Here is a 140142-nt window from a genome sequence, read left to right as displayed (position 1 = left end):
GCTGCTTGAAGGAGATGTTCTAAGAATCAAGGTCAAATGGATTCTTGTTTATGACACTCCCTCTATTTCTGAAAATGAGCTTGTTTCAGATCAGTGGTTGCTTTTGGTCAGAGAGGACTGACTGGGACATGAGGGAATTTTCTGGAGTGATAGAAATGTACTTTATCATGACAGTGGTGTAAATAAGTGATGTTAAATGAGATTACACATTTGTGGCAGCTGATTGAGTGGTACTGTTAAGATCTGAGTACTTTTCCAAATGTATATAATACCTCAATTTTAAATGAAACAAATAAATAGCTTCTGATGGGGTTCAGGGCAGGGTGCCCCAAAATATGCCACTGTGGCATGTTGACTGAGTTAAAGTTACTTGAGAAACAGCAGGTGCAAGGACACTCTGACCCTCCTCTCTGTGCCCCTGAAAGCAGGAAATAAATCTCCCACACAAAAGGTCCCTTCCCTGCACCGGGAGGTTAAGAGACACCCTCGTCGCCAGAGATAAGGAATTCAGCGCCCAGAAGGCTGTGTAAACAAACTCTACTTTGTTTCTTCACTAATTAGTACCCAAGCCTAAATTCCTTTGTCTTGTCAGTTCTTCACAAATTTATTGTCTCTTTGTCTAAAAGATATAAAAGCTGACCTGCTTTGGTCATTTCTTTGAGTCTTATATTTCTATGAACTCCCATACATACCAGATTAAAATTAGATTTTTTCCTGTTAATGTCACATGTTAATTTAATTATTAGACCAGCCAGAAGAACCTAGAAAGGCAGAGGGAAATTTTTTCCTCCCCAGCACTTTATATATAGATCACGACTGTCTTATACCACTTTTTGTTTTCCCTAGAGTTTTAAAAATTGCTTCCCCTTTTTTTTCATTGATGGGGAGCAAAGAGCATCTCTTTCATAAACATTATCTGTTGGTTGAAATCTGCTTTCTCCTTGAAAGCATTCTTCATGTAACTCCTGGACGTCTTGCTCTAACTGAGTCACTAATTTACAGGTCTGTGGACAACTGTCATTCTGGGATTTTTTTTCCCCCATTGTGCATTTCTTTTTCCTGAATTCCTTTTTCATTTTGCTAGAGTTTGTCTTTGAATTTTTTTTTTCTTTTTTCCAGAAAAGGTGCATGGGAAGTCAATAGTCTGAGTCCTTCCATATCTGAAAAAAAATTTTATTTGGGGCTTCCCTGGTGGCGCAGTGGTTGAGAGTCTGCCTGCTGATGCAGGGGACATGGGTTTGTGCCCCGGTCCGGGAGGATCCCAAATGCCGCGGAGCGGCTGGGCCTGTGAGCCATGGCCGCTGAGCCTGCGCGTCCGGAGCCTATGCTCCACAACGGGAGAGGCCACAACAGTGAGAGGCCCACGTACAGCAAAAAAAAAAAAAAAAATTATTTGATCTTTTGGCTGGGCATACAATTATAGAATCAAAACAACATTCCCTGAGGACTTGGAAGGCATTGTTTCAATCTTCTAGAATCCAATATTGCTGATGAGATGTTTGAGGCTAGTTGGATATTTATTCTTTTGCAGGTAACCTGTTTTTCCCTCTCCAGAAACTTAGGATTTCTTCCTTTTTTTTTTTTTTTCATTATCCTTAGAGTGCTGTAATATCATCAAGGCTGTGTCTAGGAGTTTTGTTGGGGTTTTGTTTTGTTCCTTTGTTTATCTTGCTTGACACATGAGTCTTTGCAAGCTGAAGATTCATGCCTTTCTTCAATTTATGGATATTTTCTTCTATTATTTCCATCCTCTCTGTCTCCTTCCTTCCTTTCTCCTTTTTCTCTGGAATTTTCATATGGACTACTCTCCTGTCCCTTACTTTTTTTTTTCCCTGTTTCGGAATTTCTTTATTGGCTAGCCCTTCAAGTGCTGGAGTTTCCCCAGCGACCAGCCAAAGGGTCTCTTGTCACTCACCACTTCCTCTCGGGATGATTACATCTACTCCCATAGCTTACCTCCCTCCTGTATTTTGAGGCCTGTCCAAACTATAGTGCCATAAGTCTCAGGAGTTCAGACACAAATTTCCTTCTACCTGCTCAGTCCACACGGTATTTCACAGGTAACTTAAAATCCTAACGAAAATCACTTCCTTCCCACTTGTAAAGAAAAACAACACACTCCTGTGTGTCTCCTTTACTCTCAGTTTGCTACTACAACACTTCTGACACTTCCGGTCACCATATGTGTGTTTGTGTTATTGGGGTGGGAGGTTCTCATATTAAACAATTCTGTGACACCAGCCAGATGTCCTACAATTAACTCAATTCTGACACTATCTACCTGGAGATAACATCACATCCACAGGTGAAGCACCGCCCCCCCCTTTAGACACCCATTGCCAGTCACATGTCCAGGTGGTCACCTGGGCTTCTGACCAACCAGCTATAAATTGGAGGTTCTCGCCACCCCTTCCTCGAGTTTGATTCATTCGTTAGAGCAGCTCATAGAACTCAGGAAAACAGTTTACCTACTAGTTATTTGTTTATTACAAAGGGTAAAGGAACAGCCAGATGAAGAGACTCATAGGGCGAGGTGCAGAAGCATCCTGAACGCGGGCGTCTCTGACCCCGTGGAGTTTGGAGTGTGCCACCATCCTGGCATGTAGATGCACTCCTGTTCATCAACCCATCCTTTTGGCTTTTTAATGGAGGTTTTATTACATAGACACAATTGATTAAATCACTGGCCATGGGCAATGGAACGCACTTTGCAACTCCTCTCCCCTCTGCAGAGGTTGGGGGTGGGGCTGAAAGCTCCAATCCTCTGATCACAGGGTTCGTTCCCCTGCCAACCAGCCCATCCTAGGGGCTTTCCAAAAGTCTCCTCATTAATATAAACTCTGGTGTGATTGAAAGGGGCTTGTTATGAATAACAAAAGGCATCTTGATTGGTCTTATCACTTAGGAAATTCCAGGAGTTTTAGGAACCCTGTGCCAGAAATGGGGGAAGACCAAATATATATTCTTACCATAAATCACAATATCACACTATCCTTTCGCCAACTCTCTCCACATCCTTTGTCCCCTGTGTCAGTTAATGGCTTCACCGCCCACCCAGCCTCTCAGACACTGGCAGACACCTGCTTCTGTCCCCTAGGCCTCGGGGGAGTCTCCTACACCCACAGCACCTGTCCCTCCCTTTCCGTGCCACGGAGTCTGGCTCTGTTCCTGCCCTGGTTCTTTACTATCACCTCCTCCAGGGCTCCCTTTCTCTGTCCCACTATTTCCATTGTCCGCACTTTTGTGGAAATGAGAGAAAAGATGGGGAGGGAGGAGCGAGGAGGAGAAGGAAGTAGGAAGGGAGGAAAGATTAGAGGCTGGAGGGGTGGGTCATTCCTGAAGGGGGAAGGCTGTCGATGGGACTTGGATCCATACACTTGTTTTTATACTGCTGGAATGAGGATAAAATCATTCTCACGGATAGCCTTAAAGGGGAAAAGAGGTCAGCAAAGGGCGACAGGCATGCTGAGGGGTGAATGTGGAAGGGGGACATAGAGAGGTCCGGGAGAGGAGGTTCTGGAAGAAGGGAAAGAGTTCTCCAGCTCATTCTGTGCAGGGCGTTTTAGAACAAGTTGGGGGGGGAGGGGAGCCCTTCCTTCTTCTCGAAACCCCCCTCCCATCCCTAATGTGAACCAGGGGCCTCAGTCCCAGCAGCCCCACAGATAGTGAGGATGGCTCAGATCTGGGAATCCAGGAAAACCTGGATTGGTTCTGGTTGGACAGGAACAGGGTGGCAGAGAGAGGGATTTCTTTTTTTTTTTGGGGGGGTACGCGGGCCTCTCACTGCTGTGGCCTTTCCCATTGCGGAGCACAGGCTCTGGACGCGCAGGCTCAGCGGCCATGGCTCACGGGCCCAGCCGCTCCGCGGCATTTGGGATCTTTCCGGACCGGGGCACAAACCCGTGTACCCTGCAACGGCAGGCAGACTCTCAACCACTGTGCCACCAGGGAAGCCCGGGATTTCTTTTAAGGAATGGGTTGATGGGTCTGAAATTTCTAGGACAGCTGGCAGGCTGGAAACTGGTGCCGCAGAAGTTTTTCTTACCCAGGAAACAGATTTTGCTCCTACGACATTCAACTGATTGACTGGAGCTGACTCACAGGATGGAGGATCATCTCCTTTACTAAAAGTCAACTGACTCTAGTTAATCATGTCTACAAAATATTGGGCTGGCCAAAAAGTTCGTTCGGGTTTGCCATACGTCGTTACGGAAACCCAAACGAACTTTTTGGCCAAGCCGATAGCTTCACAGCAACTCCTAGATTCATGTCTGATTAAATACTGGATACTCTACCCTAGCCAGGTAGACACATAAAATTAACCATCATTGTAGGTAAGGTGGGGAATAGAACAAGCAGATTTTGTGTTTCTATTTTAAGGCAGCAGAGAATCACGTGGAGTGGAAAACAGCAGTGTCTTCACATGACTCACCATTTTGAATGATAGTCAAGCAGTTTCCTGAGGTTTAGCTCCTGTTGATTTGAACGCCGGTTAGTTGGTTTCACAGAAGCCCTGATGCTTTTCCAGCATCAGTGCTTTCCAACTGGATGTTGGATAATGATGGAATGGAGACTCAGATTATTTCCGGTGTTTGAATTTTAATAGGAGTAGGAAGGATAGGCCAATAGGCAAGCCATAACACCACCTTGGGGGAACACTGCTGGGTTAGTCAGCTTCCACTGGGTTATGATGCAGTAACAAACCACACCCACATCTCAGTGGCTTGGAACAGCCATGGCTTGTTCCTCACTCACGTTACATGTCCGTGGCTACAGCTCTGTCCATGTGACTGCTCATTCCAGGACCCACGCTGAAGGAGGATCTCCTATCTGGAGCCTGGTATTCCCACGACAAAAAAAAAAGAGCAAGGTTGCTGCAAAAAACATGCAATGGCCCTTCAGGGCCCTGCTCGGAGGTGGCATCAGCCACTTGCACTCCCATCTCACGGGCGGTGCTAAGTCACAAGGCCGCGTCTGACACTGTGGTGGGGAAGGTATCCTCTTCCCTTCATGGTGGGGATAACAATCCTTTCACAGGAAGGGAGGGCAGTAGATAATGGGAACCACAGCACAGTATCCCAGGCCCAGTCCTCTTGCTTCTCAGAGTTACAACTGGCCTCTTTAACAGCATAATTTAACCAACACAGCTGACAGTGAAGAAAATCGTTTTACGCCAGGGAGTCCGTGGGAGGGAGCACATAATAAAACCAGGTGTTACTGACCCGGGTCCTTGGACTCTTTAACCAATAGAAATTGATAAGCCAGATGAGAAATTTAGGCAAGTCTTTACTGGGACTCTGGCTGCAGCACGAGGGAGAGAAAACAAGCAACAGGACCCTTGCTTGCTCCCTGGAGGGAGGGGGATTAGCTGGTCCCTTAAATGGGGTGACGGTAGAGGCGGATCAGTGGGTCTGGCTGGAGGGACAGCTTAGGGGGTCTGCCCACCCTCTTTGTGGTGCTGTGTGCAGGGATCACGCACAGGACCCAGCTTTTGCTCTCAGCACCTCACAAACGGCAGCTGGGTTTTGGCCTTTCTGTATCTCGTTCATAATTTGCCCTAACTGTGCATGTATACTGTGATTTTTAGCCCCTTATAGTTCTTTGTGTTTTGTTGCTCAAGGAGATGTTTGTCCAGGTGCAAGCACTGCAGCGAAGGGTCCCAGGTCCCAGGTCCCAGCCTAACTCACAGGCACTGGGTGAAAGGGTCAGAACTTGGGCAGAGGGCTCTCTTTCCAGTTCCTGATATTCTGGCCAGGGTGTCAGAAAGGAGGCCCAGCCCTCCTGGGTCTACTGGGATTTCCCTCTGGCCTGGGCTTAGGGCACTGCCCTCCCTGGGGTTATGGGTTCAGTCTGTCTGGGACCCTGGTGGTAGGATCCTTTTGGGTGTTTTTTTCCCTGATAAACAAAGTGAGGGGACAGAAAGGATGAGCTGGCCACACTGTCTGAAACCTCAGGAAGTGCTGTGGTTTGGACTGCTGTAAACATCTGGATGCAGTTGGTGCTATGGGCAGACGCAGATGGAGAGGAGAACCGCACTCTTTGGAAGCCACAGGCCCCGATTTCTCTATCGTTTCCCCCTCACCCCTGCCCCTTATTTTGGTAAAAGAATCAGATTGTTAGAATAGAATTTCAGATCAAAAGCAGAATTATATAATCATAAAAAGTAAGATTGGAAGGGACGCTGGGTATCATCTGGGTGCAGCCTATTGAAAAAAGAAAGCCCAGATATGGTACATGACCAGCCTGAGGTCTCCCAGGGAAAACTGAGCCTGCTGCATCCTGTCACCCTGGGGACCCAGCATCCAGTGGGTACTGGGTCTGTGTTTGCTCAATGAGAGAAGAATAACAAGGTGGACTCATCCACGGATCCCACTCCAGGACTTCCAGGCGACAGGGCTCCCAGTGAAGGACCAGGCAGCAGTGTAGAGGTCTTCAAGATCTGAGAGTCCTCCTTTTGTTTACCTAGTGGTGGGGAAGGGCACCGTGATGCCTCTCCTGATTGTGACTCCAGCTTTTCAAGATTGTGTCAACTCAATGGAAAAGCATTTTTGGATGTCCTGTGAATAATCTATGACCCACATACCCAACAAGCAAATCAGCACACTAACTCCTGGGCCTATGGGTCTGGCATTTCTGGTGGGGAAATGGCAGAAGTGTCAATGTTGTGGTCTGGGGGAAGTGAGACTCTGAGACTTTACTTCTATTTCCTTCATCCAGACTTTCCCAAAGCTGGTGCTCTGAGATTCCACTTCAGAAGGTGAATGCGTACAGGTGGGAATGGAATGTAGGAAATGCCAAATTAAATAAAATTCAACAGGTTGTGTTAACAGTAACAAAGCCTATCTTTATTGAGCCCTTACTACCTGCCAAGCACTATTCCCAATGCTCTAAATGTACTTACCTAACAAAACGCCCATAACGTAGATACTGCTATGAAAACACTGGGGCACAGAGAGGGTCAGGAACTTGTCTAAGGTCACACAGCTAGAAGGCAGTGAGAGTTGAGATTTGAACCCTGACAGTCAGGCTCCAGAACCCACACTCAGCCTATATCACATTACCTCTAGCAATGATTATCACTATTGATTGAGCGCTTACCTTGGGAGTAGGAGTGGGGGAGCATTCGGCTAGTGCCTTAGAGCTACCTTATTTCATTTACTCCGGAACAATCCCTTTAGGTGTGAGGTAATAGTTCCACTTAATGCATGAAGAAACAGGCTCAGAGAGATTGAACAACTCGCCCTGGGTCCCAGCATTAATTTGTGGTTAGACTGGGATTCCAACATCGACTTGATTCCCAGATCCCTGCTTTCCCAAGTTCTTAAATGTTGATAATTGTTGAAAGTGGATGATATATCCAAAGGGTTTAATTTTACTATTCACTTCACTGTGTGTGTATGAAAATTGCCTTAAAAAAACCCAACACCGGGCTTCCCTGGTGGCGCAGTGGTTCAGAGTCCGCCTGCCGATGCAGAGGACACGGGTTCGTGCCCCAGTCCGGGAAGATCCCAAATGCCGCGGAGCGGCTAGGCCCGTGAGCCATGGCCACTGAGCCTGCGCGTCCGGAGCCTGCGCTCTGCAACAGGAGAGGCCACAACAGTGAGAGGCCCGCGTACCGAAAAAAAGAAAAAAACACCACCAACTATGCCCTTAGCCACTGTGTTGTCCAAATTCCACAGGTTTTGGTGTGTTTCCTTGATGGGTCAGGAAGGGAAAGAGGGGAAGGTTAGACCTGGGTTGGCAGAATTTCTTTTCCAACCATAGAACCCCTTTTTTTATTCTTTGAAGCATTGTGTGAGACAGGGATTCTTTTTTTTTTTAAGAATTAAAAAATATTTTTTATTTATTTTTGGCTGCTTTGGATCTTCGTGGCTGTATGCAGGCTTTCTCTAGTTATGGCGAGCGGAGCTACTCTGCGTGCCGTGCGCAGGCTTCTCATTGCGGTGGCTTCTCTTGTTGCAGAGCACGGGCTCCAGTAGTTGCAGTACGTGGGCTCAGTAGTTGCAGCATGCGGGCCCTAGAGCAGGAGGGCTTCAGTAGTTGTGGCACACGGGCTCCGTAGTTGTGGTGCACAGGCTTAGTTACTTCGTGGCATGTGGGATCTTCCTGGACCAGGGCTTGAATTTGTGCCCCCTGCATTGGCAGGTGGACTCTTAACCACTGTGCCACCAGGGAAGTCCCAAGACAGCAATTCTGAGCCCTTTCTTTGGGAAGCGGCTCTCTCTCTCTGTGGGGACACTCAGCCCTGCCTGGGTCTGTGCCATCAGAGAGCTGCCTCTTGGGTGGCTCTGGTCCTGGGGCTGGGTATCAGCAGGAAGTCAGGAGGAGTTGGGGAGCTGGGTCCCATGGAGCTGGCTGTCAGAGGATGTGCTCCAGACACTGTCCAACCAGGCACTGAGGAAGCCTCGCTGAGCCGTGGCCTGGGAAGTACAGACACACCCGGGGTACAGGAGAGGGTCCCCGAGTATTTCCAGGTCACTGCGGGAGGTGGATGTGTCACGTCAGGCTGGGAATCTATTACCACAATGTGTCTTTGTCACACACCTTTTCATTTGCAAGACACTTTCCCACACAGCAACTCACTTCATCTTCATGGCACTCAGGTAAGGTGGGCCAGGTGGTGTCACTTCCTCCATTTTATGGCGCTGAGAGAGAAATGTATGTGACTCACCAAGGTCACACCATCAAGGTCACACAAGGGAGAGGGGGATGTGAGCCCAGGTGTCAGTGCCCAGTGTCTCACCCAGCATCGCTGGGTTGGAATCTTTACTTTTGGGGGATCTCTTTGGTCTAGAAAGTGTGGGTGCAGCTGGAGATCAGGTGGGCATGCTTGGAAGGGACCACACAAGCAGGAGGGGTGGACAGAGCTGGGTGTGAAATGCCTGACTTCGGGAGAGATGGGTTCTTCATGCAGGCTCTGGTTTAGGATGGCAAGAGGCTGGATTCTTGAGCAAGGGAGGCTGGAAGTGGAGGAGGAGCCATAGGGAGGGAGAGAACAGGTGCAGGAAGGGATTCCAGGGACCCTTGGATCCTGACCAGTTTACCAGGCGTGTCCCTCTTGTGAGCCCAGCCTCCACTAGGGGACGGCGGGTGGAGGGATGCTGAGCCTCCAGGCTGACTCGCTGTTGGGCCGCCCCTCTCCTGCGTCCTCCCCTCCCACATTCCATCAGCCATTGTTCCTTTTACTGTTGTTTACTTCTGCTCTCAAACCTCCTCATTATTGTCTTGTGTTATCACCAGGGGTTTTACTATGAGTGACGCTGACCTTCTTTGGTTCTTCATTCCATGACTTTCTTAAAAAAGAAAAGAAAGAAAAAGAAAAGAAAAATAAGTCATTTGGATGTTTACAAAAAAGAAAAGCAAGGTAGGGTCCTGTCATCTAGGCTTGGAAAGGCATAGCCACCAATTACACTTCTGAGTTGAAGGAGCAGAATTGTGATTCTGGTTTGATATTTTTTGTTTGTTTTGGTAAAATATGCATAACATAAGATTCACTATTTTAAGGTGTTCAGCTCGGTAGGAGTTAGTACATTCACAATGTTGTGCAACCATCACCACTGTCTAGTTCCAGAACATTTCTTCACTCCGAATGGAAACATTTTATCTCTTAAGGAGCCACTCCTCATTCCCCTGTCCCCTAGTCCCTGACAACCACTCATCTGCTCTTTTTCTCTGTGGATTTTCCTGTTCTGGATAGTTCATATAAACAGACTCATACAATACGTGGCTACTCGCGACTGGCTTCTTTCACTTAGCATAGTATTTCTAAGGGTCATCTATGTTTCAGCGTGTATCAGTACTACACTTCCTTTTATCGCTGAATAATATTCCATTGCGTGAATATACCACATTTTGTTTATCCATTTATCAGGTGATAAACATTTGGGCTGTATTCCACCTCTACGGTGAATAGTGCTGCTATGAACATCTGTGTACGTGTCTTTGTTTGAATCCCTGTTTTCCATTCTTTGGGGAATATATCTAGGAGTGGGATTGCTGGATTGTATGATATTTCTCGGCTTAACTTATTGAAGAATCCTGGTTTGATTTTTGATATGTAGTTCGAATCCTAATTTTAATGTCAGTTCCCCATAGAATACACGTAGAGTGATACCAAGCCACGTTTCAGGACAGGGGTGCCAGGTCATACTGCTAGCAGAGTATGCAGTATGCATAAATTTCTGTTGTTTTAAACCACCAAGTTTGTGGCTTGTTATTTTTATTTATTTATTTGTGCAGTCACAGGCCAGTAAGAGACTATCTCCCCCATGGGCCTGCCTCTGGCTCCTGGGAGTTTGGACAACAATAATGGTAACAGTTAGCATGCATTTAGTGCTTATTATATTCTAGGCACTGTTCTGGATAAAAAATGTGAATGAAAGGACACTTACCCTTTTATTTGAACCCCTGCCCATGGCTACCTACATTGTCCATTTTAATATGACTTCAGTTGTTCAATAAAAATGTCTAGGTGTGTATGGGGTTGCGAGGTTATTTCACAAGCTTTGGCTTATTATGTCCCTGCCCCTCAATCACTGTCAGAGGATCATGTGTCTGAGGTCCTGGGACCTACAGGAGAGGTAACATAGTATAGTGATTGCTAACATCTGGGTTCAAATGTGGTCTGCACCACCTCCTAGCTGTGTGATCTGGGTCAGCTTCCTTAAACTGTCTGTGCCTGCGTTCTCCATCTAGAAAAATAAGCACATCTTCACAGGGTTGTCGTGAGGTTGATAAGCCTTAATACATGTAATATACATGTGCACGTCCTAACCCCCAGAACCTGTGAATGTGACCTTATTTGGAAAAAGGGTCTTTGCAGATGTATTTAAGGTAAGGATCTTAAGATGAGATCATCCCTGATTATCCACAGGGGCCCTAAATCCAATAACAAGTGTCCTTATAAGAGACAGAAGAGGCAGCAACACACAGGGAAAAAGCCATGTGAACATGGAGGCAGAGCTTGCAGTGATGCAGCCACAACCCAAGGAATGCCTGGAGCCACCAGAAGCCGGGAGAGGCGAGGATGCACTCTCAACCTTGAGCCTTTGGAGGGAGCGTGGCCCAACCAACACCTTGATTTTGCATTCTGGCTTCCAGAACTGTGAGAGAATAAATTTCTGTTGTTTTAAACCACCAAGTTTGTGGCTTGTTATTTATATTTATTTATTTATTTATTTGTGCAGTCACAGGAAACTAATACCACACTTAAAAAACAGAACTCTTGCCAAGTGCTCGGTGAGTTAGCGACTATTATATAAGGGTTAGCTATGATCTTGTTTGCTAGGTGGTGTGAACTGCAGTCCAGGGTGTGCTGGGCCACAGACCCCTTCGGGCCTTACTTTGAGACTAGGGAGGGCTCTGCAGTTTTGGAAAGGATGTGGTGGCCCACGCTTCTATCCCCAGAGGACACCCCTTCCCAGGGAACCAGGGATTGACCCAGAATTTCAGTCGACCTCTGGACTCAGGTCAGGTCCCCCAGCATCATGGAACATCTGGTCACAGGGAGATGCTCCGAGGAGCTCTTCTATCAGGGCCCAGGTCTGGGGCTGCTGCTTTGAGGGCCTTTGGGACAGTGAGGACATTCAGCCCACACTGCCCAGGGACAGAGGGTGAGTTCTGACCTGGTACGCCCGAGGCCGGCTGATTCAGGAACCTCACTCTTGTCTGCTCATCTCCTTGGCAGGCCAGGCATGAGGCCCTGGCCGGAAATGCGGCCTCCAGCTGTGTTCAGTTGTGGTGGCTTTGTTCTTGGGGGAGGACGAGGCTGAAATTCAAGGAATTTCCAAATGGAAATTGGAAGCAGCTGCTACACACAGTCAGGGCTTTCTATTGTCAGACTTGATTTTAAGTCATTTAACACATTACCTTGTTAATCTTTACGACCACCCCATGCTGTGCGAGCTATTACTTTGTTGCTCTTCTTAGGCATGGATCCAGGTTTGTGAGGCTCTGAAGCTTATAAATTTGGGGGGCCCTCTTTAAAAAATTAAATTGCAATTATATAATAATAAATACAAAATTAGGTCCAGAACCTTGACAAATGAAGGGTCGCAAAGCTTTGTTAGCTTTGCAAATGCAGAAATTAAATCTACAAGAGGCTATTTGCCCAAGGTCACACAGCCTGTAATCAGCAAAGGGGGAATATAAAGCCAGCTCTGCCTGACTCTTCACCATCACACTGCGCTTCCCTGCAAATGAGAACACACACACGTAGCATCGAGTATGTGCATTGAGTATGTGCCAGTACTGTTCTAAGCACTTTACATATTTTAAATCATTTAATTCTCACAACAACCCTGTGATGTACAAGTTATTTTTACTCCCCACTTTTGTATCTGACATTGAGGCACAGAGAGGTTAAGTAATTTGCCCGAGGTCACACAGCAGTAGATGGGAACCCTAAGACACTGGTTTGCTGAGACATACAGCAGGAGTTTGTGGTAAACAGAACCTAGAAGGTGACCTTGGGTCATCTTCAGTACCAAGTGCTCTTGAAAAACAAAACAAAACAACAACTGAACCTGAACCTCTTGTTTTATGGCTTCTCTAAGACCTTAACTTGTAACCCCAACCAAAACCTTGGGTCTCAGTCTGAACTTACGGCAACTTTGTCAAGATCCAGGGTTTAAAAGAGAATAAACTGTACCTTAAAGAGATAGGGTGGTGAGTTTATCAGAACTCATCTTGTTAAACGATATGTATCATATTCTTTTTAGTTTTTAAGATTTTTTTTTGATGTGGACCATTTTTAAAGTCTTTATTGAATTTGTTACAATATTGCTTCTGTTTTATGTTTTATTTTTCTTTTTTGGGCATGAGGTATGTCGGATCTTAGCTCCCCAACCAGAGATCGAACCATCACCCACTGCACTGGAAGATGAAGTCTTAACCACTGGACCATCAGGGAAGTCCTTGTGTCATACTCTTTTTTTTTTTTTTTTTTTTTTTTTTTTTTGCGGTACGCGGGCCTCTCACTGTTGCGGCCTCTCCTGTTGCGGAGCACAGGCTCTGGATGCGTAGGCTCAGCGGCCATGGCTCACGGGCCCAGCCGTTCCGCGGCATGTGCGACCTTCCCGGACCGGGGCACGAACCCGTGTCCCCTGCATCGGCAGGCGGACTGTCAACCACTGCGCCACCAGGGAAGCCCCTGTGTCATACTCTTGGACCCAATCATTCTTACGGTAATCTGCTCTGAAGAAATCATCTTAAGGATGATGCTTTATGCATAAAAATGTCAACTACAGAGTAAAAACTGGAAAATAATTCAAATGTTCCACAATAGCAGAATGGCTAAACAAATCATGGATGAAGAATTGGACAACAAGCAGATGTGATGTTTACAGAGTTATGATAACATAGGAGAATACTTACATCATTAGTTTAGGCTTTAAAAATAGTTTATAAAATTATATATGTAGTTTATTAGTTATGTATCAAGGCATAACACATTATTATAAAACATTGTGGCTTAAAACAACACAAACATTTATTATCCCACAGTTTGTGTGGGTTGGGAATCTGAGCACAGCTTAGCTGTGTCCTCTGCTTCTGAGTTTCTTAAGAAGCTACAAAGTGTCAATCAGGGCTGTGGTTTCATCCAAAGACTCAACCGTGGCAGGATCTGCTTCCAAGCTCACTCACATGGCTGTCGGCAGGATTCAGGACCTCAAGGCTGTTGGGATGAGGCTGCCCTCAGTTCCTTGCTGGGTGGCCCTCTCTATCAGGGCAAGCATATGAGAAGAGCCAGAGAGAGAGAATGCCAGCAAGATGCAATTCAGTCCTTTATAACCTAATCTTGAAAATGACATTCTGGGAATTGCCTGGCGGTCCAGTGGTTAGGACTCCATGCTTTCACTGCTGAGGTGTGGGTTCAATCCCTGGTTGGGGAGCTGAGATCCCACAAGCCGAGTGGTGCGGCCAAAGTAAAATAAATAAATAAATAAAAAGAAAATGACATTCTATCACTTTTGTCATACTATATTCATTATAAGCAAGTCACCAGATCCAGTGCACACCCAAGCGGAGGAGATTACACAAGGGTGTGACCACCCAGAGGTGGGGGTCAATGAGGGCCATTTTAGAAGGCTGCCTATCACACAGGGCACAATTTTTAACTTTGTCAAAATTGCATCCATAGGACAAAGATGAAAAGAACACAGGCGGCCGAATGATGATGTGTTTCCTTCTTGGTTAGAGGATTAAGATATTGTTTCTTTCCTTCTTAAAATGCTTCCATATTTTCTAAAGTCCTGATAAGGAGCATGTAATTCTTGTGAAAAGATGTTGCTCAGTTTTATTGACTGCTCAACCAGGGAAGAGTCTGACCACTGTGAAGCCATGCTCCTGCGTGGGGTAAAGTCAATGCAAGGGCAGTGGGCACAGGATCAGGCCACCTGAACCCATTGCCTTGGTCTTGCCCAGGAGTGGGAATGGAATATCCTGACTCTGAATTTGAGCAGCTGGACCCAAAGGGAAGAGGTAAACTGACACCAATGAGTTGCGAGCAAGAATTCTGGGTGACCTCTGGCCCATCCTGGATGCTGCTAGGGGAGGACTGCAGAGGCTGGCTTTAGACCCCAGTACTCTCATCTGGAGGATGAGGGGCCAATTCCCCAAAGACAGAGCCTGCTGCCTTGGTCTCCCCAGCCGAATACACCAAACTCATTCTCAACTCATATCTTTGCTGTCACTGATCCTCCTTTGTGGAAGGCCCTCTCCTTTTTTTCTCTGCTTCAAGGCTCAATTTAAGATCTACTTCCTCATGGGGCTAGATCACCCCTGGGAATCCCAACTGTACAGTGTAGACTTACACCACTCATCCAACCTTTGGTCCTCTCTGTCTTGAAATGCCTCTTCTCCCCTTCTCTCTTGCAAAACAATAGTAGCTGATAGAGCTATGGGTCAGGTGCTTCCTCTGGACAGTTTACATGCCTTCTATGGATTATCTCATTTAATCCTCAAAACAAGCCAGGCAGCTGCTTTTATCAAATCCGTTTTCCAGACAAGGAAGTGGAAGCTGAATGCAGTGTAGTATCTGACTTGAGGCCACATAGCTGGGAAGCGGCAGGGCCAGGACTCCAAGAACATATACTAGTCTGCGTTTAACCTCTTTGTTCCTGACCTATCTTCAGATTAAGCTAGAAGCTCTAAGAGGTGCCTTAGACCTCTTGATGTCCCCAAGGCACAGCTGAATGGCTAGAACTAACTGGGCATGCAATGTCAGTGGAGAAGTGGGGAAGGGAGTGTGGGCATTTTGAAAAGGTTCATCTCCAGCTGATGCCGAGCTTGGAGTTGGGAGGAGAAACCACAGATAGAAATGTGTTCCCTCTGCAAATGGGCCTCTGGGGTGAACCTGGTCTGTCAGGAGGCTAGATTCTGGATCCAACCTCATTGCCATTAGGCCCCAGCCCAAAGTCCTGCCTTGTTCAGCCAGGGTCTGGGCCCCTTGCTCTTCTGAAGGCCGACCTTGAAAGCCAGGTCATCATGGAAGGGTCTGACTTTTACTTGGTGCCGGTGTCTCCAAAGATCTTAATAGTTTTTCTAGTTTCTACAAAGGTTCCCAAGGCCCCTGGGAACAGGATTCCAGTCCAAGAACTGCCATCCATCACTTTTAGCTGTGAGACCTTGGACAGGTCCCTTCTGGACCTCAGGGTCCCACCCGTGCCTGCTCTGCACCGTTCCTTGTTCAGCAGTGCGAGCCAGTGCACATGCGTGTGTGTGTGCGTGCGTGTGCTTTGTAAACCCCACACTCTTAACACCACTTCCTGTCACGCACTGGGCATCCTGCTGGCATTTTATTTATGTTAACTCACTTTATCCTCACAGCAATCCAGCGAGGTACTCACTGCTACCCTTGGGTGTTGTTTTCTAATTCAAATTCTATTTTTTAATATATAGTAATTGAAACAATTCAAAACTTTAAAGTTCCAAAAAGTACACTCTGAAAAGTCTCCCTCCCTCCCCTGATCCTCAGCCACCCAATTTCCTTTCCTGGCGGCAACTTTTTGTTTATCCTTCCAGAGTCGCTTCATGCACACACAAGCAAACGTGTGTAAATATCATGTCCCCTCCCCCGCCTTCTCCAGTGGTGTCACACTAGCCATGCAGTCTGCACCTCGCCTCCTTTACTTTGCAATATACCCTCCCCTCATTATTTTAAATGAGAGGACCCTGAGATTCCCGGGGTTACGGAGCCTGGATGGCTAATCAGGTCTCTTTGAATGCAAAGCCTGTGCTGATTCTGGGAGGGAGCATCCACTGGCCTGGGCCTCCTGGGTGTGCCTATTCAGGGCTTTTCCTCAATGGGCCTGGGCAGCTCTGATTGCCATACGTCCCGGTGCCAAGAGAGCTGGGAAAGAACCAACCAGTGGCCCAGCCTGGCAGAAGGTTCTAGGACCTGGAGATAAAAGGGTTTTGTTCTCCTCCCCCTGAAGACTGGCAGAAGTTGGCCTGTCCGGCCACGCTGCCTTTCTCTCTGCTCTCTATAAGAGCAAAAACGTTTTCTCTTCCTGCCAAGACCTGATGGCAGTTCGGCGGGTCCTGTGGTGGTCCCTCCAACGGCCCGGCTCCCACGCCTTACCTCCTTTTGATGGCCTTGCCGGCGATGGGCAGCCGCGGGGATCCCTGCCAAGGCCTGGGGACCTGGCCTCCCTGGGAATGTGCATCTGCTCCATGTCTGGATCTAATTGCTGTGCTGGGAAGGAACTCTCCGTGCCCATGGTCTGCGCCAAGCGGACTTCTGGGGTTGGCATGGGGGTAGGAGGCCAGAGAGAGCTGGCTAGCCTGGCTGATGAGGAAATGTCGTTGGTAGTTAAGTGTGTTTCTCTGCTTTTCCCTACAAAGAGCCCCATTGGTGGCCTCTCTGTCACCTGCTGTCCCCCAGGCTCTCTGCTCCTCAACAACACTCAGTCTGAAAGGTCCCCTGGGAGGCTGCAGGCGGCTTCCTTCCTGTGCACTTGCTTCCCAGGGAGCCTGCTCCCGTCCAAGCTCGCTGGCTGAGGGAGGGTGGCCGGGCTGGAGGCTGGGAGCTGCCCACCGCTGACGGTTCTGATGAGGTTTCTTCCCAGGAGAGCCAATGTCGCAAACCAGGATCTATTCGTTTTGCCCTCAGAGCCTGGGCTTCCAAGCAAAACACCCGCAGCTGTGTGCCCAAGCAAACAGCAGGTGGGAGGTCTGTCTGGGTTGTCCTCCCAACTGTGAAATGGGCACAATGAGGAGACCTGATGGCTGCGGGGGAGGCCAGATGAAGCGGGGACGGGGGCAGGCCACAGCCCGAGTCTCTGTGGGGGAAGTTTGGCTGGAAGAGCAGAAATAGGGGGCCTGCTGGAGGGTGGGGAGAGGAGAGGGCTTTGTGTTGCCTGGGGCCCACACTCGCCCCCGGGGGAAGCGAGTCCTTAAACTGGCATTAGGGAGACATACCCCTAGGCGTCTTCAGCAGTGAGTCTGTCCTTTGAGGGATGGCAAGGAGGGGCATCCAGTGTTTGGAGTATAGGGCCTGCCCCCTGACAACTGAGCAGCACGATGTGGTCCAAGCCCACTTCAAGGGGCTGCTGGTGGCAGCTTGAGGTCACGCAGGCAGGAGATTTCAGTAGCATCAGTGGGGAAAATGGTCAGGGTGATTGGTGTGGGCAAGAAAGAGCCTGTCGATTCTCTGGTGCGGGGAGGGGGGATGGCAGGACAGCAGGTTTGCAAGAATTCTCTCGGAAGTGCTGGGGAAGCCATCTGGGGACTGTCACTCTGAGGACACAGGAGCCAGGTGCCAGTGCTAAGGCTGAAGGGGGAGGGCTTTGAGACACTCCTCCCTCCACATTCATCAGGGAGGTCTGGCAACTAGTGGGCATCCACTTGCTACTTCAAAGAGGAAATGGGTTCTCAGAGTTCTGCTGAGATCCCTGGCGTTGAAAGGCTTTAGAGCTGCAGCCGGGAGGCCTTATGGAGACAGGCATGGAGTGTGCGGTGTGCGATTCCAGCTGTTTGTCCGGTCTCTGAGAGCCACCGTGGTCTTTGCTAGAGTGTGTCACGGGGTCCCTGTCTCCATCTGCCTTGTTAGCCTTGGATAAGCTTGCTTTCCCACTTGGCTTTGAGCCCCTTCTGGTCACCTTTATGTCCCTTTGGCACTCAGCACCAGCCTGGCAGTTACTAAATGCTCAGCGTGAGGATGGAGAATTCAGTGAATCATCTGTAACTTTCCAGGGTCACTTTGCAAGGGTGGATAAGTAATCTGGATCAACTGTGGCTAGTAATTTGAGGAGTCCCTCCCCTCCTAGTAGAAAAGAGTTCTTTTAGTAAATATAATAAGGCAGCAAAGTCAAGTTTAGAGGTGATGCGAAAGGTCTGCCTGAACAGCTGACTCTCACCTTGATGAATCTGACGGGGCCTCCTGCAGGCTACTAGACCCCGCGCATCATGTAGCTGGTCCTGGTTACCCCACCACAAAAATGGCAGAGCCACAGGTTCCATCTCACTTTGGAGGACTCAATTCCATGGACTTCTCGTGTGCTAATGTTGCCTTGAGGCCAGCAGGCACTCAAAACCTCTTAATTTCCTCCTGCCCCTTCTTCTCCAAGTATCTGGGGAAGCTGGGCTGAGGTGAGGGAGAGCATCTTTGCAGAGCTGGGCAGGTGAAAGCACGCAGGTTCTGCCTTCTTCCTGCATTTGCCCCCAAGTGAACGTCCACATTTTCACATCCTGGGTTGCCACCTTAGAGCTGATGATTTTCACATCTATCTGTATGGATCAAATGGCTCTCAGGAGCTTTATTGCCAACTTCCTGGATGCCTTAGGACATCTCAGCTTTACATTCCCAAACACAAAGATCACCGGAAGAACGATCTCCCCCCTACCCCCCCCCACCCCGCTCCACCCCCGAGATAGAGGAGCGAAGGAGGAGGAGGGCCACCCTCCGTTAAGGATGCAATTGCGCCTTTACAAGCGGTCACTTCAGAGCTCCAGCCGGCTCTTTGTGTGTGTAGCTGAGTGCAGCCTTTAAGGAGTCTGTTCTGGCTGGGACGCTTGCTTTCGCATCCTGGCAGCCCAAGGGGCTGGGGGCGGGGTGGTGTGAAGTTCTAACTCAGTATCTGAGGGTCCTCAGGGACATTGTTTTGTCCTCCTTAAGGGTTGGGTGGTGCTATTTCTGAGAACGAATGTTTGCCCTTTGGAAACCTGGGAGTATCTGATTCAGCAATGATGCACTGAATTAATGGGAAAATGAAGAGGCTTTTCTGCAAGTCGCCTTGCTCGTGAGACCTTGAAGGGGTCTGGGCTTGGTGGGCCAAATCTTCCCCAGCCAAAGGCCACCACACTGTCAGGAGTCCCCAGGGCATTAATCAGTATTCTAGATTCTAGAAAGACAAATAGACTCTAGAATCTTAATTCTAGAAAGACAAATAGCTTAGACCTGTGGAAATGCTGGGGAAGGAGTAGATTCCGGCTCCAGGCCTGTGTCTCAGGGAGTTCCTCAGCTGAGGTTAGCAAACACTTGGAGAGTGAGGGTGGGAGGGGTGCAAGGCTAGGAACTGGCACACACACACCCCCCCACAAGGGTCCCCTGAGAAGGATTTAATGTTTTAGGATCAAGAGATTGGCAGTGCTAGGTAAGGGCTTTAGGAGCTCTAGGTCTTGTTGAGAACTGGAGGGTAAAACAAGATTCATTACAAACCATTGATGACAAGGAAAAAAACTTTTCCTCTATCCTCTTATGATCTGTTTCTGAGAGCCTGTGAATTAAACTGACAAAAGACAGATTAACAAGAATTTATTTACACACAGGAGTGCTCAGTGGTGAGTAACTCAAAGGGGGGTTACAATTAGGGGTTGTGTATTAACTTAGCAAGGGAAAGGGTAGAGGGAGAAAAGGCTTCTATGGAAGGAATAGGTTTCTCTAGGAGAACTAAGGGGACATAAGAATGTTGGTGATAATATTGTCTGAAAAGGTGTGAGTGGTCTTTCTCTCTTCTTCAGAGCCCTAAAACTCCTCCAGAGAGGGGTTTATGGTAGGTTTACTCTTGGTCTCTTCCTGGGAGCAGACCCACCCCAAAGAGGGCATTTATGGCAATCCTCATTTCTCAAAATTTTCTGCTTTTAGTCATATCGGGAAGCTCCAAGAAGGCTTCTTTCTGCATCTACTGAGTTTCAGATGTCTTCAGCTTAAAATAATCTCTATACCAACTCTGAGGTTCTGAATGGGCCCTCACACCACCTGGCTTCGCAGTTGCTCAATAAATATTTTTGAATGACTGAATGAACACAGTAGGGATTAGGTAGGGAGGATGTTGATTGATGGCAAAGCACGTGTGACACCGGGGATTGGGGCAGGAGGTGTGGTCCAAATTCCCCTCTCTGGTGAGAAGGTTGCCCCATACAGCCAAGCTGGGGTCCCTCTGGGCTCAGCAGCATACTTAGAATCTGGCAAAGACTGGGTAGACCAACTTCTTCACTTGGCAACTTTACAAAAGTTCATCTGACATCTGCTAGGACTTGGGAGTTGAGTGCTAAGAGGTTTTGGGGCCAGAGCTACAGAGTAGTAGGTTTGGAGCAAGCAATCAGAAATTTTAAGTCTGCTACTCAGTTCATTGAGAGTTAAATAACAAAACTCAACCAAGTAAATTTTAAAGATCTAATTAGCTTTACTGAACGATTCATAAATTGGGCAGCATCCCAGGTAGCAAGTAGAAAGGAGCTCTGCTGAGCTGGAGAAAAGGAAAGATTTTTAAAGGCAGAGAGGGGGCAGAAAAAGGAAATTATTAGCAAAAAATGCATTGTTTCAGGCAAGGTTGCCCTCCTAAGGGGAACGGAATATCTCATTAGTGCTGACCAGGTAATTTCAGGTTGGTTAAAGATTACATTCCTGGGGGAGGTTGTAACTGCAATTGGGTTAGGTATTAAGTCTTGGTTTGCTAAAATGGGGCTTTAACACAAGTGATTCCATTTTGGACCTGTTGTCTCATTTTTTTTAACAAGAGGGTTGACTTTTTCTTGGAAGAAATGGCAAAATGAGTGTCTGACAAATTCTCCTGGGGCTGCTGACTTGAAAAGGGGGCAGCAGTAGGAGAAAGAAGACAGGTCAGAGACAAGGAACCCCTACCCTTAAAGGGAGGTCCTTTCAGCTGGAGGATGAGAGAGTGTTGCTTGGGGGTGGGGGGGTGAGGTTAGCCTGTGACAAACCCTCCTGGGCCTGTGCTTTACTAACCACCCCTTGACCCTGCCCAACCTGGGGCTCTGCCAACCATCTGCCCAACCATCCCTAGGTTGATTTCCAAGAAAGGACTTGATATTCTTCCGGAAATGGCCTTGCTCTGGACGCAGGCAAGAGATGGGTTGTCCAGATGTCCGGCTGGCTTTGAGCAAAGCCCTTTAAAAATAGATCTTTCCAAGGCATTTCTTCCACGTCCTTTCTGCTCTGCAGACCAAATCCCCAACCCCGGTGTGGGTGTATTTCTTTTCCACACAAGATGCTCACTCGTAGAACTGCTCTGGACCAGCAAGGCAACTTCCTTTCATGCCACTGACCTCCTGGGAAGGAGGAAAGGAAGCAAACTTTGAATGAAGAAAATAAATGTGCCTGATTAGCAGCTTGGTAGAGTTACCAGGCAGCTAAGATGCGAAGCTGGGGCTCAAATCCAGGTCCCAGGTCTAAATCTTCTGTAAAACACCCAACTGCCCGTCTCAGAGGAGCAGACAAACCAGGTGGGGAGGCATCACAGGGCGCCACTCAACTGTGCACAGGAGACCATTGGCTGCTCTGAGCGTCAGAGCTTCAGGAGTTCAGAGAAGGGGAAATTAGTTAGGGTGGAGGAAGTCACCAGGGAAATTAGTGAGCACAGTGGTCAACAGAAGTCCCAACAGAAGTGAGGAAAATCACATAAAGGAACCTCAGAATTTGGCCCACCCATTTGGTTTCAGAGAGAAAACACTTTTACATTTTTAAACTGAAAGCATATTTATTCTCCAGCGCTGGCCCCTGGCCCTTGGCCTTTGGCTTAAAGACAAAAGGAGGTTGTTCATTCCCTGGGCTGAGATATTTGCTCATAGATCATGATGTGTGCTTTGAGCATGTGGTCTTGGAAAGGGGGTGTGCATTTGGAGAGTGTGAGGAATGGACTGCTGTGCTATTCTGCTCCAGCCCATGTGATGCCTGCATTCACAGAAGCTGGAGAGCAGAAGAAGAGGGGCTGGACCAGGCAAACTCTTCCTTCCTCTCCACCTGGATGGAGTTGGGCAGTGTTGACAAATACGTAATTGTAAACCAGCATCTCTGAGAGAACGTAGACCTCAGAGATCACCTGTCCTCACTGTGCCTCTCAAACACTGTCCCCCTGACACATGCCCTTTGCTTAAATCTCTCCAGTCACAGGGAGCCCACTGCCTACAACACCAATCTGTCTCCCAATGCATACATAGCTGCTGTCATTGGAGAGCATTTGAGCACTTTCTGGATGCTCCAGGCTCATCTTACATTCTCCCTGTCCTAGAAACAGCCATTTCTCCAAGGAACTCTCATCCCTTTTATTGGCGAATGGTATTGGAGACCAAGGTCTGAACACTGAGGTGCTCATTGCTACTGGGGTGTCACTGTTTCTAGTCCCTCTCAGCAGACAGAGCTAGGAAATAAACATATGTATTATAACCCTTGTATACACACATATCTATAATAATTTCTGTACCTACCCGTCTGTATCTAGGTTAAGTTAAACACGAAGTCCTACTGGTATCTCTGATTACTGTAGTACCATGTGGATTATTCCAGCCTCCTCCCTTGCTTATCTATAACTTCCTTCTCCAACAGTGAGAAGTCTGACTCCTACCATCAACCATCCATTTACTTACTTGTTTAAGCCCCAGCATACATGCGCGTGTTAACCAGAATCCCCATGAAAAACAATTTTAGTGACTTTTATTGACTTTACTGACTAGGTTTCAGGGATTATGTACAGTTCCGTTTGTCTTTAGCCTTATAGTTTCCAGTCAAAACACTGTTTTCCAAAGTTACCTAGGTCAGTTCCTCTCCACTCCACTTCTCTCCTCATATAACAACAACTCGCACTGACGTTTTGTCATACATTTGCAATAAAGTTAGATTCTTTTGTCACAATCTGGTGCCCCCCAGCATCCCGGTTGATTTTTTAAAATTTGCATATGTTAAATTTCACTCTTTGTGCTATAGTGTCTATGGATTTGGCAGTTGGGTAGCATCATGTATCTACCATCCTAGTATTATACAGAATATTCCATCACCTAAAAACTCCCCCGTACTTCCCTTTTGCGGTTAACCACTCCTGCTTCCCCAAACCCCTGGCAACCACTCATCCATTTTTCATCCCTATAGTTTTACTTTTCCCAGAACGTTATGTGAATGAAATCATATAACATTTAGCTTTTTTGGTCTGTCTTCTCTATCTTAGCAAAATGCGTTTAAGATTCACCCGTGTTGTCGTGTGAATCAATATCTCAGTACTTTTTATCACAGATACTATTCCATCATATGGTTACACCACAGTTTGCCAATTCACCTATTGAAGGACATCTTGGTTGCTTCCAGTTTTTGATGACTATGAATGAAGCTGCTGTAAACATTTGTGTACAGGTTTTCATGTTGACATATGTTTTAATTCACTTGGGTAAGCATCTAGAGTGTAACTGCTCCTGGGTCATATGGTAAGTCTATATTAAACTTTATAAGAAACCACCAAACTGTCTTCCAAAATGGCTGTACTATCTTGCATCCTCATGGGCAGTGAATGAGAGTTCCTATTGCTCTGCATCATTGTCAGCATTTGGTATGATGAAGTTTTGTTGGATTTTAGCCATTCCAGTAGGTCTGCAGTGGTATTAAATGGTTGTTTGCATTTTTATTTTCTTAGTGAAAAATTACGTTGAGCATCTCTTCATATGCTTATTTACCATCCATTTACCTCCTTTGTCAGTTTAGATTTTTTGCCCATTTAAAAAGCTGGATTGTGCGTTTTCTTATTTTTGAGTTTTAACAGTTCTTTATTCCGGATACATGTTCTTTACAACATATGTGATTTGCAAATGTTTTCTTAGTGTGAGGCTTGTCTTTAATTCTCTTAACAGTGTTTTCACAGAGCAAACTGTTTACTTTTGATAAAGTCCAACTTATCAATTTTTCTTTCATGGATCCTGCTTTTAGTATTGCATTTCAAGCTCATCACCCAAACAGAAGTCATGCAGACTTTCTTCTAGAAGTTTTATAGTTTTCTGTCTTGGAGTTAGGTCTATGATCCATTTTGAGTTAAATTTTGTATAAGATGTGAAGTTTAACTTTGTTTTTATTATGTTTTTGGCATATAGACATCTGATTCTTCCAGTACCATTAATTGAAAGAACCATCCTTTTTCCATTGTATTGCCATGGCACCTTTGTCAAAATTCAGTTGACCATGTCGGTGTATATATTGTGGTCAATTTCTGAGCTCTCTGTTCTGTTCCTTTCTCAGAGCTTTTGCTTCCTCAGATCCTTCTAAGGCTGGCTTCTTATTCAGGGTCAGTGTGAAAATTACCTTTTTAAAGAGGCCTTTCTGGGCCACCCTGTTTAAACATGTCCCCCTTTCCTCCTCCTTATTCAAATCACATCATATTGTTGTGTTGTCTTTGCAGCACTAACTAAGACCTGAAATTATCTAGTACTGGGTAAGAAAGTATTCAGGCCAAGGAGATACCATCCCACTGAACTCTAATCACATTTTTGTATTGTTCATTTCCCGTGTAAAAACTACACAAGATTTTTGTACACTAACCTTGTATCCTGTGACCTCGCTCAACTCATTTATTGGTTTTAATAGACTTTTTTTTTTTTGGTGTGTGGATTCTTTAGATTTTTCTATATATGAGTGTGTCATCTGTGAATACAGACAGAGATAGTGTTACTTCTTCCTTTCCAACCTCGATGTCTTTTATTTCTACTTCTTGCCTAATTGTCCTGGCTAGAACGTTCATTGCAGTGTTGAATAGAAGGGGTGAGAGCAGATCTCTTTATCTTGTTGCTGATTGTAGGGGAAACATTCAGTCTTTCACCATTAAGCATGATATTAGTTGTGAGTTTTTCATAGATATTCTATATCAGGTGAGAAAGCTCCCTTTTACTCCTGGTTTGTTGATTGTTTTATCATGAAGGGGTTTTTTACCAAATGCGTTTTCTGTGGCTATTGAGTTGATCATAGGTAGTGATTTTCCTTCTGAATAGTTTTAAGAAGGGCCTCCTGCCAGTAGTTATGTCTGACTCTAGTCCCAACTTAGGTATCAACATACCTGGTAGGGGGGATATCTGGCTGCTCTTTTTTTTTTTTTTTCCTTTGTCTAGTCTGACTAGAACACTATTATTAAAATTATTATTTTTTGTAAATATGTAATACCTGCACACGATAAAAAAGAATCATTTAGGAAAGAGTCAACCATGACAAGCAAGTCTCTTCCCACCCTGACACCCTGCTTACCTTCCCCTTGAGCAACTGCTATGCTCATTTCCTGGAATATTGAGGTGCTTTCCTGCTACAAGGGCCGAGGTGAATAGTTGCCCCAGAGACTTTATGGCCTGAAAATCCTCAAGTATTTTCTATGTGGCCCTTTACAGAAAAAGTATGCTGATTCCTTTTTTTTTTTTAGTCTCTTACCATTTCAAAGGATGCCGCTATGATATACTATGATATCGTTGTGTATGTCATTTTATACGTGTCAGTTTTGGTAGAGTGAATTCCTGTAAGTGGAATTGCTAGGTCTTACTGTCTCAGCATTTGTCGTTTTCATAGATACTACCACACAGCTCTCTTGATAACTTGAACCAGTTTACATTTTCTCCCTTGAGCCTGTTCCCGTAGCCTCGCACTAACAGTGCGCTAATAATTTGATACTTGCCAATCTGATAACTGAAACATGGTACTCGTAATTTGCATTTTTCTTATTATGAATAAGGTTTAGCATATTTTCTGAAGCCAACAGTTAAAAAATCAAAAAGCAAAGAACAAACAATTCCTTCTGAGCCCTTTCTAGCCCAGTCGACTCAGGACTCAGGGCCTGGTCACCACCAACACCACGCGGGATGCCGGGCTTGGCCGGAGCTGGAGTGGGTGGCCGCGGAGCCCTCGGTTCCCCCCGCATCCCCTCCCAGCCGCGGAGCCCCGCCCCGAGTCCGCCTCTGGCGGGCCTGGGCGGAGCACGTGGCCCAGTGGGAGGTGCTGCGCTGCCTGATTTATTCCCGTCCAGGAGAAGGAGTGAGAACCGCCGGGTCTGAACAGCCCGAGCGCCGGGTCTCGGGCCCGCATCTCCACACCATGCCGTGCCCCCGTGTGCTGGCCGCGCTCTGCGGCGCGCTCCTCTGCGCCTCGGGACTCTTCGCCTTCTCCGGTGAGTCGATCGCGCCGCCCTCTCGCCCTCGCCCCTCCTCTCCGCGCCGCTCGGAAGTTCGCCGCCGCGCCCTCCCTCTACTTCCACTGTTTACAAACTTGGTCAAAGAGCCGGCGCCAAGCGGAGGGGCGACCTCTCCGGCTGCGCCCGGGAGGGAGGCGGGGATGCTCTCGGCCTCTCCTGCTGTCTCCGCGCCGGAGGGCTTTTGGCCGGTGATAGAGGCTTGAGCGCTGGGCGGGGACTCGGGACACTGGGTGACAGCCCAGCCTCCCCCAGGGATGTGGCTTACACAGAACAAAGGAATCCGCTGTGTCGGGCCTCTCTTTTCCCATCTGTAAAATGAGGCCATTGAACTGTGTCTGACTCGCGCGCTCCTTCCACCAGGAAGTTTCTAGGACTCTTGTATTGATAAGTCTTCTCCAGCCAACTTTCCCTGGTAACTCCCTTCCCAGCCCTGGCGGCTGGTCAGTTCACTGGAATTTTATCCTCTGCTTCAAAGTAGGTGTCTGGTCAGATAAGCGAAGGGCTGGGGAGTCGGTGGAATGGAAGGACCTCCAGCTGGGACCCAAGAGGGGGCAAGGAGCCTGGGGAGGGACTTGGAAAAGGGCTCTCTCCTGAGGTGGCGGCTCCTGACTACACCCCTCCCCCTGCGGCCTTGGGCTGCTGGTTTATCTTCCTTGGTCCTCCTCCCCCGCCTAGGATGCATCGTGCTGGCAGCTGGGCCTCCAGCAGGGTGGTCATGGGGATGCCCTATTCGCTTCACAGTGGGCTGAGGAAAGGGTGCCCACGGGGTGGGGGGAGATGGCAAAGACTCTTCAGGCACCCCCTCCATCATTTTCTCATAGAAATAAGATTGGCTGAAGCAAGTTGGGGGTGGGTGGGTGGGTCCCAGATGAGCCCTGGCTGTGCCATCCGGTGCCAGTCTGACCCCCAGGCTTGGAGTGGAAGCCTAAGGCCTCTCCAAGCTCCCCTGAGACATGGAGAGCTGGCTGGGTCTTAAAAGTCCCTTGCCACTCCTCTCTGGCCCCAGAGCCTGAGCCCTGGCAAAATGTCCCTGGGGAAATCTCCCAAAGAGGGTAGGACACTGAAATCCCAAAGGCGGTTTTGTGGAGGGTGACCTGGCTTTGTGGGAAGGGGGAAGTACCACAGCTGCAGTGCACAGGTGAGTCAGTCAAGGGCCTGCCAGATAGGGGAGACCTTTCCCTTTCCCTTTTGCCCACTCACCTGCTTTGCCCTGGAGCAGTACAGGGAGAGGGCACTTTGGGAGGGGGAGGGAGGGGAGTTGGACCTTGCCTGGTCGGGAGCCCAGGGCTCTGGCCATTCTCAAGCCTCTGCCGTGGCAGTGCCCACCAGCCTGTCAGGTCAGGGAGGGGATTAACCTGCTATTTAAAGCCAGTGACTAATAGCTCATTGGGAGCCTCCTTAAGCTCCTGAGGCCCACGCTGAGGTGGAGCTCTGAGGCCTCCATTGCTCACTAACAGTGTTCCCTTCCTTGGAGCCCCCGCCCTGGTCTCTGGAGCTTTGGGATCTCAGGAGGGCCTCCAGCCTGGGATGGCTTGACTCTGCAGTGAGGAAAAAAGATGTCTCATGTTTTACCCCAAATGACGGGTTTGGGTGTGGGGTCTGAGGCAGCCCTTCTGGGATGCTAAGGTCAGCTAGAAGGTGCTCTGCAGGCCTGGCTGACCTAGTGGGCTGAAGTTCACTCGAGTCAAGGGATTGGGGACAGGCTAACAGTGCACATCTGTCAGCCAGGGCCCCAGCCGGAAGCTGTGATGTCCTCTCTAGCCCTCTTCCCACCTCTACTCGTTGTCCAGTTTTTCTCAAATCTGTCCTTCTTCCTCACCCCTTCGCCTGACTTCCTGTCTTACCAGGAGGCCTGTGACAGCCTCCCTGATGCTCTCCTGGTTTCCTACCTCACCTGCTCCCGTCCTGTTTCCACACAGAGCCAGAGGGATCTTTGTGTAGCTACAGGATGCCTCCCCACCCTGGGCAGCGCATCCACATCTCTGCAGATGGCCTTTGCTTGACATTCTCCATCCCCAACTAAGAAATGGCTTCCCCACTCCCACCTCATGCTTGAGAATCTCTGACAGTTTTTTCCTGGTGGACAATGATGGGGAGACTAAAGGAAGGTTAAGAGCCCTTGTTCTGCAGGTTGAAAAGTCTAAACTTGTCATTCTTAAGAGTCCCTGCCAGTCTCCCTTTTCAGCGATGTCTTACTGTTCTCCAGCATACCATGTCCTCTGTGCTTCTGCTTTTCTGAAGAAAGTTCTTTCCTCATTCCCCAGCCTGACACCCTCCCACTCTGACTTTTTTTTTTTTTTTTTTGGCCATGCCACAGGGCATGTGGGATCTTAGTTCCCTGACCAGGGATCGAACCTGTGCCTCCTGCATTGGAAGCACAGAGTCTTAACCACTGGACTGCCAGGGAAGTCCCTCCCTCTCTGACTTTTAAACTAGCTCAAATGTCCCCACCTCTGAAACTTCCTGCTCCCTGGCAGAAACCATCCTCCGCTGGCCCCTCATGCAGGCTTCCGTCAGAGCTCATGGCCCCTCTTCATTATGTGGTGACTTGTCTGCCGCTTTCCTCTGGCTTCTTGAGGCCTAGACTGCATCTGATTTCTCTGTCTCAGGGGCCCAGGACGTACATGGTAGTTGGCCCCCCAGATATTTACTCAATGAACGACTTGTTCCTGACTCAGAACTGTTATTGCAGGTGACTTCTGTGACTCCAGCCAGTGCCTGCATGGTGGGACCTGCTTGTTGGACCAGGACAGAAAACCCCCCTTCCACTGCCTCTGCCCTGAAGGCTTCACGGGCCTCATATGCAATGAGACTGAGAGAGGTACCCGCCCTGGGACATACCTGCCACTTCCCACTGGCTCCCAGTTGCAGCCCAGGCTGCTGGGCTGAGCTCCTCCTGAAGTGGACACTGGTCCCCAGCACCCCTCCTGTTGCCCGCCAGCTTTTTCCTGGAAGCTCCCAGGCCACTTGGAAAGCTGGGTGCTTCCTTCACTTGGGCTGACTCACCTACCCGTGACCCTTCTTGGCTCCAGGCTGGCCCAGGCCCCATCGGGCAGATTGGGAGGGGGGAGGGACGAGATGGTTGGGGGAAGCGGGCAGTGGGCCAAGTTTGGGCGGAGGGTCCTTTTGGGCTTGGCGCTTCTGCCTGTCCCCAGCTCCTTCCTGATCACCTGCCCATCTCACTTGCCTCCCTCTCCCCAGGTCCCTGTTTCCCAAATCCCTGCCACAATGATGCCGAATGCCAGGTGATTGACGACTTCCACCGAGGGGATGTCTTCACCCAGTACATCTGCGAGTGCCCTCATGGCTACACAGGCATCCACTGTGAGATTGGTGAGTATCTGGGGGTGCCTGTTCCAGGGGGCAGACCCTGAGCCACAGTCCTGGCAGCCCAGGCAGTGTGCTGGCCTTATTCCTGGGTCAGGGTGCATTGAGGAAGTGGACAGAGCCTCAGTTAGGCCGGGGTGGTGTGTGGGGGAGGGGCGGGGGACCCTGTTGTCCCTCCCCAGGCTTCTTCCTGCCTGGCCCTCTCTCCTGGGACTACAGGCCAGGCCTAATGTCTCTGCAGGGGAGTGAGGGCTGGTGGTAACCCCAGAGGTCGTGGGAGTGTTATTTTATGTCACCATGAATCAGACACACAGCATTAGGGTAAAGTCTTGACATTTTTCTACCAAGAGGGGAAAACCAACAGATTCTTAATCTTTTGGGGCCCAGGAGGTTAGTTAAGGTTTGAGCCTCAGGGTCTGACAGTTCTGGCCCAGGTCTGATCTCTGGCTTCATCACAGAGCTCTGGGAAGAGGGAGAGGCCTGGGCAGGCTGGGTCATCCCCTCACGGTCAGGCGCTCAGAGGCCCTGCGTGTGCAGAGGGGCTGACCCGCCTGGCCTGGTTGGTCATCCACGTGGCCACAGACCGGTGCTGGGCGGGTACCCGGCAGACCTGGCCAGCATTGTCTGTGCACGCCGTCTCCCTCCTGGCCTGGCTGGGGTCCCTCCCACAACCCAGGACTCTTCCTCACTTGCTGTGGGGCGGCGAGGTCATGTCTAGGTGCAGGGGTAGCGGGAGTAGGGGTGGCGGTGCCAGATGTCTGCAGTCCGGTGGCTCTGTCACTGAGCCCTGTGGGCAGGGGGCAGGTGCTCCTGCTGTAGGCAGACGTGGGGCTGGGCTCTGGGAGGAGGAGGGAGGGCAGGGCCAGCCCGGTGGGAGCTGGCTCCTGGGGAGAGCAGATGAAGTGCCTGTGTCGCCCTTCATGTTAGAGGAGACAGCCCCGAGGGCCTGGGCCCTGGGCCCTGGGCTGAGGCCGATGTGTCTGAGATACTGGGTGGAGGAATGTGGGGGGGCGGGGTCGCCAAAGCTGACAGAGCCCTGGGTGGGGCCAGGTGGGCCCACTAATTACGCTGCTGGGTTAGCCCAGGTAACCCTGGGTGTGCCTGAGTGGGGATTACTCATCTAGCCTCCTTCTGCTTCTTGGCCTGGGGTCTGTCCAGCACCTGGGGCAGAAGGCAGGAGGCGACCACAAAGCTGGAGGAACACCCCCAGAGAGACCTTTGCAGCCCCTCCTTATCTGTTACATGGTGTGTTTCCTTGGAGCCCACCAGGACCCCACAGGCCCAAAGAATGCACGTTTGGGGCCCTCTGGGTGTGGGCATGGGGGCTGTGAGGACAGAGCAGAGCAGACCTGGCTTCAGGTCTCTGCTCAGCCAGTGGCTGGCTCTGATCTCGGGTGTATGGCCTCCCTCGTGCCTCACTCTCCCTGCGAGAATGTCAGACACCGAGCTTGGTGTGAGCCTGGGATTTTGGAATGAGAGTGGATCTGTCCCGGGTTCTCTGCTTGGGAGCTGAGCCCCAGGCACACAGGCTCGGCCCCCAAGGACCACATCGCTTGGCCAGGGGCAGCTTCCCAGATGGCTGGGTCAGGACCAGTAGCTAGAAGGGGCAAAGGGTATGAGGGAAAACAGAATGGCACTCACACCCCATCCAGAAAACTCCTGCCAGTGGGATTCTAGAAACCTCCAGGCAGATGTGCTTCTTGCTTTATGTGCAGTACGAGTAATGTTCACTGCTGTCTGAGGCGTCGCTTCTTCCGCAGCCATCCTCCTGGGGGAACCAGGGACCGGGCTGGGTGTGGCGGTCCTCCTGATGGGGCGGGGGCACGAAGGAAGAGGAGGCCACGCTGCTATTCACTCAGCAGCCCACCCCCCCCTCGAATAATTGCTGCTCCATATCCTGTAAGAACGAGACCACCTCCTGCAGCCTGGTGAGGGACACCAGCTGCCAGTCATGGCAGTACTATGAGTGCCGGCCTGCCCTAGAACCTTCTGGCAGCCCAGGGTCCCAACCCCCAGTGACTCTGCCCGGCCCCTCTCTTCCTCACTGTGCACCTTGTCTTGGTATCTCCTTGCCCTTCATTGTCCCTTCATGGTCTCTGCTCTGGGTCCCCGGCAGAGGCCACACTGTCTTGTTCTTGTGTCCTCTGGGCCCCGCATGCTCGGGTGGCCCTCTGACTGCCCCCTCCCCCCTCAGTCTGCATCTCGCCGCTGGGCATGGAGACGGGCGCTATCGCCGACTCCCAGATCTCTGCCTCGTCCATGCACTTGGGTTTCATGGGTTTGCAGCGCTGGGCCCCGTATCTGGCCCGCCTGCACCTCACGGGCATTGTCAACGCATGGACATCCAGCAACTACGACAGAAGCCCCTGGATCCAGGTATGGAAGGGACGGCTCAGGGGTGCGTAGCGTGATGGGAATGAAGAAGATGGGATGAGTGCACCTGCATTTGGGGGTCACCACGGGAGGATTCATAACCGGTATCCAGGTAGCGTGGTAGCAGGTTCCCACGGGTGAAGTAGCTTTAAGTAGAGGGCAGCTTTGGGGGACCTGGAGTGCGTGGGCAGGATGAGGGGGAGTGAACGCTAGGCTGTAGAGGGGCTCTTTGCACTGTACGAGGCCTCTGGAAGCTTGTCCTTGTGTGCTTCCCTGAGCACTGGGCCCAAAGCCTGGAGAGGGCCAGATGAGAAAGCCGCGCTTATTTGTCCTGCTTGGGTTGTTCTCCTTCTGGGCTGGGGGAGTGATGGCGGTGAAAAGAACCTGGGAGATAGGGATTCTGTCCTTCCTGTCCTGGTCCAGGTGAACCTGATGCGGAAGATGCGGGTGACGGGTGTGGTGACGCAGGGTGCTAGCCGTGCAGGCAGTGCCGAGTACCTGAAGACTTTCAAGGTGGCCTACAGCACCAATGGGCGCAAGTTCCAGTTCATCCAGGGCGCAGGGGAGTCAGGAGATAAGGTGAGGTTTGTCGTGAGCCCTAAAGAAGGGCTGTGGTCAGCAACCCCTGGGGCTCCAGCGCCGTTTGAGGGCCCCCAATGAGGTGAGAGTGCCCTGGGTGATTGGCCATGAGGTGTATCTTGGTTTGAAGAATTTGGGAAACCCAGATTGTGCCTGTGCTCTGTGGTTAAAAGTAATAGCCCCACTTTATAGATAAGAATAGTGAGACTCAGAAAGGTTCAGTGACTCGTTGAGGGTGGCGGTAGTGGTGGATATGGGATGCATTCAGAGCCGTCAGGGATACCATGTACAGTCATACAGGTTGTATACTGGTGTCATTACTAAGTCAGCACCATTCACGTCATGTTTGTGTGCTTCTATCTGTGGGAAAATTGTTATAAAAACGTCTTTTGAGAAAGGAGTACCTTTTCCTAATTTGCACAGAGGCACCCTATAGATCATAGGTGGCCCTGTGCGAAAGACGGGGCTTTATGCCCAGGCCCCATGGTGACCAAGGAAGATCTGAAAAAGGGAATCTGTGTTGAGGGCTGTGAGGTGGCCAGAGGAAGGGCTGAGCCCCTCCTGGCTCTGCTAAGCCCACCTCTGCCTCCGGGCCCAAAGAGGAGGGGGAGACCACCCCAGGAAGTGGGACTGCCCACACTGACCCACTCCTCCAGTCTGCCTCTTCTCTCCTAGATATTTATGGGTAATGTGGACAACAGCGGCCTGAAGGTCAACCTGTTTGAAACCCCTCTGGAGGTGCAGTATGTGAGACTGGTGCCCGTGATCTGCCACCGGGGCTGCACCCTTCGCTTTGAGCTCCTTGGCTGTGAGTTGAATGGTGAGTGCTGGAGGCTCTGTAATCCTCGGAGATGGCTTTCCCTGCCCCCTCTTTTCTCAGCCAAGCTGAGCTGAGTAGGGTGGCAGCAAGGCCCAGGAACTTGGGCTGTCACAGGAGATGGCCACAAGAGGGATCATCTGGCCATCAGCCGTCCTGCCCAGGTGTTTGCTCTTTGCTGGTTGGTAGAGGAAAAAAGACACCACTTCAATTTTCAAAATATTTTCACTTAACTCTGATTGGTTCCTTGAGCTTCTGGAACATGTAGCATTCGTTCTGTTTTGCAGATGTCAGTTCCACGAGGGCAAGGAGTTTGTTTTGTTCACTGCTGCATTCCCAGTGCCTAGAACAGAGCCTGGCTCATAGGCACTCAGTAAATATTGATGGATGAGTGAGTGAATGAATGAATGAGGAAAATGAGGCCCAGATAAATTGTTTATCAGGGGCACACAGCTGGTAGGTATTAAAAGTTGGTCTGAATTCCTGGGCTTCTGACACCTACCCATCCACTGTTTCTTCCCCCAAACCTGTAGCCTGCATTCAAGAGAAACATGGGGACTTCTAGGGTCATAGGGCTGGAGATGGTGCTTTTTTTTTGATGAGGACAATTTTTAAAGTCTTTATTGATTTTGTTACTATATTGCTTCTGTTTTATGTTTTGGTTTTTTGGCTGAGAGGCATATGGGATCTTAGCTCCCTGACCAGGGTTCGAACCTGCACCCCCTGCATTGGAAGGTGAAGTCTTAACCACTGGACCTCCAGGGAAGTCCCCTGGGGATGGTGATTCTTTTTTTTTTTTTTTTTTTGGGGTACGCGGGCCTCTCACTGTTGCGGCCTCTCTCGTTGCGGGGCATGGGTTCTGGACGTGCAGGCTCAGCGGCCATGGCTCACGGGCCCAGCCGCTCCGCGGCATGTGGGATCCTCCTGGACCGGGGCAGGAACCCATGTCCCCTGCATCGGCAGGCGGACTCTCAACCACTGCGCCACCAGGGAAGCCCGGGGATGGTGATTCTTGTTGCTCTTTCCGGAGAGATTCTCAGATGGAGGGATGGGGGGCCAGAAGGGGATAGGTTTCTGCTGAGTCATAAAAAATCTAACCACTGGAGAGGTCAGGGTGCAGAGGTTGGGCTGAGGGCCTTGTCTCTGCCCAGCTCAGCTCAGCCTTGCCTTCTCTGAGGCCTGGATATTTCCCTCTTTTTGCAGCCACAGTGCCACCTGCTGGCCACCGGCAGAACTGTAGGGCTCACTAGGCAGAGCTGCAGAGCAGAGGTGCTCTCTGTCTTTCTCATCTTAACCCAAGACCCACCCTCTGCTCCCCCTTCCACCCACTGTGGCACCTCTTTCTGTTATCCCGTTTTAGTTACTGCCCAATACCACTCAGAGCTCAGTTCAGTGACTGTCTGGGTTTAGTCTTTTTTTTTAAGTATGTACTTGAGCCAGCATATTCTTGCTCCCAGGGTCACTGCTTTTTGAGCCTAACTGTTCTTTTTTTTAAAAATATTTATTTATTTTGGCTGCACCAGGTCTTAGTTGCGGCATGCGGGATCCTTAGTTGCAGCATGCATGTGGTATCTAGTTCCCCGACCAGGGATCGAACTCAGGCCGCCTGCATGGGGAGCATGGAGTCTTAACTACTGGACCACCAGGGAAGTCCCCCAAGCCTAACTGTTTTAAGTGGGGAGTTAAAGACTGCCTTTTGCTAAAAGGAAATTCAGGCGATTGGTAAAGGACATAGACAGGTCTGGGGCCCCCCACCCTGGGATCCTCTCCCTGGAGTCCCTCACTACTCACTGTCATAGTCTGAATCCTTTGGCTAATTTCCAGCCTAGGCCTGTCACAGCCGGTTACCTCCAAGGCCAAGAGAGGGTGAGTCTGGCAAGCCGAGGAAGTGAAGTTTTTCTGTCTGCTTCCCTCAAGGACTGGACCATCTCCTTTCCCTTGTAGGCATTCTGGTCACCTGGAGAGAGTGTTGGTGTGTGCCTGTGTGCACATGCGTGGGGCTGAGGTCTGGGCATTTCTGGGCATGCCCTGCACCAGGATTCCTCTTCACCAGCGGGCAAGGTGTCCTTGGTGAATTGATTAGTTATTTAACTCAGTAGATAGACATTTATTAAGATATTTATTAAGCTCCTTCTGAGTGCCTGGCTCTAGGGAGCAATATTGGTGAGATCCCTGACCTCATGGAAATTGCATTCTAATGAGGGAGGCTGATGTGAAACCAGGATCAAATAAAAGAAAGGTCAGATAGCAGCAAGAACTATGAAGGAAACATTAGAGGGAGATGTGATGAGGGTGACTTGGGGTGAAGAGAGGGAACGGCATGGGGACTGCTGTGTTGGTTGGCGTTTGAGTAGAGGCTTGAATGATGGAGATCAAGCCGCGTGAAGAACTTGGAAAGGGCATCCCAGGCAAGGAACTGACACATGCGAAGGCCCTGGGGCATGTGAAGGATAGAAGGGAGGCCAATGGAGCTGGAGCCTAGAGAATGAGGGGTAGCTTGGTGGGTGATGAGGCTGGAGAGGTAGGCAGAGACGGACCAGGCAGGGGCCACGTAGACCATTTTAAGGATTCAGGTCTTTATCCTGAGAACAAGGGGCAGCCATTGTGGAGGGAGTGCTAATAGGACACGGTTAGAGTTGGGTCTAGAAAAGCTCCCTTAGGCTGTATAGGGAGAATGGGGGCAGAGGGCCACTGTGAGTGAGGGGAGAGACATGTGGGAAGATAAGGTGGCTTGGATCAGGGTGGTGGAGTCAATGGATTGGGCAGATTAGAGCCTTCTACTAAAGTGAGCTCCATGGACCAGGAGGATGAGCATCACCTGGGAGCTTGTAGAAATGCAAACTCCCAGCCCCACCCTTGACTTTCTGAGACAGAATCCTCATATTAACAAGGTCCCCAGGTGATCTGTGAGAAGCACTGCTCTGGTACCTCATTTTATGGATGGGGAGTCTGAGGACCAGAGAGGGGAGGGACTTCCCAGGGTTGCATAGCGAGTGGTGGAGCTGACAGTCCTGCTCTCGGCTTGGCACCCTGCCCAGGGCATTTTATGTGGAAGGCTGTCTGACATGCCATAAGTGATGGGGGCATGAACTGCTGGAAGCAGATGATCTGTAGAAGGGTCCACCGTGGGCAGATGATGCCTTGGTGTCCTCTGCAGAGTGTTCCAGCCTTGGGCCGGTCTCATGGCCCTCCAGGTCTGGAGCCGTGGGATGAGCCACCTCCCAGCCCAGCAGCCTCTCTTTGTGGGAGCAGGGTAGAGGTTACCTGGTGCACCACCGTCACGAGGAGATGGTACGATTGGTCGGCATCAGCACACTCTGGAGGCACATGTCTTTACTGGCAGGGGAGTGAGCGTGTGGGGAGACAGTGAGGTAAAGCACTGGGGTCTATAGTCAGCTCCCAGATGGAGCCATGACTTTCCAAGCCCACTCTCCCACTCCTGACTTTGCAAAGGGACAGGCAGTTGTACAGTGGTGATTCTGCCACGTGTGAGACACGCCCATCGTTCTTTTGGGAGTTTTATCTCCTGCCCGTTCCCAACTGTTCTGGCCACCTGCAGGTGCAGAACAGCCAGCACATTCCTGAGTGTTTGGAGCAGGCCTGAGTGAAACCAAGGCCAGCTTCTCAGGTAGCCCTCCCAGGCCTCTCTGACAGCATGCCAGGTAGTGAATGTGTGAAGGCCCTCTGGGAGGGGCTGTGGGGCAGGGATACAGGGTTGTTCCTGAGCTCCAGGAATTCTGACTTTTCTGCTTCCACCTGCTAGAGGGCAGGAATATTGTCCTGCTCATCGCCGGGTCACCACCAGGCAGGCCTTCACGGCTCTGGGTTGGTGCAGGAATGGTGGAGATAGTGTCACAGTGTGACATGGTGATTAGGAGTGTGTGTGTGTGTGTGTGAGACTTGGGCACAATGCTTAATGTCTCTCAGCCTCAGTTTTCTCATCTGTGGAATGGGGTTACTAATATCCTCTTCGTTCCGGTTTTTGTGTGGTAGATTAAATGACTGAAGTCAGCACTGAGTCAGTGAGATGATTGTTATTAGCACTCTTGACGGTTATCCCAGGACTCAGCGGTGTGAATAGCAGCTGTACTGTAGGAGTGACAGAGAAGAAGTGCTGTGAGTCCAGAGAAGGGAGAAGTCCCACCCAAGTGAGGTGGTCAGGGCAGGCTTCTTGGAGGAGGTGTCCCATGAGTCAGGCCTTGAAGGAGGGTGGAGGTGGTGGATCAGGGCCTGCCGTGGTGCAGAGGGAGGAGAGCGGTGGGTGATCTGTGCAGAGCAAGTGAGGGGCGCTGGGTGGGAGCTGAGCTGAGGAGTGGGTGGGGCTGTCAGTAAGCAAATAGAATGGTTGGCCCTAAAAGTGGAAGGATCTTCCGTCTGTTGTCTAAGAGGATGCCAGAGGTCGGTCAGGAGCCACAGAGTTCTTTCCCCTTCACCACCTCACGCTCACACCCCTGGGAGGCTGTGGACCCCAGATCTGGGTGACAGCTCACCCCTTGTTGGCAGGATGCGCCGAACCCCTAGGCCTGAAGAACAACACCATCCCCAGCAAGCAGATCACAGCCTCCAGCTTCTACAAAACCTGGGGCCTCAGTGCCTTTAGCTGGTATCCCTCCTATGCGCGGCTGGATAATCAGGGCAAGTTCAACGCCTGGACCGCCCAGACCAACAGTGCCTCTGAGTGGCTTCAGGTGGGTCAGGCTCCCCCTGGGGTGCAGGGCTGGGGTAGGCTGGCGTTGGGTGGGTTTGGGTGGGGCTGTTGGATCTATGACCCTGGCCCAACCCAGGCTTCTGCTCCCCAAGAGGGAGTTTCTGCACGGCCTTGTTTGTGTTCGGCTTTGCTCCTTCTTCCTCTCACATCCCCACCTTTCTCCTGATTCTGTAACTCCAGAGGGGGGGATGGTGGGGGAGCTCAGTGCTGCTTCCACCAAGGCCCCCAGCCCCAGGTGGTGAGTGTGTGTGTGTGTGTGTGTGTAGGGGTAGGGCCACCTCCATTGGCTGCCACAGAGTGATAAGGCTGAGCCCACGTACAGCAGGGCAGGATGGAGGAGGGACACCTCAGGATTTCTCTGCCTGCACTCAGAGGATGCTCTCTAACTCGCTGTCTGAGAACACACCATGTGACAGCCCTTGGATTTCACTGAAATTGGGAAGCACAGGAGAGTCATGGAAAACCAGAGCATCCACTCATTTTATAGATGAGGAAACTGGGTCCCAGCAGGGTGAGGATTTGCCTGGGGCTCACCCGCTTGTTGGCAGTGAGTTGGGTTTGCAGCCTGGGTCTTCGCACTGCCTGCCCAGGGGCAGCTGGCAGGCTCCCTGGGATGGGCAGGGAACTGGGGGGCAGGAGGGGCATCTCTAGGCCCCAACAAGCACATTAGCCTGTGGGGCTGGCTTCTGTGAGGAGCTGCCTGCCTTTGGAGTCCTCAGGACCAATGTCAGGCTGTGGACAGCCCTGCAGGGGCCTCAGGAGCAGTTCATGTCCCTGTAGGCTATGGCCTCCCCTGTCCCTGTTCCTATCCTATGAGGGGTTGGCAGTGAGTTGGCTGGAGCCCAGGCTCTGAAATCTGAGCTTCATTGCATCAAAGTGCTTAACAGTGTCTGACAAAGTAAGTGGAATTATTTATGCCCATTTTATAGATGGAAAACTGAGGCTCTGCCAAGTGAAGTAGTTTTTCCAAGACTAGATTGTATGCCCCAGTGTGTCTGCCTTTTCCCACCTTACTGGAGATGGTCCAAGCAAAGAAGATGGGGTGGATTTTTTTTTTTTTTCCTGTAGATTGACCTGGGCTCTCAGAAGCGAGTGACTGGCATCATCACCCAGGGGGCACGAGACTTTGGCCACATCCAATATGTGGCAGCCTACAAGGTGGCCTATGGTGACGATGGTGTGAACTGGACTGAGTACAGGGACCAGGGGGCCGTGGAAAGCAAGGTGAGTGTGTGTTCAGCTGTCCTTCCCTCCCCACTCCAGGGATGCCCTGCGAGTGGGATCCGGGGCCCTAAGGGGAGGAAGACTGGCTCTGGGGCCCTCCTGACCCCCTCTGTGTCTCTAGATCTTCCCTGGCAACATGGACAATAATTCCCACAAGAAGAACATGTTTGAGGCGCCTTTCCTGGCTCGCTTTGTGCGCATCCTGCCTGTGGCCTGGCACAACCGCATCACCCTTCGCGTGGAGCTGCTGGGCTGTTAGTGGTAGGCCCAGCTGCAGTGACCGCAAGGGCCGTGGGGGCACCTGCCCCTTTCCTGGTTCTCCTGGCCTTCTGGGGACCTGCTGCCTTTTCCACCCGTCCTCCTGATTGTAGCTGACCTGGGGGCGGGGGTTTCAGTCGTCTCTCCCTCCCTCCCTCCCTCCCCCTCCCACGTGCCCGTGGTGCCTACCCCTCACGCCATCCCATTTTCTTAGGCACGGTGGGAGTTGAGTAGGTCTGGGATGGACAGGGAAGGGCGAAGTAGGGCGCGTGGGTCCTCCGTAGTGCCTCTCCCACACTCCCCATTCCCAAGACCCTGGAGGAATAGGCCCTGAGGCCCCAAGCTGGAGAGTGCTGGTCTCCTGCCCCTCAGCCCTGGGGCATGATGCTGCCACTCTGCTGCTTCCACCTAGCCCCCCGACACTTCCCCCTCATCTCCCTGGACACCCCTCTTGACCCTCCTCCTAGCCTAGAGGGAGACAGAAGCGGGTGGGGTGGGTCTGTGGAGAAATGGGGGAGGAAGTGGCTGGGCCTGGGCGGCCCTCTGTGCTGGTTCTTCACCCCTGAGTACACAGGCAGCTTTCAAAATATATTTATATCACCCCCTGAACTCTCGCTGTGGTTCATCGTTGCTCCGTCAAAATGGGCTTTGACTTGGGCTGGTGTCCCCACCCTGAGTCCTCCCCGAGTCCCAGCATTCTTGTGTCACCTGCCCGACTATAGAGAGGGAGGAGACTACTGGGGGGGGGGTCCCACTGGAGGGGCCAGGACTCTTCCCCTCAATTCTCCTCCTCCAGACCCATGCAGCCCCAGGGCCATCGCTGCTGCCAGGTGAGTGCCTGGGGCGGGGCCTATGCAGAGGCTGTCTTCACAAATGCCTTTGCTCCCTTCCCACGCCAGGAAGACAGGCAGAGGCTGCTGGTTTTCCCCTGCGGCAATTGCCATTTTCTCTGCAACTGGAGCGGTGGGCTGGAGAAACTATTAGAAACTCAGTGAACCTGGGCTGCTTTCAGAGCTGCAGGAGCCCCAGGATGGGGTACAGCGTGGGATGGGAGGGGCCAGGGCTCTGCCAAGTGGGTGGGGCGTTCCTGGCCCAGCACACTGGTTCCTGAGAGGCCACTGGCAACTCCACTCCAGGGCTGGGAGGAGAGCTCCAGGGGCACCCCTCTCCCCCCACCTCCTCACACCATGCAGGGGCCATCAGGAGGTGGCCAGTGGGAGGCAGTGCAGGCCAGTGATCTGGAAGTGGGGCTTGCAGATAAAAGAGGGACTGACTAGCTGGGAAAGGGCATATGAAACCACCCTAGTATTCAGTGCCTTGGGACACAAGATGGATTTTCCAGAACAGACTTTGGGAGCCATGCCTTTGTACACATAGGCACCTCTAGGCAGCAGATCTGGCCATGTGGCTGCCAAAGGGAGGGTGTGGCTTTGTTGGAAGTTCATCAGAGATATTAGTCTGGAAGTGGCTCCACCCCCCCCCCCCCCCCCCCAAGAGCTCCTGTTGCCAGGGCTTCTTGGCTGGGCAGGGATGGAATAAAGGGCCCAGGCTGTGGTCTCTGAATGAACTGGGTTTGTGGGGCTCCCCACCCCTGGGGGTCTATTGGCTCACTCCTTCCTGTCTCAGAGCTCTCCTCTGTGGAGTTGCATGGGTTGGGTTTGAAGTCAGTCTTTCTGGGTGGTTGCTGGCTTTAGGACTCCCTCCTGGGAGCATTTCCTACCACCCAACCTGTTCAGGCCTCTCCTGGGAACTCTTGGATGCCTCCTCAATAAGTAACTGCAGTCGAGCCTTGTTAGAATGCAGGAGTCCCACTTGCAGAAGGGGAAACCAAGCATCACTCCCATCTGTCAATTTGTCCCTCTTTGTGGCGTTGAATATTTTCTGTGGGCCAGTCTCATTGGCTGGTTGGCTGGGTGGGCTGGTGTCACAAGCCCCCCACCTGGACCAGGAGATCCAAGGTGACTATGGAATTGCCTAAGCCACCTCTCAGTCCCTTCCTGCTCATCTTTGCAGCCTTGGATGTGTTGGCCACAGCCTTCTGAAAGTCCCCTTCCTGGGACCCTGGACCTGGGCCCCCTCCCTCCTGACCCCTTCTGTCTTTGGCTTCTCTCCCTGAGCAGCCCCCTCCACTTCCACAGTGTTCACTATCACCTCCACAAATTTACTTTTTTATTCCTGACTGCAGTCCCGAGAGCCAGCTCTGAGATTCCACCTGCTGGCCAGCCCTGCCACTGGCTGGGACATTAAACTTGCTTAGCTGTTACAAAACTGACCTCTGCTGTCCATCCCGCTCCCTACACGTGTGGCTGTCAGCACTGGCATCTGTTGACCCGCCTCTCCCAGGAGTCTAGATTGCTTTCCGTTCCTGGTTTAAATATAGTGGAGTGATTGGGAGTGCAAGGCCTCAAGTTGGAGAACCTGGGTTCAAATCTTGGCTCTGAGTGACCTTGGGCAATTTCCTTAAATCTCTCTGGGTCTCAGTTCCCTATCTGTAAGGTGGAAATAATAGAACTGACTCCATGGCCTTGAGACTGATGGAGAGAATGTACATAAGCACTGATGTAAAGCCTGGCCCATCAGAGGCCTCAAAAACTTTGGTCATTGTTGTTAGAAAAGCTTGCAACTTTCCTGATTGGAACTCGTGTCCTATTTATTTCCCCCTCCAATCCATCCTGCATCCAGTGCACAGACTGGTCTCTCTTCCTTATGGAGGAACTTTCATTGGCTCCCTTTTGCTCATCAAGCTGGCAGTCACTTTGTGCAATTTAGCCTTGTCCACCACAGCTCTTTGTGCTCTGATTTGCTCCTGGCTGTGGGTATGTAATGCATGCGTGTGTGTGTGTGCACGCGCGCGCGCACACACACACACACACACACGCTGTCAAGGTGTATTTAGGAAGAGGCTCTGGGTTCAGTGACCACTTGGCCAAGGCTGAAGGACCTCCTTAGGCTTTGCTGCTGAGGAAACGAAGGGGCTGTCCAGGCCAGGCCTCCTGTTTGTCTGGAGGGGAAAGAAAACACCCTGTCCAAACAGAGGCATCCTGGGAGGTGGCTGCTTGATGGCTGTGCTGACAGATGTCAGGATTCTAAGGTAGGGTCACCCCTGTTGGAGGACCAGTCAGAAAGGCTTCCGACCGCCCCTGTGGGCTGCTGGGATCACCATCCCCCATCCTGTGCTCCCCCCCCCCTCCCAGGGCTCATTCAAGCCCCACCTACTAGGGGCAGCATCCCCGTGCCTGACACTGAGTTAAGAGGCGGACTGGTGATTTCCTGACGGTCAAACTCAGAGGCAGGAGGGATGTCAGCGCCCCCTTGCCTTCTATAGGGGGAAAGGCGGGTATACAGAACGCTCAGCCCTCCCTCTCCTGAAGGTGGGGGGCAGCCATAGTCCACCTGCAGTGTGGAGAGGGGCTCCACCTGCTTAGTCCCAATGCTTTTGGTAAACCGGAGCGTGCTAATGAGACCCTCCCTCTACAAACGCTCCGCTTCCATCCTCCCCCACTTCCTTCCCCCAGATGTGACAGCCTCAACTCCTGGATACTCCCTTCACATCGCGGCCAGCAGCTCTGCGGGTTGGGTGGTTTCCAGCCGAGTCTGGAGACAGCCCAAGTCTGTAGCACCTCCTCCCTTTGGGCCCAGCCCGAGGGAGGGAAAGGGGCGTGTGTTCCTTTAAGGGGCTGGCCCGCCGGGAGCGCGGGGATTTGTCCGCTGCCGCTTCCTTTCTGGCCATTCAAGATCCCCAAATCCGCCTGCTTCCTCGGACCCTGTCAGCCCGCAGCCTGGAGCGCTCGAGCCGTCGAGGAGCCGCCTGGGGACGGTACGTGGCTCAGAGGTGGCCGGGCTCCTGGGGCCCCCTGTGGGCCGGTTCCTCTTTTCCCGCTTGGGGTCTCCTGCAGGCCCCACGCCTCCCGGGGCAGGGTTGGGGAACCGGCCGGAGGAGTGAGCTGGGCACCGTGGGGCCAGAGCGGAGCTGGGTTGTGATCGCCAGCGCCGGTGGGGGGGCTCCCCCGGCGCCAGTGGGTTGAGAGCAGCGCGGGGCGCGGGCTGACTTGCCTGGGACCCTTGTGCATAGACCCTTGTTCGCGAGGAGGCAAATGCCGAGGGAAACCAGTGGCCTCCGAGACCACTACCCGGGTCCCCTCTTTCCCACTGGGAGCCACCGGGTCCCTTCCCGTCTCGTCCTGTCGCGGTCCTGCAGCCTCCAGCACAGCGCAACGCCCGCCAGGCTCTGCCCCGGGGCATCTGTCCGATGCTTCCGGGGGCCGCGGGAAACCTGGCACGGGCTGGGGACAACTCGTGAGGCAGCGGGCAGGCGGACCTGCGCCTCTCGGCCTCTTACGGCCTGCTCTGGCCATCCCAGGGCAAACGCAATGGATGCCCGTAGGTTTCAGGCCTGGGTTCACTGGGGTTTCTGTCTTAGGGACAGCAGAGGGGCAGGGAGGGCTGAGGGTAGAGCCCTGGGTGGGAGATGGGATCGCTCAGGGAGGAATTTAGGGCTTTTGAGCAGACAGGAAAGAAACAGCTCCGGGCACTTGGACCCAGCTCTGTCACCAGCTCGCTGGGTGGCCTACAGCAGCCTGTGACCCGGTCTGGACCTTGGCGTCCAGCGCCGACCTGCGGAGTGCCTTTGCCCTCTGCAACAAGGGGAGGTGATTGAGAGGGGCCCTGACCCCTTTCCCGCGGCCTTGCATGGGCCAGTGGGCTGGGAATGCTGGTAGGAAACACCTCCAGCTTCCACTTTCCGGGAACCGCAGGTTTCAAAGGCCCTTGTAAGCCTTGCCCAAACAGGGGGCACCGAAGTCAAATTCCTCTCGGGGAGCCGGGGCTGCTGCAGACCTGGAGGGCAATGCTGCCCTCTGCTGGTGTCTGGGAGACCTGTACTCCACAGCTGTGTAGTCGGGGTGGTCTGCTGGAGCTCCATCTTCCTTCCAAGTCAGGGTTCAGCTTACTCGGGTGTGTGGAGGGGTCCCAAGGCAAGTGGTGCTAGGAAAAGCAAGGAGATGGGCCGTCAGGAGACCTGAATTTTCTCTAACCTGTTTTCCGAAGATAAAGCCTTGGGTCTTCACCTCCCTTGGCCTCAGTTTCCCAACAGTGGCTGCTTCTCTTCTAGACGACGAGAGAGAACAATCTACTGAAATCTTGTGAGACTCACTTTGTAAACTGTTAACAGTAGTAATCGTAGCTAATATTTTTTGAGTGCTTGCCCCCTCCAGGCAGTGTTCAAAGTACTCAGTAGCCATTCTCTTCCTTAATCTTCACAAAAAGGTTATTGTTGACTACCACTTTACAGATGAGGAAACTGAGGCTCCGTGACTTGCCCGGCGACAGACTGTTAGTAAGTGGGTGGAACCAGAACTGATTCCAGGTGGCCAATCTGATTCTAGAGCCTGAAGCCTGTCACTGTGTCTTCCGCCAATATGTATTAGCTACTATTTGTTGAGCGCCTGCTGTGTGTCAGGGGCTGAACAAAATTCATCTTTATAATTCTCACCACAGGCCCATAGGGAGGTGCTACTATTATTATTTTTTACAGGGGAGGAAGTGGAGGCCCAGAGAGGTTGAGTAACTTGCCCAAGGTCACACAGCAGGATGCAGGTGTGTCCAGCCCTAATGCTGGGCCCAGACCTGTGTGCCCAAGTCTGGGTGCCCCAAATCAGCTGGAGCCACTCACTGCCAAGGTGACTGGGCTGGACTTGAACATGGGCCTTCCAGCTGGTGACATCTCTGTGGTGGTCCTGAGGGCCTGATGGCGGGGTAGCCAGCCTCAGGGAGCAGAGGCCGTCCATCGCTCCCCTTGGTGGTTGTGGTTGGGGATTGGCCCGGGGCAGGGCAGCAACTAGGCAGCAGTTGCCACCCCTGATTCACACCCAGGACTCTGTTCTGTGTTTTAGCCTTGACATTCAGGGTGGTCCTTGTCCTCAGGCCCTGAGCCTGTTAGTATTCTGTTAGTATTCTCTGGAGACAAGGAAACTTCTGTGCAGATGAGTCAAATGACTTGCCCAGGGTCAGTACTCCTAAGGAGGGTCGTAGCTCCTGGACACAGGCTGATCTTTTCTTCAGACTCATTTTGTTTTTCCTGGCATCCCCACACCTATTCTAAGGTTGCTTGACTGCTGGGTTGACATCCCAGAGGGATGTTAACCAGATCACACCTCTTCATTTGCAGCTGTGTTAATAAGCCAGGGAGTGAACCAAGGCGGGTGCTCAGACCGGAGGAGTAATGGAGAGGACTAGGGCTGTTTGTAGCTGGAAAGAAAGAGCCAGGATGAGGACATGCACTTGACTGAGGTAGGAAGATAGCCAGAATCATCCTTTTAGAATGTAAATCAGATTCATGACACTCCTCTGTGGAAAACTCTTCCGTAACTTCCCTTCAGGGCTACAGCCCGGGCCCGTGACTGCTACTTGGACCTCACTTCCTGCCACCCTCCCTTTCTCTATCTCTGGGCTCCAACCTTACTGGCCTTCAAGCTGCTCCCGCCATAGGCTTTTGCCCTTGCTGTTCCCTCTTCCTGCAAAACTTTTCCCTGGGATTTTCAAAGCTCATGCCTTCACTGCCCATCCGCTTCTCAGGGAGGCCTTCCTGACCCATCCTGTTGACAGGACCCCCCCACCCCCTGCTTCATCCTCTTCTGTCACGAGCCACATGTTCATTCACATCACATTATCCCACATGGTGTTTATTGTCCGTCTCCCTGACTAGAGTGTAAACCCCACAAGGACCCCTGGTTTGTAATCCCAGTGCCTAGAACCATGCCTGGCACATGGTAAATGCATGATAAATATCTGTTGGGTGAATGCAGTCAAGTCCCAGCTCCTTCATCTATTACCTGAGTAACCTTAGCCAAGCAACCTAGCATTTCTGAACCTCAGTTTCCTGGTCTGTACAATGGGGATAATTCTGACATTGTGGAGCCTATAAGCAATGATGTTCATGAAAGTGTGTTGACAAGTAGAAGGCAGCCCTTCAGTATGACAGATTGTTATGGAGATTGGCTAAAAAGAGTTCAACAGAGTCCTGCCTCTACCACCTCCAGGCTGTGTCACCTTTAGACAGTTGCTTCATGCCTCGGTGTCTCTGTTCACTTAATTCACTTGTGGATTAATTGGGGAGAATGAAATTCTCCTTGCTGATCAGGGTGGGGGTGGGGAGCTCTTGGGAGGATCAAGGGAGCTGTTGGATGTGGAAGCCCTTTAAAAGCCAGGGAGAAAGTGTGGTGCCCAGGCTCAAGGTTGTGAGTGTGTGCCGGGGTCTCTGAGGCTGGGAAAGGGTGCCTCGGAGACTTATACTCTGCAGTTCTGGAGGGCAGAATTCTGGTTCTGGAGACACCAGAAGGTGCAACGGTCTGTTCTGCCTCAGCTCATGTTTCTGAACTGTGAATTACCTCATCCATGGTTGGTAAGAACCCTGGGGGAACAATGTCGGTAAAACATGGAATCGCATTGGTCTGGTGGTGATTTTTCTTCCAGCTCGCTAATGTATTGGAGTGACTGAAACAAGAGTTCTCACAATTAAAGAGAAAACCTTAGCAATGTATGAATTCCTTAAGATAAATGCTGCCAGTCCTGCAGAAAATGCTTTTCTTTAATACAGATGTCCCTCGCTATCCAAATGCTTGCTATTCACTGTCCAACACAGAAACCAAATATATTTGAATAACACAGCATCCCCCCCATCTGGATCCCCCAAATTCTCAATATCCAAACTCTTGCCATCCCAACTCAAGGATGCAATAGATTTGGTGAGGGAGGAATGCCTGTACAGCTGGTTTAGCTGCTTAACAGAACTTAGCGTAAAGTTTTCTGATAAAAGTTGGAACCAGCTGAAGAAGTTGCAAAGACATTTCCTCTGTGTTAAAACAAAACAGAACATTGAAGAAGGTGACTTCACCCTGTGGCAGATTTTTAATTTTGGTAAATCCATTGGAATTTACCAAAATTGGAATCCAGTGCCCCCAAGGACCTACATGTTGAAGAAAGAAGCACTTGCCCCAGTGGTGGGTGAAGTCTGCAAAGGACTGATTGATGGGACGTGGGTGCCAGTGTCAGTGGAGTGTTAACGATGCTGGTGTTTTTTTGTTTTTTTTTTTAGAATTGCTCTTGTTTTTGTTAGTGCTCTGGTTATAAAGTTGCATATGTTTCGAGTAGTTTGCCCCAAACTTATTTTTCCCCTAAACCTGTTACTTTTTAATACATGATTTTACAAAAATACACGTTTTTTTTCCAGGCAGACAAAGATCACTTTGTGGCAGAAATGCCTGCATTTGCTCATCGTGGGGAAGCCGTTTCTCACTGGGGAGCATCTGTACTAGATGAGGTGCTGGAAAGAGGCTGGAAACGTTGCAGGCGGAGGCTGCGGAGCCGCTCTGCTCCAGGAGGCTCTGGGTGCCCAGGGACAGGGCGGACCCTGGGACATCCAGCCTCTCCAACCTCATTCCACTTTTCTTTGCATTCTAAACATGGAAACCCAAGGAAGGGAAAGGAAACTAACTCCTACGAGGACCTGCTGTGTGCCAGGCAGTGGACTATGTGCTTTATACATGTCACTTTCCCTAGTTTGATATTGTGGTTCCAGGCTTTGGAGCTGGAGTGCGTTCAAATCCTGGCTTTGCTGCTTCCTAGCTGGATGACCTTGGGCAGATTATTTAATCTTTTTGTGCCTTGATTTTCCCACTGTAAAATGGGGATACCAATAGGTCCCTCTCTAGAGGTTGTGGTGAGAATTAAGTGAGATAGTAAGTGCTCATTAAAGTCAGCTGTTAATATTTTTATGCTGATCATAGCAACCCTGTGGAGTTATTTTTTAGGCCAAGTGTGGCTAAGCTACGTTCATGAAGAGACTCAAATGTGGTGGCTTAGATACAATAGGACTTTCTTTTTCTCTCATGACACAGTGTAGGTGGGGGAGATCCAGGGCTGGTGGGGTGGCTCTGTCATTAAGCCTGTGGTTTCCATCTCTGAGTCTAAGGTGGCTACTCTGGCTGCCAACAGATTGGGGGAAAGAATACCAAGGAAAGGCATCCCAGATCGTTTTCAGTGTAAGACCTGCATGTGGCATGTATTATTTTTGCTCACAAGCATATTAACTGTGAGCATATTAGCTGCACAGCATACATATAACAGAAAAGTGCATTATCAGGGGTCCAAACTTCTGTATTGGGTTGTTTGTGCTTAGGCTGCCCAGATCCAAGTCACCAAGAGGCTTTGTGGGTGTCACCTGGGGATTCCTCTTGGAAAAGAAGCAAGGCTCACGGTGTCCTCCTGTTGTGCAAGGCACAGAGGGCAAGTCTGGGCCTTGGGCTCTCTGCAAAGAGGCCTAAGGGAACAGTGGATTCTACCCCTCAACTTCCTTCACATCCATTCCTTCCTCTCCAGCAAGAGCTCCTAACTGTTCTGGAAACAAGAATGTTTCCCCCACAATCCCACCACCCTTACAGGCCAATGCATTTCTTTTCTTTTTCCTCCCTCCCTTCCTCTCCCTTTCTCTCCTTTTGCTGCTCCCTCCCCTTCTGGTTCCTGTTCACAGGCATTCTTAGGGCCACACACTTACAATCAGAGCAGAGTGGCAAGTCTATGTTCTGCCTTGTCTATTCTAAATGATACCCTAAGCACTTTCCACGTTGCTGCATGATAATCACAGTCATGCTTCCAAATGCCTGCTGTCAACTCTGGTCTTGCTGCCCTACTTTCCACTCAGCCCCCAGAGGGATGTTTCTAAGATGTAGGTCTGATCCTGTGGCTCCCCTGCTTAAAGCCATTACTGGCACCCTAGGGCTTTGGGGACAAAGGACAGGCTGCTGGGTCTGACACACAAGGGCATCTAGACTCTGGTCCTGCCGTGCCCTCTCCCCTCCTTTCCCCTATATCAGCCAGGGCCTTGGCAGGAAGCAGAATTCACCCTAGATGTTTCCAATAAGAGATTCTCATGATGCGATGACATTTAGAGAGGAGAGTAAAGGCAACAAGCTAGGGAGTTGGGGTGCAGAGACAAGCAATGGCAGTCGGTGCCCCCCTGGCCTCGAGGAGAAAGGGGAGGAAAGAGTGTTACAAAGCCATGAGAGTGGTATTGGGGAGAGGAGCCGCCCGGCGGAGTTGTGATCCTGACGGGACACGGGTACTGCAGAGACACAACCTCTCTCCCCTCCTGCCCATCTCCTGTGTGTGCCTCCTGTTGGCTGAATCTAGCTGGAAGCCAGAGGGCCTGGGGGCCTGGGAGGAGTGATCAGTGCAGGGCAGAAAAGAGCAGAGATGGACCAGGGCGGGGGGGGGGGGGGCACAAATGGACACCTGGCAGCACACCCCAGCCCTCCACGTGCTCTCTGGCCTCTGAAACTTTGCACTTGCTGCGCCCCCTCCTGGGCAAACCCTGCTGTCCTTTTCCACCTGGCTACCTCCTGTGTCTTCAAGTCTAGTTTTCTGTACCTTATCTTTGTACTCACCACACGATATCTTCTGCCTATGACTCTGCCCCTTCCCTGGACGGGGCTCCTCCAAGGTGTGACCCGGCCTTTTAATTGTTGAGAGTACTCAGTAAATGGCAATGAGCAGGGCAGGGATGGGGGGAGGTGAGTGAGGCACTAGCTTCATATGCAAATTTAAGGGAGGGGAGTGTGTGTGCAAAAAAACTCAATAATCAAGAAATAATATTTTGGGACTTCCCTGGTGGTGCAGTGGTTAAGAATCCGCCTGCCAATGCAGGGGACACGAGTTCGAGCCCTGGTCCGGGAAGATCCCACGTGCTGCGGAGCAACTCAGTCTGTGCACCACAACTACTGAGCCTGAGCTCTAGAGCCCACGAGTCACAACTACTGAAGCCCACACGCCTAGAGCCTGTGCTCCGCAACAAGAGAAGCCACTGCAATGAGAAACCTGCACATCGCAACGAAGAGTAGCCCCCGCTCGCCACAACTAGAGAAAGCCTGTGCGCAGCAACAAAGGCCCAACGCAGCCAAAAGTAAAATTTAAAAAGATATAATATTTTGATGCAATACAAAAAAATAGAATCAACAAACTACAGCCCATGGGCCAGCTGCCTATTTCATTTGCATGTCCACTGAACCTGGAATAGCCCCCCAGAAGTACTCTAGCATGGTACTAAATTTTTTTTTTTTTTACCTTGACCCAGGATAAGAAATAATTTCACACTGTGACCCCCCCGCCCCCGACCTCATCCCCACAGATATTTCTGGACTGAAACAAAAGCTCTGCAGTGCAGGACTCATCTTCACTAACCATGAATGCAACCTGATGTTTTCTAGTCTAATCTAGTCTCTTGGTTGTCATTAAAAAATGCTGCTCACAACTTTTCCAATTCAATCCCGGTGTTTGAAAAATGGTGATACTGTCATATCATCCTGCTTAATTTTCTCCATGGTCTTTTTGCTGCCTCCTAACTCCTGTTTAGGACTTGTTGGCTTGCTTGTTGCCCATCTTGCCTGCAGGGTGCAGTCCCCTGAGAGCAGGGACCTTGTCTAGCTCATCACCACTGTCTCCTTGGCCTCGAGAAGGGTGCCTGGCACACAGAAGATGCTCTACAATTTCCTGTCGATCGAGTGAATGAGTGGGTGCTGGAACCCAGGGGTCCCCGGCCCCCCGCCTCAGGGCTTCTCTCACTGGCTTGTTTTTCTCCTCTTCCCAGTTTGCCCCAGCCCCCAGCCTTCCCCGACGCCTGGGCGCTGCCACGTGCGGGACGCCATGGGCCTGCCGCCGCTGGGCCTGCTGCTCTCGCTGTGCTGTGTCTCGGGCCTGCCCTTCTACAACGGCTTCTACTACTCCAATAGTCCCCATGGCTGGAACCCGGGCAAGGGCCACGGCGAAGGTGGGTGGCCTCCTGGGTCGACTTCTGGCTTGGCCAGGTGACGAAGACCTGTCCTGGCCTCTGCTGTGTTGTGCAGGTTCCAGGCTGGGACAGGGGCGAGGGTATGAAGCCAGCAGCCCCTCTCCCAGCTGTGCAGTGGTCCAGCCTCGTTTCTAAGATGAGCAGAAGAGGTGTGGTTCTGTTACTCCGTGTTTGCTGGCCCCTCAGATGTGGAGCCAAGTGCACTGTAGGACAGTCATTTTTGCTTTTTATACTTTCCCCAAAATCCTGCCGAATTTTCCACGATTCTGCTTAAACATGACCTCCCCAGGTCTCCCCATTGGAAAGGGGGTTTGGGGTTAGGGAGATGTGAGTCTGAATCTCAATTTTGCCGCTTCCTGGCTACGTGGCTTTGGGCAGGTGACTCTTTATCAGTGGTTTTACACACCTACTATGTGTCAGGCATGCTTCTAGGTGCCTTACATATGTTACCTGGTATGATCCTCACAGAAACCCTGTCACAGGCGAGGCCTTGTTAGGTGTAGCTGTTTTTCCGCATGAGCTCCTTTGCAGGGAGCCTCCCTGTCTGTCTCCTGCTTACCCCCGAGGCTACCCCCTGCCCCCACCCTGTGTACCTCCAAGGTCTCAAGTCCAGACCCAAGGTCCTGAGACCATGAGGCCCCTATAGAGGGGCTCAAGTTAGAGATGGGCCAGCCTTAGCCCATAAACCTGGTTCTTGTGGTGCATAGGAGGCTCTGTGTTTGTTTGTCCCCCTGAGTCCTGACTATAATCTCTAGAAGTCCTGGCCTCATCTCACTTGTGTTTCCGGGTGTTTGGGAAGAGTCGTGGTGGACAGTGGACAGAGAGTGAAGGGCAGGCTGTGGTCTCCTGTGGCCAGTGTGTTCGGCAAGGAGACTCAGGGAGATTAGAGTCCCAGCCATCCACCCATCTGGGGGTGCTCTTGCTGCCTGCTACACCAGTTTGCTTCTTTTTTTAAAAAAAAATATTTTCTATTTTATCTTTTTTTATTTTTGGCTGCGTGGGGTCTTAGTTGTGGCACGTGGGATCTTCCTTGCAGTGCACGGGCTTCTCTCTAGTTGTGGTGTGCAGGTTTTTTCTCTCTAGTTGTGGCGCGCGGGCTCCAGAGCACGTGGGCTCTGTAGCTGTGGTGTGCGGGCTTAGTTGCCCCGCGGCATGTGGGATCTTAGTTGCTCGACCAGGGATCGAACCGGTGTCCCCAGCATTGGAAGGAGGATTCTTTACTGCTGGACCACCAGGGAAGTCCCCCAGTTTGCTTCTTTTTTTTTTTTTTACATCTTTATTGGAGTATAATTGCTTTACAATGGTGTGTTAGTTTCTGCTTTATAACCAGTTTGCTTCTTATACCTAACAAACCTAGTGGCTTAAGACAACAGCCATGTATTTTGCTCATGATTCCATTTTGGTCAGCATTTTGGGCTGGGCTCCATCTCTTCAGTCTTGGCTGTGCTCACTTAATTGATCGTGCCTGCGGTTGGCAGGCAGATCAGCCGGGGGCTGGTTGGTCCAGGATGGCCTCGGCTGGGATGGCTTGTCTCTGCTCTCTGCGTTTTCTCACCCAGCACCAGTCTTGTTCTGATGGTGGTTGGCAAGGTTCCGGGAGAAAGAGTAGCCTCAGCAGGGCCTCCTGGAGCCTTGGCTCAGAGCAAGCACCACAGAACCGTCACTTCCAACATATTCATTTGGTCAAAGCAAGTGGCAGGGCCAGCAAGGATTCAAGGTCGCAGGGGGGCGGGGCATAGAGTCACCTCCTGATGGAAGGAGATGTAAAGTTGCGTTGCAGAGCGTGTGGATGCAGGGAGGGGTGCAGCACTGCAGCCATTCTTGCAATCTAGAACTCCTGGGCCTAGCGGGAGCTGAGAGTGAGGGTGGGTTGGCCTTTGCAGGGGTACAGATGTGCTGCAGCAGGTCCCCATCTGCACCCGCCTTTCCCCCCAGGCATCTTCAATGGAGTGAAGCTGGTGGTAGAGACGCCTGAGGAGATCCTGTTCTCCTACCGTGGGGCCAACGTGACCCTGCCCTGCCGCTACCACTACGAGCCGGCCGTGGTCTCTCCTCGGCCCGTACGCATCAAATGGTGGAAACTGTCGGAGAATGGGGCCCCGGAGCAGGACGTGCTGGTGGCTATTGGGCTGAGGCACCGCGCCTTCGGAGACTACCGAGGCCGGGTGCATCTGTGGCAGGAGAGGGAGCGTGAAGTGTCACTGGAGATCCGGGACCTGAGGCTGGAGGACTATGGGCGCTACCGCTGCGAGGTCATTGATGGGCTGGAGGATGAAAGTGGCCTGGTGGAGCTGGAGCTGCGGGGTGAGACCCCAATGGGGGCTGGGTCCTGGGAACTACAGGGAGAGGGCTCTGAGAAAGCATCCAAACCTCTGTGCTTTCCGCAGATAAACATTTAATCCTCAGAACAACCTCAGGAGGAAGCTGCTCTTATTCTCACCCCCATTGTACAGCTGAAAAAACTGAGGCACAGAGAGGTCAAGTCACTTACCTAAGGTCACACAGCTCATAAATGGCCGAGTAGGGGTTTGACCTCAGGCAGTCAGGCTCCAGAATCCACTACTCTCTACTCCCTCTTGCTCACATCCTGTTCAGAGAGAGGGGGACAAGAGCGGGGCACACAGCTGATGGAGACAGAGCTGAGATTCAAGCAGGGTTGGCAGGCAACACAAGCAAATGAGTCAGCCCAGGGTGAGTGATAGGGAGTGGTGGGGACTGGGGCACACTCCTGAGCCCTCATCCATCCGAAAGGAGCTGCTCTATTCAAGCCCAGCCGATGATGCCACATCAGAAGCAGGCCTAGTGCAGCCAGATTTTCTGATTTGAAAAGAGAAGCTTATATTTTTATGTGAAATCTAACTAAAAAAAAAAATCAAACCAGTGCTGTGCAAGCCAGCCAAACTCTACACACTAGATCTTATGTGTGGGTCCCTGTTGTGATCTCTACATGACTCCTACCTTCTCTGTCCCTAGGATGCGGCTCTGTGTCCTCATGTATCTCCTACCTGTTAGGGAGGCAGCTGGGGGGTATGTAGAGAAGGGTGACCTGACTCCATGTCCATCCCATCCCAGCTGTGGTACCCTGGGTCAGTGCTTCACTCCCAGAGCTGCAGTCCCCTCACATGTAAAATGAAGAACAAGGGCAGTTCCTCCTTTACCTCCTTCGAGGAGATGAGGATAAATGTGAGTCAAGGGCCTATCAATCAGTGCAGCTCTTTGCCATCAGCAGCCGCATCCCCAGTCCCCGTGGCTTAGATGGTGGCCCAGAGGTGGCCTATGACGTTGGGGATGGGAGGGAGCCTGTGAGAGCCATTTGTCTGGGGACCACAGAAGCAGCCTAGAGAAACAGGGAGCCCTCACCGTGTTCCTGCTGCTGGAAGGGCTGGGAATTTGGGACGGAACCAGGCATGAAATAAGCCCCCTGCAAACACACATGGAGGTTGTGCGCTGATTGCCAAGGCCCTGAGGCCTCTCTGCCTCCTCAACCTGGCTCTGCCCAGGGGCCTGGCTTCCTGCCCCAGGTGATATTGGGGGTGTGGGGCCCAGATGTTCCCAGGCTCCTGGCCACAGGAAGGAGATTCTAAGGACTCCAGGCCCTGCTTCTAAACAACGTCAGTCCGAGGCACTAGGGACACCGCCTCTCCTTAAGGTTTCATCTGACTTGGTAGAGACTGGATCTAGGGTGTTTAATTTTTTTTTTATTATGGTAAAGTTTCAAACATGAATGGTGACTTTTGAGGGAGCCTATGGTACCTATAAGCCTCTGGCACCAGAAAGGGAAGCCCCCTGCCCAGGACCTCCCTGACCTTGAGCCTCCCCTTTATTAAGACCTTTTACCATCCCTCCTCTTCCCCTGAATTCCGTCTGTCCCACATGGAAACTTGTATTCTCCTAAGAAGCTTCCACATTAATGTTAGTGTTAATGTAGATGATGAGGTCTCAGCTACCGACAGGGAGAGCCAGAGCCCAACAGTGCACCCTCTCCTGTAGATGGCAGTACCTCCTCACTGGTGTCTTGGCTCAGGCTGCTGTAATAAAATACCGCAGTGTGGGCAACATAAACAACAGCAGCAATTCATTTCTCGCAGTTCTGGAGGCTGGAAGTCCCAGATCAGAGTGCCAGCATGGTCAAGTGAGGGCCCTCTGCTAGATTGCAGACTTCTCGCTGCGTCCTCACACGGTGGAAGGGGCTGGGGGTGGGGGGTGGTCTCTGGAGTCTCTTTTAAAAGGGCACTAACCCCATTCATGAGGACTCCACCCTCCAGACCTAATCACCTCCCAAAGACCCCACCTTCTAATACCATCACATTGGGCGTTAGGATTTAAACATCTGACTTTGGGGGAACACATTGAGACCATAGCACTGGGGTTCTTGCAACAGCCTGTGAATTAGGCCTTAGTCTTATTCTGTAGTTGGGGATATTAGTTAGCTGATTAATTCATTACCTTAACAAGCTAATAGTTTTCTGAGTACTGCTGTGTGCCAGTCTAGCTCTGGGAGGGAGGTGTAAAGCAGATATAGGCTCTGCCTCAGATTTGGATATTGGACAAGAGATGACAGGTTTACAGAGTTTTTCTGAGGGATTTTGTGTGTGTGTGTGTGTGTGTGTGTGTGTGTGTGTGTGTGTGTGTGTGTTGAGGGGAGCATCTGTCCCAGTAGATTTGGGTCTCCAATCAGCTGGGCCCGGCCCACCCATTCAAGCTGCTTTTTCCTCCCTCCCCAGGTGTGGTCTTCCCTTACCAGCACCCCCAAGGGCGCTACCAGTTCAACTTCCACGAGGCCCAGTGGGCCTGCGAGGAACAGGACGCGGTGGTGGCCTCCTTTGAGCAGCTGTTCCGGGCCTGGGAGGAAGGCCTGGACTGGTGCAACGCAGGCTGGCTGCAGGACGCCTCTGTGCAGTACCCCATCACGCAGGCCCGACACCCCTGCGGTGGCGTGGGCCTGGCACCTGGTGTGCGCAGCTACGGCCCACGCCACCGCCGCCTGCACCGCTATGATGTGTTCTGCTTTGCTGCTGCCCTCAGGGGTGAGTGGAATGGCTGAGCACAGGCCTGCGGGTGGAAGGGCAGTGTCTGGGGAGCTTTCAGACCTCTCTGCCCACCCTGCTGGCACCTTCACCTGGAGGTCTGGAGCACCCGCACATGTTGAAGCCATGTCCAGCTGAGTTTTTTTTGTTTGTTTTTTTTTTAAGTTTCCTGGTGTTCATTAGGGATGCTCTTTATTTTATTTATTTATTTTGGCCGCGCCTTGCAGCATGCAGGATCTTAGCTCCCCAACCAGGGATTGAACCCATGCCCCCTGCATTGCGAGTGTGGAGTCTTAACCACTGGACCACCAGGGAAGTCCCCCAGCTGAGTTTTGAGTGCTTTGCTGCTGTTGCTTCACACCAATCATTGGTTTAGTCATTCATCAAACATTTCCTGAGTGCCCACTATGTGCTGGGGCCAAGGCTAGGCACTGGTCATCATAGACAAATAAAACACAGTCTGTCCTCACAAAGGAGTTCATTTCATGGGAAGATAAGTGAATAAAAACAAATTGGTTCCGTGCCATATCCCAAGCACTTAGAAAATTGCCTGGCACATAGTAGGTGCTCAGTAAATGTCTGAGTGAATGAGAGACTCTGATTGGTCCAGCAGAGGTGGGGCACCAACCCAGGGTGCAATTAGGGAAGGCTGGGGTGGTGTACCGATATGACTGGAGGAACCCCAGCCCCATGGCAGGTAGGATGGCACTCTCAGAGAGGGAAGTTATCCCCCAACAGTATCCACTGCTGATGCCCATAGCCTGGCATCTCCCTAGGCTCAGAGAGCTGTCAGGTCTTTGGGGGCTGGTTGGTGGGGTCTGAATGGGCTGGCATTGCTCCAGGCCCTGTTGTCTTCTCTGGCTGCCCACTCCACTGTGCAGCTCTCACGCCCCACATCCCACAGGGCAGGTGTACTACCTGGAGCACCCTGAGAAGCTGACACTGGCAGAGGCAAAGGAGGCCTGCCAGGAAGACGGTGCCCAGATCGCCAAGGTGGGCCAGCTCTTTGCCGCCTGGAAGTTCCACGGTCTGGACCGTTGCGACGCTGGTTGGCTGGCAGATGGCAGTGCCCGCTACCCTGTGGCTCACCCACGTCGCAACTGTGGGTCCCTGGAGCCTGGGGTCCGAAGCTTCGGTTTCCCAGACCCACACAGCCGCAAGTATGGCGTCTATTGCTACCGGCCACGCTAGCGCCGGGCTCCAGCTCTGTACTCACACCTACCCCATCCCCTCACGGGCTGTATTTATTGAGTAGTTCATTTTCCCTTGCAGGTTGGGGCAATTTTCATTTTGTTTTTATACTTTTCAACTTAAAATTTTTTTAAATACTATTTTTTTTTGTAAATCCCACAGATCCTAGATCTTCCCTTTACTCAGGTAGACACTCCAAGGCTCTCCCCCTCCATGAATCCTCCTGCCCCTCTCCTCCAGGACACTTGAGGTTCATGGGCTCATGAGGGTGCTCTCTGCCATTGCTGAGTCCAGCCCCTTTTCCCTGCCCCTGGGAGGCTGGCTCCCAGAGCTGGCAGTGGCATGAGATGCCAGGGCGTGGTGGCTGCAATCCTCCCTCCGCCTCAGCCTGAGGGAGGAGAGGGCATCCAGGGCAGCTGTGGAGCTGGGCTTTGGGCCTTGCAGCCTCCTGCCCCCTCGTACTTCTTTGGCAAGCAGCTGGCCCACATCAGCATGGCGGAGGAGCTAGGGCTGGAAGTGGGTCCCTGGGCTTCTGTGTGACATCCCAGGGAAGAGAGAGACTTTCCTCCCCATTTTTTCCTTTTCTTAGTTCCAAATAGTCCATATTTTGTTCTCATTTTTCCCTATTTGGGGAGCAGCCCTCAGGTGTGTGTACTTTTTTTGGACAATAAATGGTGCTGTGACCCCTTCCTCCACCCTGAGTCCCTGCTCTGGGTCTCACTCTTTATCTCATTCAGTCTTAGGGCCCAGCTCCCTGCCCGGTGGGAATGGGGGACCATTCTGTCCCAGACTTCAAAGGTCGACTGGGTCTGTCCACTGGAGTGGGTGGGAAACACCATGGGCTGCACCTTTGGGCTGCCGTGGTCTGGCCTTGCCTGCCCTGGGGACACCCTGCCTTGGGGGCTGGCCTAGCAGCTGGAGGTGCTGGCTCGCTCTCCCCCCATCCCACTCCCGGCTGTGAGTCTGTGCGGACACAGCACAAGAGTGGGAGGTACCTCTCGGGGGACCAGAGGAAGCTGTGCCCTGCAGAGGATCTTGGAGACCAGCCCTCTCTGTGCCTCACCTTCTGTCCCCACCGCCCCCCATGTCAGCCTCAGGAAACCAGACCATTTGCCTCTGCACAGGCACACCTCTGTCACCCACAATCAGTAACTCTATCCTTCACGTAGCCCAGTGCTTCTCAAAGTGTGGCCAGCACCACCAGCTTCACCTGGGAACGTGTTCGAAATGCAAATTTCTGGACCCCACCCCTGACCTGCTGAGTCAGAAACTCTGGAGTGGGACCCAGCACAAGCCCTCTCGTTGCTGATGCAGGCTCAAGGTTGAAAACTACTGACACAGTCGTGTGCCCAATGAATCAGTTAATTAATCAATAAACTGCATGATTATTGCATTCCTCCTATGTGACCATTGCTGCATCCTCTGCTTTTGTCCACTGATCCTTTCCAGATCTGTAGGTAACCTGGGTACACAAAAATATTCACCAACAAATACTCAACCACACACGTACACACCCAAAGAGACACTAGCAGACTCACACTGGCACACACTAACCAACACCCAGACACCTTCATAAACACAGAATCAGTGCCCGCTGAGCAAGTGTGATGAGAGGGTGGCGCCGACCTGGCCTTCTAAGGAGGAGGCTGGCGGAGGGTCACTGCCTGGAGTGCACACTCCAGCTCGACTCAAGGTCTGTTGAGGGAAATCCATAAACAGTCGAAATCGTTTTCGTTGGTATCCTACAGCCTACTTAAGGGCAGGATGCCCGGACCTTTGTGCTAGCGGCTAGCTAACCATTTGACCTCAAAAATGTATAAGCAAGATTCACTGTTCCTAGGCTGTCTGCAATTTTTTTCTTCCCTCTTATAAATCCTGATTTTGCTTCTGTTCTTGGACTCTCTCTACCAATCGACTCTTCCTATGTGAGCAAACAGTGTAAATCAAAGGACCAAACTCCGGATAGTGGCCAGATGTCTCACTTGAGTTGTTCTTTGACAGCATGCCAACTGGCAAATCCATACACAGCACCTGTTGGCTGTCTCTCTCTCACATACACACCCACACACACCCACACACACCCACACACACACACACACAATCCATCATCCGCACAGGTACACTTGCGAAAATAAAGCACCACAAGTGTGATTGTCCCAGGCTTTCTGATCAGGCAGGATTTGCAAGAATTCGGGGTCATTTGATCAAAATGTGTCCCCACTGCCCCCATACCTAAGAGCCCCTTCAGTTGACCCTGGACCATGGTCGCCTTCTCTTTAAATTAAGAAAAGAAGGGAAAAGAAAAGAAATAGATCTCTTCCAATGTCTTTATTATCATTATAATTATCATAATCTTTAGTTTTCAAAAATATAAATAGGTGCACGGAACCCTGGTGCCTGCACGGTCCCGGGGGGTGGGGGAGGGAGGGGGGAGGGTTGGGCGGCACTCCCACTGGGAAGGAAATGCCCCCCGCCCAGCCCTGCCAGAGATCGAGATCGATACCTGCTGGGGTGGCAGACCTGGGTGAGACGACTCTGGAAAAGGGTCCCTCGGAAGGAACCCGACCCCCACGCCTCGGAAGATCCCTCGATTGCTCTCTCCTGCCCGCTCACCTGCGGCCGGAAGCCACCCCGTCTCCCCCAGGCTTCTCCCCCGCACAGATGGTGCAGCCCTCAGACTCCGTCTCATCCCATACATTCAGCTGCGGTTCCGCACTTTTCATGCCCTCAGGCCTCTGCCCCTTCCTCCCTCCTCCCTAGCTCTCCCTGGAGGTGAAAGAACCAACGATTGCACTGCTCTTGGATAAAGTCAGGAAACAAAAAATTACCTTCTTTATTTAACTTAACTCCTCCCCTTCTCCCCCTGTCCCTGCGCTGGTCCCTGGAAAGGCACAACGGGAGATTGAAGAAACGTCTCTAAACTCAGTCCACGGGTTACAATACGTTTGCTTTGCTTTGGCATTTGGGAGGAAAATTAGATGCAGTTTGGCGATTTGGGGGGGTCGGGGGGTGCATACACAATGTGGGATTTATTTTTTTTCCTTCTTTAATGGAATTCCTTATATGACAGAAAGCGACAAGGAGAGGACACCATCCCTGTGGGATGTCAGCCTGGCAAGGCTCCTGGGCTCAGCATCCTGGGCACATCCTGGAAGCTCCTCTCAGTGGGCCGTGCTGGGGCGGCTCCTCCGCAGGGGCCGTGAGCTCCGCTTCTGTAGTCTGCGCTTGTAGGTAGAGGCTGGGGTGAAACGGAGATGGAAACATCTGGGTGAACCCTGGGAAGAAAGTGGGCCAACCCAGCCTCTCCCCGTCCCGACCCTTCTCCGCTGGCTCCCCTCCCTGCAGAAACCATGGGCTCTGGAAGGCAGCCTGAGGCTTTACCCACTTCCTGGTTTTGACTTTTCTTGGAACCACCTTGGGCTTCGGGGCTTCGGGGCTGGTGTTGAAAAGGAAAGTGGGCCACCTGCTTTCATCTTCACCTTCTCAGTGCAAGTGAGCCCTCCCTGGGGGCAGCGGACATCTGTGATTGAGCCCATGGACGGTGCAGACAGCGGGGGGCAGGGAGGAGGACGTGTTGGCGGTATCTAACGCTGTGTGGGGTGATGCTCACGGTCTGTGCAGGTGATCCGAGGGTCCTCCCAGTGCCCGCTGGGCTGGCACCGGATGGTGGGCACATGGCGCTGGACAAAGCCCTCGGTGCACTGGTACCGCACCAGGGAATTGATCTCGTATCGGTCCTTCTTCTGCCCGAAGATCCTGGCGTGCTCCACCACGGGGGGCTCTCCGCAGGCCACTGAGGGGCAAACACCCTTCAGAAAGGGCTCTGAGAGGGTCTCCCGTGATGCCCCATGCTGGTCATGAGCCAGTATGGCCCCCTCTGGCTGTGAGAAGATGGGCTCAGAGCCCAAGGAAGGGGCACGGAGCCTGAACACCCAGCAGTGAGCCCTGATTGCTGGGGAAGGGGTGCTTTCATGCCGCACTAAGAATCTGGAAAACACTGGTTCTAACATTTGGGTTCCTCGATGATTTAGAGCAGCAGTAAGGGAATAAAAGGGAGAAAGGTGGGGAAAGAGGGTGAGAGCCGGGCAGACTGTCTGTGACTTCTCTATGAAAACAGTGATGCAGGGGAAAGTGGGAACTAAAGGAGGCCTCGGGGGCAAGGGAGGGGAACGCGGCCAGGAGTGGGAACAGCTGGGGAGTGTCCTACCCGCACCTAGGTGTCCACAGACTTAAAGCTGATGATCAAGGCTGACAACTCAGACTCTGCGACTGACGGGCTTGGGAACCCCAGAGAGGGAGGCTCCCAACCTATGTGTGATTGTGGGTGACTTTCTGTGCTGATATCCAAGGCACCGTATGTGTGGAGGGGGTCTGTCCTCCTGTGACCTTCACCCTCTTCCTGTCCCTAGTGGGCTGGCCCTTTCCATCAGCTCTGGGATGCTGGCATTGGGAGTGGCCCCCCCAGGTCAGCTCCAATCTGCTGGTGGGGCGGGTGAGGTGACCTCAACAGCCAGAAGTCCGAGTGACTCGCCCCAGGTCACACAGCAGGAGCCTGGAGTCTTGATTCTCTCCACGCTGCTTATCCCTCCCAGGCTGCTGCTTACCTGTGCCCTTTTTACACGTGAAGGGCAGCTGGTAATTGCAGGGAACGTCATTCCACTCGCCCTTCTCATGCCAGATCATCACCACGCAGTCCTCCCCAGTGGCAAAGAAGTTGTCCGGCTGGTTGGGGCGCCAGTTCTCAAATTGCTGTGGGTGGGAGTGGGGAAGGGGTGAGGAGGGGGCAGCCGCAGTACAGCTTGGCCGGACCCCTGCTCTCCCTCTGCATCAAGCCCCTTCCGGGCGGGGGCGCAAAGACTGCTGGGAGTCTGGTCAGGGCTGTCCCAGGTGCCACGGAACCCACGGGCCCTCCAAAGAACTGCTCACACCATCTGGCTGTGGTCCTTGCCAGGAACTCAGAGCCCCCAGGACTCACAGTCCCTGTTAATGAGCTGACAACACTCTCCTCTTCCATATGGGCCAACGGGGCTGGTCACCCAGGCTGCCTGCTTGGGCAGGACTGGGAGGTAGAGATATGGCTCGCAAGTCCAGACTCTGCCATACCAGGCTTCTCCCTCTAGCCTGACTCAGGGACAAACAAGTCCCCTTTCCTCTAATGTAACTGCTCCCCTCCCCCATGACCCTGTTCATCTTCGCCTCTTCCAGGGAGCCTTCCCTGGGGTCCTTTGCTGACCTCCATCATTTACTATGTGTACTGTTCAGCTGGCAACCATGTTGCTTTCTATCTGTCTGTCTGTCTCCTTGAGTGGACTCGAGTCCTCTGTGGGCAAGGAACCACTCTAAAGCTTCCACGTTCCCTCTCGGTGGTTTGCCTTCATTCATTCATTGCCCTCCTCATCCCTCACCCTTCCTTTCAGGCCATTATTCAGTTGTGCAGCCCTGGCCTGGTCTCTAAAGGGACAAGAACGAGACACAATCTCGGATCTCAGGGCTCCCAGTCCAGCAGCTGCTCAGTGAATGTCTGCATGTGATTTGAATGTGTCTCTCTCCGGGGGTCTTTATTCATTTCCTCTGGGCCGCCAACTATCCCGGGTGCCCCCAGCAGAACTCACCAAGGAGTGTCCATCTGACCAGCGGAAGTCTCCTTCGATGGTCTTGTCATTCAGGCCGATCCACTGATAGTCCTGAGCATTGTCTGGAGAGAGGACATGGGTATGGGGCGCCCTGAAGGTGTCTGAGAAACTTGAGCTCGTAGAGACAGAGGGGATGGAGGGGTGGCAGGAGCTGGGTGGGCTCCTAGGAGCGTGACACCTGCCTCCAGGGTCCTGACAAGGGTCTTAGCACCTGCATGTTTGGAGTGCATTTGGACCATCTCCCTGAGCTGACATGGACTGGTGACAGACTCGGGGTTAATCCAGGGCTGACTCTGACGGACAGTGGGCTGTCCTGGGTGCAGCCAGAGCCGTTGGCCCCTCAGGCGGCAGAAATGCCCTTCCCTCCCTCCCTGCCCCCGACCCCTGCTGCCTCACTGGGCTCAAGTCCGCTGACTGCTGTCAAGGGAGATCCTTCGCCCACGTGACCGTTATCCGTTTGGGCCCCTGAGGCCCGGCGCACTCACTGTTGACAAATTCCTGCTCCTCAGGGGTGACGATGCTGCTCAGGTGTGACTGCTGCTTCCGGCACTGGCCCTCGGCGTCCACCCAGGTCGCCCGGTCGGGGAAGTGGCGGTAACAGTGGCCCTGGAACTTGGTCCAGCCCTTCTCACACAGCTTCTGGTCTGCAACACAGGTCAGGGGCTTGAGGAGAGGGCCTGGAGGCCGACTGGGGATGGCGTCTGCTGCCAGTCTCAGGGCAGGGATTCCTGCGTTCACCCTGCCTTCCGTGTCACTCCCCAAAGGAAGGGAGAGGCCCGACTGGATCGGGGCTCAAGTTGGAAGCCAAGAGGCCTGGCCCTGCCCCCTCCTCCCCAGGAGCCTCTGGGAAATGCCAGGGACCCTTTCTTTTCCTGATATTGCCTCCCACCCACAAAGCTTTTCTCCTGTTGAAGTCTGCGCTGCAGGGCTGGCAGAGCTCAGCAGCCAGGTAAAAAGAGATGGGAAGGTAGGAGGTGTTGAGGCTTAGGGAAAAACATGGCTCAGAGGCTGTGAGGGGCTCCAGGGAGAGAGGGAGCTGTGGGGAAGTGTGTGAAGGGGGCAGCAGCAGGCGGTGCTGGGGGCATGAAATGGAAACTTGGGTGGGGACAGAGGAGCAGAAATGTCTGCTTTGGGTCCAAAGAAGACACAGAGCTCTAAGTCTATCCTATCAGAGCACACGATACTGCCTCAGGGTCCACGACCCAGGGACCCTGGCTTTTCATTCTATTTCTTGGTGGCAGATGGGAAGAGGGGAAGGGCTTCTCTCCTCCCAAGCCTACATTGGTAATGGATTCTGAGTCCAGCAGAAGGCACTGATGTGGAGCTCTTGGAGCAGAGCCTAGAGGGACAGACAGAGGCAGGTGGTGCTGGAACTGGCCCCTTCAGGCTTGGGGAAAGCCATTAGGAGTGTGTCTTCCCAACTCGGCCTTTATTTTTTAATTTTATTTTATTAATTTATTTATTTAACTATTTTTGGCCGCTCTGTGCGGCATGCGGGATCTTAGTTCCCTGACCAGGGACTGAACTCGTGCCCCCTGCAGTGGAAGCGTGGAGTCTTAACCACTGGACCATCAGGGAAGTCCCCAACTCGGCCTCTAGTGACATTACATTGGTAGCTTTAACTGGCCCTCGTGAGAGTGTTATACCCCAGAAATTGGCAGATGCTACAAATCAGGGATCCTCCTTCCTCTCTGAGAGTCAGTTGTTAAACACCTGCCAGCACAGTACAGGACAGAGGGAATTCCAAGACCCTCTTTTCTTTCTTCCCCTGGTGCCTCACAGGTGAAGGGCTGTCCCTAGGGCCCCAGAGCTGAGTGTAGGGCCATGAACCCCCCAGGCTGTATGGCAGCCTCCCTGGTCTGGCTGTTCCGGGAAGAAAGGACCAGTACCTGAAGGGAAGGATGCTTAAGCTGAAGGGGTGGATGCTTGGCAGGGTTGGAAGACGGACGCTTGGGAAGGGCAGAGAGAGAGAAGAGTTTGAGGCCAGCAGCCTTTGAAGAAAGAGGCAGAGCAGCAGGAAGGCTTAGGAGGATGCTGCCAATGCCTTCCCCAAGGGTTTGGAAAGAAAGGCAGAGAGAAAGAAAAGGCAGAGAGACTTCAGAGGTAGCTGAGCACCTGAGGAGGCCAGAGACATGTCATCCCAGGGCTGACTGTGGGGTCCATTTTTGGGCCACCTGAGTGCCTGAGGGCTGAGTTGGGTGGGCAAAGCTGGAGGCAGCAGCTGTGCTGGGAGGGGCCAGGGCCATGCAGGATGGAGGCTCTGGGGAAACAGCAACACAATTCCAGGAAGGCTGCAAGAAGGAGCAGGGCCAGAGCCAAGGCTTGAAGCACCCTTGGGGTGGTGAGCGCTCAGGATTGGAGTAGGAGAAGAGATGCAGCCCTGCTCGGTTGGGCGCCCAGGCCCAGGGACCGGTTCGGGGGCTCTGGCACCCTCTCTCTGCTCCATCAGAGTGCAGAGCCCTCTGCGGGCCTGGCCTCCACTCCAGCAGGGCACTTCCTCTCCCAGTCTGACACCCAAGAGCTGTTGTCTGCGTGGACATTCCGTGCCCTTCTCCCTGTGGCAAATATTCTGGCACCCTGGAATCCTTGTAACTCTCCACTCCCACCCCAGACAAGACCCCATGCACCAGTTTCTTGGAGTCTTGGGGTGAAGGTGGAGAATGGGAGGCTGCAGGGAAGGAGGGTCCAGGCCAAGTCTTTTCTTCCAGAAGTTCCTCCACCAGTCTGTAACCTTGGCAGTGCCTCCAAGGAACATGCAATCCAAAACTACCTTCCCACTCTGATTAGGAGTTTCAGTTGCTGTCTGGAAGTTTCTGGGATGTCTAAATTGAGAGTTCATTGAAAATGGTTTTGAGCCCCTAAATACTTCCAGTTCTGCACGGACCATTGCTACTAGCAACTGCAAGCTCCGCCTCCCCATTTCTGAGACGGGGTGGCCCTGAGATGGGGAGACTAGGAAACACTGAAGGTGAGAGGGCTGTGGGCTCAGTCTGGCCTCAGGAAGTTCCTGGCCCACAGCTCCCCTTGGCAGGGCCTGGCCCAGGTGCAGAAACTGAGGGGTTGGCAAGGCCCAAGAGAGGAAGCTCAGAGCCCTTGCAGCGAGGCTCTGTTCTCTCTGGCCAGCCTTTTGCCTTGCACAAGGGAGGGAGCAAGGAAGCGTGGACCGGAGTGGCACTGACGTGGCAGCTGTCACGGTGGTAATGAGGATAAGGTGACATGCAGCTGTCCTTGTGCATGCATGACTTGAGCATGCTGGTGACACGGGAGCTCTCAGACAGACAGACCATAGCTCTTGCCAGAGAAGAAGAGGAAGGCAGCTTGACCAGTGTGGCACGGTGGCTCCCAAGGCTATGGAGGGGCCACAGAGGTCCCGTGGGCAATACAGCAGGCAGACACATGCCCATGGCCATGCTGGGAAGATCCGGGGCTCTCATCCGGAGCAAGAACCAATGACTCCCACCCATAGTGTCCTTCAAGACAAATGCATGGAATTGGCCCTGTCTTCTTAGTCTGATGCATGCACCAACTTTGCTGGTGGCATCTGGAAGCCCTGGAGCAGGTTAGTGTTTGAAAGGTCCCCCAGAGCCCCACCTTCCAAAGTGCAGGCTGGCCCGGCCTGCATGTCTCTTCTGCAGTCAGATCAGCCAGTGCCCCAGAGGAGGGTTTCCGCAGGGAACAGCAAGAGAAGGAGTGAGAGTGAGTGGGGCCGACTTCTCACTTGTGGCCCCTGAAGTGGCTGTCTGGATGGATCTTGGGGGCCCCACAGGGCCTAGAACCTGTGGTTAGCAGGGAAGGATGAGGGAGGAAGAGGGGGTGCAGCAGTTAGTAACATTAGCTGAAGCCGAGACGGTCGTACCGATCTCACACAGGTCCCCTTGGTAGCTGGGAAGGCATAAGCATGTGAAAGAGTCGATGGCGTCCACGCAGGTGGCTCCATTCAGACAAGGGCTTGAGAGGCACTCGTCAATGTCTGCAAGAAACCAAGGGCCACCATTAGGACTCCTGCCGGCAACTCCAGCTTCACAATTGCATTGCAGCTTCTTTATGGGTGGCCAGCCCTGCTGCTCTCCAGAGCCCTGGATTTTCTAAGAACTGTTGCTGCTGCTGCTGCTGCTGCCATCTTGGAGTGCTGAGCCAAAGATCCAACAAGGGTTCTGTTGGATGTGTGTGGCTCTGGATGGGCAAGCTTGGAGCATTGGAGCCAGGTTTCCCAGTGGGTGAAGGGATCTGCTGCTTCTGAGCGCAAATGCCTACTGTGAGAGTGAGCTTGGAGTTCCTCCAGGACGTCTTCTCTTGTGAATATTTCAAGAGGCCTTGAGGTCTGAATTGGCTCTCAAACATGGCGCTGCGCAAGGACACTGGAATTCCAGTTCTTGAAGTTTGGTTAGAGCTCTTTCTTTTCCTAGCTTCTTCTGTAGTTATGAACCAAGGAAAGAGGACAAGGCCGTGCAGTACTAGAACAAACAAGCTAGAAGTGGTTCACGGAGTATAGGATCGTGAGAAAATGGCAGTGTGGGATATCCGCATGAAATTGTTAGATTTTTTTCTTTTTTTTTGGTTGCAGACACCTTCTTTGTCTTCAGTAAATTAGATTCTACAGTATCTTATAAAGATGAAGCCAACATTGTTATCTTGGGGAGAGGGACAGAGACCCAGCCTAATATTTCCCCATGTAATCTCCTTCCAGTTTAAGGCCTCAGAACATGGACATCTCCAATGAGTCATGATTTCTAGAAGGGCTGCATCCTGGCCAGTGGGAGACCAGTGTTTGAAGCCAGTGAGGCACTTAGTAAGTGGCCACCCACCAGCACCAGCCTGGGATACTGTCAGGTCCCCATCAGCCTCTGTTCCCCAGAAGACTCTTCTTTCCGTCTGTTCTTCTGGTCCAGGATGTTCTTTGTGATCCAACTTCTTTGTGGGACTTACATTGGTAAGTCATTGGCTTTGCCTCAAATTTTCATCCATTAGCCAAGGTGAGAACTGAAACTCCTAATCTGGTCTTTCTGCATTTTCAGAGAAGCCAGAGACCTAGAGGATCCTTCTACTCTCTTTGTATTCGTTCTCCAAAAACACCGGCTGGGTTACTTCCTCTGGGAACATTATAAAAGGTATTGTGAAGCTCCTCTTCCCAGGGGATTAATAAAATTCTGGAATGAAAGGGTTCCACTGGCTTATGGGGGCAGCATGATATGTACAGCTATGTTCATACAACCTTCAGGACCTGGCGTGTCTGTGGGTGGTCTCCATGTAGGCAGCTCCCTAAATATGTTCCAGGACTTAGTTCTTACCTCTCGTAAGAACTGACTAGATCTTAACGTCAATCCTCTGATAAGAAGATAAAAGCACTTTCTTCTGGATCCTTTTCACTAGTGCATAGCCGATGTTATCTAGACCACAGCTGGGTTTGTGCAATGGGAGGCCTGAAAATCTCAAGTCCTCAGGTATGTCTCTCTTCCCACGAAGTTCTTGACTTTATTTCACGGAGTGTACACCATGGGCTAGAAACCAACAGTTCCAAGTTTGAAACTGTTCCAAGCAAAACCAAAATGCATGGAGGAATGGACTGAAATCCCAGCATGCACTTGGATTCCCAGCATGCACCAGGATTCCCAGCAGCAGCAGTAGCAGCAATAGGTCAGGCCGGTGGGCGGAAGCTGGGGGAGGTTCTCCTGCTTCAGAAAAGCTACTGTTGTCTTTCATCCATTAGCGTCATTATGGAAGATGGGAAGCACTGGGCAAGGGGGTATTAAGCAAATGTAGGCGCTAAAGCAGTTGTACAGAGCAGGGGACAGGAGTGGCCCGTGGGGAGAAGAGCCAGACATCAACCCTGGGGCCTCTGGCCAACCCATGCGGGAGAGGGCGGGAGGGCGGAGGCCCCAAGGGAGGTCAGGCCAGGTAGCTTCCAGTGGTCCCAGAAGCTTATTTCACATCACTCGCCCCCACAAGGCGGCCTGGGGACTAGGACAGTTTTCCTTTGGTGTTTGGCCAGGGCACAGGATCTGAGAAGGCTGCAGGGACTGAAACACAAGGAACCAGGTTCCCAGGCTCAGAAGCTGTTTTATGCAGGGCCCTGGATTCGCAGATGAGGAGGAAAGGAAGGGCCATAATCCTGAAGACCAGAGAGCCTGTGAGTGGCTCTGGAGCAGCTTAGAGAGGCCTTCAACAGTAGGGAGAGGGCTGAGCATCCTGCGTGGGGCCTTCTCAGGCTTGTGGTGCATCCTCTCCCCTTCCATTGGCTGGAAGAGCCACTCTGGCCCTGATTTGCCCACCTCTTTCTGTGAAGGCAATTGGAACATTGCTTGTCTTCTGGAACCATGAGAAGAGTTGGGCTGGGCCCTGCTGTACTTTGGGTACCCCAGACAAGGTGACAGCAGATGGAGGACAGGAAGGGCTTTGGGCAATGGGCAGACTGTATGAAAGAAGAGAGGAAAGAGAAGGAGCCAATATCTCCCCCAAATCTTCTCTGAGCCAGACACTATGTCTCACACACACTTATCCTCCCAGCGGCCCTATGGCATGGACGTCGCTGGGCCATTTTAGAGATAAGAAAACAAATGAAGTGACCTGCCCATGCTGGTAAGTGAGGGAGACAGACTGGAGAAGATGGAGGAGAGAATTAGACCATGAGGATGAAAGCTGGGCCTCTGTTCCACATGGAGAGAGAGAGAGAGACACTGGACTCCTGGATCTCAGCATCTCATTACCATTTCTGCTGCGCCAGCCAAGGGCTCACCGGTCATCACTAAGCAGGGACTTTGAGTCCTCTTCTCTCTACTCTAACCAAACGGGATGGTTTGTTCCTGAACAAGGCCCTCTAGTGATATCTCTAACTTAAGGGAGAAAATAACTGAGAACCCTGGTAAAGGTGAGGGTTCTGAGTTGGAGACCACAGGTCTCCACCCTGAAGGGGTCTTGTCCAGCTGTTGCCTGGGTCAGAGCCCAGGATTTCCAAGTTAGAGTTTATTTTGTTCATAGAAAAGGTTGAATGAAGTGACAGCAGGCGCTTTTACTCAAGTGATACCCAACCAAAGGGGTTGCCACTCGTAAATAGCATGGTATGAATGGTACCCCTCAAGTTGTTCTGTGTACAACCTGTGCAGCTGTATGTACTGACCCTGGACATGACTTTCCTGGACAAGGATAGGGGGAAAATCTCCTCAAGAAGCACAGAGACAATTTCTTAGCTCAACAGATGCTCTGCACCCTGCAAAGACCTAGGATTAATCAGGATGAACAGAATTGAATACGTACACTCACTTTCTGGTGTATCACAATCGACAGAAGGATTACAAGAGCATATTTATCAGTTCCAATTTGCTTTAAAAACAAACATGATTAGATTAAAAGTATGTTATAGTTACTTATACTATCAAGTTGTTTATATTTTTAAAGTTTGATCTTGAATGTAACTTTAATATCCTGCTAAATTCAATTAGTTGCCTGCTAAAATCTGCCCATGGACTTCTTGGTTAAGTCAAGAAGGTGTAATTTGTATTTTCACTTGTAACCCTGTATTTTCACTTGCTTGGAAAGCACTTCCCCCCACCTCCCAGGGATAAGGTGTCACTGGAATTCAAACATCACCCCACTCAGGGGAGAGACAGGGTCAGGTCATAGATCAGAACCCCAAGTCCACAAAGTAAAAGATGTCAGTTAAACAGAAAAGAGGCTGATTAAATTTTAATTTCATGCCCTTCTAACCAAGGAGTTTAGAGAAATCCAGGCAATGCCAGTGATTCCTGGGAAATTGGATGTGAGATCTGATTTCTCAAATTTAGCTGCCCATTAGAATCACTGTGGTAGTTAATCTTTAGATTAGAAAGAATTACCACCAGCACCAGAGTCCCCGTCCCCGCCCCACCCCCCGCCCCCAACCAAGTGAATCAGAATAGCTCAGGGCGGGGCCCAGCTATTCTGATTCTAAGGAGTAGCCAGGATTGAAGCCTCAGAATCAGAAATCTAATCACCACAGGAAATACTGTATTAGCAATGGAGGTGGGGAGGATGCTTCTGCTTTTTAAGTGGATCCGAATAGGATAGTCCTGCTTTTCTTTTTTGGCCACGTTGCTAGACATGCAGAATCTTAGTTTCCTGACCAGAGACCAAACCCGCACCCCCTGCAGTGGGAAGCGCAGAGTCTTAACCACTGGACCGCCAGGGAAGTCCCCAGTCCTGCTTTTAATTGCTAAAGAATCTAAGTATTCATTAAACATATTTATTTTGATGTAAAGAGTAGAGATTAATAATTTATCAAGAACTTATTTGTGGAACGCTGACTAAACAAGATTACACTGATCTATACGCTTTTAACAACCTGTGGTTCTCAGTTCTAGAGCCAGATGACAGGTGGGTGATCTGTGGATACTGGACACTTTCTGCAGTCCTTTTGGAAGCACCAGATCTTGAGCCTGAATTGAACAGGAGCGACTTGGGATCCCACGGGTAGAGTCATGGACAATGAGACCCCAGATTTTGCATGTGGATGACTCTTACCACTTGCCCTTTAGAGATGACAAAGCTTTTTGTAATCAGTGGCTTGAGAGATGGGGAAGGGGAACTGGTCAGATGTACACAGATGGTCTTAATCCTCATAGCAGTGTTTCTCAGCTCTGACTGCACACTGGAGTCACTTGGGAGTTTAAAAAACCCCAGTGCTGGGCTTCCCTGGTGGCGCAGTGGTTGAGAGTCCGCCTACCGATGCAGGGGACGTGGGTTCGTGCCCCAGTCTGGGAAGATCCCACATGCCGCGGAGCGGCTGGGCCCGTGAGCCATGGCCGCTGAGCTTGCGCGTCCGGAGCCTGTGCTCCGCAACGGGAGAGGCAATAACAGTGAGAGGCCCGCATACCGCAAATAAAAACCCCAAAACAAAAAACAAAAAAAAAACCCCAGTGCCAAGGCCACAGGACCATTCCAATCAGAATCTGCGGCGATGAGACCCAGTGCCAAGGCCACAGAAACACTCCAATCAGAATCTGCAGGGGTGGGACCCAGGCATCAGAATTTTTTTGAAGCTGAGAACCGCTACCTTTGACCCTATTTACAAATGAGGTAGTGAGGGCTTGTCTGTGAGTGTCTAGTTGGACCAACTCCAATTCTACAGCTATTCTTCATTCTGGTTCCCCTGAAGTCTGGCTTCTAGCTCTTTAAGACCGACAACCGGTTGTTATGTTCAAGAGAAGGCTTCTTATTTAACCGAGTGTGTTAAACAGCGAACACCTCAATTCTTGATTGGACTTGCTCAGTGAAGTTAAGCAAATCACTTAACCTCTCTGTGCTGCAGTTTCAAATGGGGATGATTACCAAGCCCTCAGAGCTGCCTAGGAAGAAATTGTGGGAAAGAAAGCCCTTTGGAAATATACACCATTAGAGAAAAGCTGTCCTTATAGCAGATTAGTTAAGGGCCATTGTCACCTACTTCTAATTTCAGAGGTGCCAGGACATGAGTCTTGCTGTGTGACTTCTGATACCAGCGTCACATTTTTGCTTCAAGCATCAGATTGGGGAAGCAGTTGTTAAGAATGGAGAGAGGTGTCAAAAGATACCAAAAGAGGGCAAAGGGGTTCTGGTCTTGGCGGCTGTCCCCACCCCGGAAGTCCTGTCGGGCTCTGAGTCTGTTCCTCCCTGACCCAGGATGAGCTGGCTGACAGAGCTGAGCTCCACAGCACTTCACCCAAGATGGGCCCCCTGCTGCTCTCCATCTGCACACCCAGACCCAGGGGGGGACGTGTCTGCACACCTGGCACGATGCCCTCCAGGGGCACTGCTCACGGGACAGACAGAGCCACTCCCACTGCCGACTGAAGACTTTGTGTGCTGGAAAGCGCACAAGGTCTCCCCAAGTTTTCATCAGGGGCGGGCTCTCCCAGGACAGAGGCAGTGCTCTGCCTTCCCCTTGGGGGTGGATGACAGAGGGGTATGTCTATAGCCCCTGGGGTCAGTATGGCTCAGTGGAAACACTGTCCCCTCGGTAGAAAGGCCAGGACCTTCCTAGGAGAGCCTACCTTCTCTGGCCACGGAGGCCCATAGTGTTCTCAGTCACGGCCCCCCACACGTGGGCACAGGTTGACCCCAAATCAGGGAAGAGTGAATAGGTATTCACCTTAGTGCCTGTTTATATAAACATATATATTTCCTGTCTAAGTGCCAAGGATACAGCATCTTTATATTATGAGTATATAATGTATTATGAGGTGTTATTTTGCATATATATTAATGTCTATAAATACAGAATGCTTCTTTGTGTATGATGTAAAGGTATTTTGCATGTGTCCTAGGTATGAAGCCCTTTTAGGGAAGGCCTTGGGTCTCTGATGCCTGACTTCAGACAGGGCGGGGCTAAGGGCCTGGGAGCAGCGCAGAGAGCTAACCCAAGAATCTGAGCTTGGAGGGGACCGGGAGTTTCTTTTCTCAAGGGTGGTGATGTTCATGAGCTGAGATGTCCTCATGGCCACAGGCCTCAGGGTGCTCAGGGAGCGACAGGTAGATTCTAATCATCTTGTTTTCAGGGCCACCTTCAATCAGAGGATCCCCCAGACTCCTCACTCATTCCACAAGCTGCTTGGGCAAACAGGGGTCCCAGGGTGGTGGGTGCCCAGGGGTGGGGCACTGCTGGGTCACAGCTGACCTGCAGCCATGAACCCTGGAGCTGGGAGTGACAAGCTCTGTCTGTGTCATCTCCTTCAGGGCCAGAAGGGGACCCAAACCCCGCCCAGACGCAAGCATGGAGGGGACCATAGGGTCTTTCCCGGAGGGCTCCACTCTGCATGATGCAAGACAGCCTCCATGGAGATTCCCTCCCAGGAGCTGTGGGGCATGACGGGGTCTCCTCAACACACACCCTAGCTCAACATTTCTTTGAAGTCTCAAGATTTATCTTCAAAATTCCAGCACGTTTTGCATTCTACTCATAAAACAATTATTGGCTTGACAAAAAAACCCGAACTATTTCTCAGTTTAATTACTTGACTTTTTTCTCCTAAACCGCCATGTAGACCGGACACTCTAGAAAGACGTGCCGTGTTTACCCTGTGCCTGCTACCCAGCACATCACTGTGTACTCTCCTTCCCGGTGTGAGAAGCCTGAGCCCCAACTGACCTTGGTTGCCTCCTCCCAACCCCTCTGCCTGCACCCCCCATGGCCGATGAGGCTCTTACCTATGTCTCAGTGCTTGCCAGTGTGGCCAGGGGGACACAGGCATATGATGTGTCCCTCTGTCTCCTGGCAGGTCCCTGCACCGCAGGGCTCCTTGGCACAGGTGGTGGGGTCTGCAACCCCCGGGGAGAGGCTGAGCACCAAGAATGTAGATGCCTGGGGTACAGCACAGCCTCTACGACCTCGAGGGTGGGGCCTGAGGCCCCAGAAGCCCACAAGGCTGGTTCTGGGTCAACACGCTTCTGACGACCCTGTCCCTCCTGAGTCCCAGCATCTGGGAGTGGTTGGGGGGCTCTCTGACTGGGGAAGGTCTCTCAGCACAGGGGGAGGCAAGTGATCCCAACGCAAAAAGCAAAGGAAAATCATCAGCCTCTGGTGTCCAGTGCCAGGTTTGTGTCAAGGTGAGGCCATCACTATAGTGCAGAGGATTCACCTGCACAGGGTGAGGGTGGGGAGGCAGGGTCTAAAGGCAGGACACAGCCAAAATGACACTTCATAGTTCCTTGAACTGTGCAGGTTTTCACCCTGCACAAAGCAAATACTGGGGCATAAATATCATCAGCAGATTCATTCTCTCATCTCACACTCACTCCATGGGAAACGGGCATAAGCAGAATTTCCAGCACTATCTAAATAGTGCTTCCCGTGCCAAGTACAGACAGTTGAATTCACATATAAATGTTTGTGTCATGTAACTCCACTGTAACAATAATAATCACGAATCTACAAGTGTGCACTGTGTGCAAAGTATGACGCTTGTTCTCTACATATTTATATCTTGCTTAATCTTTCTTGGTACTATTCCTGTTCTACAGATGACGCTCAGAGAGGTTAAGAAACTTTCTTGAGGCTGCACAGCTCATCTGTGCTCAGAACTTGAACCTACACGGCTACAGTCTGAACTACCCAAACCCATTTAAAGGAAAATAATCCCAACAATACCTGCCATGGTTGCCTCTGATTCATCTGTCCCTCCTGGAGAGTTTGGGATGGAAGCATCAGTTGCGGAGGTGGGTGTTTTGGCTGTTTGGGTGTCTTCTCCTGAGTGCTCGGGGCTTGAGGACTCCATTTCTAGATGCGCCTCTGCAGGGCTCTGGGTCTGCTGAGTCCACTTGGATTCCAGGATGGTGGTGCTGATGACAACATCCAACCCCGAGGTGTGACCAGACAGGTCTCTGCTGATTTCAGTCCTGTCTCCAGAAGCCATGGGAGTGGCCGAAGGTGAGCCTGATGCCTCTGTGCCCACATCATAGGTGGTGGTTGACTCTCCGCTCACTTCCGGGGCAGCCGAGCCCTCCCTGGGGCCTTCCTGAAAGGCTGAGGTGCTACCTGTCACTCCCAGGCCTGAGGCTCCCTCCAGATCAGCTTCATGGAAGGTGGAGGTGGTTCCACTCAGATCAGGGGACCTGGAAGTGCCTCCGCTGGCCTCGGGGACAGCAGATGCTCCCACCTCAGCCTCAGGATAGGCAGACGTCTCGCTGCTAGATTCTGGGACTGATGATGCTTCTACCCCAGACCCGGGGAACCTTGGTGCATCCCCAGATGCAGAGGTTTCTCCACTGGACTCAAAACGCTGGGGGGTGTATGTTACAGGGGGTCTTTGGCCCAGTTCCTGGGAAACAGTTGGCTCAGTAACACCCTCCACGAACTCAGAAATGATTAAAGTAACTTCTGGAAGTCCTGAGGCCTCCCCACTGGTGCTCGTGGGTGCAGAGGATTCTCCGCTTACATCAGTGGTGCCAGAAAAGTCCCCACTAAAATATGGAGTACTTGATGGCTCTCCACTGGGCTCTACCAGTCCAGACTGAAGTCCACTTAGGTCCAAAAGTCCTGAATGGCCTCCAGACATGTCTGGTGCTCCAGACGGGGCACCACTAAGTTCCAAAATGCCCGAAGGCCCTTCTCCTGCTTCTTGGGCTGTGGGAACCTGGGTTACAGATTCCACCAAAGTTCTGTCTACAAGAGAGACAGTGGAGAAACCAGATGGAAGTCCACGGCCGTCATATGCTCCGGAGGGCTGGCTGCTCCCACTCTCAGCTCCAGAGGACTCTCCACTGACCTCAGCTACTCTGCTTGGCAGGCCACTGAATTCTGGAGGCTGGGGTGTAAACCCACTGGAGTCAATTACTCCGGAAGAGAGTCCACTGACATCCACTATCCCAGATGTGCCTGAGAGATCTGCCTCTCCTGAAGGGAGGCCACTGAGTTCCACGGACCCTAAACCTTCTTCTTCTTTAAATGTAGCTGGGGTCACTTCAACCAAACTGGTGTCCACGAATGTAACGCCAGAAGATTCACCACTGCCACTCACGGTACTGGAAACCAGGTCAGGGATTCCGGATGTTGTCCCACTGAACCCTGGTAACCCTGATGGCTGCCCACTGAGATCAGGGATCCCGGACGTTTCTCCACTCATGTCGGTTATGCCAAATGGTGGACCAATGCCAGAAAGAACTCCAGAAGCTTCTCCACTGATTTCTGGTTGTCCGGAGGACAGTCCACTAAGCTCAGTCACACCAGATGTTTCCCCAGAAAACCCTGATGGCTGCCCACTGACCTCAAAAAGTCCAGATGTTCCCCCACTAATGTCAGGAAACCCTGATGGCTGTCCACTGACACCAAAGAGTCCAGATGTTTCCCCACTGATGTCAGGAGTCCCAGATGCCTGGCCACTGAGTTCAGCTCCTGAAGAGAGTCTGCTTGCTCCTCCACTAATGTCCAGCTCACTGAAGGGCAGCCCAGATGTTTCTCCAGCACCACTGATGCCAATGGTTCCCCTACCTTCTAGTTCACCTGCAGTGGTGGCTGTGACCACTTCCACCAATGTAGTATCCACTAGGGAGACAGTTGGGAACCCAGATGGAAGTCCACTGAAGTCAGGAAGGCCAGAAGATGGGCCACTTCCAAGGTCCACCCCAGAATACTCACCACTAAATCCAGAGGGAAGGCCACCTGCTTCTGGAGCTTGCCCACTTCCTAGAGTTCCAGAAGGTATTCTGCCAAGGTCCAAGACTCCAGAAGCTGACCCAATCAAGTCTTCTTTTCCAGAAGTCAACCCACTAAGATCCTCAGCTCCAGAAGCAGAGATCTCCAGACTTTCCCTTCCAGAAGGAAGTCCACTAAGGTCCCCTACTCCAGAAGCAGAGGTCTCTAGATGATCCTCACCTACAGAAGGAAGTCCACTGAGGTCCTCTACTCCAGAGACAGAGGTCTCTAGACCCTCTCCTCCAGAAGGAAGTCCACTAAGGTCCTCTACTCCAGAGGCAGAGGCTTCTGGACCTTCTCCAGAAGGAAGTCTGCTGAGATCCTCTATTCCAGAGGCAGAGGTTTCTGGACCTTCTCCAGAAGGAAGTCCACTGAGGTCCTCTACTCCAGAGACAGAGGTCTCTAGGTCCTCTCTTCCAGAAGGAAGTCCACTAAGGTCCCCTACTCCAGAAGCAGAGGTCTCTAGATGATCCTCACCTACAGAAGGAAGTCCACTGAGGTCCCCTACTCCAGAGACAGAGCCCTCTGGGACCTCACCTCCAGAGGGCAACCTGTCAACTTCAGGACTGGTGGTCCACGTAATTCTATCTTCATCTCCTGAAGCCAGTCCACTTTCCACAGGCAGGCCTGAGCCCACTGTAGAGGTGAGCCCACTGAAGTCAAGGTCTTCAGAGGGCAGTCCACTTGCAATTTCCCCTGAAGGCTGCCCACTGGAGTCTAGGTGTCCTGAAATTTCGCCACTGCCTGTGAAGTCACCACTGACTTCAGGCACCCCAGATACCTCCCCAGAGCCTGGCAGCTCAGTCCTGCTGGGCACTGGGGCTGAAAGTGTGGATGGCTCCTCTGAGGGGAACAGCTCCTCTGAGGGGAACGGTTTCTCTGAGGGGAACGGTTCCTCTGAGGGGAATGGCTCCTCGGAGGGGAATGGTTCTTCTGAGGGCAACGGCTTTTCTGAGGGCAATGGCTCCTCCGAGGCTGAGGGCACTTCCGTTGCAGAAGGGCCTTCTGTGCTCTCCTCTGTTGCTGTGCTGGTGGGAAGCCATGTAGGAGGGACCCCTGGAGGAAAGGAAGAAGAAAGATGAGGTGTGGATTTAGTAACTCTGCCCCATTTTAAGCTCATGCAGAGAAGCTGAACTCCATTCCTTCCACAGTAAAGTTTTTCTCTCAAGAGCTCAGAGATGTGTCCAGACATTTTCTAATGGAACCTCGCACAGCCTCTTGGGAAGGATGGGGACCAGAAACTCCCCGCCACCCTCAGGCTACGCTTTGTGAGACCCTAGGAGGCGCCATTCACACTAGTTACAGAATGTGGGGGACTGGCTGCCACTGAAGACAGTCAAGGTCACCTTTCAAGTACTTCCACATTATTACCTCATTTATCTAAAACCATGATTTTTAAAGTGTGGTCTCCAGACCATCAGCACCAACCTTCACCTGGGAACTTGGCAGAAAAGCAAATTCTCAGATCCTACCCCAGCCCCATTGACTTAGGAATTCTGGGGCGGGACATGGCACTATGTGTTGGTTTTTTTTTTTTTTTTTTTTACGGTACGCGGGCCTCTTACTGCTGTGGCCTCTCCCGTTGTGGAGCACAGGCTCTAGACGCGCGGGCTCAGTGGCCATGGCTCACAGGCCCAGCCGCTCCGCGGCACGTGGGATCTTCCAGGACCGGGGCGCGAACCCGTGTCCCCTGCAGTGGCAGGCAGACTCTCAACCACTGCGCCACCAGGGAAGCCCACACTATGTGTTTTAATAAGCTCTCCCTACCATGCTGATACTCCTTGAAAGTGGGAATTGTTCATCCGGACCCATCCCTCTGAGGCTGAGAGGGCCAGGTGATGTTTGCAAAAATACGTGAACTTTTTCAATTCTGAGAGCCCTATTACAGAGGACTTGGAAAATATAGAAAAAAAAGAAAAGAACAGAAAAGAAAACCCCACCATCCTAAATAATCATGGTTACATTATTTTCTTTCTGTCTTGTTTCCTTTGGCATTTAAAAATAACTAGCTGGGATTATACCTTGCATGTATTTTTGGGCTAATTTCCCAGGCAGAGAACATGAGCACAGAGGGTACTGGGTCCCAGTGGGCAGGTTTACAGCCTACTCTCACTTAAAGGAGAATCCTGGAGGGGGGGTGGGGAGTTCGATATAGCAGTGGTGACATGTAAGACGATTTTAAATGGATATATACACACACACACACACATACATGTATTGGGTTGGCCAAAAGTTTGTTTGGGTTTTTCGGTAAGAGGCTATGGAAAAACCCGAATGAACTTTTTGGCCAACCCTATATATATATATATATATATATATATATATATATATATATATATATACACCACATATCAGAAAATAGACACTTACAGATATGATATAACGTTTCTCTTTGAAATACATCTACATTTCTTTTCAAAAGGAGGTCAATTTAAAGAGAAAGATACAGAGTTAATAGCAGTAGAGATGGTTCCCCGGTAAGGCTCAAATCAGCGAGGTGGTGGGGAACTGAAGAAATATTGGAAAACATTTCTATGGGGCCACTGGAGTCCCCTCCCATGGATAACTCCTGTTAGTGGCTGCCCGAGTCCTGTGCCAAGCCACACACTCATGCCAGAGAGGCCTTGGTTATTCTTGTCCTTGTGAAGGTCAAGGAAAGGGCCTCAAGCAGGTATGGCTGCTGGGTGAGGTCTTGGGGTTAGAATCCCACCTGCTCCACTGATGCACCTTTACCTTCTGGTTTTGCATTTCCAGCACCCAGAGGACTACTTGGTGTGGCCAAATTGCTTGGGAACTGTGCACTGAATGACTGGATAAATTAGTGGGAAGCTTTGATATATTCCTTTCTTCAAATGCATGTACCCCTGGGCGAGCTGACTCTAAAAGGTGCACACAGGTTACTGTGCATTGCTCTAATTCAGCCTTACCCAAAGTGGGCCATGTTAAAAATGCTCCGTGAAGGGGCTTCCCTGGTGGCACAGTGATTAAGAATCTACCTGCCAATGTAGGGGACACGGGTTCGAGCCCTGGTCCGGGCAGATCCCACACGCTGCATAGCAACTAAGCCCGTGCACCACAACTACTGAGGCTGTGCTCTAGAGCCCACGAGCCACAACTACTGAAGCCTGTGCACCTAGAGCCCGTGCTCTGCAACAAGAGAAGCCACTGCAATGAGAAGCCCTGAGAAGACCACACACTGCAACAAAGAGCAGCCCCCATTCGCCACAACTAGAGAAAGGCCACGTGCAGCAACGAAGACCCAATGCAGCCTAAATAAATAAATATATAAATAAATAAATTAATTAAAAAAAATGAAAATGCTCCATGATAAAAAAAGACCCTCTGATCAGATTCATTTGGCACACACTGAATACATTGCCCCCCTCTGCCTTACAGTGCATATTAGCATATCCAAGGCTCTGAGAAGGTCTGCAGTGGGGGAAATCTGTATCTTCCTGTAAGCCAGGATTTCCCAAACCTTATGGCTAGAAAACACTTTTTCCAATAGGGTTTGGGAGTCTTCCGATTTCATCCCATCAAATCCCATCTGATTTAATCATAACAGATGTTGCTCAGCAAGTTCTGACTGGGGACGCCTGGCCCAGAAGAGGGACACGGAAGGAGAAGTGGGGCAAGGAGACAGGTCACAGTCAGACTGCCCACAGCCACCCCTTCCCAGGCCCTTTCCCCTCTACTGGAGCTCCCCCTGCAAGAGAGTTTTTAAGAGGTTAGAGAGTAGGGGTGTAAATGCAGGAGCACAGAGTGAGAGCCCTCTGATTGACACAGTGCTGGGCATTTGGGGGTGTGTAGCTGGAAGACAGTGCGGAGAGAGAGAGAGACAGAGAGAGAGAAAGAGAGAGACAGAGAGAGAGGGAAAGAGGTGTGTTTTATGAACAAAGCTGCCCTTTCTCTCCCTTGGGGTTTGTCCTAGAGGCCCGCTGAGGTGGCCGAAGTTGCCCACAGCGGCACACTTAGCTAGTGTAAGGGCTGGGGAAACAGAGCACAAGTCCCAGGGGGAGACCACCCTGCCCTCCCCCCACCGGGGCACACCCTAGGCTGCCAGGCATGTGACGCATCGGGACGTGGCCTGGAGCCCGAGCCACACAGACCTGGCAGTGGGGAAGTGCCCGCTGGCGTGTAGGCGGGCTCCCATTCCGTCTGGTTTTCTGGCTCAGTGGTGAAGTCTGGGATTGCAGTCGTCTCCTCCCCAACAGGGACAGCAGCCACGCTGGGCCCCACTTCAGTAGTGATCCAGGCTTCCACCTCAGGGCGCTCTGTGGGTGTCCTACCCTCCTCTTCTCCTGGAGAGGGCGCCGCTGGGATGCCTAAAGGGCACGTGGGTGGTGAGGGTTCCTTCTTACCAGTGACCCAATCCAGACTGGCCCTTCTTGAGGGCAACTAGGGGATCCTGAGGTGGGCCAGGCCAGTGCACAAACCTTACTGGTCCTTGGCCTCCCACCACCCCACCCAGTCCAGGAGGATGGCTCTTGTCCTCAATTAATAAGAGCCATTTGCATCAGCTATATCGATATGCACACACCATCGGCACTTTATTTCAGAGAGGTCTGGGGCACCTCTTCTACAGAATCTATTATACCTGCCAGGCGTTGTTTAAAGGTGTTATGCATATAAAATCATTTTATCCCACAATGGCCATGTGAAACAGATACTATTATCTCATTTACAGATAGGGAAACTAAGGCACAGAGGTAAGTGACTTGTCCAGTGTCAGTGGCTTCTAAGTGATAGATCTAGTCTTTGGACCCAAGTATCCGGTGCCAGACTCTCTGCTCTCAAGTACTGCAATGATGCTGCTTTTCTTGGGGACAGAAATTATATTACAAGTGTGTCTGGATCAAAATCAGGAGAGTGCTATTTAAAATGCATGAAGCCATCCTGGCACTGATGGCTGAAGGCAGGATTCATTGACTGGGGGTAATTGTTCTGGTTTAGCGGGCTCGATTGGGAAGGAAGCCAAACTTCTTGGCAGTTATATAAGATGCTGAGTTTACAGAGGGTTGGGCATGGATGGTGGAGATGCATGGGAGGAATTTACTGGGAGGCTAACTGGCTTGGCTTCTAATTCCCAGAGCAGGGAGAAGGGTACTGGGGCAAGATCCTCATCAAATCCTCTGGGAGGGGACTGGCTTTCTTAGGCTGGCAGAGTGGGACTGAACTTTCTTTGAATTAGGTTTTAATAGGGGACCTGAAAGTCTGGGAAACTTTGGGGTTCTCAGGGTTTTTTTAAAATTAACTTTATTTTGAAATAATTACAGATTCATGGGCAGTTACAACTATACTGAGTTTTGATGTATAATATGTAAAATATGGCACAAGCCATTACCACAATCTACATTCTAGGCAGTGCATCTAGACCCATGGACCTTGTGAGAACTCATCCAATCAGAACCCAGCAAGGCCTTGGCCATGCCCTGGCCATGCCCACTGAGTTGTTTGATGACGTCACTCTCAGAACGCTGGTAACATGGCATCGAGTACCCAGCATGGGTCAATTTAAAATGTGAATTTTTGGTGCTTGGTGAAGAATAATAATTTGACTAAACTCATCACAGAAATATTTAGAAGGTGAAAATTTGACAAAGGTGTACAAATTAAAACAGTATATGAATATATATGTGTGTGTGTTATTTACTTATAATAATAAAGGTAACATTTATTGAGCACTTACTATGTCCTAGGCACTATGCCAAGCATACTGTGTGCACTACCCTTGTTAATCCTTCCAGCAACCCTTTGAGGTAGAAACTATTGTATCACTATTTTATAGATGAAGCAGAGGAACAGAGAGGTTAAGTGACTTGCACAAGGTCACATAGCTACTAAGCAGCAGAGCCATGATTAAAATTCGGGTCTGCCTGATCTTAGAGCCCAAGTTCTTACTCATTTCTCTCTGTGTGTCTCTGGGAGCATTTTAGAAGGATGTGCTTGCCTTGGGGTCAAAGTCTAGGGTCATGCTAGCTCCAGAGCTGCCCCTGCCCAGAAAAACTGCCTTTTTCCTCTTTGCTGTGATGGATGGACGGAGGTCAGGGGGGATGAGCCGGGGGAGTCACCACCCCAGACAGAAGGGGTGCCGGAGGAGAGGTGAAGGCACATACCTCGGAAGCAGAAGGCGTGGTGCCGGGACAGCGGGTCCAGGAGGCCTGTCTGGTTGGGGTAGAGATAGACGGTTCTCACACCTGGCTTGTCCCCACCGCAGGCAGGCCTTGGGGTGACGATGGGGTAGCGGAGGCTGCCGTCAGATAGCCAGCCAGCGTAGCACTTGTCCAGGCCCTGGCTCCAGGCAGCATAGAGCTGGCCCGTGGTGGCCAGTGTGGCGTTTTGGGTTTCACAGAACTCCTGTGCTTCCTGGAAGGTGAACTGCTCTGGGCTTGTGGCGAAGAACACCTCCCCTGGGGGCAGAGGCAGATGGCAGGTGTGACCCTCCACCCTCACGGCCAGAGCAGCCTCTGCTCACCCAGGGTCAGGGCAGCTGAAGTAAGATGAGTTGGTTTCTCACCATGGGAAGAACCTTCCCGCCTTTCTGGATTCTCCAGTCACACTTAGACACCCCCTCCTCTGGCTAAGAGAAGAACTCCCTTGGGCACCCCGTGCTCCCCCTAACCACAGCACTTAGTCACTGAGCACTGAATGCTGTGGACCTGCCAACCCACCCGCCCCGCTGTCATCCCCACCCTGTGAGCTCATCGAGGGCAGGAGGTGGGGCCTGTAGCCGCTGTTGGGGTTTGGGGTCCCAATACCCAGAACAATACCCGGGTCTCTGTCTGATTTGGGGGAAGGAAGTTCACATTTACTGAAAACCTGCTTATACCAGGCACTTTTCATACACGTCTTATTTAATACTCAAAAAAGTCTCTGACATAAGCATAAATCAACCACATTTTATAGATGAGGAAACTGAGGCCTAGGAGGTTAAGTAACTTGTCCAGTTCCCAAAACAAGTGAGTGGCAATGTTGAGATCTTTCCTGAATACGAGCATTTCCAAAATTGGGTTCACTGGAATGGTAATTTGGTGATTTTAATTGAAATGAAAATAAATGAAATAAGACCAAACAAAAGGTCTGTGTTTTTTGTTTTTTTGTGGTACACGGGCCTCTCACTGTTGTGGCCCCTCCCGTCGCGGAGCAAAGGCTCCGGCCGCGCAGGCTCAGCGGCCATGGCTCACGGGCCCAGCCGTTGCGCAGCATGTGGGATCCTCCTGGACCGGGGCACGAACCCGTGTCCCCTGCATCGGCAAGCAGACTCTCAACCACTGTGCCACCAGGGAAGCCCCAAGGGTCTGTGTTTAACTAAGCTTGGGCGATGCTTGGTTAAGCAGAGTTAAAGAGATATTTTTTACTGCAGGACTTGTCAGAGCCTTTGATTTGTTCATAGGCATTGGGATTCTCCATGAGGCAGAAGGTGTATGTAATACTTTTTGGTATAAGTAAATTAATTCATTTATCCTTAGAACTTATTGCTTTTTCAAGAAACCAGCGCTCCCCCGCAATGCTGGGGAATCCACATGAACCATCTGGGAGGGAGAGGAGGGGCCTGACCTGAGAGACCGGCTGGGAAGCCCTTCTTTCTTAAACAGGATCCTTCCCCTGCTCCCCGCCCAGGTGGGAATGGGATTAGGTGGATGGTAATTCCCTCTTCTCTGTGTCACCCCATCAGCCCCCTGCCTGTCTAGAGACCAAAATGTGAGAACGTGGTCTGTACCATCGAGTCTGTCCACGTAGCAGTAGACATCGTAGGTTTCTGATGGTGGTCGCACGCCATAGGTCCGGACCCCCGGGCTGCTGTCCTTGTCACCCACACATGGGGTCCGTGGGCTCACAATGGGGTATCTGCAGAGGAGGATGGGAAGGGCAGATGAAGGCCTGTTCCGGGGCCTGGGGATGCAGGGCCTCAGAGTGTGGATGGCAGGTCACTTGGGGACTTGGGCAGGGTGTGTCTTCTGCTGTCCAGTGGGATTCAAACCAGGAAGGAACTTCTCAGTCAGCACATTCCCTGTGTGGCTGGGGGAAGGGTCTGGGGGCCGCTGGGGGATTCCTGGCTTCAGAAGAAAGCCCACGGCATGGAAGGGCCAAGCTGGGGAAGACTGCGGGGCTTGACAAGGAGCTCTCTCTATGTCTCTTGAGGTGAAATGGCCAAGGAGTTAATGTCACCTGAGGCCCATCCCCACTGTCTCAGAATATGCCTTGATTCTGAGGGAGAAATTAAGGGATTAGCCAGAAACCACTAATTAATGGGCATGCAGTGTGGTGGGTGCCCACTCTGGCTCCCCAAGCCTGACCTCTCATGGTTGGGTTTGGGTTAAGAGGGGAACCCAGCTAGTCTGTCACCTGACGGTCTGGTCCTGCAGCCAGCCAGCGTCACACTGCTCGTAGCCTGCTTCATAGGCGGCCTGGAGCTGTTCGGGCGAGGCGATGACGGCCCCGGTGCGCAGGCAGGCCTGCTGGGCCTCCTCAAAGGTCAGCGAGTAGCGGGAGGAGCCCGGGCGGTAGTGGAACACAACTCCTGGGTGGGGAGGAGAGGGAGAGAAGGAGAAACAGGTCAGGCTCAAGGCATGGACCAGGTGCCACAATGCCAGTGACCATGGTGCCTGGTTCTCAAGGCTCTGCAGGTATGGAGGGAGCCCTGGCTCCTTGAGGAATGACCTCCCTTCACCCCCTCCTTCCTTTCCTACTCCCGATCTGATTCCTAGTCAAGCTAGTCCTCTCTGCTTGTTCAAACCACTCCTGAAAGCCACCTCCTTGAGAGAGCCTTCTAGGACTCTTCTGCCGTAAGTCTTCCCAGCCCTCCTTTCTGGACTCCCTACTCCTGGGCTGCTCATTTTTCCTATTACTCTTGAAAACAAATGCATTTTCTCTTATTGTGGAAAGAATAAACAATCATTACAGAGCATTTGGAAAATATAGAGAAGTATAAGGAAGAAATCAAACAACCACTGCATTTCTTCCACTTGGCCCAGGGTCCAGGGTTCAGGGGATGGGTGGTCCTCCTGAAAGTGGCCGCAAGAGTTTGTGTGGGTGCACCGGGTGTATTTCTGGTGAGTGAGCTCATAGCTTTTGCCAGATTCCCAAAGGGTCTGGGCTCCACACAGCTTATCCTGGAGCCCCTACTTACTCTGCCTCCCCCATTGCATTCAGCTGGACACACATTTGCTTTTGACACTACCCTGGGTGACTGGCCAGTTTATGTCACAGCTGTGGATCCCCAATCTGAGTCTGCCCCTGTCTTGTCCTGTTCTGGGTTAGCTGTTCATGTGTCCATTGGCACCTTCCCATGTGGTGGCCACGTGGAGACAGTGAGGGTCTCTCCAGCCCTGGGCCAACCCTGGGACTCAGCTACGGTTGGTGTTACTCCAAAACTTCTAAACAATTCTTCCTTCTCAACATACTGTATTAATCTGGGCAATTCAGGCTGAAATCTCACTTGGTGGTATCGTGGGTGTGATGGTGGATGGCAGTGTCCATTTGCCCCTCCTCCAGGAGGGGACACCACCAAGGTCCTTAAGGAGGCCACCCCACTACGTCCTTCCTGATCATGGACTTGAGTCTGGGGACCAGCTGGGCTTTATGTGATGTGACATTCCAATAATCCAGACACTTATTAAGCACCTGAAACACCATCATCCCAGAACTGGGGTGGCAAACGTTTTCTGGAAAGGGCCAGACAGAACACATTTTAGGCTTCGTGGGCTAAATGGTTTCTGCACAACTATTTAATCCTACCATGATAGCCCTAAATGGCCACAGACAACATGTTACCAAATGGGTGTGGTTTTTTTTCCAATCAAACTTTATTTGTAGACATTAAAGTTTGAATTTTATATAATTTTCATTATATGTCACAAAATATTCTTCTTCTTTTGACTTTCCCCCTCAAGTATTTAAAAAGTTTCTTAACTCTTAGTTCATGGGCCATATAAAAACAGAGGATGGGCTGGATTTGGTCCACGGGCCAGTTTGCTGACCCCTGTCCTGGAGGGTCAGTGCTGTGAGAGGCCCAGGGGTCACCCAGTGCAGCCGACCTCAAGTGGTTCTATTCTATGGAAGTGCCTGATGGGGCTAGGAGGGCCCCTGGGAAAAAGAGCCCCCATTCTCCATCACACTTCACCTCTACCTGTTGATATATACCACCTATGACTTCATTGGAAGGAAATGCTTTGTGGCAAAAGAGCCATAGACACACAAAAGAGCGTGGGTATCACTGGTCTGGCCCATCCCCCTTGTTTCACAAATGAGGAGAGTCAAGTCTGAGAGGAGGGAGGCTTGTCCCACGTCCCAGGTTAAGCTAAAGGTATAGAAGACCCCCAGGCCAAGCTCTTTCCACCTACCCTCGATGCAGCCCCCCTGAGGGGTGGGCACTTACCCCCTGGCAGTCGTGGCTGCCCAGGGACCTCGGTTGCACCTGGGGCTGCGGTCACCTGCACAACGAGGTCCTCGCTGGTGAAGGCCGTCGGAGCGCCCAGGCCAGGTGTGGACTCCTCGGGAAAGGCCCAGGGCCGGGTAGCCTCTCCAGTCCTGTTCTCGGCCTCAGAGAAGGCGGTGGCCCCTACTTCGGGGGCAAAAGTGAGGGGCTCCTCGGGCTCCAGGGCGGTAGGGGTGATGTCAAAGACGGGTTTCACTGTGAGGATCACGCTGCCTCGGGCTTCACCCTCGGTGATGTTTCGTGGCAAAGGCAGCTCCACATCAGGCCAGGTCACCGTCTGGATGGTGATGTCCTCCTCACCACCCACCCCGAAGAAATCTTCTGGGATGTCCACAAAGTCTTCACCTGGGGCCGGGGGTTAAAGACAGGCATTAGTGCTCAGCCTGGGGCTGGCTTGGGGGAGGTGAGCAACGGATTGCCTCCTCCTCTGCTAAGGAAGGAAAGCACCTACTGTGTGCCTGGTACCTGGCTAGGCCCATTGCAGTGGTCCTCAACGATGTGAGTATTTATTATAGGGGTGCCCACGATTTCCAGACTGTAAGAGAATGCAGTCACCAGAGCACAAGACTGACCAATCAGCTCACTGCTTGTAAAACCAACATCCCTTCCTGATTAATGCCAGCCAGTTGTCTCCTTACCTATCTTGTGAGTATCTGTTGACCATCTGATGTTATAACTAGCCAACCGGACAATGTAAATCCGCTACAAAGAGAAATGGAAAAATCTTCCCAAGGATGCAGGGGCTCATGAAGTTGATGAAGGTGCCATGAGAGAACTGCCTGCCTCAGTCATGAACAAACGGGGGTCTGGCAGAAACAAGCCATTTAGTAATTAACAAAGAGAGCAACCATGAGGAGGCTAGAACTTCAAACAGGGTGGTAGGAATATTGAAAGGTTAAGAGAAGTTTTGGGGGAAATTCTAATTATTTTTGCACAAGTAACCCTCTTCATGTAAGATCAGGCTGTGGAAGTTAAACATGAAATAAGCTATGTTGTTGCGCTAGCACCAGTTTTGTCATAAAATTTACTCAACTCCCAATTATTCATTGTTTTTTTTCCCCTCCAATAATTAGCACTTAATTGTAAGTATAACCTAGACTGTGTAAAATATAAGATAAAAACATTTTTTAAAGTTTTAGTTTAGTTTTAGTTTTAAGGCTGGGTACGCTGCAGCCTTCAGTGCTTCTACCTTAGCTCCCCTAGGAACCCGTGAAAATAGGGGGTGCTAAGACAAGGGGTTCAGGTACCCAGTGGTCCTTTGGAGGGGGTAGACACCAGCCTCCCACTCTAAGATCTCATCCTCTGGGCCCGAATTTCGGTGGCACGATCCCCTTTCCGGCCTCCAGCCCAAGCCCACCTGTGTAGCAGATGGCGTCGTAGCGGGATGAAGGGTCGGGGTATCCCGTCTGGTTGGCGTGCAGGTAGACAGTCCTCACGCCCAAGAGGTTGCCCCCGCAGTTGGGCCGGGCCTTGGAGATGGGGTAGCGCACGCTGCGGTCGGCCAGCCAGCCGGCGCTGCACATGTCCATGCCACTCTGCCAGGCCAGGTAGAGCTGGCCCGTGGTGGCCAGCCGGGCGCCCAGTCGCCGGCACTCATTGGCTGCCTCCTGGAAGGTGAACTTCTCCGGGGATGTTGCATAAAAGACCTCGCCTGCGAAAGACACATCCGGCAGGGTGAGGCGCTCCCTCCGACGCCTGCCCCGTGTCCCCAGGGAGATCCATGTGGTTCCTTGGGGTTTGGCCTCTAACTTCTCAAAGCCCTGGTCCCACATGTCTGTATTTCAGATCCTGCCCTCCACTTCCTATGGGCTTTTGGGTGGGGTGATGTCAGTTTCCTAAAACAGGGACCAATAAAGAAGCTGCCAAAAAGACAAAGAAGTGAGGAAAGGGCAGAGCAAATGTGAGGCCCGGGAGGAAACTCCTGCCGGAAAGCATCTTCGCCCACACTTTTCTATGGAACTTCCTACCACCGGGGCATCTCTCCTATGAGTCAAGCATTGCCCACTGGAACAATCCTTTTTTTAAACTGATTTTTTAAAAAATATTTATTTATTCGGCTGCGTCAGGTTTAGTTGCGGCACATGGGATCTTTGTTGAGGCATGTGGGATCTAGTTCCCTGACCGGGGACCGAACCCACAGCTCCTGCATTGGAGTGCAGAGTCTTAACCACTGGGCCACCAGGGAAGTTGCTGGAGCACTCCTTTTTACAATTCCACATTCTGATGGGAAAAGCAGGCATCAGACTTTGACCCTAATAGCAGTGTTTCCCAAATTGGGGTCTCTAGGCCCCAAAGTGTCCATAAGGTCAATGGTGGGGGCCTGTGGGCTCTTTTTACTGTTTTTGAAAACCTAACAAGGTTGTGCTGCAGGGAGGGATAGGGTGGTGGGCATCGCTCCCGGGGGTTGTTCTGTCTGTCCCTGCTCAGTGGCAGCTCTGGTTGGCCCTAATCAATGTCTTTAATTAGCCCAAAGTGGGAACACAAATATTCGTTACTTAATCTACCAGCTTGGGCCCTGGGGTGAGAATGAGGAAAGGGGTCACGGTGGTGAGGAAGCTGGGGACGTTCCCTGCCTCACAGTGGGCCAGGTTGTCAGCCCTTCTCCTGCCTGGGCGCAGCCGTGATCTCGGGGTAGGGGTGGAGGTGCAGAGTTTGCAATGTCAAAATGTGTGAATGAGTGCTGATGGGGGAAGGGGTGTCATCCACTTGCCTGGGTAACTTGCTCAGCTCTGACTGTGACCAAACCTAACTCCCCTTACAAACAAGAGGAAGACTATAGGTTCCTTCTCGCTGCCCCTGGTGCTCTCCAGAACTAGCCCATTGGGGTGGCCTGGATAGGGCTGGGGGCTGGCAGCACAAAAGCTGAGAGAGGGTGGCTGGGAGGCCAGCTCTCCTGGGAATGACATTTCTGATAGGCTCTCCCTGGAGTGGCCTGGGTGGGAGGGGGTCCTTTGTGAGGGTGACAAGGCTGAGCTGGGCTTTAATTGTGCAGTGGAGCTTGGGACAGCGATGGGCTGGTCAAGCAGCGGGGGTCCTGGCTGGGAGGAACAGTCACAGGTGAGAGACCAGCTATAAATATTCTTGGGCCCAGTGATGGCCCAGTCTGCAGGTACCTCGGGCCACTGAGGCCCTCCCCCAATGTGGAGAGTGAGGGGTCCAGACCCTCCCTTCCTTAACTCTTCCCTCCCCCACCCACGCTGGGCATGATGAGGCTGGGGGCCAGGGAGGGGGGCGGGGCAGGGGCGGGGAGGAAGGGGGTGTTGAGGGTGTGATGTCCTGGGTCAATGCCCTGCCCAGGAGGAGGCCCCTGTGATCCTGAGGGTCAGCAGGATGAAGGGACTGGGGAGCCGGCTCTTGGGAGGTCGGGGGGGGGGTGGCCTCACCCTCCATCTCCTCTGCGAAGCAGTACACGTCATAGGTTTCATTGGTGTCACGGATGCCGTAGGTTCTTACACCGGGAAACTCATCCTTGTCCCCATAGCAGGCTTCCCTTGGAGTGTGGATGGGGTACCTACCAGGAACCCAAAGTAGGGATGTGACAGTCAGGGGATGGAGGGGGCCAGTGGCCCGTGCCCTTGTATCCTCCTCCCTTGTGGGAGGAAACGGTGACTTACTGATGTGTTTGCTGAGATCTGCCTAGATCTGTGGGCTACTTGTTTCTACAGCTTTTTCCCCAGCTTTATTAAGATATGTTTTCACCGTTACTGGTGATTAAAGGCGGACCCCTTTACTGAATATTTATTGGTACCAAACATGTTCTATCAGGAGCTTGCAAATCTTTTCTGTAAAAGGGCACATAGTAAATATTTTAGGTCTTACAGGCCATAGGGCCTTCATTGTGACCTTGCCATTGTAGTGTGAATGAAGCAACCACAGACAAAATAACAGGAGTGGCTGTGTTCCCATAAAACTTTGTTTACAGAAACAAGGGGTGGGTTGGATTTGGCCCATGAGCCGTAGTTTGCTGACCCTTGCTCTGTAACATTTGAGTCTCACATCAACCAAATAAGGTGCTATTACAACTCTATTTTAAACTGGAAGAAACTGGGGCCCAGAGATGTTAAGCAATTTGTTCCCGGTCACACAGCTTCCAAGTGTCAGAGTTGGGATTTGAGCCCAGCTCTTTCTGAGGCTGAGGTGTGGGCTCTTGCACTATGCTAGGCTGTTGTCTTATCTTGCTTTAAAAAAAAATGGCTAATGGGTTTTGTGTCCTAAGATCTTTTGCCTACCCCAAGATTACAAATGTATTTCCCTTTGTTTTCTTCTTGTGGCTTTGTGGCTCTGGCTTTTGCATTTAGAGCTCTGATCCATCCCCAAAGAATTGTCTCATCTTGCTTTTACAGGCTTGATCACACAATTGCAGTCCCTTGAAGGCAGGGCTCTGACTGTCCTGCTGCGCAACCTATTCCTCAGCAGCTGTGCTCAGGAAAAAATGCATCAAGAGGCTTAATTTACATATGCCTTGCCTTATTAAAGACAAACTGAATGTAAAGTGGTTTACAAAAATGTATAAACAACAAAGTTTTAAAAAGATATAAGTGAAGAAATCATGGCAAAGGGAAAAATGAGTAGGAAAAATAATCATGTGTAATTTGCATGGAGAAAATGCTCGTGTAGCGCAAAGTTGCTAGTGGCCACTCACTCCACCGCAGGACAGAAGACCAAGGATTTGGGACAGGTCATCGGGGCCTGACCTAGAACTGATCAAGGCATCCCTTCAGCCCCAACTGAGGTTGGGCTCTGTGTCTGGCCGGCACCAGCTCAGTACTGTTCAACGTTCCAGCCCATCACCCACCCTACTCCTATGGTAGCCTGGGGCTCACCTGACAGTCTGGTCTGCCAGCCAGCCGGCGTCGCACTGGTGGAAGCCGTCCTCATAGGCGGCCTGCAGCTGCTCCGGCGTGGCGATGATGGCGCTGTTCTGCAGGCAGGCTCGCTGCGCCCTGTCGAAGTCCAGGGTGTAGCGTGTGGAGATGGCTCTGTAATGGAACACGATGCCTGCAAGACACGAGACGGCAAGAGAGCAGGTCAGGCACAGCCTCCCGCCACCCAGGCCCTTGCAGAATTAGGGCAGGAGTCAAGGGGATGTAGAGACATCTGGTCGGGCCCCTAGCTGATGGGTGGCTCCTGTCTCCACATTTGCATGTGGTCCTTCTGCCTTTCCTGGAACACCTCCGGTAATGGGGAGCTCACTACCTCACAAGGCATCTTTTTGGAAACCTGTGATAATTCTGATAATCAGAAAGTTCTTTGACTTGAACTAAAATCTGCCTCCCTATAATTTTTTCTTGTCATTCCAGGTCCCTATATTTGCTTTGCAGAAAGAGACACTTAGAGCTCCATGCACCCTCAGCCCAGGGGCATCCTAGTGGGAATCCTGTTTAAGGCACAGGCAGGAGTGGACCGTCTTTGGCAGAGTCACCCAGCGGAAAAAATCTGGTGCTGACTGAAGTCCTAGAGCCAACCAAGGACAACCATATTCCCTGGTCCATCGAGAGCAAGGGAACCAGGGTGTCCTCATCCCTTTCTTTGGCTTCTGGAACTGGAGATGGAGGAGGGAAAAGACACCTGGGTAGAGAGTCAGGAGACTGCTCTGGCTCACTTCCAGGGAAACTTCATTCAGGCAAGTCACTTAACCTCAGTTTGCTTGTCTGTAAAATGGGGATGATCACAAGGCAACCGAATCACAGGATTGATGGGAAGAATAGACTGTCATTTTCATGCGACTGTGGCCCTGAAGAATTTAATTCATTTAAATTCCAGAGAGAGTGATGTTACCAGCTCTGTGTTATGAGGTGCAAACCGTCAGGGGGAGGAGCCGGGATTTGAAAGCCAGACAGCCTGGCCCGAGAGAGGATGCCATTCTGGTTCTTCCTGCAGGTGAAGCAGGGCCCCTGTGGGAGGAGGCTCTCACCTTTCACCACGACCTCCACGGTGGCCTTGCTGTCCTCGATGCCGTGCATCACCTCGCAGCGATAGATCCCAGAGTCATTGGAGCGCAGGTTCTGGACCTCCAGGGTGGCGTCGCTGGGGATGGCCGGGTAGTTGGGCAGCGTGACCCTGTCTCGGTAGGCACTGTTAACCCGCACCTGCCCTTCAGTCGCCACCAGCAGCACCAGCTCCTTCTCCTTGGAAATGCAGCTCCACTTGATTCTTGGGGCGAGGGGGGCGGTGGAGGGGGCGGTGGTCACGGGGTGCATGGGGTCGATGAAGTAGCAGGGGATGGTGAGGGAGCTCCCCAGGAGGACCCGCAGCGGGGACGGTTCAGGGATGCTGACACTCAGCGAGTTGTCAGGGTCTGTGCGGGAGACACGGGGGTGGGAGACAGACCTGTTAGTGCCCAGAGCGGACCACCCAGCCTCCCTGTCAGTGCTTCTGGAAATGACAAAGTCCCACGAGTGTGCTGGTGTCTATCCTGCGCCATATGGAATTCCCTTTCCAGAGCAGCTTTCTCAAGACCTCTGGTCTCTGTGCCTCAAGACAGGAACTATGGAGCCAGAAAGGGCTGCAGAGGAGGGCAGGGGAAGCTTCAGAGGGGAGACCACCTCTCTGTTTCTGAAACTGGGGTACCCAAAGCGATGCCAAGCCATAGGATAAACAGAACCCATCTTCCTGGAGTGACAGCTTGACTCAAAAATTGGCAAAAAATTATCTGGAGATAGAAAAAATTATTATAGGGAGGAAAAAATATCCATACAACTTTTTAAGCTAAGATATAAAAATATCAAATACTTAAGGAGTATAGCGAGGCCTGCTATAAGGAGGTCTGCTTCAGGCTCCATCCTGACCTTGCAGAAGGATGAATCATTCCCTTCTGCTGTTGGGGGATCAGGAGCCTAGCTGGAGAAGCATCAGAGAGGATCGGACATTTAAGTCTGCAAAGGGTCAGACTGGGGTGGGGTGGGATATGATTAGACTCCACAAAAACACATGGAGAGCATTGATGGAGAAGATGCAGCGTGTCTGCCAAATCCTGTTAGAAGTCAAAGATCTTCCTGGAATTGGCAAGAAGGTGCCTTTGAAAAAATAGCACCTTTCATGGAGATTCATACACTTATTGAATCTTTTTTTTCCAGGAACCTAGAGGTTGAAAATAAAAATGTTTCAGGTATTTGTGGGTGGCAGATACATAACAAGGCAGGGAAAGGGGAGCCAGGAATGTTTGGGGTGAACTCTAACCTTTTGATGTCCTGGCCGGTCACCACCAGGCCCTTCACAGAAACCTCCCTCTGATACTCAACCCTAGCACGTGACACAGTGTGGTTTTAGTGGTGGTGGTTGTCTGGGGACAGCTGGAAGTGACAGCAGCGCCTGGCTCTACAGTTTTGAAAGCTCTCAACCAACCCTCGTGAACTGGGTGGGCTGTGTGGGCAAACCACCCCAGGTTATAGCCAGGGGTCCCAGAGCAAGAGTACAGATGGAGACCCATGGACCATATGTCTAAATATTTAAAAGCTATAAATCAAGCCAACAGATTGTTAAGTAAAACATGTTCTATCTTCTTATTTGACAGTGATACTTTTCAAAATGAAAAGCCGGATTCAAATTTAGAATTCTTGGACTCCTTAGAGTTTTGCATTGAGATGTGTTGGCTAAGCTGGAGGAGGGGAAATCAGGGCCCCTTCTCTTCCCACCACAGCTCTGCACTTTGAGGGGTCTGTGTGTACCCCAGTCCTCACATCCCAGCCCTGTCTACACTCAAACAGCCACCCCTTCACCTCTCAGACTGGAGGCGTGGTTCCTCCATGGGAGGATGGACCCAGAGGAACGAACCATGCAGCCCTGGAAGTGACTTGGGTCCAGCTGGACAGGGGATTCTGGGCGTTCTGGGTACCCAGAGGGAGCACAGATCTGAGCGGACACATCTCACTGGCCCTACAGATTCCTCATTCTTTAGGGAGCTTTGGGGCTGGAGGAGGATAAGAGGGGCCTCTAGGGTGATGGCCCAGAGTAAGCACCAGGACTGGCAGGACTAGGTTCGGTTCCCCCATCCCCAGGGTCCAGTCCTCAGTGCCTGCTGGGGAGATGAGACATGAGTGGGAATGTCCTCACCTGAAACTTCTACTGAGATGGCTGCTGCGATGACTCTCAGAGTCAGAAACACGAAGAGTAAAGTGGTCATAGTTCACCTGGAAGAGAGGAGTTATTCGGAGGTTCAGATACAGTGAGGTTGAGGGTCATGTGTCACATGACAAGTGTGATAAAGTCCTGGCCTGTGGATCTGAAATTGCATAGGGATAAGGAGGCTATACTGTATAAGCACAGGGAACTCTGCTCAGTACTCTGTAATGACCTATATGGGAAAAGAATCTAAAAAAAGAGTGGATATATGTATACGTATAACTGATTCACTTTGCTGTACAGCAGAAACTAACGCAACATTGTAAATCAACTATACTCCAATAAAAATGAAAAAAAAAAAAAAGGTAAGGAAGCTGCCTGTGACTCGAGAGATATCTTCTCCAAGAATCCCCTCCTCACAAAACCTTCACGGATTTCTCAGTTTAATTACCGGTGTGAGGCTGGAAACCTCCTCCTACCTTTTCTAGGGAACCTCTCATCTTCTGACCAACAAAGGCTCATCCTAAAGGATCCCTGCAATGGTTGATTTTATGTCAACTTGACTGGGCTTGACTTGGTCAAACGTTATTCTGGGTGGGTTTATGAGGGTGTTTTGGGATGAGATTAACATTTTTTTAAAAAGATTTTTCGTTTTTTTTGATGTGGACCATTTTTTAGTCTTTACTGAATTTGTTACAATATTGCTTCTGCTTTTTATGTTTTGGTTTTTTGGCTGTGAGGCATGTGGGATCTTAGCTCCCCAACCGGGGATTGAACCCACACCCCCTGCATTGGAAGGCGAAGTCTTAACCACTGGACTGCGAGGGAAGTCTCAAGGATGAGATTAACTTTTAAATTGGCAGACTGAGTAGAGCAGATTGCCCAGCTAATGGGGGTGAGCCTCGCCCAATCAGTTGAAGGCCTGAGTCAAACAAAACGGCTGAACCTCCCCCGAATAAGAGATAATTTCTCCTGCCTGATGACCTTCAAACTGCCTTCAGACTCGAACTGAAACATTGGTTCTTCCTGGGTCTCAAGGCTTCAGACTCAGGCTGGAACAACACCCTAGCTCTCCTGGGTCTCTAGCTTGCCAAAAACCTCAGTAATCATGTGAGCCAATTCCTTAGAATAAATCTCTTTCTATATGTATACACACATCCAAATGGTTCTATCTCTCTGGAGAACCCTGACTAACACAATTCCCCAGGCCCCGAAAAGTGACATGAGTTACCCAACCTCCCTGATGAAATCTGGACCTGCCACCAATTTCAAATTCAGGAATCTTGTGCGTTTTAGGATGGAGGATGCTCCAAGATTTGGGGCACAATTCAGGCGCCTGGTTCAAGTCAGGGGAAGGATGCTCACCCAGAGAGCTCTGTGGGATGGACAGGTTAATAATTTAGGAGAGAAATGAGAGCCCAGGATCCCTGGAGCCCTCTTGCTGGCCCAAACAATGATTTCATGTGAATTAGAGAAACAAACTTTCCTTATTGCCATCTGCTGGAAAACGGTCATGCTAAGTATACTAATCTTTGAAGGGCAACCCAACCCCTGCATTACTGGGATCCTGACTCCAAGTGGGCGAGTGCAGTTAGACCCCAAGAAAACCCATCTGAAGTTCCAAGAGATCAACCAGAGCAGTGCTTCTCAGCTTTGGCTGCACGTTGAGATCACCTGGGCTTCAGCCTGGTCCTCAGGCGTTTTAAAATCTCCCCAGAAGGTTCTAACGTGCAGCTAGGATGTGGGCAGTCACACTGCTGACACCTGTGACTCGCACCCCATGACACGTGCCCGAGGATGTTTACTGAGCTGTTCTGTTGGATGGACCTGCATTGGCACCTTCCCTACCCTCCTCTCAGTCTGTGAGCGTTTAGTCTTGGTTTAATGAGTGTTTGCATGCTCCGCCGGAAGGAGGGAGGAAGCCTGGAACTAAAGACAAGAAGGGAGCTTTCAGAGCCTGAGAGTAATGCCCAACTGAGGCTGCGGCCAGTGTCCCTGACCTTGACTCTGTCAGCGTCTGATGGCCCAGCAGGCGTTGCTATTGGCTCAGTCACCATCAGCTGGGGCCGGATGGATGTGAGGATGAGGGCCTCCCGTGGTCCCCATCTCTGGAATCTGTGCGGGAGGGGCGGGCAGGGCCCAGGACTCTAGGGACCCTCTTGGGTGACCCCAGTCTGTCATTTGAGTGATCTTTCCACTGCTATCCTTCATTCATTCCACATACATTGGGCACCTGAGGGATGAAGGGCCGTCTGTACAGGTGCTGCTGGGGCCCCAGAGATGGAGCCATGAGGCACAAAATGAGTGGGAAGTCTGGGAAATCCCAAAGGCTTAAGAAGCAGCCCCTTGCTTCTCCTCAGGGATGTTTCTCCTTAGAGGCTGTCTTCAAAAAGAAAAATCTCTGGGGCTCCAGGTTCTGGCTCTCTCAGGTCCAGTGTGATCCGTCATGGCCAAGAAATATTTCCCCGGAGGCTAAAACGGTCAGGTGTCTCCTCCACTGTGAGGAGGGGGCTAGACTTGCAGGCCCCCCTCTTCCCAGAGCCTCAGGGAAACCGTGTCCAGACACAACGCCGCCTGTTCTTCTTCCCTCAGGAACACCCTTCACGGAGAAGTTCTGTGTATGTTTTCGGAGTTGTGCTTCTTTTCTCACTCTCTGAACAAGCCTGACATTGTCCGGGAGGCAATGGTTCTCTGTGGGGCTTGGGCCCGCTCTGTTTTTCTCCCTGGCCTCGGCCAGGAATGAAAAGGGCAGGGAGTGGGCATGGGGGAGGCGGAGTGTGGGCAGAGAAACTAATTTTATTTCTTCTTTTTTTTTAAGACAAACTTTGGGATAGAAATATCGCAATAAATATGCTCTTGTGTTTGCGTGTGTTTTCTCAGCTGTAAAGAAAATAGGGAGAAATTCCATTCTGTCTGGGTTCCAAGTGTCTCCAGGACTCACTGAGCCTTTATGTGATGAGATGGACTTTGCCAGTCCTTCAACAGGGAGGCCTTTCTCCATGGGAGGCAGAGTTAGTTGTGGCGAGGGGATTGGGTAGCTGGGACTGAGGAAGGGGTAAGGGGGCATCTGAAATGGAGGGAAAGAGGAGCCTGGAGAGTGGGAAGTGGATGCTGGGTGAAGGCAGGGGTGTGTGAGTGGAGCTTCTGTGGGAGCCATGTGTGTGAGGTTGGGTTCATCATCAAGGACTCGGCTTTTTTAGGAGAGAATTATTAGGAGGCTTGATGGGAGAAAATAAGCTTGCTAGTGCTTTGAACCTGAGCTGAGGCTGCGTGTGTGCATGTGTGTGTGTGTGTGTGCGTGTGTGTTTGTGTTTGTGTGTGTGTGTGTGTGTGTGTGAGAGAGAGAGAGAGAGAGAGAGAGAGAGAGACCCATAGCTGAACACAGGAAAACCCACCTCCTCTTCAGCTAGACTCTGTCCCATGGTTGCCAACCCTGCTGGGCCTTTGACCTTTATTCCATCAGATTATGGGATTGAATGGGCAGCTTGCCTGCTTGCCCTGAATTCCTATTCCAGCAACGTGCAGTGGAGACCCCCAGACCTGGGTCCCAGTCCTGGCTCGGCCACCTCCTGCTCTAATAACACAGGACCCACCTCCACCGCTGTTTCAGAGACCAAGTAGGATAAGGTGCCAGGCAGGCCCTGCTTCTGGAGGCCGGGGGCTGTGTCTCTGGCTTGGTACCCAGCCCAGGGTCTGGCACTCAGCAGGCATCCACCAGCGCCACTCTCTTCCCACCTCCCTGGCGTCAGGCCCGGGTGAGCCCCTCAGAACGTGGAGACTGGAGAGCGTTTAGCGGTTACAGTGTGGCTTCTTGCCCTGGGATGAGGGTTGGACTAGATGACTTTCTATAAAGAATAAAACTGCGTTTGCTTCAAAAACAACATCACCACCCTACCAAACTTTGGAAAATAAGAAACTAGAGAAAATAAATCACCATAATCCTCGATCCTAATCCAACCATTATTCGTGTTTTGATAGTTTTCCTTCTGGTCTTTTTCCTTAGGCATCTACTTGCTTTTCATGGAGTTGTAATCTTTTTGCATCCTATTTGCTTCTTCCACATAGCACGATGGACCAAATGACTGCTTTTGGTTCCTTCAGAACTGATGGCTTTGGGGTTTTACAATCATGACCTCACTGCCGGAAATCCTTTCTATGTGGCCGGGACAGGTGGTCTTCAGCCTCTAATCGAACAGGAAGTGCTCATTCCTTCACGGGGTGACCCACCCATGGCTGGACAGCTCCAATTGTGCTCAATATATTTCAAGACGGAGTCAAGGTGACCCACCCCTATTACAATTTCCACCCATGAGTTCTCCCCTCAGGGACCACACTAAACAAGCCCACTCCTCTTTTATGGGACTCACGCCAGATCTTCAGGGGTCTAATCTGCTCTCCCATCTGCTGTTCTCCTATGGAGACATTCCTAGTCCCTTCAAATGTTCCTCATGTGGCTTCTCCTCCCTCCCTGGAGCCACAGAAGGTCAAAGCTGGGATAGACTTTAGTGAACATCAAGTCCAACTCTTCCATTTTACAGGTGAAGAAACCGAGGCCAAAGGAGGTAAGTGATTTGCTCAAGGCCACACAGTAAGTTGGAGATCGAGCCAGGACCAGCGTTCTGGTCCCGAGTTCTCAGGACTGGCTGTCTTAATGCCAGGTTTGTGAGCTCCACAAGGCGGCGACTGTGTCTGCTTGCTCCTCACTGTCTCCCTGGCCCCCAGCAGAATATCCAGCAAAGAGAGAGGGCAATTAGGAAATATCTACCAAATGAATGAATGAATGAATGAACAAATGGAGGCCCAAGAACCTTAGAAGTCACCTCCTTCAACCCCAGGCCTCTGAGGGAGGAGGCTTGGGCTGGAGGCCCACATTCGTTGAGCACCCATGAGGGACACAGCCCTTTGAGGCAGACTATTTTGCAGTCAATAAATCTCAGCTAGAGACATATATTGCTTGCTTGTGATGCGCACAGCAGTAATGATTAATGCTAGTGCATCAGTACAGTGTGTGACAGTGTGTGACTTTGGGAAGGTCATCGTCCAGGTGCAGCCCAGGAGTGTGACCCCCCCAGGGTCTTCCCTTCCCAGGGGTCCAGGGAGAGCCAATGCTTGAAATTGGTCACGATGGGAGTATTTACACCATGGAAATCAGGAAACACTACAAACAAGGGCTTTTCTTTTTCTTCTTTCCTTTTCTGAGAGTGGGCTTACCAGCACACTCCTGGAAGTTACTAACACTAAATAAAGAAGGCAGCCGGCAGAAGGGTCATGAGCACTTCTCCTTTTCTAATGAAGCCTTATTCGTCCTTCGTTTTGCTGTCCTGCATGAGTTCTGAAGCTGACCCTGAAACCAAGCCCAGTTTGCCAGCCTGAGGGCAGGGTGGGGTCACAGTCATCTCCATGTCATTATCCAGGCCCAGCCTGACAGCCACATTAGTGTGGACTCAGCAAATGTTTGCTGGTTAAGTGAATGTATTCACTCCCCCTTCCCTGACCCTGCAGGGCCCCTGTGTCCTCCGTGAAGCCTCATCAGGCCCTGCCCCTCAGTTCTGCTCTCCCAACTGTGACTGCTTGTACAGCCACTTTGGCACTTATTTTTCTCTATTGTTTTACATACGTTAGCTTGGCCTCATCATGCAGACTGTGACCTCCTTAAAGTTAAAATCAAGCCTTAACTGAAAAAAAAAAAAAGTCCTCCTGTGTTAATTCACACAGTGCGGGTCGGGTGGGGAGTGGGTTGGGGGTCGGGAACAACAAAAAATGGTATTTGACACCTACTTGTTAAATGAATGGGTGGATGCTGGAATTTAGTAGACTAGTTGACCAGTAAGATTTGTCAGTACCCAAGAAGCTCTGTGTCTGTGACTTAAGTCCTGAGGAGAGATTCAAGAGGACCAAGGTCAGCCATTCCCGTAGCCACCAGCCTCCAGCACATCATTTATTTGCAGGCTAACTTCCCAGTGGTGCCTCTTCTCTTACCATTCATGGATCCATGCATACAAGTGGTGGTGTATGCACTTGAAATTGGAGTTTTAAACCCAGCATAGGGGAAGTGGTAGGGCTCCCACACCAAGGACACATCTGGCCAGAGTGACCCCAACTGCAGCTGCTAATTTTCCACATATTCTAAATAGACATGGTGGGGGGTGGTGTGCAAAAGGGGAGCCAGGAAACTGATTCCAGGAGAACATATACAAGCTCTCAGTTTTCCTAACTGCAAACTGGAATCAGAATGCAAGCTTCACCCCAGGAACACTGTGAAGGTAATTTTCATGGATGCTAATACTGTTTTTGTATTCCCTTCTCTTTCTCTTCTCTCCCTATTTCGTATTCTCTCTCCATCTATATCTTTTTCCATATAGTTGATTTCCTTATTCCTATTGTGTTACTTGCTTGGTCATCACCAAAGCATAGTAAATTCTGCAAATGTTTTCCTGCTTTCTGGGCAATTAAGTGGGTCCTCTGAAAAAGGCTGCTGGCAGTGGGTGGGGGGCTGTAGATCGACCTTTCAAGCCCATAGTTTTGTGTAGGATTGGCCTCAAGCAGCACTGTGCTTAGACAGAAGGGCACAATGAGGTGGGGAGGAAGGGTTTTCCTCTGAGTTGCTTATAGCCTAGCGGATGGAGACAAACCTATACCCAGAGATAGCAGACATCAGTGAGTGGACGCTGGATCCTAACCTTGACCCTGCCTAGAATGACTGTATGACCCCGAGCGTCAGTTTTTCCATCTTTGACATGGGGCAGAGTGGGAAAATTGGCCCTGGAGTTCTCTGAGATTCTAAATGCCAGCTCCACACAGTTCAGAAGAGAGACTCATTTGATATGGGGTCAGAGTGAGTCACATCTCACAGTCACATCACAGCCTCCCCCATGGTTAAGAACCAGATCATCTGTTACTTGCCCCTGCACCAAGAACAGCATTATCTGGGAAAGTTCAAGCCCACTTGGAAAGATGTCCCTTGTGCCCTCAATGTGCTGGGGAAGAAGTGAGGGGCAGCAGGATGCAAAGAGGGGAGCTGTGAGGTTGTGGGGGTCCTGCCTAAGTCTCAGGGGAATTAGGGGAGGCTCTAAGGAGAGGAGCAAGGCTCAAGTGGTGGAATTGGGAGAAAAAATAAAGAAATCAAGAAATGACACAGGTCCATACCTGGTATCTCTGCAAATGTGGCCATGGGCTTATCTCCCAGCAGTGCCCTTGGCTTGGGTCTGGCCCTGCACTTTCCCATCCTTCCTTTTGCTCACACAGTTTGTTCTTTCCAGAAGACTCTACATCTGTAGAACAGCTCTACATCTGACCTAATCATAGCCTTCTCTGAACGCAGTGCAAATACTGCCTCCTGGGAACTTCCAGGTACCCTGGCCTGAAACCATCTCCTTTCCACCCATGTTCTTGTCATTCCTTGTTGTTACCACCAATTAATTAACAAATACATCCCAGCTTGTGACTTCTTTCCCACCGCTGGTTTAAACTACCAGGCCAAGCACTTATGGGGGTGTGTGGGTGGCTGGGTGGCTGGGTGGAATGGCTTGGGTGGAGGGCAGGGCTGTGTAGTGAGAAGATGGCTGTGGAGTCACAGAGATGCTGTTAACTCGCAGTCCTGATACTTATGTGGGAACATAAAATCTTGGCCCAATTATTTAACCTCTTGAAGCATCGGTTTCCTTACTTCTAAAGTGCTGATCAAATAGGATCTATCGCATAGGGCTTTCGTGGGGATTAAATGAGAGACACTGTGTGGCTCTCAGTAAATTTTGTCTCCTTTCCTAAGTCTTGTCCAACTGAATCCTCCCTCACTGAGGAGGGAGAAGAGAACAGCTGCATCATGTACACCCATCACGGCATTCAGTCTAGCATAGACGCACTGAGCACCTGCCGTGGTTGCCGAGGACAGGGTTCTGCATGTAGTAGCTCCACAACCAACACGTGCTGACTTGATAAGAAGTTACACCCAAATACAGTTTATGCCTCGATCTAATTTAAATGATGCCCCATGAGGATGGTCTTTTGATCCGCAATGATAACAAACCATGGGACCCCCTCCCCCACCAACTAGGTTAACCTAGGCTCATTCCTGCATTCGCACCAAGCCTGGGCACAGGATGTGGGTTCAAGTAAAATTCTGGACTGTAAGTAAGATCCTAATGCTGTTGGGGTCGTATCCAGTGACACAAGACCTGTCACTCTCAGAGCTTCTCCGTGTTCACTGACTGAGGGCAGTCCTCCCGGTTCCACCCTCCAGCAACAGTGAGTATCTTACAGTCAGAATCAGCTTATACAGTGGTTTCAGGGACCATCTGAAGACTACCTTTATGAAGGGCTTACTATGTGCCAGGAACTATACTCTGATCATAATGGTACATAACGCCATGCTTAAAAAAACCTTTCAAAGGTTGGTTTTGTTATCCTCACTTTACAGATTGTGAGATGACTGCTCAGAGAGGTTAAGCAACTTGCCAAAAGTCACACAGATAGTAAGTGGCTGAACTTGGCTTGGAACCCATGTCTTATGGCTATAAATTCCATGTTTCTTCTCAATGTTCCCAGCCCCTCTACATTCATTAGTTTTACTCATTCATTCCACTCTTCAGTCAACAAACATATTTAAATTAAGGGGAAGATAGGGGATGTTCTCATTAAATTTCAGATCCAGAGGGTTTTAGGGATTGGTAGAGCGTAAAATGAGTCCCTAATTAGTTCATCAGAGGGAAATCCACATTTACTCCAGCTCTGCCCAGGACTACAGAGCACCTGGAATATGGGCAGGGCTGGGGGGATCTTGACAAAGATTAACACAGGGTCCAATCTGGAGAAGGTGAATTCTCAAGTGAGAGTCCTGACCTACTCTTGGACCTTCCAACAGCAGGGAGGTCCCCAGCCAGAGCTCCGAGTCCTGTCTTTCCCTCTGTGCCTAGAAGTCCAATGGAGGAATGGCCCCTGCAGCCCAACATGGCAGCTCTTCTCCAAAGTCCTTCAGGCAAATTGCCTGAGGGGGTCCAAAAAAAGATGGCCACTGCACAAATCCAATTCTGCTCTGCTGGGCTGCAGGCAGCCCTTGTTAACTTCTTTCCAGGGGTCTTCAGGGCTGGTTTTTAAAAGAGCTCCAATCAAGTCATTCTTGATTGAACGCGCCATGTCTCAGCCAGTGTCTGCAAAGGCATGAACATCACTTGCTTGTGAATAATTGGCCTCCTATCAGCCAACTCACCAGAAAAGTCAGTAGAGCCCTCCCTTGATCTGGGTGTTCTGGACCTTTCTAATGTCCCACCCTGCCACGTGAGGACCCTTGCCTCCACCAGCTAGAAGAACTGGCCAACTCCTTGCAGGGAGAGGCGACTCAAGGGAAGGAAGCCCTTTCTGAATTTCAGCTTCAGACATCAGCCCAATGAGCTATTTCTGCCAACGTCAATCTGTGGCCAAACTCCCTGTCCTTACCAGGGGCCAGGAGGATGCTGGTCCCACAACAAAAACAGCACTGGCCTTGGTTTGCTGAAGGTCTATGTAGGTTTGAAGGTAAGGGCCCTCCCTGCGGAGGTGGGTGATGTGCACAATGGGAAATTGGAAGGAGTAGACCCTGGTTCAGGGCACAGAGCACATAAAAGACTTTAGAAAACATCAATTTCTCCTCTCTCTGGCCTTTCTGTCGTGATTCCCTTCACCCACCAATAAAGGTCCTTGCTAGTAATAACTGACCTGGATCTATTGTGACAAGATATATTCTGTTCTTCATCTTCTCTCTGGGGTCTACTTTAAACCCCATGCAATTTCCTCAAATGGCCTCTTCTCAGTTTCCAGGGAGACAATATGGTTTGGGAGAAGGTGGGTACCTTAAAAATACAACCTGAATTCATACCGTTGACTCATCACTTGCTATCTGGGTGAGCTTGGGGAAGTCTCTTGGCAGCCCTGGCCAGAATATCCATGAATGAGGCCTCTGGAAATGGCTAATTTCCAATTAGGAGGAGAGGCAGGGAATGATGATTCCCATGACAAATTGCTCTAAACTTCTAATTTCCTTTAAATTATCAAACAGAAGCCTTTACGTCCCCTGAGTAGTCTGGTCCTGTCGGGTGGTGTCGCAGGAGGAGATAGAGGAAGGGAGCTTGTATCACACTGGAACCTTGAATGAGTCAGGGATGCTGAGCTCAGGTCAGGAGGGACAGCTAAAGCAAAAGGGATCTTGGCCTGGGCTTCCCTGGTGGCGCAGTGGTTGAGAGTCTGCCTGCCGACGCAGGGGACACGGGTTCGTGCCCCAGCCAGGGAAGATCCCACATGCTGCGGAGCGGCTGGACCCGTGAGCCATGGCCGCTGAGCCTGTGCGTCCGGAGCCTGTGCTCCGCAATGGGAGAGGCCACAACGGTGAGAGGCCCGCGTACCGCAAAAAAAAAAAAAAAAAAGGGATCTTGTCCTATATTTCATGGCAGAACAGGACGAATGTCCTTAGAATGAAGTCCAGCCTGTCCCCATGGCCTGTAAGTATCCTACATGATATGCCCTCGCTCCTGCACACACCTCATCCTACCTCTATTCCCAGCCACATTCTAGCTGTTTCTTATTTTTTCTTTTTTTTTTTTTTGCCGTACGCGGGCCTCTCACTGTTGTGGCCTCTCCTGTTGCGGAGCACAGGCTCCGGACGCGCAGGCTCAGCGGCCATGGCTCACGGGCCCAGCGCATGTGGGATTTTCTCGGATCGGCGCACGAACCCATGTCCCCTGCATCGGCAGGCGGACTCTCAACCACTGCGCCACCAGGGAAGCCCCTAGCTGTTTCTTGAACATAAAAACTTGTTTCCCTCTAAGGGCTTTTGTAGCTGCACTTCCTTCTTCCTGGTACACTTTTCTGGATCTTTCCCTAGTTGGCCACTCTTCATCATTTCAGCCTCAGTTCAAAGGTCCCTTCCCTGACCACCTTGTTCCCTCACCCCTACCCAGTGCCTCCCTATCATGTCACCCTATTACTGTTTATTTATATCATTATCATTATTAGAAATTATTGCCATTTTCTGTTTGTTTGTTTATTGTTTGTTTCCCCTCCTAGAATATACACTCCATGAGGGCAGGGACTTTTGTCTGCTTCGCTTACTACTCTACACACTTCAGGTGCCTGGAACAGTGCCTGTCACATAGCAGGTGTTCAACAAATATTTGCTGAATAAATGAATGAATGGTGCTTCATGATTGGGCAATGTTCTTTCTGGATTAAGTTCTGGAATGGAAGGAGTGTTAAGCTTAAGACTGATCATAACTGTTGCAAGTGATTTCAAAGCATTCTTGCCTCTGCAGTCCTGGAATATGTTGGAAGCTCTAGGAGGAAGGGTAACTCCAAATGTGGCGAACAGGGGTAGCCTAGAGCATGCCATGGCCCCTGGAAAGATTCATCCACCCTCCTCTCCTGTTAAGAGAGGACCAGGAGTGGTCAGGATGGGCCCAGGGACCACCAAGCAGGGAGTGGTGGGTGACCCAGGAGATAGCATCCAGGGACAAAACAGAACTCAGAGTCATGCTGGCAGCCTGATGAAGGCTGCTTTTCTAAGGTGCCGGGAGTGAGCCAAGTCCAGGGCTGGGAAGGAAGGCCAGCCATGATGGAACCTCCTAGGGTGGGATGGAAGCAGCCAAACCTGGCCCCGAAGCCTATGACTGGACCAGGGTGGGCACCAGAGGGAAGAATTCAGCTCAACACCACCAACCTTTCCCCGTTATTCCCACCTCTCCCCACTCCCAGTTGCAATTTCCTTGTAAAATCAGTTTAAAGTGGAGAGTGGTACACGGCAAGATTAATGGATCCTGATTCACTCACCCGGGGACACTGTGCTTTGCCCTGCTCTCTTTGTGGAAAAAAACCTGGTACTTGGGACATGCCCCTTCCTGTTCTCAGCCTTCCGTTCCAGCCCGGGCACTTTGGAGGTTTTCTCTGCATTAATTTCAGACGTTGTGTAAATATCAGGCCTGGGAGTTTGGAAGAGTATCCTTCAGCCCAAACTTTCCATCAGGCACAAGCATCTTTCTTGGGGCAGGAATCTTGGGCCAAGAACTGAGTTCCCTCAACTTGGCGCTGACCACCAACCTGGCAGGACAGAATGCTCCTTCCTGCAGGAGTTTGGGAAGGGGCTAGGGGACCAAGCATGACTCCTTGGTGGCCTTGCTGGGTAGAAACTGAGCCCAGGTTTCAAAAATGATCTTCAGTAATGGTTTCTAGAAGCCAAGGGTCCTTGCCAGAAAGGGCCACCAGGCATTTGGGGTTACAGCCAAATTCCTGAACAAAGCCGAGGGCCAGGTGCCTGAGATGCAGCTGAAAGGAAACAAGGGGCAACTAGCCCAACCTCTTAAACTCTAGGGGCGGATGCACGTTCTTGGAGTTTAGTCCTAGGGTCTAGTCATTTGGAATCAAACCTCATTCTTCTGACTCTAGTTTGCATGCCCTGATTCCAGGACTGGGAAGACTTCATAGAGAACATCCACTTAGCTCCTTTTGGGTCATGCTTCTCTTTGAGAGCCAATGGGAGCTGCAGACCTGGCTCCCAGAAGGTAATCTCTAAGCCCTTATTTAGCTGGGGGCCTTGGGCCATGCTGGATAGTCTATACTAACAGTGTGATTTACGGTGGGGGTCTTGGGTCATGTGATATCAACTTGACCTCTGGAGGGGCTGGAGACTAAGGTCAGCCATGTGGGTGGTCAGCCATGTCTATATGACCAACCTCCAGTGAAAACCCTGGACAGCCAGGCTCAAGTGATCTTTCCTGGCTGGCAACGCTCTATGCATGCTGTAACCCATTGTTGCTGGGAGAAGTAAGCATTGTCCACAAAATGCCCTGGGCGAGCACATCTGGATGCTCATGCCCGGTCTCTCTGGGACCCTGTCCTGCGTGTCTCTTCCCTTTGCTGATTTTGATCTGTATTCGTCTGCTGTAATAAACCGTAACTTGTGAGCATAGCAGCTTTGCTGAGTTCTTTGAGTCCTTCTAGTGAATTACTGGACCAAGAGGAGGTCTTGGAGACCTCCTGAAACTGCACCTTTCTGCTACATCAGGTTAGTTTGTCCTGCCCAGGGTGGTTCAGTGTGGGTTGAGTGGACAAGACAGTGGACAAGCCCTCTTCTTCCCACAGCCGTCCGTCAGTGACACTGCTTTCCCTTCTTGGTGCATGTGCTCTGAAGAGCCGAGCATTCTTTTTTTGGCCCTCATGTGGAAGGAATAATTGCCTTTCATCTGGAAAAGTTCCAAGGACTTCTTGGCCCTCCTCCCTCTCTCGTTTCCTCTGTCAAACACCCACCATGTGGAAAACTCTGCAGCAGGTGATGAGGGGGATTTAAGGAAGGACCAGTGTGAATCCACCCCTGGGGCTCACTGTGGGAGATTGGAGATAAGATATGGGAATAAATCCTACAATACAAGAGGGGAGCCTCTCTCAGTGAGAGGACTCCAGAAGCTGCAATACAGAAATCACTCCTGTTGGGAGGACGTGAGAGAGCTTTGAAGAAGAGGTGGTTTTTGAGCTGAGCCTTGAAAGATGAGGACACTCTGGGCATGTGGAGGTAGGGAGAGGGCATTCTAGGAGGAAGGGACCACATGAACAAAGGCATGGCGAAAGGAGTGGATCCAACTGGTGAAGGATCAAATAAAGTTAGAAACAAAGTTGGGCCAGATTCTGAGGAGCCTCCATGATTGGGCTAATGACTTTGGCTTTATTCTGTAGGTGATGGGGGGCTCTTGGGGGTTTGGGGAATGACCTGATCTAAGGTGTGTGTCAGGAGGAAATCACAGCCCCCACTATCTCTGCTGGCTGATCCTTGCTCTGTAAAGTTCCCATGGTGATCAGGTTCACCTCCTCCATTACAGCAGGAGCACATGCTCCTAGAGCATTTGTCTGCCTCTGCAGGGAGATTTCACCCACTGGGCTTGCCCGTCCTTGGGCCTCCCTCACCCACGAGCACCTACCATAACTACTTCCTCTAAAAATGGCTGTCTGTTGAAGGTTGAGCCCAGGCCGGGCACGGTGCGCAGCAGCAGCGTGAACAAACAAATAATGTCATTCAAGGCTCACAGTCATCCTGGGAGGGGCACCGTTACTAGTCCCATTTTTAGAAAGGAGGATACCGAGGCTCAGCGTGGGTAAATGACTTACCGTAAATCCCACAGCCAAGAATTGGCCGAGCCAGAATTCAAACCCAGATTAGTCTGACTCCAAAACCAGTGCTCCTAGCCAATTCTCTGCTTCCCATGCCCGTGCCAGGGATGGGGGCAGGTGCTGAGGATGCAGCCTGTCATGAGTCTGTTCTTATCACCCAAAGACCTTTGACAATCTGTGGCCTCAGCTTAAAGGCACGATTCAAAGAACGGACATTAGTTGTGTGCCTCCTACACGGGGAGGCTTCGCATTTTGACTCAAAGCACCAAGGCGCCTCGGTGCTGTAGAATAAGACCTCACGAGAGGCAGAGAGCTTGCTCTCTGAGCCCCTCACAGACCTCTCTGACTCTTGACTTGTTCAAGAATAGTCGGCGAAGAGGTGCAAACATCGACATGAGATGATGTTGCCCCCACCCCGTTCCCGTTTCCTCCCTTTCCAGCTGTCCCTGGTGTGTCCCCAGTTCTCTGCCAGCTGTTCCTGGCTGTGTAACTGTGCTCTGCAAGGCTGTCAGGATTATGGTGCCCAACAGCCTCCCGACAGGATGCCAGAGCAGCGAGCTTCATGAAAGCACCTTCTAGGGATTCATGCCATCTGCTGCCTCCCAGTCGGGGTTTCTTCAACAACATTGTCCTCACAAGAAAGTTACCTTTCCCTTTTTAACAAATTGACCTCCTTTTTAAAAAAGCTGTGATAAAATACACATAACATAACATTTACCATCTTAACTATTTTCAAGTTCATATATTTTATAGTTCAGTGGCATTAAGTGCATTCACATTGTTTCTTTTTTTTTTTTTTTTTTGCGGACCTCTCACTGTTGTGGCCTTTCCCGTTGCGGAGCACAGGCTCCGGAAGCGCAGGCTCAGCGGCCAGGGCTCACGGGCCCAGCCGCTCCGTGGCATGTGGGATCTTCCCAGACCGGGGCACGAACCCGTGTCCCCTGCATCGGCAGGCGGACTCCCAACCACTGCGCCGCCAGGGAAGCCCTGTTTCTTAACCATCACCACTATCCATCTTTAGAACACCTTTCATCCTGCAAAACTGAAATTCTGTACCCATTAAACAATAACTCCCATTTCCCCTCCTCCCCTCTCGCCCAGCCCCTGGCAACCACCATTCTACTTTCTGTCTCTATGAACTGGACTACTGTCTTTCCTTTTGAGGAGGCAAATATATATCTGTAACTGGAAACATCTAGAGATCTTTTCATGCTATTTCTATTGGACAGGTTCCATGTTTTTCTGGACTGTTTTTTATATCCAAGGAGGCCTTCACATACTCAGGGCTCTCCCGGGTACCACCTGGTCTCCAGCATCCTGGGACGCCTTCACATACCCCAGAGAGGAGCTGCACCTTCATGGGGTTGGGCTCTAAAGCCACACACAAGATGGAAACCAGGTACGATCAAAACTCACCTTGAAAATCTCTTAGGAAGGTGTCATGGCGGAGCCCCCCACATTCTCTCCTAAAGAGTTGAACACAATCATCTTTCTCCCATTACTGGGTGGGGCTGTTGTTTGTTTATCTGAGCAGCAGATGAATTGCGTATTAGGAGGGCCATGTTGTATGAGAAATACATGTCATGAAACACTAGATACACGTGTGGTGCCTCAAAATGCTCTCACTCAGAGAAATGAGGGAACGGAGGCCAACTCTGGGAGCAGCAAATTTGAGCCCCTTGTCTCTGGCTCACTGGGAACACAGACCCATCAGCGAATGCCTGCAGAGTTTCTTACTAAAGTGTGCTCTCTCCCAGTGACCACCACTGCACTGTAGCTGAGCCTCCAACCCAGGATAGCCTGATGCCAATTTCCCTTGATGGAAAAATTCACTCACAGCTGCACAATCAGCTGTACGAGGGCAAGGAACTAGGGCTCTCTGCATCACATGATGAGCACACATCACTTTCTCCGACCTAGCTTGTGGGCTTTCCGGAAAGTCAGGGAAAACTTTTAATTTCTCCTTTTGTATTCCCTACTGTGTCCAGTAGAGAGCCTGGCATGTAGAATAGTCCAATTATGGAAAACTGTTTACTGACTTGGAAACATGTTCACACTATATCATAAAGCTCAAAAATCAAGTTGCAAAATAATATGTAGAATGCATTTCCATTCTGTACTTATGTATACCTATTCACAGAAAAAAGACCAGAAAAATAAATAGAAATTTAACTCTGGTCATTGTTGGGGGAGAGTTTACAGTAGATTTTAATTTTTTCCATTTTGAGCATTTTTATTTCCTAAACTTTCTATGTTGTTCTCTATTATTTTTTAAAGGAAAAATGTTTCTAAAAATAAAATGAAATTTTATATCCTTTAAAAAAATCTAGGGGCTTCCCTGGTGGCGCAGTGGTTGAGAATCTGCCTGCCAATGCAGAGGACACGGGTTTGAGCCCTGGTATGGGAAGATCCCACATGCCGCGGAGCAACTAGGCCCGTGAGCCACAACTACTGAGCCTGCACGTCTGGAGCCTGTGCCCCGCAACAAGAGAGGCCCTGATAGTGAGAGGCCTGCACACCGCGATGAAGAGTGGCCCCCACTTGCCACAACTAGAGAAAGCCCTCGCACAGAAACGAAGACCCAACACAGCCAAAAAAATAAATAAAAAGCTGAGCTTATGTCCTTCTTAAAAAAAAAAAAAAAAAAGAATCTACATTCAGGACAATCGCAGTAGAAAATAAGCTTCAGTCCTGCCAGGCCGTTAGGAGAACTGGAGTTTGTGGGTCAAAGCCAATGGACTCCCCAGTGACCAAGGTGACAGCCAATTAGGGTTGGTGTGGGGAGGTGGGGAGGAGTGTCTCAGGGTGGAAGGGAGGAGGGAGACAGTTGTCTATGTGTTAGAAGTCTTGGAAACCTGCTGGGAAACAGAATTTTCTTCTGTCACAGTGAGTGTTCAACAGACTTTGGGCCCAAGGTCTTTCCAGCTCATGGCTCCCTCTCCTGAAGGTGGCCCTGACTCTGAGCCAAGGAAACCCCATGAAGTTCAAGGGCATGGTGTGCAGGAATAAACAGGGCTTTACACACACCCCCTGAAGGACAGGCCCCAGACTGGGTAACAAGCCCTGGTGCTTCTCTTTCTTATGCTAGATGTCAGGGTCTGGTCTGGGAAATTCATCTTCTCTCGAAGCACAGTGTACAGAATAGCCAGGAAACCATGAACTTTATAATCAGAGAGTCATGAGTGCAAGTCCTGGCCCTACCACTTAACAACTTTGCCTCAGTTTCACTATCTATAAAATAGGGATAATTAGACCTACTTCAAAGAGCTTCCTGCTGACGCAGCATGAAGTGTGTGTGCGTGCAGAGTTTGGTTCAGGTCATGGGAAGGCATTTATATCCTTTGTACTCAACTTGCCCAGTCTCTGGTTAGCTTACACGCACTGACCTATTGGAAGATATATCATTTATTTAATCTGCCTTCCCTGATAGAACTTCCTTTGTATCTTACAAATGAAGCATAGATCTAAAATATAACAGCAAGTCAATAAAGGATGCCATAGGCTGAATTTTGTCTCTCCCCCACCCCAAAAGATATGTTGAAGCTCTAACCCCCAGTACCTGTGAATGTGACCTTATCTGGAAATAGAATCTTTGCAGATATAATCGTTAAGATGAGGTCATTACAATGGTACAGTAGGCTTGCTGCAGTTTCCAGGTGTGTCGGGAGACTTGTGCTAGCTTCAAGGTGGCAGGGAACATAAGGCTCTTGTTGCATCCCTCAGGTCCCTTCCTGCTCCAAGCTTGTATGACTACCTTAAGAGGATAAGTGGGCAGGAAAGCAACTGAGGAACTTCCGTTTGGGCAAGAGGAGGCAGTCACATGATCAGCCAACCCACTGCTACAAAACGTCAGGTTCTGAGACACCAGGAACGGGTCCGGGGATATTCATGATGAACAGCTTTGAGAGTGTTTCGAGAGCACTTGCTCTGTGCTATGTACCTTGGTTTAGCTATGTTATCTTGCTTTATCCTCCCAATAAACTTATGAGGGGAGAGTCATTATACCCAATTTGCAGATAAGGAAACTGAGGCATGCAAGACTAATCAACTCTGGCAAGGTCACACTGCTGGCGAATTGGCCAAACTGGGCCTGGAGCCCTTTGACCTGACTCCACCCCTGGAAGACAGTGGCCTGATGGATTTCTTGGTGAGTCCAAGTGCTAGATGTCATCAGGAAGGGAACTGGGAATAAAATGTAGGTGACAATGTGCACCACAAAAGAAAGACAAGGTGGAGCTGGAGTTCAAGGAAGGCCTAGAGTGGGCCCAGAGTGGGCAGGGCCTGAGAGGACAGGTGCAGAGCTGGTTGGGGGTAATGTTGCTCAGTGTGGACAGTGAAGGTGCAGAAGACCTGCACACTGAGGTCTTCAGAATCATGAAGACGCTGAGCTCTGAGGCCAAGGAAACCTCGTCTTGTTCTCTATGCTCTCCCCGGTGCCTGGCCTACCTCCTACCATGTCATGGGTAGTGCTGGGACCCTGCAGCTTGAAAGATGTACAGGAAATGAGATGAAAGATAGCCCATGGTCCATGTTGGGTGGCCCAATGATAGAATTTGAAGCTCCAAAGGTGGTAGAACCTAAAAATGTAAATTTATTTCTAGAAGCAGCTGCTCCCCAAGACATTCAATTCATCATGAACTGCTAAGGAAAGCTTGGAAGGGGAGTGGCCATTCCTCTCCTCAGCTGGGTCCTGCTGATGGCAGAACATCAGCTGGCCCAGGTGACTATGCAAAGTCCCTGGGCCCTGGCCAGGGTGGGATGGGCCTACTAAGGTGGCTGGGACAGTGGGGACTGTTCTTAGACAGCCACCATGTTCTGGAGATAGAGCATTGGGAGCTGGGAGACTGGGCCCTTGTTCCAGCTCTGACAGCCACACCTCTAGCCAGGACATACTCTTTTCTAGGTCCCAGCTTTCATATCTATGACAAGAGAAAGATGCACCACACGATGGCTTTCAAAAGACATAAAATCAGAGTTGTTCTCATAGAACCTGACACAGACCCTCACAATCACTGCCCCTCTCAACTCACTTCCGTGGCCCCTGAGGGGTGTCAGAGACACCCGCCCCCATGCCGACTCCTTGTGGAGCATGGTTTGAAAATTACTGGATTGAAGTCACTCAGCAGACTTTGACTGAGCACCTACTGCATGCTAAGCATTTTCTAGGTGTTGGAGACAGAAGATGATCAAGACAGACAGGGCTCCTGTCCCATGCAGCTTTTGTTGTTGGAGGGGCTGGGAAGGGGGCAGACAACCACCAAGGAAAACAACCAAGCAGCAACTTTTAGATAGTGATAAGCTACAGAGAAAATGCAACAAAGGATTGCTGGGGCATTGGGGTAGAGGTGTTCAACTTCTTGAAATTGGGTGGCCAACTTAAAGGCTTCACCAAGGAGGTGACATTTGGACCTGAATGACCAGAATGAACCAGCTACGCAAAGTGATGTGGGAAGGGCATCCTGGCAGGGGAGACCATGTGGGCAAAGGCCCTGAGGTGGGAACGAAGTGGGAGGCCAGTGGCTGGAGGGTGGTGGATGAGGGGAGAGTGAATCGTGGATGCTGAGATGGCAGGGAGACAGCTCCTGAGGGCCTTGGGCCAAAGAAGGGGATTGGGCTTTATTCTTGGACCACATTGGACCACATCTCTACGGCCTTCTAAGGGCCTCTGCAATCCCCAGAGGGCTGAGGCAGGCATGATTGCTGCCTGCATCTAAGGGTAGGTCATCCCACAGGGTACTTGCAGTGATTGAGGAGTAGTCCAGACTAGTTGCCAGTTTCCAGCCATTGAAGTTGCCTGAGCCTTATCTGGTGTATATAAGAGTCTTGCTGACCCCCGTGGGTAAAGCCCGGGCGCTCCCAGGCACTGAGAGGGCAGAGGGAGCTCCTGAGAGACGAGCGATGGAGGCCGAGGTGGGTCGAGGGGGCAGTAGGAGGCCAAGGCTCTGAGTCAGTGCTAGGAGCTTCCTTGACTAACAAAGCCACTCCAATCCCCAACCCGGCTACATAGCAGTCCTCTCCCTCAGGGATGGGTTTGAAGACAATCTAAGCAATCAGGTTCCCTCACACCAGGGGGACCCTGTCTCTTAAAACATCACCAAAGCGAGTTACAGCAGAAGCCACTGCAGGCTGGGCTTAGGAAGCAAGTAGGAATCCCAGAATGAGGCTGCCCTAAGGGGAATTAAGGGCTGAGGAAAGGGCTGGAGAAGCCCCCTGGCTGGGCTGTGTGGGCCTGGGTGGGGGTGAAGCCCACCGATGGAGTGGTGAGGACAGGAGACAGAGACAGGTAGGTAGACAGGGCACCTCTTTGCTCAGCTCTGGGGCTGCCATTCCCCCCTGGGGATGCTACTCACTGAGACTTCTGGGAGACTGGTGCCCCCTGGAGTCGGACAGCCAGTAGAGCACACAGGGTTAGGCCTGCAGCCGATGGGGTAGGAGGCAAGGGCAGTCAGGTCTGGAGAGAGAAAGTGTTCAGATGCAGGACTCAGTCAAGGAGCCAGGGCCCCACCCTCCGGAAAACCACACTGAATGTTCTACCTCTCTCCCCATTTTTCTTTTAAATCCAGGAAAAAAAAGGAACTAAAATGAGCTTCCAACATGACCACCCTTTAAACGGAAGGTAGCAGGTAGGAGGTGAAAAAGGAGAGGTTGGGTCCAGCCTTGCCCTGGGGGTGGAGAGGGCTTGTTGGGTCAGTGACTGCATTTGAAGTTTAGGGTTTTAAGCTCTACTTGGTGGGGTCTCCCTTGTCCCGGGTTGGCCCTGGGGCCCTGGTGCAGCAGCCTCATTCCTGCTGCAGCATCAGACCTGGCTGACTGCCTAGATCAGCATCTCTAGACTGAGTCCCTCACTCTGCTCTAGGGAAGAAGAGTTCTCTGGTCACATTCAATGTGAGGAACTTGATGGAGATTTCCAATGCCCCTTAGCATATTGAGCAGTCCTGCAAGAAAGGGCACTTTTTATTCTGTTTAACCCTTAGGGATGAGATCCTTTTTACATGCAATGCTACTGACATCCCTGGAAGGAATGTTCTACTTTGGGGAACCCTGGCCTGGCTTTTTCTGCCCCTTGGGACAAAGGTACTTTAATCCAGGGTCAAGGACAATTGTGTTAAGGAAGAAGGGCCCCTGTCTCAGGCAGGAGAGGGGAGGCAGGCTTCCACTTTCTCACTCCCCTAAAGGACAAAGGTGAGGCCAGAGGCTGTAGTTCTGCCTGCAGGGAAGGGAGGACAAGTCACCTTGAGAGGCAGGGCTAGAGGGAGGGGCTTAGAACCAAACACAACAGGAGGAACTGTTTTGGGCTTTAAACTAGGGGTTCAGAATCAGGACTGCATTAGAATCACCTGGGGAGATTTTGAAAAATGCAGATTACTAACCTGCCCCCCACTATCAACAATCTCTGGGGGCACATGAGGCCTGGGAACCCTTGTTTCTCAAAAGCTCCTTAAATGTTTCTGATTCTAGGGACAGAGGTTACCTCTGGTGACAGCCTTCCAGGCCCCTTTTTCAGTGCCTCGTAAAACTGGCAAACATCTGCTACATCCCTGAGTCATCCTAAAATCCAGGTGTTCCCCTGAACCATCTGAATAAGCATGTCAAAGCGAGGGGGTTTGGTCGGGAGGCGGAAGGAGCACCCTTGATGGGGAAGGGAAGTAGCGGAGGGAAGGTCAGGGAAGATCTAGGGTTTGTTGGGGAAAATACCCCTACATATGACCCAGAGTGGTGGCCAGGACAAGGAAGCCCAGGTTTCTTGAGAGAGACGGGAGTCTGGGCTCCCCCCTTGCCTTGGACATTTCTCTTCTAAAGGGTTTTCTTCCCCAAAGCAACCCTGGGGCCAGGAAGGACCCTGGAAGGACAGAGTCAGAAGGTGGCCCAAGGGTGGGCAATGGGTGGTCCCAGGACAAAATGTGTCCACAGTTGGATGGGATGGCACAGTGTTTATGTGACCTAGCACCTGCTATTACTGGTTTGGACGTGACATATGATGTGGAGGGAGGAGCCTCAGAAGCCTGGTTAAAGCCGTGGCTCTGCCAAGAGCAGCCTGTGCCCTCCCAGTCCAAGGCCCTCCCCTCTCTGGGACTCGGTCTCTTCACCTGCATGATGAAGGAGCCAGGTGATTTAAATGTCTCCTTAGTCCCCTGTGCTCTAATGCTTCATGATTCTGAGAAGCCTCAGGGAAGTTTGCTGATTTCCCAAATCCACCCATTTGGCTAGTGGCTTTCAGTTAGGCCTTAATTTGTTGTGATTTCAACTCCATGTGGTTGAGTAATGGTTCCATTTTAAAGAAAGGAAAATGGAGGTATTCAATGACGTGCCTGCACTGAGATAAGTCTCCAGGTTCCTGATCCTGATTTGGTCCTCTATTCAGCAGCTTCCTCAGTTCTGATGTCCCATTCCTACCTCCCTCCCCCCATGGGGATCCTGCTCTTGGGACTGTCACAGCTCAATGGCTCAATGGCTGTACCTGCAGTTCCCTCTAGAGGGCGCTGCTGCCTGGTGCGGTAACCTGACACTAGCAGGCACTGGGAACCAGAGTTCCTGGCTTCTGGCTTTCTTGGGATAGAGTGGCAAAGTGGAGGATGCCTGTTTGGGTGTTGCTGGCACTTTCCTCGTCAAGAATTGAGAGGAGTTTATAGTGCAGTGGTCCACTGGTTTGTTCATTCGTTCATTCAGACTGTGCCCAGCACTGGTTTGGGCACAATGCACACCAGATACAAAAGAGTCCTGCTTGGGCTTCACAGGCACCCCTTCACAGGCACCCCTTCCTGGACAGTAATTTCTCACTGGATCTCAACCTATGAGGGCAGGGCTTAGTATATCCATTTTACAGATAAGGAACCTGAGGCTCAGAGAGGTGAAACAATTTCCCCACATCACACAGCCAGTCAGTGCCCAGTTCACGTGACTCCAAGTCAGTGCTCTTCCCCCTGCACACACTGGAGGATGCACACATTGGGCTTCTTGCTGCAGCTAACCGTTCTCCCATCTTCTCACCCCTTGCTGGGAGCTGTGTGTGTGAAGAGGTGCTGACCCTGCACCCCCAGAAGCAGAAGGCATTATTGTGGCAACCGTGTCCCAAACAGCAACCTTCTTTGACCTCATGATCACATGTCCGTACCTGCTGATACTGTAACTTTCCATAGTGGGACCTTTAAAAACCTCAGATAATCATAACAGCTGCTATTTTATTGTAGGTCTACTCTGTGTCAAGTCCTTTATTTGCTTTATCTTGAATTCTCTCAGCTGTCTCACAAGCCCAATTTCACAGGTGCAGAAACTGAGGCTCAGAGAAGATGACTTGTCTAAGTGCTCATAGTTCGGATTTCAACCTGTATCTGGGCCACCAGAGTCCAAGTTCTCTCTACTTCACCTCTGTGCCCCTGGCTCTTTTTTCATTTGTTGTCTCCTCTTTATTGCCTGCCAAACTCTCCCTTCTTGCCCTCCTACCCCCAGCTTACCTTCCTGCTGTTACACACAGTTGGGCATGGCCTGACCCAATGACTAAATGAAGATCTGGAGCAGAGTTTCTTAATCTTGGCACTAGGGACATTTGGGGCTCTATAATTCTCTCTTGTTGAGGAGAAGGCACTGTCCTGTGCATTGTAAATGTTTAGCAGCATCCCTGGTCTCTACCCACTAGATGCCAGTAGTATCGCTCCTCTCCCACCGTGACAACAAAAATTGTCTACAGACATGACCAAATGTTCCCTGGGGGGCAAAACAGCTCCCCAGTTGAGAACCACTGCTTTATAGAAATGAGGGGTCAGGGTCAAGTTGATTATAACCTGTCTTCCCCTTTAGACCATGAGTGGCTGGAGGGCAGGAAGAGTGAATTGTTTTATTCACTGCTGTGTTACCCACACCTAGTGCTGTGCCTAGCATGTGACAAGTGCTGCTGAAAGAAGAATGAATGAATGAATGAATGAATGAACGAGTAGTTTCCACGGGCATGGTATGTTTCAGGATGAGGGCCTGAAGGCCTAGGTTCCCTTCCAGATCCTCACTGACCTGTACTGGGCTGGCCTGGAGCACAGTACCTTTTCCTCGCTAGGCATTGGTCCCCTTTGCCATCTCTTAAATAAGGGTCCTCACTGGCCCTGAAGCCCTGGACGTCTGTGGCCTGGGAACTGCCATGTTCCACCTCAGAGGCCCAGAGTGCAGGGGTTGAGGAGAGGGGCTGTCTCCCAGGCTGGACATTAAGATCTGCCCAGTCTTGAGTTTCTCCTTCCTACTCTTGCTCCCCAAGTCAAATCAATTACAGAGAGACGGGAAGTACCCCCCCCCCCGCCCCGCCCCAAGACCATATGCAGCAGAGGTGGCTCCCTTTTTGGGTGTGTGTCTTAAAAGGAAAAACATGTAACCTCAAAGGTAACCAAATATCCAAATCACGGTGCCCAGCATCACACACCCCAAATCCACCTATTCATGAGTTTAACAAAAAGCTTCTTTAGGATACACTGTAAGGCCATTGAGAGGGAGAAAAGTCGCCTCTTACACGCCCAGGCCAGCCCACAGGGCCGCCCTCCCAGCACACACATACACACACTCACACACACACACATACTCGGCCGCTTACAAGAAGGCTCTGAGTTTTTAAAAGTAAACTCTACCGTTTCCGTTCTTGCCCTGGATTCAACTTTTTAAAAAAGGAACCGTTTTACCGTTTTCCCTACAAATTCCCGTCTCTCTGGTCCTCCCTTTGCCTCAATCCCGCTCCCTCCCTCTACCCCTACCCTTGCCCACCCCCAGCAACTCATCCTCTTCAGTCACCACTCCAGCTCCCACCATGCCCAGGGGCCCAGACCCCCTGACAGGGACGGGGCTGTTCTGTTAGGTCAGGGGAAGGAGAGCAGCCTCCCCAGGGGAGATGCCACACGGACAGCCCAACCTTTGCCCCCTGGAACAGGGCTTTCTTAAGGAAGGAGGGTGGTAGTAAAGCTCCCATCAGGACCCAAAGCATGGCCCACAGGCAGCCTGGTGACAGCAGGAGAGGATGGCTCCCGGCTCCCATTTCAAGATGTGTTCCCATCCACAGACCCCCTTTACCAGGGCAGTCCATTAGCCCTGTCCCTTCTTCTGCTCCACTTGTAAGCAGGCTTGTCCTCTTCCTTGAACTTGCCCTTCACTCCCACCTCCAGCTTCCATCCCTCGCTGCCTCTACTCCCATGATACTTAAGGGTTTTGTTCCTATAGGGGCAGCAAGGATGCCCCAGCGCCTGCCAGCTGGAGCCACAAGGTAGGAATTTCTCAGAGACAGAAATATCATCAGGATCAGAGTCTTCCAAATTCTTTTGATCACAACCCGCAGTAAGAAATACATTATACAAATATCAAATTTGTGTCTATTTGTGTGTATACATATATATTATCAACATATATACACTTATGTAGACCTGCATAAGTATATATCAGAAAGAAAAGTTTCCAGAAGCAATACTTACCTTTATGACACGGGAGGCACTATGAGATTATTCTTTCCTATTTCATTAAACCTCCACGAAATTGGTTTCAAAACCAGCAGTTGGACCACTCCTGTTCTAGATGTTCATGTGGGAGCGGACTAAAACTGACACTCCGAACAGGGTCCTGCGGGCTTCCCCTGGCTCAGCTGAGGTCTTCCTAGTATCCAACAAGAAGGGCCTTGGGGGGACCAGGTTCTAGCAGGGATCATTAAAAAAATCCACACCAAAAGTTGGACACACGGTCTTTTACTAAGACAGAACTGGGACCCCAAAGGGGCCTAGAAACCACTAGAGGAGAGGAATTCAGGTTTGTGGTACCTGCTGAGAGCCAAACAAGGCACCCACACTGGGTCTTTTAATTCTCATAAAAATCCCCAATTGGAGGTTTTCATCCCCTTTTTAGAGAAGAGGAAACTGAGTTTCCTTTGTCAAGGAAACCTTGCTTGACAAAGTCATGTAGCTAGTAGTTGGCCGAGCCGGGATTTGAACCCGGGTCTGCCTTGGCCGGCAGGCTGCCTGCCCACCCACATGGCTCTTTCCCACCAGCTCAGCAGGTGAGCTCTCTCTTGGACTCCCTCTCAGACTGGGGAGTCTGACAAGCCATTCTGGGTCTGGGAGGATGGAGAGTGCCCCATCTTGGCAGGCGGGGGTACAGGCTGCCTGGGATAGGAGTGTGTGTGTGAGAGGGTGACAGGGGCAAAATGTGTGCCTGGGTGTGAGGAAAGGCATGGGGACAGGTGTGGCTCACACCAGACAGCGCAGGAGCTCACCCCTCAAGCGCACGGACTTCCTCCAAAGAAGTAATAATATATGTTGTTTTCCCCTCTGGATTCTTTGCTCTTGTGTTGATCAGAGGGCTTTCAAATAATAAAGGAAGAATGCCAATTTAAGTATGATTTTCACTGAAAATTCTAGGAAGGAAAAACTTCTACTTAAGATTAAAATCAGTAATAATAATAATATCGAACAGCTTTGAGTACTTGTCCAGTGGCAGGCACTGTGCTAAGAGCTTTGCTTGGGTCACATCACAGCTTCTGTTTATTGAGGACCCGCTATGGGCCAGCACTGAGCACAGAGCCTGGCACCTAGGTGGTGCTTAGTAGATGTCAGAGAATGAATGAATGAATATACCAGGCATTTAGCTAGAAACTGCACAGAAATACATCGAATTTAAACACAACTTGATGTAACCTGAGGAATTGCAGCATTTCTCTGAGAGAGATTTTCTTCCTTTTGATAATTCCTCCATCCAAAACTTCTTAAACTGGAGAGATCTTTTGTTCTGTAATTTTTTCTTTCAGGTTAGAAGCGTCTCCCCAACCCCACACTCCCACCCCTAACGAGCTTTTGGGTTTTCTCCCCCATTGCTTTTCCATTCCTGAGTAGTCTCTTCCTGGCTCCGTGACTGACAGGCCAACACGCCAACATGGATCTTCACAGAGCCTCCTAAGCCCCTTTGCCCCTTCTCCCTGGCAGCCCAGAAGACAAGGAAGAGAGAGGAGGATTTGATCCCAGACCTCCGGACCCTTCAATCAGTACTTGTGATCAACTATGGCCTCAGAAAACCTAGATTCTAGTCCTACCCCTACCCCTAAGTCACAGTACAACATTTAGTGAATGATCACACCTTTCTAGGTTCACTTTCACTTATCATGAGATGAGATGAGTGTGTTTCAGACTGTCAGCTACCCGCCCACCACAGCATCCAGGAACCAAAATGCCACACTAACCCAATTCAGCTTTGCATCTTCCTCCCTTCCCTCCTGGTAGCCAGCCACCCCCCCCCCCCCCCCCCCACCCAGCAGAACTGGAATTTACACATCAATCAAAATGCAGAGACCTGGGTTCCTTAGTGGTGAAACCCTAGAAAAACCCCATCAGAACCCCGCTATGACTGCAAGGAGGAGAATGATGAAGAAATTTGGGTTGGATCTTGTCCCCCAATAGGAGATGACTCCCACCCCTACAGTTTGCTGTAGCCTAGAATGTGGCTTCCATTGGCATTGACAACTGCCTACCCAACCCCAGGGGTAGAAAGGGTTCCTGCTCCACCATCACTGGCTTCTTCTGCAGAGGGATCCAGAGATGGAAAGGCAACCCATGGCCATGTGTCCTCCCCTCCCCTCCTTTTCCTTGAGAAATGCCCCTTCTTGGTGGCATGTTCAGAGCGCTGCTCTTGTCTCCCTTGCTGGCAGCTCGGGAGCCCTGTCCCAGGCTCTGCCAATTCCTCCTGGCTTTCCCGCACCCCTCCGGGTGCCCAGTGGCCAAGGAAGTGGGACCAAAGGGTTCTCTCAGCCTCTACTTAGGCACCTGCTGGGTATCTGACACACTGCCGTGTCATTTCGTTTATTCCTCAGCCACTCTGCTGCTGAAGAGGCCTCCTCCTTCCCCACTGACAGAGGGCAGGCCAAGGCTCAGGAAGATGAAGCAACTCCCCCAGCTCAAAAATAGCACAGCGGGATTTGGACCCACAGTTTCCTGACTCTGGAGCTGCTACTCTGTCCACTATGGCTCCTCCCAGACCCTGGGGCTTGAAAAGTGGGTCCCTTAATTCTGGGGACCAGGAGACAAGAGCCCCTCCTCACGTGTCCCTTCTCCCCATTCACTCTGAGTCTGCAACAGCCAGAAAGTTTGCTCAAGTCCACTGCGGACGCAGCCGGTGGATGTCGGGGCCCCCAGCACACACCTCCCAGGGGGGTGGGGGAGACGGAGGCAGCACAGCCTCCAGCACAGAGGGGGCAGCCACAGCACCGCTCCCGACTCGCCAGGCGCCCTGGGAGAGCCTCTCTCTGGAGGGCAGGAGACGGTTACCTTGAAGAGTTGGGCTCCCTTCTCCAAGAACTTCAGTCCCATACACTTGGCGAGGCAGCGGGGTCTCCTGGGGCCAGGAAGCCCGGGTCTCGCCGCGCACAGGCGGAGACGCTCTGGGAGGGCGCTGCGCACTCCTCCTCCTGCCGGCGTCCTGTCCGCAGGTCCCCTCGGGCGGTGGCCGCAGCGGCAGCGTCTGGGTTGCGGAGTCCCGGCCGGCCTAGGGAAGGGACACTGAAAGGCGCCCGGAGCCCCCTGGCACCCGTGTCAGATGCCGGCCGGCGAGGGTGCTGAGAGAGAGACTTGAGCAGCGCCGCGCGCGTCCTCAGCTCTGAGAGCCCCCTCTGGAGCAGCGGGAAGGTAGGTGGGCGGGCGGGCACGGCGCGCGGTGACACATACATAGGGGCGGGCGGGGGAGGGGAAGGCCCAGGAGCGGGGCGGGAGGGGGCGAGCGCGAAGGGAAACCCCACCCCCGGGGGACCCGAGGGGCGGCCGACAAAGGGAGGGGAAGGCAGAGGCGCGGACCGGCGCGCGGCTAGGGAAGCCGCCGGGCGCGCAGGGCGCGAGAGGAGCGCTCCCCGCCGCGGCGCGGCCCCGGCGGCCCCGGCGCCCGCCGGAGGACGGCGGCGCGGGAAGGGCTGGAGCGCCCGCGTCTGCAATGCGGTCGGCCGCTCCTCAGTCGGAGGGGCCCGGGAGGGCTGTACCCGCACTGGCAGCCCCTGCGGGCCCGGCTCTGCAGCCGCCGCGGCCGGACAGGGCTCCCCGGCGCCCGCGCGGGGGTCTGCAGCTGACGCCCCTCAAGATGCGATAGGGAGGGGCGTGGCCCCCTGCTCCCAGGCCACAATTAGGAAGGACCCTCCTGAAGAGCTGGCTGAAAGTTTTTGGGGATGGGGTGCGGCGAGATGGCAGGGGAGTGCGGAGCGGGGCTGGTGGTGGCGGTGGGGAGGAAGTTAGGGGACAGCTGGGAGGCGTGCTGGGGCTGGGAGCCTCAAGACCAAAGGCTGAGGGTTTTCAAAATCTAGGAGAGACCAAGGACATCTCAAATGAAGCAGGAATTCTCCAGTAGCTGCAGAGACCACCCTCCTTAATTTTGTTTCCACGCAAAAGAATAAAAGAACTGACAGATTTTGAAGACCTTCTGAGCTGGTTGTTTAATACACATTAATGTCTCATTTAATTTTCTCAAAGAGCCCAATGAGGTAAATACACGTAAATATTACAACTAATCTCCCCTTGCAAAGAAAAAAAAAAAAAAAGATGTGAAAACTGAGGCTCAGAGGGTAATGGAGTTACCAGTCAAGGTGGGGTTTGAATTCAAACCCAAGGTCATACTCTCTGCTGCTACACAAGCTGCTGGTTCAGCCTTAGCACTTTGGGGGACCCAGGCTGGCTGGTGGCCTTCAGGGTCCTTATGGAGGAAGCTGCTGGTGACTGACACTAAGATTTAGTGGCCTTGGTCAGTGTGGTAGAAGCCGCTAGACCCCTGATTGGGCAGGGACTGAATGGAGAAAGACAAGAAGTGGGATCTTTGCGGGCTGCCCATTACAGAGATAACAGACCCAGCTTTTCCTTGGCTAAAAGGAGTCGGAGTGCCTCACTTTCCCCAGCGTGAGTCCTCTGGAATTGTGTGGGTATTTTACTGGCCATCTCTTCTGCGGGGCAGGACTGGCCCTGGCCCAGCACATTCTCTGGAGCTGGCCCCCAACCCTTCCCTGCACAGGACAGTGAAGCCTAGGGAGGGCGTGGTGCCCACTCCACCCGCTGGTCCGGGGAGCTGGGGTTAAGGTGTTCCACTGGTTGGCGATTCTGGCTTCACCAGTGTTCTACCTGAGTCCGTTGGCTTCTCCGAGTCAGGTCGCTAAGTTGCAGAGCACTTTGGGCACTGCTGACAGGACAGTGACCAGAACCCCTTAGGTGGAAACAGCAACTTTCAAAGAAATGGGATGAAATCTTATTAGTTACTGGCCCTAATGTCGGGACCAGGGGAAATGACCCTTCTAGAAAAAAAAAACTTTAAAATTCCAACAGGAGGGTCATGAATTCTCATGTCAGTATTCATTCATCAGATGCTCTTGGTGAGAACAAACCGCACCCTCATCTGTGAAATGGGGCCATATCTGACATATATCCCAGGACACATGGGGTTAGTGAAGGACAATTCAATTCAAGGAAAATATTAATTAGGTAATTAATCTTTGTAATGAAGGGAATGAATGTTTATTGATCATCTAGTTTGTAACGAAACTAAGAAGCATATAATAGGCACCTTTTGTGTGCCAGACACTGCTTGATACCACGGCCTGGCAGGTGACTCTTATTACCATTTTACACACTAAGAAGCTGAGACTAAGAGGCCACCCAGGTAGTGAATGAGTGCAGGTTGGCATGACTCCACACTGCCTACCTTTACAGGCTGCAGAAAACCCAGCATGATGGGAAAGCATTTGGATACTTTAAAGACCGTGTTGAGAGAATCAAAGGACATGAGTGTCTGAAAGCCCTTGGTGGCATATGGACGTTCCCCTATTCAATGCAGGAGTCTACACAAGGGAACTCCTTGTGTAGTATTTCTGATCCTGGTTATCTCTCCTCTGCTCAAATACTTTGTAGCTGCCCACTGCCTTTTCCAGGCTGCCTGACCTGGTCTGCTGTCATAGGCAGGTTCTAACCTCTCACTGCTCAGAGTAGTCTACAGACTAGCACAGTCAGCTGGGAGCTTGTTGGAAATGCAGACACTCATGCCCACCCCAGACTCAGAATCTGAATTTTAATGAGACCCCCCAGGTGTTTCCTATACCTGCTGATGTTTGAGAGGCACTGTGCTGGCATTGTTCAGCAGGTTTACTCATTACAGAACAAGAGAATCTCTGAGCTAGGAAGGGCTCTTAGAGAAGGTTGAGGACAACTTTTTCTGGGTCTTCACTCAGCCTGGGACTGAGTTCTAGGGCAGGGCACTGGAGACATCCCTCCTAGGATGCCATGGCTCCATAACCCAGTAATTATGGCTGTGTGTCACATCACCCCAAAACTTACTGGCTTAAGACTCATTTACTATCCCTCATGGTTTCTATGGGTCAGGAATTTGGGAGAAGCTCGCCCAGGCAGTTCCGGCTTGGGCTGTCTCATGGGGTTGCAGTCAGATGTCCGCTGCAGGCCCATCATCTGAAGGCTAGACCGAGGCTTGAGGATCCGGGTCAAAGGTGGCTTACTCACATGGCTGGTGAGTCGGTGTTTGCTGTTGGCTGGAGGCTTCAGATCTTCCCCATACAGGGCCTGCTGGTGGAGCTGCCTCATGGCATGACACCTGGCTTCCACCACAGTGAGTGATACAAGAGCACAAGGGGAAGCCACAATGCTTTTTTGTCCTAGCTTTGGAAGTCACACATGGTCATGTCCACTGTAGTCTATTGGTCACATAAGGCCAACCCTGTATTAGTGTGGGAAGGGACACACAAGGGTGTGAATACCAGGGCATGGAGATCGCCGAGAGGCATCTTGGAGGCTGGCTTCTACCCTCCATTAAACTGACTGTTAGAAGATGGCCAGTCTCCCAGTCCATCTAACTGTATCATCATGTTATTGTCCCTTACATGGTGATACCATGTAAATGCCTCACTAAGTCCAAGTGTAAGGTGTTTTCAGAATTCCTCTGAAGCATCTTTTCAATACCCCTGTATGAGTAAGGGGTCTAGCCTGCTCTCTGGGACAACACACCTGTCTCAATTTCTGCAGGACAGGCTTCATTTAGCCCAAGGGCGTTTTCATATCATCCCTCTATGTCTCTCCTCACAGCAGAATGCCCTCAGGTCCTTCAACTATTTCCCAAAGGAGTTTCCTCTGGCTTCCTCACTCTCTGGAAACTCCTGTTTGTGGATGCCCCTCAAATGTGTAATTCCCAGCATTGGATGCCCAAGCTCAGCTGTGGACTGACCAGGGCAGAGCCAAGACAACCTTTCCCTCTCACCGTTTGGGCATTCTGCTCCTACTGGCACCACCAAAGATTGGTGAGTCTTTGAGCTTATGCTTTTGGTTGATATTGAAACTTGTGGACAGTTGAAACCATCAAACTGTTTTCATGCTGGCCACCACGAAAGGGCTTCCTGTGTATCTCAAGCAACAAAGCAGGGTTGAGGAGGGGAAGGTTCCCTGTACGTTCGAGAGCATTGGATGTGAATCCCATGTCTGGCACAGAGATCTTGGGCAAGTTTTGTAAGCTCCCTGGGTCTTGGTGTTCTCATCTGAAAAATGGAACTACCTTATGGAATTGTTGTGAGAATTAGAATGAGCTAGGATGTCAGCACCTAGCAAATGATCTGGCTCAAGGTGCAAGGTGGTTAGTTTTCTTCCCTGCTGCCCTTCTTTGCAGTTTGATGTCCCTGAATAAGTGCATTCTCTTCTGTATGCTGGTTTCTGGGTTTGTAAAAGAAGCTAAAAATACTCACCTCATAGGAGTGTGGCAATGATTAATACTATATGTAATGTGTGTAGAAAACGCTGTGATCCTTTCTGGAAGCAAAGGGCCATAGAAACATGATAGAGAAAAGCATTCTTATTGCAGAACTGGGCCGGGGAGTGGAGTCTTCTGAGAACTAATGGAACATTTGAAAAGTGCCGTTTTATTTCTTTAACACCGTGCGAGTGACAAACTCAGAGGGAAGTGGGGTGTTACCGTGTTGGTTTCTACCGTCATAGTTGTCATCATCATCTTCATCATCATCGTCACCAATTACAAAAACACTTTTCAAGCAGGTCTGGGGTAAGAAGAGGTGTAGAAGGATGCTTCCCTAGGTAACTCCAGGCCCCAAAGCTCCTGAAAGCCTCCCCATCTTTCCTTTTCCCCACCCTGCATCCTATGGGGCACCTCCTACAACCAGGCCTGAGCTGAGCTGGCTCTTCTCTGCTTTTCCCTTTATTCCAGCCATCAGAGTCTTTGGGGACTGACCGCCCAGCCCTTGTCACACTGGGCTTGATGTTTTCATTTCCTTTCACTGGTAAACATTGTGTCATTCTGGAAAATTTTTCCTAGATTTTTACACATAATAGTACAGATACAAAATATGTATAAAATGAACAAATATGGTACCCCACAAACAAATGCTTGCTAGAAATGAAATATAAGAGGAACAGACAGCAACTCCATAGTTTGGAAATGATCTGCTAAGACACAGGCATGACTTTTCACCACAAAACTTGGTACTCATTTGATATACGGTGCTGGAGAATAGTCATCTTGACATTTTGGTTGTTTCTCCTGATCTATTTGGTTTTTTAATGTGTATGCCTTCAAGAGGAGAAAACCAGAATATATAAGAAAACTCAGAATATGAGGAGAAGTCTTATTTAAGTAGATTATCTTTTATTCTTAGGACATTTACTTGTTAACATTTTAATCTTGAAAGAGTCATAAAAATAGGCATTAAAAATGCTGGCGGGTTCTCTGACTGGTCTCAAAAATCCCAAGTTTAAAAAAATGCGATTTCAGTTTCTTCATGGGCTAGTGCAGCCTCATCATCATGATAATATTTATTGGTTTGTTTATTTGTTATTTATAATATTTAATATTTATTATTGTGGTAAAATATAAGTAACATAAAATTCATCATTTTAACAGTTTTAAGGGTTTAGTTCAGTGGTATTAAGTACATGCACATTGTTGTGCATCCGTCCCCACCCTCCATCTCCAGAACTCTTTCATCTTCACAAACTGAAACTCTGTACCCATTAAATAGTAAACTCCCCATGCCCTCTCTCCTTCCAGCGCCTGGCAACCACCACTCTACTTTCTGTCTCTGAGTTTAACTACTCTAGGTACCTCGTATAACTGTAATCACACAGTATTAGTCCTTTATTGACAGCTTGTTCATTTAGCCTAATGTCTTTAAGGTTCATCCATGTTGTAGCAGGCGTCAGAATTTTCTTTATTTCCCAGTAATATTTACTGGGTACTTACCCTATGCTAGGCCCTGTGCTAAGTGCTTTGTTAAACCTCACAATGATCCTGTGAGGTCTTGTTGCCTGCATTTCACTGATGAAGAAACTGAGGACAGGGAAGTTTAGTAAGCTGCTCAAGTTCATGTAGTTGCTAAATGGTAGAACCAGGCATCTAATCAGGGCCACCTGGCTTCAGAGCTCTCATACTTAAAGAAAATGTCAATATCAGTCATTTATTGAGCACCTATGTGCTTGGTACTAGGCTAGGCATTGTACCATTCCCCCCCCCTTTCTTTTGATATATAATTTACATAGAATAAAGTACATCTTAAGTATGCACTTTATTCTATGTAATTTTTTTACATCGACAAACACCACTCTAATCACAACCAAATCAGGATGTAGAACATTTTCAGCTCTTTAGAAGGTTCCCTTGTGCGTGTTCTAGTGAGTACACCATCTCCTGCCCGCTTCCCCCCTCGGCCCCCACCCCAGGAAGATCACTGTTCTAACCTCACTGACAGACCAGTTTTGTCTATTTTTTACTTGATAGAAATGTGATCTTCACATGAGTACTCTTTTTTTTTTTTTTGCGGTACGCGGGCCTCTCACCGCTGTGGCCTTTCCTGTTGCAGAGCACAGGCTCCGGACGCGCAGGCCCAGCGGCCACGGCTCATGGGCCTAGCCGCTCTGTGGCATGTGGGATCTTCCCGGACTGGGGCATGAATCCGCGTCCCCTGCATCGGCAGGCGGACCCTCAACCACTACGCCACCAGGGAAGCCCGAGTACTCTTTTTTGTCAGGCTTCTTTCACTCAAACCAGAGGCAAACTGTAGAGGGTGTGGCCCACCCAAAGGAAGAACCACTAGCCAGCTCCAACTAAATGTTGCCATTCAGGAGTTCAGGCTCAATGTTGCTGGGTCATGTAGTAGTAGTAGTAGTAGTAATAGTAGTTATTATTGTTGTTTTCCTTGAAAAGCCAAATATCTAGATTTTTATGGAATATCAAATTATGATTAATTTGAGAAGTTATAGCACATGTCAAAACACTGAAGGATAAGCAAAATTCATCTATGAGTGGTTGGATGAATACTATGGTGATGGCAGTGAGAATGGACAGGAAAGGACATCTTAAAGGAAGAATCAGAGACACTGGATCTTGAGGGAGAGAGAGAGAAGCGAGAATGAAGAATGGCCTCGGGACTTCCCTGGTGGTCCAGTGGTTAAGACTCCATGGGGAACTTAAAAAAAAAAAAAGAAAAAAAAAAAAGGAATGGCCTCAAACTTCTGAAGCTGAATGACTGGGAATGGGGAGTCCCTGTCAAGAGCCGGGCAGTCTGGAAGGGCAGCTGTCTTGGGGAGAAAAGACAGGGAGTCCCCTCTGTAGCCAAGTTGGGTTTTCCGAGGTGGAGGGACATCCAGAAGGAGGTGGCCAGCAGGCGGAGAGGAATGTGGGGCTCGGGCTTAGGGAAATGCTCGGCCTGAGATTCCACACGTCTGCTTTTAATATAAGATCAGGGAACATTAAATTCCAGTTGACAAATGCTAAAATATACTTTAATTTCATACTGTAACTAATTAAGGGAGAGAGTAGAAGGGCAGAAAAGGGGGAGGAAGAGAGGCTGCTGGAGAGAAGTGCAAGGATGCGCAGAAACAGGAAAGGAATGCCAGAGACCCTGACGCACCAAGGAAAAGCGATGCATGTAAGGGGGTTCTAGAGAAAAAGAAATGTGGACAAGTATCAAGCGTTGAGCTTCCATCGGCCGTAGACAAAACTAGGGTTTGATTGCATGACAGCTGCATCTTGTGGCTCTTAGGACCTTGTAGCTAATGAATTTTTAAATTCATTTTTTGAATGACTATTGCATATTTGCAGCTATAAGCACAAATACAATATGAATCTGATGCTTCGTGGCACTTGCTCCTAGGCCCAAATAAATGAGATCAACAGCTATGACCTTCTTATATACACTGGCCAGATCTCACCATGGAACCATGGCATCAAGTCCACCTTAGGTCCCAGATCAAGTCAGAAGTCCAGCCCTGCAGAAGTCACCCCAGCCTTCCTGAGGATCCCTGGCTTAATAAGGGCATGTATAGCTCAGGCTAGAAGTTCTCCACAGAGTTGTGTCAGAGCCAGTTTAACCTTTGAGAGATGAAGAAAAGAGACATGGTAAAATTCATTCAGCTTAGGGGGTGGTGTCGTTTAATTGTTGTTCTTTCTTGCCTCCCATCTTCCACAATTGAAGGAATAGGACCATTGAGTCCCACTATTGTGCCTACAGAGTAAAATGGTCGACCAGGTCCTAAGTTGTGTGTGTGTGTGTGTGTGTGTGTGTGTGTGTATGTGTGTGTGTGTCAAAGGAATAATAGCCATACAGCTACCAAAGGGACACTTACAGTTGAATTCAAAAACAGAAAATTGACAAATGAGAGTGACTTAAAGCCATAACAAGCAAATATGTATATATAAGAAAATTAATACTCAGTAAATACTCAGATAAATGACAGAGGCAGAGGAGAGAATGGTTAGCATTGAGTGGGGTGAATCAGAGAAGACTAAGAGGGCAAGGAAAGTCTATGAATATCTGGGGGATAAATAAATAGAAATTACAGTGGAGGGGCAGAGGGCTTCCTCCCCAAGTACCCTCAGTCTGCAGATCAGTTGTTGCCTGTGCCCAGGTGAGCTGGGTCCCACTGCCTGTCCAAATCTCACACCCGTAAATTTTCTCCCCATCACTGGCCCCTCTGCATGCCATAGTTGGAAACGTGGCTTTTCCAGAGTCAAAAGCCAGAGCACAAGGCCCCTATTCACCCCGCTGGGTTTGAAATTCTCCTCCGAAATTCCTTTAACTGCAAACGCCTTCTCCCAAGTACACTGTGCATCTTTTCAAATTTCAGACATAAACAGCTGTGTAGCCCCACCTGGCAACCCCCTCTCACCCTCCTGATAAAAATAGAAGGGGCTGAGGTGGGGAAAGCCGTGGGCACAGTGGGGTTTTGTGGATCAGCTGTTTGCACGAGTGTTCCTGACCCCTCTGCCTATTTTGGGAAGGGGTTTCTCTCGGGGAAGCTTGGAGCTGGATTCTTGGGGGATTTGTCATCCCTGGCACCTTGGCCCCTTCCATTCTGGGCCCAAGATGCATCTCTGTGGTTGTGTGTTTAACTCTGTGTCCCAGGGAGAAACACCTTTACCTGTGGTTATTGGCTTGGGTGTCAACTCTGGTGACTGTGGGGGATGGAAAGAGTGGTGGCAAGGAGTGCGGGGAAGCAGCTCGTTTGCAGAAGCCACTGGTGTGAAAACTGTCACCAGGCCCCCAAGGCAGGCACCATGACCCCACGAGAAGGTGAAGGGCTTTTAGAGGTAATAAGCTCTTACCTTGTACACTTGGTTCTTCTGTATGGGACAGGGGTGAATGAGCAGTGTAGGGCGAACTGGCAAGTTCCATGAGATTGGCCTTATGTGAACTGTTCTAGGTCCAACTGTACCGTTTACCAACGATGTGACTTTGAACCTCAGTTTCCTCCTTAGTAAAAGAGGAATTTCAATATTCCCATAGAAAGATGCAGATGGGATCCTGCTGCTTCTCTGCTTACAACCATCCAGTGGTTTCTGGTTGCATTCAGGACACCACGGCCAACAGAGCTTGAGCAACCTGGCCCTGCCTCTCTCACCTCATCTCCCCACGAGTCACCTTACTCTTCCCCTCTGTGTTTTGGCTCCATTTCATCTTCAGATTGTACTTTATTATTTTTTTTATAGAGTTATTTTTGGCTACGTTGGGTCTTCGTTGCTGCACGTGAGCTTTCTCTAGTTGCGGTGAGCAGGGGCTCCTCGTCGTTGCCGTGTGCGGTCTTCTCATTGCAGTGGCTTCTCTCGTTGCCAAGCACAGGCTCTAGGCACGCGGGCTTCAGTAGTTGTGGCGCGTGGGCTCAGTAGTTGTGGCGCGTGGGCTCAGTAGTTGTGGCGCATGGTTTAGTTGCTCCACGGCATGTGGGATCTTCCCAGACCAGGGCTCGAACCCACGTCCCCTGCATTGGTAGGCGGGTTCTTAACTACTGCGCCACCAAGGAAGTCCCTCAGATTGTACTTTAAATATCAGAGAGGCCTTGCCTGACCACCCAACTTCTCTGCCTCCCCCAGTTCCTATTATGGCATCTCATTCCTTCCCTTCCTGGGCTAGACCACGCCTTGCTGGTGTGTATTTTGAGCTGTTTACTTGTGTAGTGTCCACCGCCCTCTCTCACCAGACTCTGAGCTTCAGGAGGGTAGGGACAAATATCGTCAGCTCCCATCTCAGTGTGGGGCATTGCAGCCTCCCAATTGATATTTGTTGAATGAATGAGTAGGTCTAGTTTGCTCTCCTTTGTATCTGCTGTGTCTGGCACATTTAGAGAATCTAGAAGTGAATCATAATAACTCACATGCGTTGAGCACTCTGTGTTAGGCACTGTTCTAAGCATTTTGTGTCTAGTAACTCATTTAGTAACCATAGTAATCTTACTGTTTGTTAATGGTCCTCACAACTTATTCCTGTTTTACAAAAAAAAGAAACTGAGGCCCGGAGAGGTCAAGCCCCTTGCTAGTGAACGGCAGAGCAGAGATTCAATGCCAGACAATTAGGTCCCAGAGATTGTGCCTTTAACCTCTCACCATCCTGCTTGAATGAGAAGTGAGTGAAGGAGAGCAACTAGCTCATTGCAGGGGCTCATAAACATTCATTTATCCTTTCCCCCTCCCTGTCCACTTGGTTGAAAGGGTCAAATTAGAGCTATATAAGACAGTAAAGATGTGTAAGGTATAAAATCTCTAAGGGTGTGTAGGATGAGGCCTCTGTACCGATCAGCCAGCCTCTATCAGCCAGGAGAATTTCCTGGGCATGGTGGGGTTAGGAGAAGTCTAAATGACAGGAGAGAAGGGTGATGACAGGCCAAGGCCATGGGCTGAGGCTTGAGCTGGCAAGGGTGGGGAGCAAAAATGACTAGAAGCTACAAATCGCATGAGATAGTAAGTTAGACAATTGATGGGAGAAGAGGAGCACCGCTAAGATGCATTAGGACGTGAAGCTGAAGATGATGACCCAGCAGGGCCGTCAAGTCAGGACCCACAGATGGGAGTTCTCCTTTTCCAAGATGAAACCACAGAAGATGTAAAGTTAGTTTTTCTTTAGTCAAACCTGGCAAGAAGTGTTCGAGCTCCGTAGTCTGACGTCAGACATCAGTTCATATGTCATGGTTCGACTTCTGGCATTTGCTTGGCAGCCTAAAGTTTGCCACCTGTAGCTGCCTAACCCTGACTCTAACACTGAACCAGAATCTACCAAATCCGGAAGAGTTGGCATCTTTGACTCAGAGAAGATTATAGATTTGGAGTCTTCAAGCTGGGCAGGATTATGTGGAATCCCTACTCTTTCATTGTATTAGGACTGAGGTGTTGACTTGGACCCCAAATTAAAAGTGGATGATGGGGAAGCAAAGCGGCATGGGTCACTGGGAATAGTGATATTGAACTTGTTCTGTGCTGGTTGGCCTTTGGCCCATGTTTCAGTCAGGATAGGCTGGGTTATGCTTCAGTAACAACAGTCCCCAAATCTCAGTGAGTTGAAATAACAAAGATTTAGTTCTTGCCCACGTCCACTGTGGATAGCTGGGAGCTTTGCACCAGGTCATTATCCTCCAGGTCAGGCTGATGGAGCAGCCACCAACTGGAACATTGCAGGTTTCCATGGCAGAGGGGGGAAGAGAGCCCTGGAATGTTGTATATCAGTAGTTAAATGCTCCAGCCCAGAACTGGCACACGTCACTTCTGGTTACAACTTACTGGCTAGAACTAGTCAGGTGGTCCCATCCAGCTACTGTGGGAGAGGAAGTGTAATCCTATGTGCCAGGTGGATGAAAAGCTGGAATATTGTGAAAGGCATGATTACTGTCTCTAGTCAGTATCTCAGTGGTCGAATAAGGTTTGGGTTCCACATGGCTATTTTGGTCCCTGGGATCCCTTCTTTAGGGGTCAGAATATCTCCCAGAGTAGGTAAGGGTGATATGATGCATGGGGGGCTGGGGGTGCAGCCTGGATGGCTCCATTATTGGATCCTTGTTGCCAGAACAGCCTTCATACTCTGACAAGGGTCTTGGACATTTGGTGGAACCCCATTTAGTGCCCATTTGCCTGTGGTCTAGACCCACTCTTCTGGAAAGAAAGGAGGGCAGCCTCCTCCTTGTGTTCCTTACCTGGGCATTTGGGACCTGGAGGCCCCACTTAAGATGTGTTCAAGTCTTTGACACAAGGTGGTGGGTTCAGTGTGCTTGCCAGGGTGAGGGCTCCTCTTCACTCTAGAATTGTTAGCTCTGCAGAAGGCCCCTTTCCTTCCCCATGGCTTTCTTCCTTTTCTTCTGGGACCAGATCTTGGAGGCCACTGGGCTCTCCAAAAGGTGGAGGCATCACTGGAGTTGGTTGTGGTCTTGCCGGCTATTCCCATTTGGGGACCTCTTGCAGGCTTACCTGCTCAGCTGGTCAGTGAGGAGCTCTGATGACACCTAAAAATGATACAAACAAGGAATGATTATAAGAAAAGAATGGAGCATCTTGTGCAATGACAGCAAGGATGCAGGGAGGCATACCTGGAGCCACAGGGCTCCGCTTTCCTAGTCGCGGCTTGGCCCTGGCTCCAGGAAGCCTGCCCTTCCTCACTCAGCAAAGGAGGGAGAAGCTTCCTGGCTTATTGGGACAAGGGGAGGATATAGGCTAAGAGATTCCAAGCTGTCTCCTTAGGCAAGGCACACAGAACAAAATCCAAGGGTTTGTGCTGGGACTAAGGCCTGAGAAGCCTCAAATTGCTTCATTTTTGGTCCAGGGAAGCCATGGGACCTTGGCCTGGGTCCATCCGTGAGAATCTAGGAGTTGAAATACTGTGGCCTAGGAAGAGCCAGGACTGGGTAGTGGAGGTGGGGATCAAGAGCCAGGTCATAGGAGAAGGCCTAACCATCCACAGCACCCCTGCGCTATATAAGATAGGGCTCACCTGGAGGCAGGTAAAGGCTTCATGAGGAACCAGAGCTAGAGAAGATGCAGGAAGGGACCAATGATTCAAGTCAAAGAAGTAGAACCCTGGGAACGTGAATGCCTGGCTGGAGCTGTGGATTGGAACCTGGGGTGGAGGAGTCAAGAGAAGGGACAACCAGGCAGCTTGTCTACAGCAGGGGCCTTATTGAAGGTCATGTCTTGTTGTTGGGGCTTTGTTGGTGACGAATCTAGAGAAGGCACTGGCATGACTGGCACATGGCATAGCGTGGGCAAAAGACAGGAGGCAGAATAGAATGCCTGGAGAGGCCACCCTGAGTAAGCTTGACTCAAATGGGGAAGGGGCCAAGAAGACTCAGGACACACTAAGGGGTTCTGAGCAAGAGGAAACTGGCACTGATATTTCTGCATGTAAAAACCGTGCCCCATTGTCAGGGCCCAGCTCAAATGCTACCCCATCTAGAGAGTTCTACCATAATCTAGGGTCAAAATATACCTTCTTCTATGATTCTATATCTGTCAGTTCTTGTCATAGGTGCCTTGTACTTGAGTTAGTTACGGCTGTCTCTCCCAACAGCCTGATCTCTCTGTGGACAGGACCCCACCGCAGGGGACTCCCAGCTCAGCACCTGGCTCTCAGGTATCTGAGAAGCCAAGGGGAAGGCAGCAGGACGTGGTGGGTCCTTTCCCCATCTTCCAGAGTGCTGCTTCTCCAGGGACGAGCCAGGACCACCTGCCTTCCAGGTACTTGGGCTGTTTGTTTAGAATTCACCCCAGACTTGCCAAATCTGACTTTCCGAGGTTGACCCCCCAAATCTTCACTTTTTTGCTTTCTTTTAAAATTACTGTTGGGACTTCCCTCGTTGTCTAGTGGTTAAGACTTTGCCTTCCAGTGCAGGGAGGGCAGGTTCGATCCCTGGTCAGGGAGCTAAGATCCCACATGCCTCGTGGCCAAAAAACCAAAACACAAAACAGAAGCAGTATTGTAATAAATTCAATGAAGACTTTAAAAATGGTCCACATCAAAAAAAAAGTAATGTTAATGAAGCATAATTTATGCATAACAAAATGTACCCATTGTAATAAAGTTTGATGAGTTTTGGTAAATTTACACAGTCATGTAACCATCATTTCCATCATGATATAGAGCATTTATTTCACACCAGAAAGTTCTCTTTTGCTCCTTTGCAGTCAATCAACTACCCCACTTGGCTCCAGATGACCACTTCTATTTGTTTCTAGAGATTTGTTCCAGAATTTCATATAAATGGAAACTTGTGATGTGGTAGGTTGAATGGTAGTCCCAAAGATGCATCCTAATCCTTGGAACCTGTAAATGTTACCTTATTTGGAAAAAGTGCCTCTGCAGATGGGATTAAGTTAATGATTTTGAGATGAGGAAATATTTCTGGATTATCTGGGTGGGTCCTAAGTGCCATCACAAATGTTTTTATAAGAGAGAAGTAGAGGGAGATTGAATACCACACACACCCTGGGGGAAATCAGTGTGAAGATGGAGGCAAAGATTAGAGTGATGTGGCCATAAGCCAAGGAATACTGGCAGCCACCAGAAGCTGGAAGAAGCAAGGAATGGAATCTCTCCCAGAGCCTCCGAAGGGAGTGCAGCCATGCCGACATCTCGATTTCAGTCTTCTGGCATTCAGAACTCTGAGAGAATAAATTTCTGTTGTTTTAAGCCACCAAGGTTGTGGTATTTTTCACAGCAGCTCTAGGAAATTAATGCATGTAGTACGCAATTTTTTGTGTCTGATTTCTTTTGTTCAGTTTGATTTTAATATTCCTCCATGATATTTGTGTTCATAGTTCATTTTTCTTATTTCTAGTAGTATTTCACTGTATGGATATTCCACAATTTGTTTATTCATTTTACCTATTGATGAATATTTGAATTGTTTCTAGATTCAGAGTATTATGAATAAAGCTGTTATGAACAAGTTTCTGTGTGTGTGTGTGTATGTGTGTATACATGTATTTTATTTCTCTTGGGTAAATATCAAGGGGTGGAATTGTTGGGTTATACTATAAGTATATGTTTAACTTAATAGGAAACTATCAAGTTCTTTCCCAAAGTGGTTGTACTATTTTGGATTCCCATGAACAATGTACAAGAGTTCCAGTTACTTCACGTTCCCACCAACGCTTGATTTTGTCAGTCTTTTATTTATTATATTTGTATATGTAATAAATAAAAATATATAATTCAACTTTAATTAAAAAGTTATGATCTATATATTATATATAATCTATAATAAATATACATATTTATTCTAGAGTTAGTTATAGGTTATTTTAATAAATATATATGTACTATATATAATAAATATACTGAATATATGTAGTACACACATAAATTCCGAAAAACACTTACTTGTTAAAAAAATGCTTCTTTTTTTCCAAAAAAAAAAAAGTTAAAAAGTTCATGATAAGTGATGTACAAAGGTGATACTTTAATATTGCCGGAAGATTGAAAATACTAGTAGTTTTAGCTATAGAAATATCTAAATATGAACCAAATGATATTTAGTGTAAAGTGTAGATATTTAGTGAATGTAAAGTTGTAGACTTGAGATCTTTCATTTTTATTTTCTTAAATTTTGTGTTAAAAACCAACGTAATTCTTCAAATGTTATTTCACAAATGTTATGGTCAAAAAATATGGAACGCTTCCCAAACTTGCATGCCATCCTTTCACAGGGGCTGTGCTAATCTCTGTATCATTCCAATTTTAGTACATCAGTCTTTTAAATTTTAGTTATTTAAATGAATGTATAGAGGTACTTCACTGTGG

The 140142-nt window shown here is 50.7% G+C and overlaps 3 protein-coding genes, 1 long non-coding RNA gene and 1 pseudogene across 10 annotated transcripts; 2 read left to right on the top strand and 3 right to left on the bottom strand.

The window, feature by feature from the left end:
• Positions 1–4591: 4591 nt before the first annotated feature.
• On the bottom strand, positions 4592–17171 carry LOC141278064 (uncharacterized). The gene is made up of 3 exons (XR_012330283.1): positions 16583–17171; positions 11625–11767; positions 4592–9293 (listed from the first exon to the last, which is right to left on the bottom strand). It is a non-coding gene; the product is annotated as an uncharacterized lncRNA (long non-coding RNA).
• A 9032-nt stretch (positions 17172–26203) lies between these two features.
• On the top strand, positions 26204–40279 carry MFGE8 (milk fat globule EGF and factor V/VIII domain containing). Its single transcript, XM_033852112.2, has 9 exons — positions 26204–26360; positions 29077–29205; positions 29586–29717; positions 31906–32087; positions 32508–32663; positions 33339–33483; positions 37984–38168; positions 39257–39412; positions 39534–40279. Exons 1-9 carry the CDS (start codon positions 26288–26290, stop codon positions 39669–39671), a joined length of 1296 nt encoding a protein of 431 aa, XP_033708003.1. The 5' UTR covers positions 26204–26287; the 3' UTR covers positions 39672–40279.
• Positions 40280–43355: 3076 nt separating this feature from the next.
• HAPLN3 (hyaluronan and proteoglycan link protein 3) lies at positions 43356–59129 on the top strand. 4 transcript variants are annotated; one of them, XM_033852114.2, is made up of 5 exons: positions 43356–43487; positions 51309–51488; positions 53445–53813; positions 56234–56536; positions 57441–59129. In XM_033852114.2, exons 2-5 carry the CDS (start codon positions 51365–51367, stop codon positions 57725–57727), a joined length of 1083 nt encoding a protein of 360 aa, XP_033708005.1. In that variant the 5' UTR covers positions 43356–43487; positions 51309–51364; the 3' UTR covers positions 57728–59129. The 4 variants fall into 4 exon arrangements, with proteins under 4 accessions (XP_033708005.1, XP_033708004.1, XP_073657490.1 ...); XM_033852113.2 differs by lacking the exon at positions 43356–43487 and adding an exon at positions 45837–45958; XM_073801389.1 differs by lacking the exon at positions 43356–43487 and adding an exon at positions 50369–50624.
• A 911-nt stretch (positions 59130–60040) lies between these two features.
• ACAN (aggrecan) lies at positions 60041–124742 on the bottom strand. 4 transcript variants are annotated; one of them, XM_073801387.1, is made up of 19 exons: positions 124385–124742; positions 101775–101869; positions 95988–96064; positions 93850–94233; positions 92759–92933; positions 91319–91446; positions 89293–89586; positions 87876–88280; positions 85844–86018; positions 85218–85345; positions 83614–83907; positions 81607–81822; positions 75455–78553; positions 67217–67330; positions 63846–64004; positions 63340–63422; positions 62332–62476; positions 61338–61520; positions 60041–60965 (listed from the first exon to the last, which is right to left on the bottom strand). In XM_073801387.1, the coding sequence occupies exons 3-19, from the start codon at positions 96055–96057 to the stop codon at positions 60889–60891; spliced, it is 6129 nt and encodes a 2042-aa protein (XP_073657488.1). In that variant the 5' UTR covers positions 96058–96064; positions 101775–101869; positions 124385–124742; the 3' UTR covers positions 60041–60888. The 4 variants fall into 4 exon arrangements, with proteins under 4 accessions (XP_073657488.1, XP_073657487.1, XP_033708001.1 ...); XM_073801386.1 differs by lacking the exon at positions 101775–101869; XM_033852110.2 differs by lacking the exons at positions 67217–67330; positions 101775–101869.
• A 15261-nt stretch (positions 124743–140003) lies between these two features.
• On the bottom strand, positions 140004–140103 carry LOC117311286 (U6 spliceosomal RNA; annotated as a pseudogene).
• Between the last annotated feature and the right edge of the window lie 39 nt (positions 140104–140142).

The sequence above is a fragment of the Tursiops truncatus genome, chromosome 2, assembly GCF_011762595.2.
Source record: "Tursiops truncatus isolate mTurTru1 chromosome 2, mTurTru1.mat.Y, whole genome shotgun sequence".
Lineage (NCBI taxonomy): Eukaryota > Metazoa > Chordata > Mammalia > Artiodactyla > Delphinidae > Tursiops > Tursiops truncatus.
This window is presented reverse-complemented; position numbering and strand designations above follow the sequence as displayed.

What these genes read in the sequence shown, in the direction of transcription:
- MFGE8 (XM_033852112.2), top strand. Translation starts at nt 26,288, where the DNA reads ATGCCGTGCCCCCGTGTGCTGGCCGCGCTCTGCGGCGCGCTCCTCTGC. An exon ending in GGGACTCTTCGCCTTCTCCG is followed by an intron (nt 26,361 to 29,076) that starts GTGAGTCGATCG and finishes CTGTTATTGCAG; the next exon opens with GTGACTTCTGTGACTCCAGC. An exon ending in AGGGGGCCGTGGAAAGCAAG is followed by an intron (nt 39,413 to 39,533) that starts GTGAGTGTGTGT and finishes CTGTGTCTCTAG; the next exon opens with ATCTTCCCTGGCAACATGGA.
- HAPLN3 (XM_073801389.1), top strand. Translation starts at nt 50,531, where the DNA reads ATGAGAAACCTGCACATCGCAACGAAGAGTAGCCCCCGCTCGCCACAA. An exon ending in GGTGGAGCTGGAGCTGCGGG is followed by an intron (nt 53,814 to 56,233) that starts GTGAGACCCCAA and finishes CTCCCTCCCCAG; the next exon opens with GTGTGGTCTTCCCTTACCAG. An exon ending in CTTTGCTGCTGCCCTCAGGG is followed by an intron (nt 56,537 to 57,440) that starts GTGAGTGGAATG and finishes CACATCCCACAG; the next exon opens with GGCAGGTGTACTACCTGGAG.
- ACAN (XM_073801387.1), bottom strand. Translation starts at nt 96,057, where the DNA reads ATGACCACTTTACTCTTCGTGTTTCTGACTCTGAGAGTCATCGCAGCA. An exon ending in CGTGGAGGTCGTGGTGAAAG is followed by an intron (nt 92,934 to 93,849) that starts GTGAGAGCCTCC and finishes CGTGTCTTGCAG; the next exon opens with GCATCGTGTTCCATTACAGA. An exon ending in CTACGTGGACAGACTCGATG is followed by an intron (nt 83,908 to 85,217) that starts GTACAGACCACG and finishes CTCTGCCCCCAG; the next exon opens with GGGAGGTGTTCTTCGCCACA.